We start from the raw sequence: 144,179 nt of genomic DNA, 5'->3' as shown, positions 1-144,179 counted from the left end.
AATATTACGATTTTTTTTCTTCTCCTACGCCAATATTTCTGGAAAGGTTTCAGCAAATGTTTTAGTTTCAAAGTGTCAGCAGTTTCTTACTATATCTCAGATGATGTCAGAGAGGAATAAGAGAAAAAAACATTCTCCCCATCTATCAAATACTTCTTATTTTCATGGAAAACGTAAAAAAAAAGTACAGTACTAGTGTTTTATTACTATTATGTGCTAATTTACGTTTTTGAGATGTGCAAAGAGAGATCACATAAACACTTGTCGGTATAACATTTAAGTAAGAAATGACAGATACAAAAATAGAGCGACAATTTTGAAAAAAAAATCAATATTTTTTACTTTTTGCTATAATAAATATCCCCAAAAAAGATATAAAAAAAAACATACTTTTTCCTCAGTTTAGGCCAATATGTATTCTTCTACATATTTTTGGTAAAGAAAATTGCAATAAGCGTTTTTTGATTGGTTTGCGCAAAACTTATAGCGTCTACAAAATAGGGGATCGTTTTATAGCATTTTTATTAATATTTTTTTTGCCAGTAATGGCGGCGATCAGCGATTTTTATTGTGACTGCGACATTATGGCGGACACATTGGACACTTCTGTGCACGTTTGCTGTGTTTTTGCCCATAAACACAGTCGATCTTACTGCACGTTTGCTGTGTTTTTGCCTATAAACACAGTCGATCTTACTGCACGTTTTTTGTGACCATTGGAATTTTTACAGCGATCAGTGCTATAAAAATGCACTGATTACTGAGAAAATGACACTGGCAGTGAAGGGGTTAACCACTAGGTGGCGCTGCAGGGGTTAAGTGTTGCCTAGGGAGTGATTCTTACAGTAGGGGGGCATGGCTTGCTGTGAAATGTCACTGATCGTTGTCCCCGATGACAGGGAACACGATCAGTGACAGTGTCACTAGACAGAATGGGGAGATGTTGTGTTTACACTAACATCTCCCCGTTCTATCTCTCCGTGAGATGATCACGGGTATGCCAGCGGTAAAAAAATGCGCGGGACCCGCGGAAGGGGTCACGGAGATCGCGGCGTCCGCAACAATCGCTTCTTAAAGGGGACGTATTTATACGTCCTTCTGCCTGCCCGTGCCATTCTGCAGACGTATATCTGTGTGCGCCGGGCGGCAAGCGGTTAAAAAGCTTAAGAGCAATTTGCTTTGAAGGAGAAGTACAGCCAAAGCTTGTTTGGCTGTACTTCTCCCGTGGATCACCGGAGTGTAGTTCATTCTGCACTCCTGTGACCCAAAGGCCACTGAAGTCCACTGTCGGCTGATGTCACAAAGCCGGTTCAAACTGGGGAAAGATTTTGGCGATATTGTCGGGAACCATCCACAACCCTGGACCGGCACCTGCCTTGCGAGCCGCTGAGAGCCTGAGCCAGATGCTTCCACCCCCTTCACAGCCCAGCACTCCAGTGAGCACGGGGGGCAGAGCAGACAGCAGTGACCGACAGTCACCAGCTATCTGCTCATGGAGCTCTGAGTGTTCTGTCTCTATGACAGAGAACTAAACCTTCTTGTTCCATAAACTTCAGATACCATATTTCTTTGATCTTAGATTTTCTATAACAAGCCAGGTGAAACTACAGATTACTGAAACAAACATCAATCAGTAAAATATTGCATATAATAAAGAAACAATGCTCTATACCACAGAATGGGATAACAAAAACATATCTTTTAAGCTCGCTGAGGGGTGATGACGAGAGATTGGAGAAACAGCCTTACAGTCTTGTTGTGACTTCTTAAAATGGTGGCTGACTCACTTCCTCTAGAGAATTCTCCCAGAATGCACTGGTTCCTAACAACTTTATTAACACATTCTAGGAGAATACAATATGTAACTATGCAAAACAGCAAAGCTATACCAGAAAGGAAACAGTAGGCGGCGCTTGTGCTCTGCATATAACTATCTAGGTATACAGTACATCAAAATATTTTATTTTAGTAGGAACTCCGCTTTAACCACTTCAGCTCCAGGAGGTTTCACCCCCTTCCTGACCAGGCCATATTTTGCAATACGGCACAGCATTTAACTGACAATTGTGCGGTCGTGCAACGCTGTACCCAAATAAAATTGTTGTCCTTTATTCCACAAATAGAGCTTTCTTTTGGTGGTATTTGATCACCTCATTCTTTTTTACTCTATAAATAAAAAAAGGCAGACAGTTTAAAAAAAAAACAATATTTTTCACTTTCTTCTATAAAACATTAACAATAAAAAATGAATACAGCTCTGTATTTATTAATCCATTGTTATATGAATGTGACTTAGAATCAGCCCTTTGTTGGCCTGTACAGCAGAGCTCAGATTGGAAAAAGCACAGCCACTTAACTGAGCTGTAGTACTCATATGTTTCATATATATTTTATTTGTTTTCAAAGAAATGGGCAGATACACGTTAAGGGCCATCACGATAGTCACATCTTGTTATACCATCAACCTATACATCAGTCACTTAAATTAACAAGCAAGCAAAAAAGAAAAGAAAAACCGAGGGGAGACCCCCCGATATAGGCTCCTGTTTGGGCTTACCCCTCTCGGTGGTCTCTACCCTTCTGGTTGTCTTCCGGGTTCCTTACATTAGCTACCCCTCAACATGTATCAACTACAAACTATCTTATCCCTCCTAATTCCCCCTTAATTACCCCCCCAAAAAAAGGGGACCCCCCAAAGTCCCCTCCCTGACCTCTCCTTCCCCCAGACCCACCCGTAGGCATGTGGACCCCATTTCCATATTCCTGTGCCCTAGTCATCTCTTGTGGATTAATTTACCACTTCGAGGAGGGATCTTCCCTCCTCTGAAGCCAAAAAAACTTCCAGGGAGCCCAGGTCTCTAAGTAATTCTCTTGTTGTTGGCGTGATGAGAGAACCATGTCTTCCAGCCTACTTATCTCTTTCGTACTCATATGTTAACAAGGAGCATGCTGGTAGAAGAAGAGAGCAGAGTGACAGTGAGGTAAGCTCATCTGTCTAGTCACAGAATGGGGTAGGAAAAGAGTCAGGATGAACATGGATTTGGTCCAAACCCAGAAGGCAGCTGTGTCACGCCAATGATATCGCCCTGACATGGCAGATGTATAGAAATAAAGAATTCTTTTTTTTTTTTTTTACTAACTTCCATTTGCTACATGCTTGTTCTAGGTCTATGACTTAGATATAACTTGGATGTAATGAAGCCAAACAAAACCAGGTAACTAGAGTGTTCAGGAAGAGGGCATATTTCTCTCACGATCAATGTACAGTAATACCTCGGATTGCGAGTATTGTGGTTTACAAAACAAGCTATTTTTTTTTCTAAATCCTGACTCGAATTGCAAGCGTTGTCTTGCAAGACCAGCAGGATTCAAGGCACCATTTCAAGGAGACATTCCCGAGTGTCTCCAAGTATCTCTGAGGGTCTCCGAGTGTCTCTGGCGCCCCCGCACCTCTGGCCACATCCGGTACTGCCTACACCAGCAGTGGCACTGGAATGCATTATCTGAGTTTCCATTGATTCCTATGGGGAAACTTGCTTTGATATACAAGTGCTTTGGATTACAAGCATTCTTCTGGAATTAATTATGCTCGTAATCCAAGGTACCACTGTACTGAAAAGTACCAGCAACTGGGGCCGAAAGTTTATGTATCCCCATTGCTGAATGGGAGCCCGAAATGTGCAAGGTTACAGTGTTCTGACAAGTTCCCTTAAAAAAAAAACCTTTCCTACCCTCCACCGTGCTCCAAAATTAGATATCCAATTTGAACATCAATTGATTTCTTCACGGAGATACTTTGACTTTTATTAAAAGTAATTAATTACACTTTATTAGCTTCACTTTTGCAGATGAGTCAAGTGACAATCCTGTAAGATGGAATGTCATGTCATGTGGAATATAGTGCTTTGTTTCGTTCTTGCTTCAGTAAGTCAATCAATTGCAAGCATGTTATTTGTCTGTCAATAACCGCCATGTAAAGGCAGAGCCGCCGCCATGGAAATGCCAACTCTGAAACATGTAAGAGCATTGCAATTAGACATTGCCTTTGTAACTAATAATAGTTTGACTTCATCCCCAAATTAACCTTTGATTATGTTTATAATTAGTTTTTCTTTGAATTAATTCTGGGCAACTCATTTATCCTGTGCACATGTATTGGGAAGGAATTTTAATTATTGCTCATCTATTCCTGCCATTTAAAAGTGGCTTCTATTGAGGATATGTTTGTGTAGCAAATTTACATATGTGAGCAGATGCAGTGGGACAGTCCCAATGTATGAATTTGCATATACGTTGTGACAGGAAGTCAGGTAAATCTGGGGGTGTTGTCACAGACGGGAGATACATTTCTGCCTTATTTAGAAAATTCACCAATTACTATCAGGTGTCGGCTGCAGAAGTAGCCAGAAAGGTTTAAGGACGTTAAATAGCTTCAGCTGTTCAGAATGAGGAAATTACGGCCTCTATAAATTGTCCAGAGGATTACTACTCAATGCTGCATCCTGAGGCTTGTTGAGTTAAGGAGAGCAGTGAGCTGAGGAAGACTTCTGAAGGTGAAGTGGTTGTTGATACTTTTGCTGTGTGATAAGAAAAATCAAAAAGACTATTGTTTTCTGCTGGAAGACCAGCAGTGTCTGAACAGCAGTAGGCTGTGCCAGACTCCATAGGTAGATCCCTGTGTTGTGAAGGTAGACAGCCCAAGTGGCCAGGGATTATTTTATGTTTTGTTTTGTTTATGCTGTTTGGATGCTTGCACTTGTTTCCAGCAATATGGAAGAATAAACCATAACCCTTGTTTTTTCAACCACCCACGGCTGCCTCTCTGTATAATTCAGTGTGTAGTGATCCCACTCAGGAGGCCACACACCCCCGCTACCGAGCTAACCCCTTAAAACGTATACTGTATACAGCAATAAACCCACCAATATTTTTGTTGTGGAATATTGGTGTAAGGTTTACTGTGGCATGCTCTGTGAAAATATCCAGGCTTTTGTGAAGTTTCATCTATAGCAGCTGTCTTTCCCTTAATCCCTTCGCACCTAAGAGTAAAACAAATCTAATGCCGCGTACACACGATAATTTTTCAGCATGAAAAAAACGTAGTTTTTAAAAAACGTCATTCATCACGCTGTAACAGACAGAAAAGCATGATTCGTCTTTTACTAACAGGAAATCAACTAAAGCAGCCCCAAGGGTGGCGTCATCTGAATGGAACTTCCCCTTTATAGTGCTGTCGTACGTGTTGTACGTCACCGCGCTTTGCTTGAGCATTTTTAAAAAACGATGGTGTGTGGGCAACATCGTTTAAATGATGAAGTTGGAAAAAGCGTTGTTTTTTCTACAAGCTGAAAACGTATTTTTTTTTCATGCTGAAAAATGATTGTGTGTACGCGGCATAAATGCCTAAGCCTAATTTTGCAATTTTGACATGTGTTAGTAAAACGATACATATCATCACAACCAGAGGGTGTATAACCCTATCATCACATCTACTTTGTGCATCCAGGTGTATTATACTTGTTTTTTTCAGGACAAATTGGGCTTTCACTTGATGGTAAATGGTAATTCCCCTGAGGAAGACATGTAACCCTGTGTCGACACACGTAGGGGAGGGGCTAGGATGGTGAAGGCATTCAGATCTACAGTGATTTCAGGAGCTGACACAGTATTTGGATGTGTGGCTCTGTTGTACACATTTTAAACAATGCTCTCTAAATGTTAATGGCTACCTCCTGATTTTCATTTATTTTTTATATCAAAGGAAAAAATGCCCAAAATAGTTAAAAAATAAATAATTTGTTTTAAATGTAACTGTATATTTCTTGCTACTACCATAATCTACCACTAAAAAACAACCCAAAATAATTTCTCCTGCTCCTGAAAATCGCAGCGATACCACATATGTATATGTCAGTTTTTGTCTGTACCCGTAGCACAGCCCAGAAACAAGTGCGTATTAGACTTGTGCAATTCGTTTCATAAAAAAACTAAATTCGCATGAATTTAGCAACTTTTGGACATTCGGAAGCATTCGAATTTCTGAACAAAGCAATTACGAATAAAACCGAATCCGAAATAAATTATATATAGCAAATGCCCGAATGCCTTCGGCATAATTTGTTGTTGCGTTAATGTGGCCTAATGCAACAGCAAGTCGACTTGTTGTGATCCTAACCACACATCCAACAATAACACTCTCTGCTGAACTTCCTCTCAAAATGGTGTACAGGGGCGGAGGCTATAGCCGCATGTCAAAAACCAAAGTAAAATACTAGATTGTATAGTGTAGCACTGTAGCTGACCTGATTGGGGGGTTGCCGAATGCAGATACGTGCTATTTACAGGGTGCAGATATGTGCTATTTACAGGGTGCAGAATGCAGATATGTGTGATTTACAGAATGCAGATATGTGCTATTTACAGGGTGCAGAATGCAGATATGTGCTATATACAGGTTGCAGAATGCAGATATGTGCTATATACAGGGCGCAGAATTCAGATAAGAGCTGTTTACAGGTTGCAGAATGCAGATACGTGCGATTTACAGGTGGGAACCCCTCATTATGGAGGGAACCCCTCATTTTTAACAGTGTCATTTTTCAGTTTGTTTGCGCCGATCTGTAAGGCTGTGCTATATACCATGATCTGTGATGCTGGGGCTTTATACTCTGTCCTGTGATGCTGGGGCTATATACTCTGTCCTGTGACGCTGAGCTGTATACTCCTGAAACTATGAGTGGAAGCAAGTGGAATACAGGGGACGGAGTAGGTGGATTATATAAGGGGTGTGGCTTACAGGAAATGGGAGGGGCCAAACATGGAGGGGTGGGGTTTTGCGTCCCCCCATCCTAAAACTTCACCAGCCGCCACTGCCTTTGACCCAAACACTAACCCTGACTTAGATCAAACCTTGAGCTAGGTATTTTTTTAAATAATTTATTTTATTTCATTTTTTTAATTATTATTTGTTTATTTATTTTTTCTTCACACACAATGTATCTCTGTTGTCCATTCACAGAGACCGAAAACATAAGGGCAGGCTTTACAGTGACTGATCACTGTGATAGCCAATCCAGAGGCTATCACAGTGATTAGGTGACCTGGAATCGGAAATTCCGGGTCCCTGTCATTAGAATGGGGCCTGGGGCTCTCTGTGAGACTCTGGTCTCTGTACTGTGCTGCACCCTCCCAGTACAAAGGGAGAAGCACAAATTTGCGACCCCACGGAAAAAAGCCCAGTCCAATGGGGCCACATATTTGCCTATGGTCATAAGCGTTTAACCACTTAAGCCCCGGACCAATATGCAGCCTAAAGACCCAAGGTGTTTTTACAGTTCGGGACTGCGTCGCTTTAACAGACAATTGCGCGGTCGTGCGACGTGGCTCCCAAACAAAATTGGCGTCCTTTTTTCCCCACAAATAGAGCTTTCTTTTGGTGGTATTTGATCACATCTGCGGTTTTTAGTTTTTGCGCTATAAACAAAAATAGAGCGACAATTTTGAAAAAAAAGCAATATTTTTTACTTTTTGCTGTAATAAATATCCCCCAAAAACATATATAAAAACATTTTTTTTCCTCAGTTTAGGCCGATACGTATTCTTCTACCTATTTTTAGTAAAAAAAATCGCAATAAGCGTTTATCGATTGGTTTGCGCAAAATTTATAGTGTTTACAAAATAGGGGATAGTTTTATTGCATTTTTATTTTTTATTTTTTTTTTACTACTAATGGCGGCGATCAGCAATTTTTTTCGTGACTGCGACATTATGGCGGACACTTCGGACAATTTTGACACATTTTTGGGACCATTGTCATTTTCACAGCAAAAAATGCATTTAAATTGCATTCTTTATTGTGAAAATGACAGTTGCAGTTTGGGAGTTAACCACAGGTGGCGCTGTAGGAGTTAGGGTGCACCTAGTATGTGTTTACAACTGTTTGGGGGTGTGGCTGTAGGAATGACGTCATCGATCGTGTCTTCCCTATAAAGGGAATGACGCGATCGATGCGCCGCCATAGTGAAGGACGGGGAAGCCGTGTTTACACACGGCTCTCCTCGTTCTTCAGCTCCGGGGAGCGATCGCGACGGAGCGGCTATAAACAAATAGCCGCGCCGTGGTCCCGGATCGCTCCCCGAGCGGACCCGACCACCGCATGTAGCGGGGGGGGTCCCGATCGGACCCCCCACCCGCTAATAGGCGAGGACGTACCTATACGCCCATGTGCCTGTACGTGCCATATTGTGGACGTATATGTACATGCGGTGGTCCTTAAGTGGTTAAAGTGTTATTCAACCCATTCTATGAAAAACTCTCATTACTAAACATATGCAATTAGTTTTGTTCCAAATTTATTTTTTAACAAATTTCAACAAATTTGTTAATTCAAAAATATCTGAATTAACGAAAACCCGTTTAACAAATTTTTCAGAATATTTGTACATTTTTAAATTCCAAAATTCCCAAATTTGAAGTCCTAAAACAAATAATAACTTAACTATTACTAACTATCAAATTATAGGTATTGGAATTTCCTTTCAAATTTGGTTGTTAGTGTAACAAATACGAATTTATCCGAAGTTGACAAATTATCTGAAATAACGAATGCCGTATATAAACGAATAGAACATAACAAATGAATAATAATAAATAACAATAATAAAAATGTTATTTATATTAATTATTCATTTGTTCTGTTCCATTTGTTTAGATATGGAATTCATTATTTTTGGATAATTCAAAATTTTGGAAAAATTCTTATTTGTTGCATTCACCAATACCCAAATTTGAAAGGCAATTTCCAGTACCTATAATTTAATAATTAGTTATTATTAGTAAGTTATTCTTTTAAATTTTTGAATTTACGAATTGCGATGATAACGAATGACCCGAACAACAAAACAAAAAAGCCAGAATTAAACAAATACGAGCACTTTTTCGGTAATGCACGTGTCTTCTCATTTCATGATACAGTGCTGTGAAAAAGTATTTATCCTCTCCCTGTTTATTTTTAATTTTTTTTGCACTTTTGTCACACTTAAATGATTCAGGTAATCAAACAAATTATATTATTACACAAAGATATCCAGAGAAAATACAACATGCAGTTTCAAATGATGATCTAATTTATTAAGGGAAAAAGTACTGTCCAAAACTGCCTGGCCCTATGTGAAAAAGTAATTGCCCCCTAAACCTAATAACTGGTTGTGTCACCTTTGGCAGAAACAACTGCAATCAAGTGTTTGCGATAACTGACAATGAGTCTTTCACATCGCTGTGGAGGAATTTTGGCCCACTCTATTTTGCATTAATGGCCTGTTTAAGGTCCTGCCACAGCATCTTAATCTCGGATATAAGTCTGGAGTTTGACTAGGCCACTTCAAAACCTTTTTTTTAGCCATTCAGAAGTGGACTTGCTGGTGCGTTTCAGATCATTGTCCTGCACCATAACCCAAATGCGCTTGAGCATAAGGTCACAAACTGATGGCCAGACATTCTCCTTTAGGAGTTTCTAGTAGAGCACAGAATTCCTGGTTCCATCAATTATAGCAAGTCGTCTAGGTCCTAAAACTGCCAATGCCAAAAAATAAAATATCAGAAAGGGGCAAATACCTTTTCACAGCACTCACATAATGTGCATAGGAACAAAACCACTAAAGCATTTGTTTTATGTAGAGTGAAATTAGCTGTCCCTCCCTTCTTCTCTGTGTCCCCACTGCAGCCTAGGATTGTGTAAATCAGCTGTTGTCACCTACTGAGGATGTTCCCTAAGGTGCCAGTGACAAAAATGATACCAAGGGAATTAACAGGGTCAATGTAAAGTCCGTATATAGTCTGATAAAAGGATAAATAGTCCGATAAAAGGATAAGTGAAAGGTCTGACGTAATGGCATGTCCCTCATGACTGGCTTGTTGCTCATTTCTAGCAACTCCCCATCAGGCTCAGTTGCAATATCAGTGGACCCTATCACCAAGCCACATACCTGCAGCTCGGTTCTTATAGGTATCTACCTTACATAGTCTTAACAGGATTATTATTGAAAAACAAGACGAATGCCCCCCCCCCCCTTTTTGGCAGTAGAATATGGTCTTAGACGAATGACCCCTCTTTCTTCCCTGCCTTCTAACAATTACAGGTGTTACCTCGACTGTGGATCACGCAATTTTGCATGCCATCTGCTGCGTCAATTTATTTACGCTTACAGAGATTGCACAATCCAGTTGAGGATTTAACTTCCTTTTGTTCAACAATTTTTGAACCAGGATGCCCTTTTATTGCCCGGCAATTAATTTCTTCTTTTTTGAGAACATCCACAAACACACAAAATGATCTTGCTGTCAACATAAACTGCCATACCCCTCCCCTGAAGAAGAGGCCATATAAAGTAAAGAAGCCTCCAAATGTTGGGATACCTGTCCTTATTCTACAGACAGTATTGTGTCTTGCACTATCTTTTGTTGTTTATGCTTTGCAATTATTTTCTATCGAAATTCTTGCTGCTGATTTTGTGTTTTACATGTTGCTCTCTCTAATTTCTTGGATGTGCTTCTTATGACAAGTTTGGCCGTTATATGAGTGATGTAAAAACTTTTTTCGCTAATGAATAAATGTATACCTTTTTGGCATATTTTATGACCGTTTTTGTCACAAAGTAACCTAGTCTTCCCAATTTAAAGTCCCATCGAGGAAACACACTCCCAGGGGTGTACATAGATAAAGGATAAGTGAATAAACGCTCCAGGCAGCCTGTTTATGAGCTAGAAGCCAACTCTAGGATAAAGTACAGACAGACAAACACCAAGAACAACCTCAATCTGTGTGTAATGTTAGGTTAAAACACACATTTATTGTGCTGAAGATTAATCACTTACAGCAAAAACAATGTGAAAGTGATCAGTCACCACTGCTGAAGCATCAGAAGTCCCATACTTCCCTCTCAATATAGGTTGAATAGACAGGAGAATCTCCATTTGGTGTCCTCAGCTGGTTACCCGAAAGTATCTGGGTACAGTGGAGGGGCAGGCGTGACGTCACACGTGATGCAGTGAGGAGGTGGCGACACATTTGTGAATCATGCGTGCGCCTTTTTCAGGCCGTGAGGCATCTATCGTAGACTGGGGTATTTAAGGGCGTCAGGTGACAAGTGGACAACAACTTCCAGCCCTGACGGCTGGCATGAAATACTGGGATGCCAATAAAAAAATGAACTTTGAAGAGCATATAACCATTTAAAAAACAATGATGACATTAAAATAAACTGGGTACTTACAATGGCCAATTTCTTAACTCTGTAGTGGCCAAAGATGTTTCCTCTGAGAGAAACAAAGGTATTGTGTACCACTACACCAATAAAATAGTACACCTTTCATGAGAGAACTATGGAGGCTAGTAACAGATTGACTGAAAATCTATATCACCTGTGTCTGACTTTAGTATCCTATAGACAAAAACATAGTTCAAGAATGCAACAAATGCAAGCTTGGAAAATTCCTTATCTACATACTTGGTGACTTAAAAAGTATTGAAGATATTGTACTAACGTGACAACAAGGCATCTAGCTTTTTCAGAAGGAAATATCAACAATGGCAACCTCGATCTTTCCTTCAATTGTCATTAAAAATAAAGAAAATTAATCCAATGAGAAAAGGATGAAGGGGAAAAAATCTAAAAAAAGTACCCTTTGGGAAGACTTTAGCCTTGGGGTAACATGACGCCAGCCGAAGGGTATCATTTCAGAGGAGCTTAAGAAAGAAATTGCCCCAGTGTGGACTTTATAGTAAGGTTAGGGGAGTGTGAAAAATGAATACAAAATTTTGTGTACCCTTTTCTTTTTCCCTGAAGAAGGAATATACAAAACATTTTCTGAAACGTGTTGGGTTCGGGTTCAGCCTGTTGGGCCATCATTCCATCCTAGCTGGCTCGGTGCTCCAGCCCACCTTAGAAATTAGGTGCTTGTTTTGTTATTTTGTCATCATGCTGTGCTCTTATGTATTTTATTGTCCCATCTTGGAAAATACTTTTTATATTATGTGACAAATAACACTCCACTAACCTGCCTATAAATTCCAAGCTGGGGCAATTTCTTTCTTAATTGTATTTGGGATGTTGGCAGGTATCTTTGGTTTTCTACAGTGGTGAATTCCCCTTCTCATTTCAGACAGAGGAGCTAACCAACAGAACCGTACTCTAATCCAATTGAACCTATACTCTGATCCGACCCATTGGTAAAGATCACATGACTAAAGTAGCAGTATTAATGGTACAACCTGCCACCAGGAAAAGATAAAAGTGCCAGTTTCTTTATCAATATTAATGTAGCGCTACCCCCAAAGGAGCCGCTGGTTGATTTGGGAATCGGCCTACTAAGTTACCCTGGCAGTGTCTAGGGGTGTAACAGTGAGAATAGCAACAGTGAGTGGAGGTCCAGACATTCAATAAAAGGTTTCAATGCTTTATTGCCCAGGCCAAACACGGCCAACATCAACACAATTTGGGGAGATCAAAGTTGATGAAGGAAGAAAAGAGAACCATGCCTGGATATAGAACCGAGCAGTACACTGCTCTGCATTGAACCAATTTGGTCACACGTCGCCACTCTGCTCTGAGTGGGTGAAGTGCCCCCGGACAGACCCCTATGATAGGCCTGGCAGCCGGAGCGTCACTTAGGGTAATACTGGGAGGAACAGGCCTCTCACACAGACCTGTCTCTAGGGCCCCTGCCACAGGCAAATTACAATAGAGGACTTGAGTGCATAAGGAAAGAGAATCCTCCCAGTAGTCTTTTCTATGAATGGTCCCCGGATGACAGTAAGCATACCTGTCAGTGGTCCGGACACCCGATCCCAGGCTGGGATTCTTTCAATAGACCTTGGAACTCAGTGGAACGCTGAGGTCCCTTCTCTCATCAGGATGAGGTTCGCTGCAGAGTTCAGCTCTAGCCAGGTGGGCCGCGCCGGCGGGGTCCATGGATGCGCGTACCCTGAAGGTGGGTACCGCACCTGGAACGGGGACCCCGCAGGAAGAAAAAAAAGGACCCTTAACACATGACCTCTGTTCCATATATACCCTCCCCCAGCATGCCCTGCGAGGGAAAACATCCTCTAATTGGCTGCTGAGAGAAGATCTGCTCCGCCAGAACCCCTCTGGCGCCAGCTGCCGGCCAGGGGTGGCATTGCACCCGTTTTGAAAGCAAGGGGGCGCTACATAAACTTTTCAAAATTCCAATTTATCCTTTTTCAGCAAAGATTGTAAAGCATTCAAATTGTAAGCGTAGGTCATAGTGTCTTTAAAAATAAAGATAATCAATCCAATAAGAAAAGGATAAAGGGAAAAGTTGGAAAAATGTACCTTGACTTCTGTGCTCCAGCCTGACGGTCATATGGTGTCAACCGAAGGGTGATATTCTGGAAGAGATAACCAACAGAGTCTGTACTCTGGTTCATTGGAACCTGTACTCTGATTCAACCCATTGGCAATGATCACATCACTAATGTAGCTGTTTGATGGCACATCCTGCCACCAGGAACAGATAAAAGTAACAGTTTCTTTACCAATAAGTTTTCCAATTACAATTTATCCTTTTTTCTGCAGGGATAGCCATTCTGATTGTGACCACGGACCCTTTAGGCTTTGAAGTAGGGGGCACGCCCCAGAAACGCGTCAGCCGTCAAAATGTCTGAGGTTCTACTGGCAGGTGCCGTGAGGTCCAGTCCAGCTGTCTGAAAAGCACCATTTCTTTTTATTCTGTTTTTAATAAAATTTTGAGTGGTAATGCACAAGGTTGGTGCGCCCTCCTTTCTTTTCTTTTTGTTTTAGCCATATGAACACCCTTTATTCTGTAGAGGGCTGCAAGATTTTGCCATTAGACTATACTGCTGTACCCGGTTTTGGCGAAACACCAGAGCGCAGGAGTTTTTTTTGTGTTATTGCCATTCTGATTGTGAATCAGTCAGATGGTAAGCATAGGTCATCTTTAAATATGCCCAAGAGTACTTTTATCTCCGAACCACTGCCAATAGGGCTACAAGCTTACTAAATCAAAACAATCATGCATTTTTCAGTAGAAAAAAAGGATGCATCGGCAACTGTTGCGCCATGGTAAATTTATTTTACTGCAGCCACTCTTTAAATGAATGTACTGAACAGTAGCCAGTTCTAGTCAGGCCAGAAATGCAATACTGTAAATATCAATCTCCCTGACCCCCTAATAATTGGGGATCTAAAACTCTATAGCCGTCGCTTGCAGGAGTGCCGGGAATATGCCATCTGGCTGTACGGACACATTTAACTGTTTTACAAAACAGGCTTATAGGCAGATAATGCTGTCTGAGGCTGTAAGCTATAATTGTAAGAGGATAAATAAGGAGGAGATGCATGGTCAAGGGATTCAGAGCTGACGGTAAACAATGGGATGGTTCAGCTTGCCAAAGAAGCAAACGGCCATGAATATGAATATGCATGAATGGCAATCCTTCAGTCAACCAGAAATGTATCTTCAACAGAGCTGTTTATGTAAGAGTGGCAGCACATTATAATCACAAGCTGTATTTTCTGTAGCTATTTTATCTCTGGCACACATCACTCCAGATTCAGGCTGAAATAAACCAGAAGTGTTAATTGGATCTTCACTGACCACAAACATTTTGTCAAAATTAGAAAGACTGGATACCCAGTCAGGCTACTCTCAAATTGGTGGGCTTGGAACCATTTACATTAAACCACCTCTGATTTATCATGTTTAGGGAAAAAGGGACCTTTTTCACATTTTTTTCCAGATTTTGGTGCACTCGGAGGTAAGCGGATGTAAACAGATGCACATCCATTTACATCCGCCTACCCATATACTACCATGAAGCCATGAAAAACTGATAGGTCCTGACTGGAAAACTTGAGTGAAAATGGCCTAACTATTTAAATAGAAATCCGCAATTCGCTGAAACACTTCACCTTTACTGATCCTAAAGCAAAATACATCACAGACGGTGTGGGGTACAGTGAAAGTTGACGTTTTTCGCACTATGACTAGCAATTACTCATAACCTCATGAGAGTATGAATAAGTGCTAGTCACAGCGCGACACGCACCACCTTTTACTGTACCCCACGCTGCCTGTGATGTTTTTTGCATGACGGATCAATAAAGGTGAAGTGCTGCTCTGGATTTCTTTTGATTGTGCATCTGCAGATGAGCTGCGCTAGTACATTTACCAAAACCCTGGTTATGCTGTGGATGGGTGGCTAATGTGCTCACCTAGAGCAGCTTTCTCTTCAGTAACTATTTTATAATTTTTCATTGTCACTACTGTTGTCAGATCCCTGGTTCTCAGCGACAGGGTACTGTACATCTCGTGATGGCTGCAATAGGAAAAACACATTACAGCGAGCGCGAGAAAGAATCGACGGGGATCCGACTTGGATTCCCGCTAATTCCAGGCACTGTGTTTGGTATGAATCATGAGGGGGAACTCCACGCCAAATTTTATATAACAAAACGGCATGGGTTCCCCTCCAGGAGCATACCAGGCACTTAAAATAAAAAAAAGTGAAAAACAAAAAAAATGAATAACACACCAAAAACAAGATTCCAAGGGGAGGGGGGTGACAGCTGCTAAACCACAGAGGTTGTTGCCAACAAACACAAAAATATAGTCCAAAAAAGTACTGTTGCGTGAAAGCACTAAGAACACACCGTGGTAGCCCACCACACTACAGTATACAGTAATATAGCAAAACACAGCACTGTTTATACAGTAGCACATTAGAGAATTGTAGAGCACGGTAAAGCATAACAATCTCTTCCTTCAGTGTCAGCTATCCCTATCTAACCCAACATCAACTGACAAAATCTCACATGTACTATACCAGATAACCAAGTAGTGTGTGTAATGGTCTTCTTGCTTTTTATTGCAATTTTATATGCAGCTCCTGTTAGTCTACTGTAGTTAACCCTGGCCCATTCTAGGGTGGGAGTGTATAGCTAGTTTTAGTTTACAGCTCAATAACCAGTATAAGCTAGAGCCAAGTTAGGCATCCGATGACCACTTCTTGTAGTTAGAGGTCTGGCTGCATGACAGATTAGACACTATTAGGGACTAAGCTCAGAGTAGATAGGCTTCCAGTGTTTCAGTGCCACATTTCTGCTGGTGAAAATCTGCGTTCCAGGCCAGTTGGACAAAGGCTAAATGTTCTCTTCATCACCGCAGATCTTGTCTTCAGGTCTCCAAAACCAAGACGAATATCGCATTGTGATCATCCTTGGGTGCCCCTGCAACAAAACTTTGCTGCAACATTTATCTGGAGGCATCGCTATTATTAACTATATATACCTGGGTATATGTGCACTATTCCACCTGTACACATTGGAACTTTTGGCGATAATACTTGTTTGTACATTGGATGTATGTACCAATATGAATCTATTATTTTTTCATTTCTCATTTAAAGCTTGTATTATTTCTATACTGATGTGTATCTATAGACTTATGCATAAGGTCATGTGCTGGTTGCAGAAGTTCCTCTGCTCCTAATTACTTTGATTAGTGGTTAATTTCCCAGGAAGGGAATCCCCTCTGTTCTAGGTGGAGGAATGGCCAACTTTAATACTAAACCCAGTCTCCTACACAGCAAAAGTTTTTGTTCTCTTGGTTACTGTCACGTACCTTTTATCAGAGCCTGATAGTGGAAGGAAACCTCTCTTACAGCCCTGGCTCGGGGACCACTGGGGTTGCAACAGTGGTCGCGAGAGTGCAGTAAGTTAGGTGCACCTGTAGGATCTGCTGTAAGTTGGCACAGATGAGTAGAGATGATCCACTGGAATGCCTGAACTGAAGTAAGAGAGCTACAGGACACCACAGCACTGGAATGGAGGTGAGTATAGTTTCACTTTAAGGAAAAGAGATCACAGAAGGAGAGCAAGAGTAAAAAAAAAAGGAGAGAGTGAGAGGAATTGGGGTAAAAAGAACAAGAGAGAGAGAAGAGAGATCAAAGTAAGAGAAGGAGTAAAGGAGAGTGAAAGAGAATACAGCATAAGTGAAACCCCAGGACTTCTACTGTACTTAGTTCCCCAGGGTTTCAGTTAAGATATGGAGATGACACATTCTAGGTCTTATACAGTTTTTCAACATTGTATAGTTTATCTACTTTTCAATTCATCTTTTATTTATTATGCCATCATAATGTAACATTACAGTTTTTAGACCAATTCATTTTTGCTCAGTTAAAAAGATATTAGTCTCATGGCGCGTAAACACGATCATTTTTCGGCATGTAAAAAAACGTCATCATTAAAACGACGTTGCCCACACACCATCGTTTTAAAAAAATGCTCTAGCAAAGCGCGGTGACATGTGTGGGTATTAGATCATGGTATCCTAACAACCCTTTGTCCAGAGATGCTCTTAGGGCCAGATTCTCAAAGGAGATACGACGGCGTATCTCCAGATACGCCGTCGTATTTATGCGCCTGATTCTTAGAATCAGTTACGCATAGATTTGTATTAGATCCGACCCGCGCAAGTCTCTTACGCCGTCGTATCTTAACTGCATATGTAAGCTGATTTACGCCTAGAAATATGTAAATCAGCTAGATACGCAAATTCACGAACGTACGCCCGGCCGGCGTAGTACAGATACACCGTTTACGTTAGGCTTTTCCCGGCGTAAAGTTACCCCTGCTATATGAGGCATAGATGCGGCGTACCAATGTTAAGTATGGACGTCGTTCCCGCGTCGAATTTTGCAAATTTTACGTCATTTGCGTAAGTCGTTCGCGAATAGGGCTGGGCGTCATTTACGTTCACGTCGAAAGCATTGGCTTCTTGCGGGTTAATTTGGAGCATGCGCACTGGGATACTTTTACGGACGGTGCATGCGCCGTTCGTAAAAAGCGTCATTTACGTGGGGTCACAGTAAATTTACATAACACACGCCCACATCTACCACATTTGAATTAGGCGGGCTTACGCCGGCCTATTTACGCTACGCCGCCGCAACTTTGGTTTGAGAATACGGCACTTGCCTGTCAAAGTTGCGGAGGCGTAACTTAAATAGGATACGTTACGCCCCTCACAAAGATACGCCTTTCTACGTGAATCCGGGCCTTAGTCTTTAAGACCTAGAAAGGCCCCTGTAGATAAGAAAGGGAGGGGAGATAGCAGACGACAAGGAAAGCGAGACAGAAGAGTAAGAGGCCTTTCCCCTGATCCTCTGCAGGCAATATATTGCAAAATAAAATAAAAAATCACTGAGCTGTTAGACAACAATCATTAAAACAAGATATTTTAAATTTCTTTAATTATCTTTATGGTTATTCAGTCAATGAATTGAACACATTAGCACCACTTGCATGATCTAAACTGTACAGCCTGTCCAGTGACTGATTGCTTTTTGGTACTAGAAACACTTGTAATAAATCTCTGCAGCATGGCAAGTTTCAATACTATAGTCAGCACCACGGACAGAGGCAATGCTCAATGATTGACTGCTCAGCCTCTCCTAACATTATACAAACACCCATTCTTTGCTCTTTTCTTTTACTGCATTTTCTAAAGCCGCTATAAGATGCTTTTATTAAAAATTGATATGACAAAATGCTTCTCCGGTGGTGTCAAAGACTTGAAGGGTCCACAAAACCCAGTTGGCTAATGGAACATAAAGGATTTATTTGCATTGTCTGCTATCCTTTTCTAACCAAGGTTTTCTGAAGCTAAGATGCTCAGACTAAGTTTAGGAACATCAGTTAACTTGACAAATTGAGAACTCTATGACTAATTTGTCTAAATGGCAGTCGGTGTGAAAACTAAAAAACACTCACAGATGTGTATTTCTAATTCTCTATTCCAAGATTATTTAAAGCCCAGATCTATCCAAAATCTCAAAATGCCCATCTCTTTAAATGTTTGGGTACAGCGCCGCACGACCACGCAATTATCAGTTAAAGGGGTTGTAAAGGTAATTTTTTCCCCCTAAATAACTTCCTTTACCTTAGTGCAGTCCTCCTTCACTTACTTCATCCTTCAATTTTGCTTTTAAATGTCCTTATTTCTTCTGAGAAATACACACTTCTTGTTTTTCTGTCTGTAACTACACACCGTAATGTGAGGCTTTCTCCCTGGTGTGGAGAAAGCCTCTTGAGGGGGCAAGCAGGAGTGTCAGGACACTCTCTACTTTGCAGTGTTAGTGGGTGTCCTGACACTCCTGCTCGCCCCTTCCCCCCCCAAGAGACCCCATAGCATGAAAAGGGTAAAACAGGAGCACAGATCCAGAGCAATCCAAGGGGAAAGGGGAACGAGGGTTACCGTATTTATCGGGGTATAGCGCGCTCCCGCGTATAGCGCGCACCCCTAAAGTTGCCCCAATTCCTGTGGAAAAAAAGATTTTTTGTACTTACAGTTTTGGTGTCTTGCGCGGCATCCATCGGCAGCCTCGTCGGGTCCGGCGTCCGTCTGCGGCTTCGGGTGTCCTCTTCGTCGGGTCCGGCGTCCTTCTGCGGCGTCCTCCCCGCTCGTTTCCCGCGCCGAGTTTGAATACTGCGCCGACATATACCGAGCGCAGTACACTCGTGTATCGTCGGGCAGGCTCGGCAACTCTCGCGTTGACGTCCTGTACGTCCAGGACATCAGCGCGAGAGGAGCCGAGACTGGCCGACGATACACGAGTGTACTGCGCTCGGTATATGCCGGCGCAGTATTCAAACTTGGCACGGGAAAGCGGGTATCGGCGTATACCGCTCACCCAAGATTTTGCCCTGATTTTCAGGGGAAAAAAAGTGCGCGGTATACGCCGATAAATACGGTATATGTTAAAAAGATTTTATAGGGGGAAATTGTGTGCATTGTTTTTGTCTGTCTCTGTTTATTGTTTCTATTTTACTTTGATTGGAAAATCAGATTTGTTATAATAAAGGAAAAAAAAAAGTGATTATAAAAAAAGAAAGCAAGGTGCTAGAATGAACTGGTGTTTTTTGAAAATGTAAAGCAAACTGGGCCAATTTGATAAACATTCTGACTGGTTCATCCATCTTTAATCATTTGTCTCTCCATCTTTCTCTTTCTCGGCAAGAACATTTTTGCTATTCAGTTTAGATAGACAGTGCATATTCTTTGCTAGGAAAACATACTTGCAGTATCATATTTTTACCAGACTATGTGAAATGTACAAGATATGGTGTCAGCACTACACAACGAGAACTCTACATTATTGTGTGACAGGCATCACTTCTCCTTTCAGTAACAGGATTTCATCTACAATGTCTTCCATTCCCCTGATTAAAACAGATAAGCCATGGTGATGCTTCAAATAGCGGAAGAATAATATTGCAAACGTAGATAATAATGTATGTTTTTTTTTTTTTTTGCTGAGACAGAAAAATAAAACAATGGGGTAGATTCAGAAAGAATTTACACCGGCGTATCTATTGATACGCCACGTAAATTCAAAGCTGCGCCGGCGTATCTTCTTTCTGTATTCAGAAAGCAAGATACGCCGAAATTAGGCTAAGATCCGACTGGCGTAAGTCTTATACGCCGTTGTATCTTAGGGTGCATATTTACGCTGGCCGCTAGGTGGCGCTGCCGTCGATTTTAGTGTAGAATATGCAAATGAGCTGGATACGGCAATTCAGAAACGTACGTGCGCCCGGCGGATTTTTTTACGTCGTTTGCGTAAGGCTTTTTCCCGCGTAACGTTACTAATGCTATATGAGGCATAGCCAATGTTAAGTATGGACATCGTTCCCGCGTCGAAATTTGAAATTTTTACGTTGTTCGCGTAAGTCGTTCGCGAATAGGGCTTTGCGTAAATTACGTTCACGTCGAAAGCATTGACTATTTGTGACGTGATTAGGAGCATGCGCACTGGCATACGTTCACGGCCGGCGCATTCGCCGTTCGTGAGAAACGTCATTTACGTGGGGTCATGTTTTACTTACATAAAACACGCCCACCTCTTGACAATTTGAATTTGGCGCGCTTACGCCGACAGATGTACGCTATGCCGCCGTAACTTAGGGCGCAGGTTCTTTGTGAATCCAGCCCCAGCCTCACTAAGTTACGGCGGCGTAGCATATCTGAGATACACTACGCCCGCACAAACTTACGGCGGGCTTTCTGAATCTAGCCCAATGTCTTATTTGGAACTGGCTACAAAAATGATTTTCTTGGATGTCAAATTTTACCTGGCATGTTCTTTACAACCTGTCGGTATTCCTTCATTTGTTCTAAATGAGCTGTGTTCTATAATCAATGTATGAATACCCTACAAATTCTGGTCATTTAAAATACTGTATAGTGGGGATAGGGTCTTTTTAACCACTTCAGCCCCGGAAGAATTTGGCTGCCAAATGACCGGGCCACTTTTTGAGATTCGGCACTGCATCGCTTTAGCTGACAATTGCGCGGTCGTGCGACGTGGCACCCAAACAAAATTGACGTCCTTTTTTCCCCACAAATAGAGCTTTCTTTTGGTGGTAGTTGATCACCTCTGCATTTTTTTTGCGCTATAAACAAAAAGGGAGCGACAATTTTGAAAAAAAAAAGCAATATTTTTATCTTTTTGCTATAATAAATATACCCCCAAAAATATTAAAAACACATTTTTTCCTCAGTTTAGGCTGATGTGTATTCTTTTACATACTTTTGGTAAAAAAAAAATCGCAATAAGTGTATATTGATTGGTTTACACAAAAGTTTTAGCGTCTGCAAAATAGGAGGTAGTTTCTATGGCATTTTTATTATAATTTATTTTTTTATTAGTAATGGCAGCGATCTGCAATTTTTATTGGGACTGCGACATTATGGTGGACACATCGGACCCTTTTGACACTATTTTGGGACTGTCATTTATACAGCAATCAGTGTTATAAATAGCCACGGATTACTGTATAACCACTTAAGACCCGGACATTTAGGCAGCTAAAGGACCCGGACAGTTTTTGCGATTCGGCACTGCGTCGCTTTAACTGACAATTGCACGGTCGTGCAACGTGGCTCGCAAACAAAATTGGCGTCCATTTTTCCCCACAAATAGAGCTTTCTTTTGGTGGTATTTGATCACCTCTGCGTTTTTTTTTTTTGTGCTATAAACAAAAATAGAGCGACAATTTTGAAAAAAAAAACTATATTTTTTACTTTTTGCTATTATAAATATCCCCCAAAAAATTATTTTTTTCTCAGTTTAGGCCGATACGTATTCTTCTAACTATTTTTGGTAAAAAAAATCGCAATAAGCGTTTATCGGTTGGTTTGCGCAAAATGTATAGCGTTTACAAAATAGGGGATAGTTTTATTGCATTTTTATATATTTTTTTTACTACTAATGGCGATCAGCGTTTTTTTGTGTGACTGCGACATTATGGCGGACACTTCGGACAATTTTGACACATTTTTGGGACCATTGTCATTTTCTCAGCAAAAAGTGCATTTAAAATGCATTGTTTACTGTGAAAATGACAATTGCAGTTTGGTAGTTAACCACAAGGGGGCGCTGAAGGAGTTATGTATGACCTCATCTGTGTTTCTAACTGTAGGGGTGTGTGGCTGTAGGTGTGACATCATTGATTGTGGTTCCCTATATAAGGGAACACACGATTGATGTCGGCGCCACAGTGAAGAACGGTGAAGCTGTGTTTACACACAGCTCTCCCCGTTCTTCAGCTCCGGGGACCGATCGCGGGACTCCAGCGACGATCGGGTCCGCGGGTCACGCGGTCAAGGAGCTTCGGACCAGGTCGCGGGCGGGTACCCGCGACCCACGGCTGGGCACTTAAAGGGGACGTACCTGTACGTGCTTGTGCCCAGCCGTGCCATTCTGCCGGCGTATATGTGCAGGAGGTGGTCCTTAAGCGGTTAAATGACACTGGCAGGAAAGGGGTTAAACTCTAGGGGGCGATCAAGGGGTTAAGTGTGTCACTTGCTACCTTAAACTGCTCATTTATAGAGCTGTCTACCTTTTACCATTCTTTAATTTTTTTGCACAAATCCTTCTACGCCAATACAAAGAACTGCAAACACAGTTAAAAAAAAAAGAAGAAAAAAATTGCTTCAAAACATGCCTTTTGTGTTTTGGCACAATCCAATCAATTTTACTCAAATCACTTGCTACATAAGGTAATTTGTTCTTGGGGGTAACATGCTGTGAAAAGATTTTGAGATCTTTCTTTCTCTAAAGCCTGCAAGGTGCCAGCCGAAATAATGGATGATCTTACATTAGGGGAGAATATCTCTTAGGATAGCTGACAGCAGGCTAAATGGGGCCTAAACATTCAAACAATTGCGAGGAAAATGCACAAATCAGCTCAGTGGTGAACTTGGAGCTCACACTATATAATTAAGAAGTGTATGAAAAAGGAAAAGAAAAATGTCCTTTGCTGAAGTATGAAAAGAAAAATAATGTTTCATATATTCTAACTGTAATGCTTCCAGGCTGCTGTAATGTTACGTTCTCGGAAGAAGCAGACTAAAGCTGCTATCATTCATCTGTACTGGTAATAGTTCTGGATTTCAGTGAGCATTGCTTAAAGCAGAACTTTTTCTTTAGAAAAAAAAAAACAAGCCCAGCACTTTATTTATTTTTTATTTTTTTACTGTAGTTCTCAGATTTTGGCCCTACAGAAGGTTCACTCCTCTAGCAATGGTTGTATGGCTCCTCCATATATAACAGTCAACATTATTCAACCTACATCCTCCAAGCTAGACATGTGCAGAATGAAATATTTTTTTTTAGTTTTGTTTTGTTTCAATTCTGTCAGGGAACTATCCGCAGAAGGACTGGCAGGTCTATCCATTGTGACAGGAAGTCAGGTAAATCTGTGGGTGTTGTCACTGATGGGATATATATTTCTGCCTTGTTTAGACGATACACAGATTGTTATCGGGCGTCGGCTATTCAGAATGAAGCAATCAAGGCCTTTATAAGTAGCCAGAGGGTTACCACTTGGTTGCTGCATCACTCCTAAGGCTGTGTGAGTAGGAGAGCAGTGACAGAAAGTCTACTGATGAGGTGAGGAGACCATCGACTTTTTCCTGTGTTATAAATATCAAAAGACTACTGTTTGTGCTGTATAACCAGCATTGTCTACCCAGCGCTAGGCTGAGCCAGACTCCTTAGATTCCTGCGTGGAAGGTAGATGCCCAGAGTGGCTAGGATTTATTTTATATTTAGTTTAATTATGTTTATGCTGTTTGGATGCTTGCAATTGTTTTCCAGCAAGATGGAAAATAAACCAAAAACTTTGTTTTCAACCGTCTTCGACTGCCAGTCTGTATAAATTCAGTGTGTGGTGAACCCATCCAAGGGGTCACACACCCCGCTACCGAGCTAACCCCTCACACCATGTTCAGCAGAATCACGGATTAACAAGCGCAAAACACATGCGTGCGCGCTCATGGGCAACAATAGTGAGGAATCTACGTTCTCCATTGCGCGTGCGCCATAGCGCACGCAATACATGAGTGACTCTTGGCGCCCGGTGCCCTATTTAAAGCCTGCTGCAGCAGTCACCAACTGCTGCATGATCTTCAACCTTCCTGTGTGTGTTCCTGAGTTCCTGCTTCTGCTACCTTGAATTACCGTTATCGACCCGGATTGCCTGACCAGTCATCTCTGTGTATGACCCTGGCTTGATCCTCGGCTTGTTCCTGTATCCTGTTCCTGTCTGCTGATCTAGTGTATGACCCCAGCTTGTCCCTTGACCTGTTCCAGTGACTTTACCTCTGCTTGCTAACCTGTGTATGACTTCCGGCTTGGCTTGTGACTCTGCCTCTGGTTCTCCCTGCTGCACAGCCTCATCTGGTACTTCTGGGGTACCCCTGCCTGACAGTCTACCCTGCTCACCAGATGATTTGCAGCATCACCTCAACTTTGTCGCAGCTGGCAACTTCTGCCTCTTTGGGTATAACACTCCCTGTGCCACCTTCAGGGGGCGCTCTGCACTTAGTCACAAGGGAAGCCCTCCCAGCACTTCGGCCACTGGTAAGGTACGTGACAAATTCGTTATTTACATAAATTTGTTTAGTTAAAACGGAGTTCCAACGACAATATATATATATATATATATATATATATATATAATTTTTTTTTTTTAAAACAATTCTTAAGTCTATAATATTTCAAATTCATCCCCTGATGTCTGGTTTCATCTAAAAAACAAACTTATAAAATTTCTTTCTGGGCGTTTTCATCTTGCTTGTGGGCATGTGAAGCCCACAAGCATACATTTCCGGGATATGGTGCTGCTGAACTACCAGCTTTCCCGTTCCTGCGCAGCGCCGTAAACCCCCGATGTTGCCATCACAACGGGCGTCGGAAGTGCCCGCCCTGTTGTGATGGTAACAAAGATAAACGAAAACACTCATCTCGCGAGAACAAGCGGCGGCCATCCACACTGACTCCTGGGAATAAGGACACATAGCTCCCAGGAGACAGTGCGCCGTCCAGATATGACGGGCCTTATCCGCGGGTGGCAGAAACCGAAAAGACCACTGAAAAGCCTCCTAACCAGAGAACCCTTAGGAGAATTTTTTTTTCCCCATTGTAGAACGACTGTATTGCGTAAATGCTGTTAATGTAAAGTAGAAAAATTGGGTGGAACTCCGCTTTAAATTCGTGTAATCTGTGTAATTCATTTTTGGAATTCGTTTTGTTTATTCGTATTCAAATTATCCTATTCTTCTCTAATCAAAGAAAGTAAAATAGATTAGAAAATAAATGAATAGAAAAGAGAAAAAAATGATAGAATAGAAAAAAATAACAGAAAATAAAAGAATATAATATAATAGAGTAAAACGGAACAAATAAAAATAGAGAATAAAAGAACAGAATTTAATAGAATAGGAACAAATGGAATAGAATAAAAAAATTGAATAAAATAGAAAGAATATAACCATCTTCTGAAATTTGAGAAAATAATAGAATAGAAAAGAGTAGAATTAAAAAAACAATAGAATAGAAATAATATAATAATTTTCAAAATTCTAATAGAATCAGTTGGGGGCAAATTCCAAAGCCGCGGAACCCCGTTAAAGTCTATGGGACACTAACATGAAAAACCAAAAGTGCTAATTTTAAAGTCTTATATGCAAGTTATTGTCATAAAAAAAAAGTAATTTTAAACTGATTGTGGCTGTAATGAATTGTCGGGTCTCGGCAATATACATAAAACTAATTGAAAAAAACTGCATGGGTTCCCCAGGCCCTTCGGGTCTGGTATGAACCCCCCGAATCAAAAATTAAAAAAAATTGCATGGGGGTCCCCCCAAAATACATACCAGACCTGAAGGGGAACCCTGTGCCAAATAAAAAATGCCCTAGGGGTCCCCCCAAAATTCCAGTGATTGTGGGGGTCTGCGGGCGGGGGGCTTATCGGAATCTGGAAAGCCCCCTTTAACAAGGGGACCCCCAGATCCTGGCCCCCCATGTGAATTGGTAAAGGGTACATTGTACCATTTCACAAAAAAAGTGTCAAAAATTGTAAAATTGTAAAAAAGACAGCTTGGGACAAATCCTTTATTAAAAAAAAAAAATGTCCAGCGATGTAAATTCACGTCGCTCGACGACCGAAAAAAAAAAAGCTGCAACAGTTCCGCCTCCATGGGAGGCTCCTACCGCGTGGCGCTTCTTCTCGCTTTGACAGCTGTTATCTAGCTTAGGGTGGAGCCACTCGCTGACGGAAATGGGTGACCACGCCCCCTCTTTTTTTATTCTTCTTTTTGAGTACATGTGGTTGATGACCGAAGGAGATAATCTGGACTACAACGGGTGCCAGATGATGCTGTGGAGGAGTGGGAAGAGACATAATTGATGCCATTGCCATTAACAGCTTCAGCCCCGGACCATATTGCTGGCCAATGACAGGGCCACTTTTTGCGATTCGGCACTGCGTCGCTTTAACTGACAATTGCACGGTCGTGCGACGTGGCTCCCAAACACAATTGGCGTCCTTTTTTCCCCACAAATAGAGCTTTCTTTTGGTGGTATTTGATCACCTCTGCGGGTTTTTTTTTTGCGCTATAAACAAAAATAGAGTGGCAATTTTGAAAAAAAAAAGAATATTTTGTACTTTTTGCTATAATAAATATCCCCAAAATATATATAAAAAAACATTTTTTCCTCAGTTTAGGATACGTATTCTTCTACATATTTTCCGTAACAAAAAATCGCAATAAGCGTTTATTGATTGGTTTGTGCAAAAGTTATAGCGTCTACAAAATAAGGGATAGTTTTATGACATTTTTATTAATATTTTTTTTTTTACTAGTAATGGCGGCGATCAGCGATTTTAATCGGTACTGCGACATTATGGCGGACACATCAGACACTTTTGACACATTTTTGGGACCATTGGCAATTTTATAGCGATCAGTGCTATAAAAATGCATTGATTACTATAAAATTGCCACTGGCAGGGAAGGGGTTAACACTAGGGGGCGAGGAAGGGGTTAATTATGTTCCCTGTGTGTGTTCTAACTGAAGGGGGGAGGGGACTGACTTGGGGAAATGACTGATCGCTGTTCATACATTGTATGAACAGACGTACAGGCATTTCTCCCCCTGACAGGACCGGGAGCTGTGTGTTTACACACACAGTTCCCGGTTCTCGCTCTGTAATGAGCGATCGTGGGTGCCCGGTGGTGATCGCGCCCGCCGGGCACGCGCGTCGGCAAGCGGGCGGCGCGCACGCGCCCCTATTGGCTGAATCGCGAGATGACGTATAGCTACGTGATCTAGCGCAGCCGAGCCGACCTGCCGCCGTATAACTTATACGGTGGCTGGTCGGCTAGTGGGTAAACATGTCTTTATGACTTCTCTTTAATTAGGGGGGCATATACTGTATGTTTGGTGAGCAGTGGTGGCCATGGAATTTTTTTTTGTTTTGGGGGGGCAGCAAACCGTATGAATCCCCACCCCAGTCGGTGGCACTTACCCCATCAACGGCGGCTTCCCCTGCTCAGCGGCGGCGGCGGCCTCCCGTCCTCCTGCTCTCCACGGGTCATCACAGTGAAGGTAGCGGCTGCTTCCGTTTCCTCCCTCCTCCTTGGCAGCCAATCGGGAGTCTTCTCTTTTCAGCCAATCCGAAAACGGGTCTCACACCTGCTTCTGATTGGCCAGATTGAGCTCGCCCGGGCGCCTCTAATGGTGAGCCTGAATTTTGTCTTCTTTTTTTAATTATTAATCTTTTACTGTTCAAAGTCCTGTTTTTACCAGGCGGACTTTTAATAATCATTGTGTGGACTTCCATTTTTTGACTCTCTCATTTTAGTTTATGGGGCACGACTCAATCTTCTAAATGTCCTGTTTTCATTTTGAGGACCAAGAATACCCACCGTATGGACTCCAGTGTTGCCAACCGCCCGTATTTTTACAGACAGTTCATAAAAACGGGCACTTTTTTCCCCCGTTCGTAAATGTCCGTGGTTGCGGGAATGTGCCAGTAAAAATAGCCGAGATCGGTTTGGCTTGGAACTGCGCATGTAGATTGGAGGCAGGGGGTGATTGGAGGCAGGGGGTGATGGTGGCTGCGGTGGCACCACAGAGGGGGATGGAGGCAGGGGGAGATTGGAGGCAGGGGGCAATGGAGGCGGGGGGTGTTGGTGGCAGGGGGTGATTGGAGGCAGGGGGTGTTGGTGGCACCGCAGAGGGGGGTGGTGGCACCGCAGAGGGTGGGGGATGGAGACAGGGGTTGTTGGTGCCACCGCAGAGGGGGATGGAGGCAGGGGGAGATTGGAGGCAGAGGGAGATTGGAGGCAGGGGGAGATCGTGGCACCGCAGAGGTGGGTGAAGGCAGGGGATGTTGGTAGGGTTGCCACCTCATCCCTTTAAAACAGAACACATATTAATTACACAGGTTCTGTGGCTAATTAAGGTGGTAATTAGACTCATCTGGTGCCTTACCTGCATTAAATTAGCCTCAGAACCTGTGTAATTCATATGTGTTCTGTTTTAAAGGGATGAGGTGGCAACCCTAGGTGTTGGTGGCAGAGGGGGATGGAGGCAGGGGGGTGATGTGACTAAATAATTTGCCCTTATTATATTGAAAATAACAAAAATATGTTTTTTTACCTTTAATATCTACCTTAAATCACATTGCTATTTGCCTAGTGTACTTGTTTGTAGCCTAAATACTGAAATTTGCACCAAAAATGTAATTTAGTAACTTTTGTGAAATGCCAGTCAAGTGCCAGTAAATTTCAATCTGGTAGGTTGGCAACACTGATGGACTCTAATGAGATTCATGTATTTTGGTATATTGTATGTATTGAACTGACTATATGATTAACTGTATGTATTTATTTAACCACTAATTAAAGTTTAGTGCACACTTCTTGCTTGTTTACACTGTCTTTTACAATAAAGGGGAGACAAAAAAATAAAAGGGAAACCTTGGAGTACTATAGGAAAATTTTGATATGTATATTTTATTTTTATGAAATGCATACAGATTTTATGCTGTCATTTAGACTTTGGAAAACAATTGTTTTTACTCCATCAATACTATGTGATTTGGCTAGCCCCATGTTTCATTATCAGAGAGGTGTGGTTACCTGCACATGGTAGTACAGGTGAAGAGAGGAAGATCATTAGCCTTTGCTGATCTTAGAGCTGCTGGCTGTTGCACCTGGTTTTGGAGTAAACTGGACAAGAGTGGTACCATGAAGAGCGCTGGAGACTTGGGAATCTTATATTGGATCTGCTCTCTTGACCCTGAATACTGGATTAAACAGAAGCACACCTAGAATGGCTACAACGACAGCTCTAAACAGCATCTGGTGAGTAGATCTGTGTCCATACCTTGGTGTATGAGCCATGATAATGCTTTACTTATATTTATGAATGAGTTATATGATCTACAAAGGTGGTGTGGGTGGGTTGCCGCTTAGGATCTTAAGAGAGACTTTTCTGAACTTTGCTTACATTTAATGGTCTAAGGCCCACAAGTTGACTGGAACTGCTCTGGGTAGCCTTGCCCAGTACAAGCCTTGTTCATATCACTATCATGACAGTTCACACCACCCAGTCTGCAGTGGCATGCATTAAAAAAAGTATGGCATGCAGTCATTTTTTCAGCACAGCATGGAGTGACACCACATCACGCCACTCTGCGGCCAATTGAACTCAAGCAGATGTGCTGAAGGGCTCTGGCTGGTCTTTGGAAGTAAGGGAATCCTACATTTTTTTAAGTTATTTTTTTATGCAAGGGGTAACTCAACGCATGTTAACCACTTCAGCCCCGGACCATTTCGCTGGTCAAAGACCAGGCCACTTTTTGCGATTTGGCACTGCGTCGCTTTAACTGACAATTGAGCGGTCTTCCCTGCCAGTGAAATGTTTACAGTAATCGTTGCATTTTTATAGCACTGATTACTGTATAAATGACAATGGTCCCAAAAATGTGTCAAAGGTGTCCGATGTGTCCGCCATAATGTCGCAGTCCAGATAAAAATCGCAGATCACCGCCATTAGTAGTAAAAAAAAAAAAATGAAAAAATTCCATATATCTATCACCTGTTTTGTAGACGCTATAACTTTTGTGCAAACCAATCAATATACACTTATTGCAACTAAAAAAAAATGTTTTACCAAAAATATGTAGAAGAACATGTTTTGGCCTAAACCAGTGTTTCTCAATTCCAGTCCTCAGGCCCCCCCAACAGGTCAGGTTTTCCCTCAGATGAAAAGGCTGTGGTGATTACTAAGGCAGTGAAACTGATCAAATCACCTGTGCAAAATAATGGAAATCCTGAAAACCTGACCTGTTGGGGGGGCCTGAGGACTGGAATTGAGAAACACTGGCCTAAACTGAGGACATTTTTATTTTTTTTTCCTTTTTAAATGTGGGTTATTTATTATAGCAAAAAGTAAAATACATTGTGTTTTTTTTTTTCAAAATTGTCACTGTTCTTTTGTTTATAGCGCTAAAAATAAAAACCGCAGAGATGATCAAATACCACCAAAAGAAAGCTCTATTTGTGGGGAAAAAAAGGACACAAATTTTGTCTGGAAACAGCGTTGCACAAATGTCAATTAAAAAGACGAAGTTGCAAATTGTAAAAAGTGCTCTGGTCAGGAAGGGGGGGGAAATCTTTTGGCACTGAAGTGGTTAAAAGATCAGGAATCTGAATGATGGGGATGGGGTGGACCCAAGTTTGACGTTCGCTGTAAACATCAAGGCTTTCCTGTCGACTGTCCGTATCTCCGGATGGGCTGTTGGTTTAGACATTTCAATTCACACGGAAGGTTTCCCCTGATTATACATTTTTAGTTGTATGCTCAGAGTGAGGTGCTTAGGTTTTTGAATAGTTCACTTTAAAGCTAGATTAAAGCTGATCTTCAGACGCACACAAAAAAAGCTCCTTAATCCAGCTGTATGTTGTAATAAATTGTGTGTATTCTTTTCTTAATATAGCTGGTATAAGCTTCATGTAATCTTTTTCTAAGCAGAACTCTGTTGCTATGTGTCGTACTGTTAATATAACACTGGGTGCATGCTTCCAGGAGGGTAAGGCCCAGGGATGACCTCATAGCTCGGTATTGTTCAGTTAGCATGTCAGGGCTAGGCAGTATGTTTATAAAAGTGGATCTTCTAGTAGGGTTGCCACCTTTTTTCTTCAAGCCGAACACTTTAGCAGCCTGGGACACCTTTTGGTGCCCCAAGGAGAGTAGTAATGTGGTGCGCATAGCGTGCTGCAACGAACTGTGGGTGTGTCCAAATTTCTCTTGGTGACATCATCGCCCTAATCCCCCCCCCCCCCCCTGTGATGCCAAACCTGCCCCCAGACAGCTGCCTGCACCTCCCGGTGCACGGCACGGAGTCTTTCCGAAGGACACCTGATTCAAAACCCGAACTGTCCAGGTGAATCCCAGGCAGATGGCAACCCTATCTTCTAGTAATATGTCTGTGTGTGTGTGTGTGTGTGTGTGTGTGTGTGTATATAATTAGGGATGCACCGATACATATCGGCCGAAAATAGCAATTTTGGGCCCCTCCCGAAACACATTACAATTGCCGATAATGAACGCCCTCCGTGGGCGGTACCATTTGGTCTAGGAGGGGGCGCAGTTCTTATACTCACGCAGACAGCAGCCGCTAGACCAGTACAGAGCGGGGGCAGTGGCACTGTACAAGTTGTGTGCCAACTGCCGATCGCGCTCCACCGGAGTCATCCTAGCTCCATTTCCTTATTTTTTGACTCCCCACTATGGGGGAGTCTCTTGGTGTAGTCCAGTGGCGTGAGCCGCGTGACGTCACGGCCAGAGGCGAGGGAGGACTCGGAGCGCTGGGCAGGGAGCTGTGTCGGAGCTGCCTGTGACACTGCCTGCATAGGAGGAACCAAGCAGTGTGCTGATAAAAAAGTAAGCACTCGCAGCACCTGTTAAAGAAGTTAGAAATAGAACTTAGATCATAGAACGAAATGGCTGGATTCGGGGGGTTAACTGACTGAGGTGACCAGCACTTCCTTAATGAAGAAATGGCAGATAACATTTTTTTTTATCTGCCATTTTTTCACAGTGGCACAGTGAGGCTGCAATTGATGTTTTTTTTTGGTAATCAGAGAAGGCAAGCATGGCTCAATAACACACAAACGTTTTTTTTTTTTAAACGTTTGTGTGTTATTGAGTCATGCTTGCCTTCTCTGATTACCAAAAAAAACATTAATTGCAGCCTCACTGTGCCAACACACGTCGCCACTGTGCCAACACACGTCGCCACTGTGCCCATCACATGCAGCCACTGTGCCCATCAAATGCAGCCACTGTGCCATTATTTAAAAAATTTAAATAGGAAAAAAAAAGTCATTTTCGGTTTAAATTTTTTATTTTTTTTTGGTTTAGTTTTGGTTCTGAAATTTCCATTTCGGTGCACTCCTAAAAATATATATATATATATATATATATATATATATATATATATATATATATATATATATATATATATATATATATATATATATATATATATATATATATATATATATATATATATATATATATATATATAAAAAATTTTGCTTTCGTTAAAAAGATGTCCTTGAGCTCTTCTGCAGGCAGGGAAAGCATTTCCTCAGTCTTCTTTCCTTCAGAGAATACAATGGGGTTTATTTACTTAAAACTGGAAAGAGCAAAATCTGGTGCAGCTCTGCATAGAAACCAATCAGCGTCCAGGTTTTATTGCCTAAGCTTAATTGAACAAACTATAGTGGAATCTGGGATTACAAGCATAATTCGTTCCAAGAGAATGTTCGTAATCCAAAGCACTCGCATATCAAAGCGAGTTTCCCCCATTAAAGTCAATGGAACCGAAAATTATTTTTTCCGCATTGACTTCAATGGTATGCAATACCGCATGCGTCCAGAGGCGGGGGGCGTCAGAGAGCCTTTGAAACGGCGTGAAAGGCCCGAGGACAGTTTGGCTGACCTCGGAAAGACTGCGTTCCTGAGCCTTTCTGAGGTTTGCCGAGGTCAGCCGAGCTGCCCTCGGGCCTTTCCGTGCATTTCCGAATGGTGCCGAAATGGCTGCGATCGGCGCTGTTCGGCTCCGGCACCCCCCACCTCAGGTCAAATGCGGATCTGCACACCGCTTTGGCCTGAATCCTGCTCGTTTTGCAAGACAACACCCGCAAACCAAGTTAGGATATTTTAAAATGCAGTGCTCGTATTGCGAAATGCTCATTTACTCGCAATCCGAGGTTCCGCTGTAACTTTAGAAGCTACCATGCACAGCTGCACCAGATTCTGAGTGCTCCGGGTTTAGTAAATATACCCCAATGTGACTTTGTAACAAGTTCCAATGTGAGGTAGGGGCAGCGGGGGCTGACTTGTGTAATCGCCGAGTAGATTCTGACCCTGAAGGAAAAAACAGAATAAGGCTGGGTTCACACTACGGTTTTCCCGTCCGTCAGCCGCATACGATTTATATGGAAAACCGTATGCGGCTGAAACGGACGGGAACGTATGGAACCGCACACATGTGCGTTTTCCATTAACATTAATGTTAAAGGAAAACGTATGCGTTTGCCATACTGTTTTAAAAACAACCGCAAAACCGTGGTTGAACACGGTTTTGCGGACGTTTAAAAAACGTTTTGCCAGCAAATCGTACGCACCCGGATGCATCTGAGTGCATACGATTTGCAATGCATTCTCTATCTATACGTTTTCCCGTCCGGGCCCGTACGTTTTCAATACTGAAATCGTATGCGGCTGACGGACGGGAAAACCGTAGTGTGAACCCAGCCTAACAATGCTACTGTCTCTCTGGAAGATTTTGTGATACTGAGATCTCTCTGAGAGGTAATCCATCCATAGAAATATCACACTACTCTATTTCTTTATATACGTACACTGAAAAAAATGTAAAAATATAACTAGAACTGTTAAAGACCCTGAATATAAAAAAAGTTTTTGGTTTTGTTGTGTAGCTTTTTGTAATTTTTGGGGGACAAATACAAGGGCTACGATTTTTCGTGAACAAAATTCTACTCCATGCTCCATTGAGTGCTGATCACACAGCAAAAAGCTTTTTCCTTCGGTCACATAATGCAGAGGACTGGGACATTGTTGGGATTGATTTACTAAAACCAGAGAGTGCAAAATCTGGTGCAGCTGTGCATAGAAACCAATCATCTTCCAAGTTTTGGCCATGGTTCACATTGGTACGATAATCGGTGCGATGCCGCATCTGCGCCGTTGCTCCGATTTCAAAAATTTGTTTCTGTACTACTTATTGCGATTTCGGGATGCGATTTACATTGACATCTGTGCAGAAACCTGCACAGATGTTTCTGAAATCGCAGCCGAAATCGGGACTGACAAGCGGGTTCGAAATTGTGCGAGTTCAGCTGAACTTTCGCGCGTGGCTTCATTCCCTCAGCTCAGTGTGAACCTGGGCTGAGGCTGGGTTCACACTTGTCCGACAAACGGTCCTACATTGGGAGCCTCATGTAGCATGACGTGTGAAAATCAATGTTTCCCTATGAGAGCTGTCTTAACTGGTCCTACACAAGTCGGTCCGACTTTGAAAATGCTTCCTGTACTACTTTTGGTCCTACATTGATCCTACTTCAACCCATTGAATATCATTGAAGTCGGACCAAAGTAGTATCCTGTTCATGAAAGTAGGATGGATGTAGGACCAATGTAGCAGAGCAAAGTAGGATGAAAGTAGTGTAGTAGTGTGAACCCAGCCTAAGGCTGGGTTCACACTACTACACTACTTTCATCCAACTTTGCTCTGTGTTCAATGTTTCCCTATGAGAGCGTCTTGTAGTGTCCTACACAAGTCGGTCCAACTTTGAAAATGCTCCCTGTACTACTTTTGGTCCTACATTGATCCTACTTCAGGCCCATTGAATATCATTGAAGTCGGACCAAAGTAGTATCCTGTTCATGAAAGTAGGATGGATGTAGGACCAATGTAGGATAAATGTAGGACCAATGTAGCAGAGCAAAGTAGGATGAAAGTAGTGTAGTAGTGTGAACCCAGCCTTAGGCCTGATTCTCATCTATGCGTTTTTAGTCCTTTTTGCATTTTGCAGATTTACACTACAGAACGTGTTAAATAGACTGCAGTGCAAATCTGCAAAATGCACTAAAAATGCATAGGTGTGAATCTGGCCTTAGTAAATCAACCCCTATGACTCCGGCTGACTTGAGTCATCCATACATATGAATGAATGAATGAATGAAAAACTTATAAAGCGCGGCGCATGCGAACTGAATCGCTTCTGAATGGATTCCTCTATGCACACTTAGACCCCTTATACACTGGGGTAAATTTCAGGCGCTTTAGCGCTGGAAGTGCCCTCTAACCGCTTGATAACTGCCTCCCATTTATTGCAGTGTGACTTTTCACACTGGGGCGGTGTGCTTGCGGGACGTTTCCGGAAAGTCCTGCAAGCAGCATCTTTGGCGCTGTATTTAGCGCTCCCAAAACGCCCTGCTCATTGGAATGAATGGACAGCGCTTCTGAAGCGCCTAAAAAGCGATTCCGAAGTGCCGCAACACAGGAGTTTTTTAACCCCTTCTTTTGGGTTAAAAGCACTCTGCTAGCATTCAAAAGCGCCGCTTAAACAGCACTAAAGCGTCGCTAAAAACGACCGTCGCTTTTGCGCTAACGAGGCCTCAGTGTGACGGATCTAAATAGCATAGATGGATGAATCGCCTCTGCCAGATATTGTATTCAGACGGCTGCAACGATCATACAGTAGCTGCCTGAAAACCCGAACAGTGATAGCATTTGATTGGATGCAGCTGCTTTTTTGCCGGCAGGGCCTGATGGGGCTAACAGAGTCATCCATGGTTAAAATTTCTGCCAATTCATTGTTAAAGGAAACTGAAGCAGCTTTTTTTTTTTTTTTTCAGGAAAGATAAGCATTTTTGCCTTTCTATTAGGCCTCGTACACACAGACGGACAGTCCGCTGAAAACGGTCCGCCGGACCGTTTCCAGCGGACATGTCCGCCCGGAGATTTCTGTCTGATGGTTGTACACACCATCAGACAGAAATCCGCGCGTAAACAATCGCGGGGACGTGGCCGCGACGATGACGCGGCGACGTGGGCGGCCTTGGAAGTTTAAAGCTTCCACGCATGCGTCGAATCAGTACGACGCATGCGAGGGATGGTGGTCGGTCGAACACGTCCGACGGATAGGTTTCCAGCGGACAGATTTCTTAGCATGCTAAGAAATTTTTGTCCTCTGGAAACTGTCCGATCCGCTGGACAATTGTCCGGTCGGGCCTACACACGACCGGATCTGTCCGCTGAAACTGGTCCGTCGGACCAGTTTCAGCAGAACGATCCAGTCGTGTACGGGGCCTAACTCTATATTGCAGCAAAACTATTAAAACATTAATCCTCTAACATTTCTTATCAGTGACATTTGTTCTAGTCTTCGTTTTGTTACAATCTGCACAGTCAAAGGTTTGCCATTTCCACTTTAGTACTTGTTATATGTGTTATATGGAATGCTAATATCCAACCACAATTACCTCTCACTTCTAGCTAAGTGTTCTAGGGAATCTTTGTGACATCGCACTTTCACTGTGACATTTATTGAAGAATGCATTCAATTAACTTTTTATTCTTATGCCATTTGTGAGCATGGAGAGAGCCTACACAGAGTTTTCTTTTGACAGGTAGGGTTTCTGTCATTGTGCACTTGAAGGATAAACAAGAACCACAAGTCTTATAGAATTTATTGGTTTTTGGTGTTTTTTTAACACCAAAACAATAACACGCACCCCCACTCAATTCCTTAATTTTTACTTTAAAGTATATGTCCAGAATATGCAGACAAAGGTATTAAAATATTCAGCGCAAGCACTTTAAAACACACCCTAATTTACCTCTGTAGCTATATGCGCTGTGAAGTAATTCAACTTCAATTTTTTTATAAATCTCATTTTTTTTTCCTCATTTGTTTTAATTGTATCAGAATCTTGGCAGCCAGCCAGCCTTGTAAGGTAAACCAACAGAAGGTGTTTCTACAGCTTCATGCATTTGGGTACATTGGAAATACTCCTGTGTATGTTGGATCTTTCTTCCAGGATCTGGCAAAAGAATCCAGTGTAAAAAAAAAAAAAATTGATGTGTAATTATGTGCATTTACAGGCAAATACCATTTAAAAGTGTAAGTGCGTAATTTTAGTTTTTTATGCACTTACAGTATTTGCCTGTAAATGCACATAATTACACATCAAAACAAACAATATTTTTATGAATGCAAATTTTGAGCAAAGTATTTAATATTTTGTATAATGTGAAAGGTAATAAAAGTGTAAGTGCATGAACTCATTCTATTGGCTAGAATATTTGTTTAGGAGCTCCAGACCCACCCCAAAATAATAACTACTTTTTACCCCCCTGACCAGGCAACTCTTTGCTATATGGTACAGCGTTATTTTAACTGACAATTGAGTGGCTATGCGGAAATGTACCCAAATAAAATGTTTGCCTTTTTTTCCCCCTTACAAATAGAGATTTCTTTTGGTGGTATTTGATCATAGACACACAGTTAGTTTTGTTCTGAAATAATATTCAAACAAATTTTTCGTCATTCTGAGAATTTGATATATATATGTGTTTACCGAATGCTCTGAATAACGAAAGGAAACTCGAATTTAAATTTGAATCGAATTTTACATCGAATTCCCTTTTGAACTGTAAACATATTTCTGAAATCAAGACTATGGGCCAGATCCACAAAGAAATTACGCCGGCGTATCTATTGATACGCCGCGTAATTTCTAAGTTCCCCAGTCGTGTCTTTGTTTTGTATTCACAAAACAAGATACGACCGAATGAGGGCTCGATCCGACTGGTGTACGTCTTAGTACGCCGTCGGATCTAAGGTGCATATTTACGCTAGCCGCTAGGTGGCGCTTCCGTAGATTTCCGCGTTGAGTATGCAAATTAGCTAGATACGCCAATCCACAAACGTACGTCCGCCCGGCGCTTTTTTTTACGTCATTTACATAAGGCTTTTTTCGGCGTAACGTTACCCCTGCTCTATGAGGCGTACGCAATGTTAAGTATGGACGTCGTAGAATTTTACGTTGTTTGCGTAAAAACGTTCGCGAATAGGGCTTTGCGTAAATTACGTTCACGTCGTCTAGGCATTGAGCGGGCGTAATTTAATTTGAAATTCCGACGTGATACTGAGCATGCGCTGTACGAAAAAAGCGCCCTTAACGTGGGATCAAGCTTGTTTTACATAAAACACGCCCCCCTGTTCATCATTTGAATTCCGCCCCCTTACGCCGGGAGATTTACGATACGCCGCCGTAACTTTAGAGGCAAGTGCTTTGTGAATACAGCACTTGCCTCTCAAAGTAGCGGCGGCGTAGCGTAACTACGATGAGCTACGCCTGCCTAAAAATACGACGCCCTACGTGGATCTGGCCCTTCGTGTGTTTATTGTGAGTATCATTTCGAAATAATGCTGTTTTTGTTAAGCCAAATGTGATTTAAAGAGTTATTGGGGGTTATTTACGAAAGGCAAATCCACTTTGCACAACAAGTGCAAACTACACTTGAAATTGCACTAAAAGTGAACTTAAAAGTGCAGTCGCTGTAGATCCGAGGGGGACATACAAGGCAAATAAAAAACAGCATTTTAGCTTGCACATGATTGGATGATAAAATCAGCAGAGCTTCCCCTCATTTCAGATCTACCCCTCAGATTTACAGCGACAAAACTTCCAAGTGCACTTGTAGTGCAAAGTAGATTTGCCTTTTGTAAATAACCCCCAATAACTCTTTAAATCACCTTTGTAATCATTTGATCAAGATCTTTCTTTACTTTGTTCACTTTGCCGCCATTCGAATCGAAACAAAAAAAAATAACATTTTCGATTTGACTGATTCAAAATTCATTGAAGAAAATTTGAAAAAAGACAAAACTAATTCAAAATACGAATTCCAAATACATATTGGACGAATCAACCAAATTTTAAGGAAACTAACTAGATTAACGAATCTAAACAAAACAATTGATTTTTTGTTGTGCACATGTCTATTTGATCACCTCTGTGTTTTTTATTTGTTGCACTATAAACAAAAACAATGGAAAAGAGTACTGCTCCAAGCCCTGTGACCTATGCTGTGCTCCCACCCTGTAGTACTGACAGGTGCAGACTCTGCGCTGATCCGTGGAAAAAAGAAATGTTCCTGGACTGCCGTACTCTGATAGGCGATTCATTGAAACAAAATGAACAAAGGATAAAATCCAAAGCTGTATAACATCCAAAAATTCATGCAACACTGCAATCAATGGTAGAAAGTGGACATAGGGGGACAAAAAAGCTAACATGTTTCACATCCTCCTCCAATCTTCTCCAATAGGAAGACTTCTTTCGGGAAACGGGTCTCACGACCTGCTTCCAGATTGGCTGGGAGGAGAATCAGTGTGACAATAGCAAGTATTAATTCGCTATTGTCACATAACTTGATGGGCTCAGAGACTAGAAACCATACCAATACAACTAAACACGCAGCAATTTAATTGCATGATTATTGGCAAGGTTAAATGGACTGATGGTGTAGAAAAAAAAAAACGAGGCACGCATGAAGGTCGCCAACCTGGCGGTTATAAACTTATGTAGCGCTACCCCCGAAGGAGCCGCTGGTAATTGATTGGGCCTGTACTCTGCTTTGACACCCCCCAATAATTTGGTCTCACTCCCCTTGACACAGCTGTGGTGCAGTGCTGGTGTAAAGCTCAATAATAGACAGGTACATAGAAACAGATTATATTCACTTTACCTGTGTTGTCACCCGGGCATACACTGTTACACCTGCTTGGAGAATTAACAAGCCTCACAACAGATTATGGCATGGGTCCTCAAACTACGGCCCTCCAGGTGTTCAGGAACTACAATTCCCATCATGCTCAGTCATGTCTGTGAATGTCAGAGTTTTACAATGCCTCATGGGATTTGTAGTTCCGCAACAGCTGGAGGGCCGTAGTTTGAGGATCCCTGGATTATGTTAAAGCAAAAGGTAACTTTACTAGAACAGGTTTTAACGTTAACATGGAATCACAATTGATATACAACAATGAGACAAGAGGCTATAAGTGGCAATCGCCCGAGAGCCTCCTGTATTGCTTCAGCAGGAGTGTCTCCAAGTGGGACTAATGCTCAGGCAACAACCTCAGCACTGGGTACCTTCCCACTTCCAGCACACCATGTAGACACTATGAAACCCACTATGCAGCACACAGTATTTGGCAAGAATGATATATCACAGTATAATTAACTCAACCCCCCCCCCCCCCTTACAGTCTCTAGTATGTGGTAACAGCACTGCAAGGCCTTGCAATAAGAATATAGTATATTCTCTGATCTTCTTTCTTCTGCTAGGTATAGTGAAACAAAGATTGTAATCCAAAGGGCTTTCTGATCAATAAGCAATGTGGAACAACTTGGAACAGTTGTTTAAATTATGAAAAGTATCTGCGCACTCCTTCCCAGATACGCACCTTCAGCAGTAGTCACCAAACAATCAATTCAGGCTTGAGGCCTATGCACATGTGACTCTATTGAACTGAACTGTTCAGTGGAACTACCGGTCACAGCAATACTATGCACTGAGTCTAAGTGTGTGAAAAGCAGTACAAAGTTCTGGGCATCAGCCCTCTCACCACACGATGTCCAGGCAGATGGATGCCTCCGCTCCACAGGATCTCAGTCTGTTTGCTGCGACCACACTGTCACGCTGTTCTGCTTCACAGATGACCAAGCGTTCTCGGTTACCTCCTTCAAGAGTCGCTGGTTTGATCACACTGCTGCGTTGTTCTCTTTCACAGACGACCAGGAGTTCTCAGTTACCTCCTCCAAGAGTCGCTGGTTTGATCAGCAAAATGTAGGCCAGAGCTCCGTGAAACACAGACACACACACACAGAGCTCTGCTGCAGGCCATGTGTCCCAGGAACAAGAGACCTAAGATGGCCACCACAGGGTTTTTTTTATCCCCTTCCCAGCATGCACTTCAGCCCCAAGTGTTCATGGGTAAGTGATTTGCATAATTCACTGTGCTCTTGAAAAACAAAAATGAATGAAGTCCATTTCACATTTTAACCACTAGATGGTGCCAAATACCAATTTATAGCATTAATCCTGAAACAATACTGCACAAGATTAACACAAGATTAAAAAGCAAAAATGCCCCCGCTACACTTATATACAAGGAGAGTGGACTAGCACCTCCCTAATTGGACTACGGGAGTGTCTAAATAGCCCGGTTATGCAACAAAAGAAGTAATATACTCAGTTTGTCCTAAAGCGGGCACGGTTGGAAACCATTTGCTAGCAGGCACAGTGACACCCAATCGTAAATATACAACATCACCTAACCCAGTAGGCTTAGCGGAAACTAGTGGACCCTGGTACACTCTTTAAAACTCGGAGGAGGATAGGACCTACCCCCCTTCCCGGTCTATATCCCCCTGTACCCTCTGTTTGCATACTACGTTGAACATTTTACCTACAGTCTAACAGGGTGGGAAGTACTAAGCGCCGGGAACGTGAGAGATTCCCCGAGCTCCCACTTTGAGAGACAGTTAAAGTAAGGTATATAGAGGGTGGAGTGGGGGGAGGGGACAGGCCAGTGCGTAAAAGAAAAACAGGGTTTCAAAAACTTCAAACTGGGGAAGCGAATCAGATCACTGAGAAGTAACATGTATAGAACGATGAGTAGAACCACAAAGGGTATCGCCCCAAAAACGCCCAAAAATAGTGCAGCAACCAGTTCCACAAAACAGTATGTAGCGCTACCCCCGAAGGAGCCGCTGATTGATTTGGGATCTACTCTCTTTGGCTCAACTCACCCCTGTTTAAATAGCTCGAACCCTCCCTTGACACATCAGAAGTTTGGTAATGAGGTATGGTGACCCCTGCTGGGCTGGAGTCACAATAGCTGAACCAAAATATGCAATAACAAATGACAGTAAATTTCTTACTGAAATGGTACGATTCATTTGAGCAAGAAAGAAAACATACTCCACACAGTGAATAAACTTGGAAATAGAAGGGGTAAGTTTACTGTAAGAAACTCTGAAATAACAGTCATGGAAATTTAACACAACACAACCAATCAGCAGTAACTCGACCTGATTCGCAAGGGCCCTTGCAAGAATCGGCAATAAAGTAGATTAGTAAGATATTCTGAACCTAAGAATGGTACCATTCGCCTAAATTCAAAGTCAGTTTATACTCGCGAGCGCCCCGCCCCGCGAGCGCCCCTAACGGCAGTCTCTCTAAGTAGTCAATGTTTTGTGGCGGCCGGTCGGTGCACGTTAAATTGTAATCCACAGGTAGTGGTTAAGAAAAGGAATCACACAACAGGGTGTCTATGATGACTAGGGATTTAGATGCCGAGCAAGTGCTCTCTCACCCAACAGGCCGAACCGCCCCATTTCTCCTCGGGGATCAGGATGCGCTGATGAGCTGCTGTTCCACGGCACACAGGATCCTGGATGAGAGCGTTCCACTGCTACAGTTGTCAGCTGGGCTGCCTCTTCAACTCCGGGAGCACTGGCGTGGTGCCGGGATCTTGCTTCCGTCCAGGTAATAGTTGGTCTCTCAGCAAATCTAGGCCCAGGCTTCTGGCCTAAACGCACAGCTGTCTTCGTCCGCAGCTCCACACAGGAGAGAAGGCCGGTCCCGAGAGAGCGAAAGAGCGCCACTCCCCTTCCTTAAGTAACCTCCCTCAATGGTCCGAGCTAAACGTCACATCCTCCTGGAGGGCAAAGCATTGCGGGAAATGTAGTGCATTTCTCCTCCGAGTCCATATCTCCTGCTACTTGTAGTCCCGCAATGCATAACTTGTGTAAAGGTATTTACAGGCGTAGGTAAAGTTCCAGCGGGGAAAGACCTGCCACTGGACTCTGGCAGAATGTATATAACACAAGAGGAAAGCTTAAAAAGCCCTGGACAGGTGAAACAACAACAAGAGAAAAAGGAGAAGAATGCAAATAATAAAAAGACCCTAGCCCCCAAAACCAGGGGAAACGCCGGATGTATTGAGGGAGGAAGTAACTACGGAAAGCGAATCAGAAATAAGCAGAATGGAAGAACAACGAGCAGATGCACAAATTCCAACAAAAGGGGGAATGTCTGAGATGTTACTACGACTTGAAAATGCGATCAAAGGTGAAATTCACATATTAAGAATGGACCTAGGACAACTACTGTCAAGAGTTGAGGCGATAGAAGAGAGGTCAGATAAACAGGACCAGGAGTCAAATAACTTTAAGGGTCACTAAAGGAAAAAAAAATGTTGCCTAAAATTAATGTCTGCAAGGTAGACAGACAGAATAGTGTAATGATTCTGTTAAAAAAACAAGTAAGGACCTATTAAATTCCTTCATCTATATCACCTCCAGCGTTCTAGTTTCTGTTCTCTCATTCACTTCCTGGTTTGCATCGCTCGTTCATGTAAGAACTACATTTCCCAGTATGAATTTGCGGCACGCCCAGTAATTCACACCTTCTTGAAGTCTCTAACACGTAGAGAGCATCCTGCCACACAGATGTAGTTCCCAGGAGGGGGTGAGCACGTCACTGACCACCGCAGTAAAGCCTCCCATCACGGTGGTCAGTAAAATTAGACAAGCATGAAGTGAACAGAGAAGAAAAAGACCAACTTCTGAGCAAAAACTAACAATGAGGAAGTGAAAAGAGGAATGTCTGCAGGTAAAGGATGCTTATTATGAAAAAAAAAATTCCTTTACAACCCCTTTAAGGGAACAAGTCACACAGATACAACTAAACCAGAGAAATATTCTATATAGGTTGGAAGACCAGGAGAACAGAAATAGAAGACAAAATTTGAGAATCTGATCAATCCCAGAGGTAAAAGGGAAAGATCTCAGAATTTTTTTTTATGTAATATTCAACCCTTTGTTGGAAAGAGCCCCAAAAGACCCAATAAAGATCGAGAGAGTCCATCGAGTAGGAAAACCCAAAAATACGGAAAACTGATAGGCCGCGAGATGTAATCGTGAGGTTTCAATACTACGAGGAGAAATCAGAGATCTGGAGGAAATTAAGAGGGCAGCCCCCCATGAAATATGAAGGGAATAATCTACAAATTTTCACAGATTTGGCCCCAGAAACACTCGCTAGACGTTGGCTTCTGAAACCACTCTTGGAGCTGCTGATAGCCCAGAACTTAAAGTATAACTTGGGTTTCCCGGCCTGCTTAATAGGGATGAAAGAGGGTAGATCAGCGAGGTTAAGGTTCCCTGAAGAACTTCCAGGTTTCTGTAACAAGCTAGATATACAGATACCAGAGCTTCCAGGGTGGGTCTAGTGGGAAAGGGCATAATAAAAAGAGGGGTCTGAGAGTGAGGGGTGGGTTTTTTACCCCCTCGTCCCCTCTTCTTTTTTTTTTTTTCTCTCTTGTTTGTTTTGTTCTATTCTGTGTTCTCATTTGCTTCCTGTGCGGGAGGGGGCGGAGGGGAGGAGCAACTAGGGCATTTGAATAGGTAAACCTGCTCTCCTGGTGGGCCTGGCCGCCCCCCCGACTTTTCGGGGGGAGGGATGGCACGATCAAAGTCCCACCTCAGGGAAAGTGGACCATGGATGATTCAGCGGTCATTAGAGGGCCACTAGGGGAATTTCGAAATTTTGTTTATTCAAGCCTGAATTGGTTAAAATCTTTCAAATTTCGTTTGCATGCAAATTAAATTTCATTTGAATTCGAATAAAGTTCCATTCGAATTTTATTTGAATCAAATTCTATTCAAAATCAAATTTTATTCTATTCGAAATTCACATTTTGGTAGACGGTTATATCATTTCTATTCCATTCTATTCTTTTGTTTTTTCTATTTTTTATTTTCAATTCTGTTCTTTTCTATTCAAATTTATTCTTTTTGAAATTCAAATTTATATTATTTGAAATTAGAATTTTTTATATTGTTTCTATTCTTTGCTATTGTCCTATTTTACTCTCTTCTATTTTCACATTTAGAATTTATTCAAAATTCGAATTTCAGGAGATAATTATATTCTTTCTATTTTATTCTACTTTTTATTCTATTCCTTTTATTTTCTATTCTGTTCTTTTTTTTTTTTTTATTCTAATTTTTTCAGTTATTTACGCTTTTCTTTTTTTATTTCTAATACATTCTATTATATTATTATTAATTTTCCTTTTTCTATTATCTTTTATTCTCTTTTGGAAATTCGAATTTGATTAGAAAACTATTCAATTTTCATTAGAAAACTTTTCGAATTTCAGCTGAAATTTTGATTCCTTGTTTCGGATTTGTTTAAATTCATACTATTGTCATTTGGAATTTCAGATACATCAAAATAACAAAAATATTGTCTTGAATTTTAATTTGGAACTAAACTAACTGCACGTCTATCTTTAATTACTTGTAAAGGGATTCCGACACTTCAACTTTTCACATTAGAACACACCAGAGTGCACCAGCTGATTATAATAAACCACAACTCCTCTACCACTACCATCTAAAATCATTCTGAAAAGGACAAACGGTTATTTCTTTAGAGCAACAGAAGTTAGGACTCTGCAACAAAGTTTGTAAAAATCCTTGCAATGTCCACCTGGAATTTTCTTCTCAACAAAAGTGGGGTTGCTCTATAAGATTTCCTTACGTTTACAAAGCAGGTGGAGAAGGTCGGTTATTTCTCCTCTTCAGTACTACTGCATGAAATCTGTGCTTCCTCAATACATTTTGGCTTCCCACGTCTCGCTTCTGTACACCATGAAGTTGAATGGAAATGTATGGCTGTACTTTCCAACAGTCTACAACACCATCCAGACTTATTTCATCCTCAACTTGTCACCACCAGTGTTTTAATTATGAATAGTTTGCTGTGACTGGAAGGATCTGGGGAAATAAATAATGTAAACGTAATGAAAGAATGGGGGGGAAGGAATAACAGAAACAATAAGGATTTTTTTTGTCTCTGTGCTCCGCAGGACTTTCTTTTTATCATGCCTGTCGGATCGTCCAGCTCTGACTGCCTTACTTAATGGGGGAGACCGCTGAATTGGCCAGTTGCCTAGGAAACAGTTGCCATGGAGATGTATCTCTTTAAACCCCAACACCCCACCTTTTTACTTTTTTTTTAATTATTGAAACTTTACAAGCAAAATCCATTACAAAGTAGTAATTGAGCTTTTTTTTTTAAAACTATTAAAATATTCTATACAAGGGAAAACAAGGAAGCGGGACTTTGAATAAAGTATGCAGAGGGTAAAATGTTGCGTGGAGTTATAGTAAGGCTTAATTTCCATGGACATTTTTACAGCCACTTTTTTTAGCTATTTTTACAGCTTAAAAACGCCTGTCCATGTGTGTTTTTTTTTTGAGCTGGAGCTCAAAAACGCAGCGTTTTTACGCGTTTTTGAGCGTTTTTTAACATCTGGCATTTTTACAGCTCTAACGCTGGAGCTTCAGAACGCACTGGTCCTGGTTTTTTTTTTTGCAGCTTAAAAACGGCTCAGCCATCTATAGCTCAAAAAAGTCATGGTGGGCATGAGGCCATAGACTAACATGGAGAGCCGTTTTTAAGCTGCAAAAAATGCTCAGAAAAGTGGCTGTAAAAACGTCCATGGAAATGAAGCCTTAAAATATCTATAATATGTGTAAAAGAGTAGGACATTGGTCTCATAATAATTCATATTCGATAGAAAATGTATATACTACACGCACAAATGTGAAAAAAGGAAAAAGACTGCGCTAAACCAAACATATATGTGAAAAAAGCAGCCAGCACTTAAACAAACAAAGTGAAAACAAATGGTAAAACAATAGTGCATCGCTAAATGATGTGCGCAATGGTTAGAAAGGCACAAAAAATAATACAAACAAAATATATATAAAGTCTGTGTAAAGACCATATATCACAATAAATGTGACACTGGGTTAAAAAATAATAAATCGCACAACTCAATGTGTAAATTTGGATTTCATAAGAAAAGTGATGAGTGAATACATTGACGTGAATGTTAATTATATAGTTGTCTGAAGAGATCACCAAGGCATCACATGGAATAGGTAAATATATTAAGGTACTCTTACAAGAGGGTGTGGACTTTTTAAACAGTAAGTCTCATGAGCGTAGTGGTCTTGGTGGACCCGAATCTCTGCACCGAAGAACTTCCCAGGCGGCGATGGCTGTACAAGTCAGATGAGATGTCATAACAGGGGGCGTGTAGCAGATGTCCAATAGGACTCACGCACAACCACTACCCCCTCGTGCACTCGCATATCCCTCCACTCACGATAGACGGCTGTGCGTGAAGCGCGATGACGTCACAGCGTCGACATCCAGTCAAATTCACACCTGTGTCGAACAAACGGCACTGGCGCCTGGACGTACTTAGATGCAAAAAGTTGTCTTATACGCCGGAAAATACGGTACTTAAAATACAGCTAGTTATCACTTACCAAATTTTCTACCAAAGGTAAACACGGTATTTGCTGTTCACTCTCTGATCGTTATTAAAATGTTTCTGTACCACCTAAATTACCTAATTTATATTGTTTTATTTCTTAACACACATCATGGAGGCTGTCTTAAAGGGCACATTCACATGACTATTCATGGACGTTCTCCTCTCAAAATTAGTTTAACGTATTTGCCGGCATATAAGATGACTGGGCGTATAAGATGACCCCCTATTTTTCCAGGAAAAATTTTGGTTTTGGGATATACTCGCCATATAAGACGATCCCCTTCCTACTAGACTGTCTGGAAGCTGAGGGGTAGCCGGAACAACCTCTGGCAGGAACAAACGCTGACGGAAAAAGTTTTTTTTTAGCTTTTTTCAAATCTCACTGTGCCATTACATTACGTGCCTCACTGTGCCATTACATTACGTGCCTCACTGTGCCATTACATTACGTGCCTCACTGTGCCATTGCCGGCCTTCCTATGCCATTGGAAAAGGGAATAGCCGCTCCAGGTGGGAACCCAGATGAATATCCTCCGTTGCAGACAACTCAGGTGCAGGCAATGCACTTAGCAAAGCAGGAACAAAGATTTTCTCTGGACAACCGCACTCTGAACAAATTGTAGCCTTTTATTAAAAGGACAGCACTACAAGTCACCGCAAAATAAAATAAACCCTGACCACTGACGCGTTTTGCACTGAAACTAGTGCTTAGTCATAGCTCTGACTAGCTTATGACTAAGCACTAGTTTCAGTGCGAAACGCGTCAACAGTCAGGTTTTAATTATTTTGCTGTGATTTGTAGTGCTGTCCTTCTTTTAATGAAAGGCTACAATTTGTTCAGAGTGTGGCTGTCCAGAGACAGTCTTTGTTCCTGCTCCCTGTGCTATTGCCGGCCTCCCTGTGCCACTGCCGGCCTTGACGATCTCCCTACCTTATCCTGTTTGCATAGTTTGTCAGGCTGCCGGCGTCCATTATTCAAAAGCCGCGCCTCCTCCTCAGGCTGTTCCGTAATAGGCGGAACACTCATTTTCCCAGCAGAGCCTCTGTTCAGTGTTTTGTCTATCACGGATGTCCTCTCGTCCGAGGCCGAGGATGAGAAGGCATCTGTGATAAGCGGAACACTGAACAGAGGCTCTGCTGGGAAAATGAGTGTTCCGCCTATCACGGAACAGCCTAAGGAGGAGGCGCGGCTTTTGAATAATGTATGCCCGCAGTCTGACAGATAATGGAGTATAAGACATCCCCCGAGTTTTGAGGCATTTTTTTACATACAAAAGATCGTCTTATACACCGGAAAATATGGTAGTTTATTTCTGTGTGAATACGGACAGGTTTTTTATGTTTATCTGCTGCTGCTCCGCCTGTACAAATCAATGAGATGTCATATATTTATATCCAACATTTTTATAATGTAATATGTAAAAAAATATAATACTTGAGTTTTCTTTGGGGGCTGCCTGTATTATTGTGGGGAGATTTCCCTTCACTTGCTGTCTTGGAGAAGCAACAGGAAACAAATTGATATCTCCCCAAAGAGATTGAGAAAATGGCCATCCTTCACAGTGGGGGTGCCCAATCTTCTGAAGAGCGAGGGCCACTTAAGCGACTTGGTAACCAGTCACGGGCCACAATTGGTGGAGCGGGCAGATGACAGGTCCATGTCCTTTCTGCATATGCATAGCGGACACAGCTCATGCTACTATGGCTTCTATAGGCCCTCCGATCCAATCCATCCAGATGGAATGGGACGAATCCTCTTCTGGTTTTTATAGTACAATTGGGTTGGACCGATTGTGCTAAAGGGGCCTGGGGCTGCTTTCCCACTGATGCACTGCTGTTTACCCACACCGCAGGTGCAGCACAGTTCATCTGTGGCGTACTTTCTGAAAGCGCACCAATCCCGCAGGTAATGCCAGAAGTCTATGGCTCAGTGCAGTCTATGGATCAGTTTGAAAAAATCCCAGTAACCACTGCAGAACAGATATGCCCATATATACACCGTGATTTTAGTAATAAACATACCTTTAATAACAACAGTCTTACATTCTGGTATCACCAGCTGGTATCACTCCACCTGTGACAGGAGGCGGCGCTATACAGGAAACACCAGTGTGGGAGGCATGAATACATTGCAGAAATGAATTTGTTTTATAGAAAGAGCTACACCTTTCTAATGTGAAAGTTGTGCTATTTAGCTATTTTCAGTGGTTGCTGGTGCTCCAAAATGTTTTTTGGGGGGGCGCAAACAAACTGAAAAAAACAAAACAATTGCAGATACTGTGCCCATCAAACGCAGCCACTGTACCCATAAATTGACGCCACTGTGCCATCAAATGCAGCTACTATAACCATCAATTGCTGCCAGTGTGCCCATAGGCGTGCGCACATAGGGTGTAAGGTGTGCCTGGGCACACCCTAATCACCCTGTACTGTGCAGATTCCTCCTGCTGCCTTTAAAGAAAAATAAAAATAAAAAAAAAATTGTAAAATAATAATACAAATAAACACACTGACACCAATCTCTGTCCTGCTGACAAAGCCCTACTGACTTGCCCACTGCCATATATATTAAACTGCCGGTATATTAAACACGCATGTGTGTTTGAGCTTTGATGTGCACACCCTAATGCCATAGGCTGCGCACACCTATGAGTGTGCCCCATCAATTTCTGCCAGTGTGCCCCCCCCCCGCGTGGCAGACGGGCGGGGCACACTGACCTGGTGTACCTGATTGGCTGAGAGGTGGGTCAGTTTTAGGGAAGCAATTTATTCGTTTCTCTAACACAACACTGTGCAAACGGCGAACGCACAGTATTGCACCCGTTGTTTACCAATTTGAACGCCTATTAATCGTTTCCAATAACACCCCTGCCGCTCTAATTCAGATACCCGACAAGGGGCCGGACACCTAAATAGGGGGCGGCAGCAGCGACAATAAACAGTTTCATGCAATGCATGAATCTATCTATTGGTGAAAGAGCGGTGCAGGAGAGAGGGGGCGACACTCCTGCGCCCTCTATGGACGCACCGCCACTGGCCATTTTAGATCAAACAATGCTTAACAGAGTTGCTCTTTAAATGCATTTTTCCATTTATTTATTTTAACTTTAAAGCTCTGTACAAGAAGAATGGCACATAAGTAATGATTTACTCTGTTTAAGAGTGTTTTAGGAGTTTTTAAACTGTATAATTATCATTTACTGTAAAAGGTCATGAAAACATCCTCTCCTACTCATTACTGAATTGGCCAAATAAAAATCCAGACTTGGCTTGCCTTCAAATATTACATCATAGTTTATTTTAACTGCAAATTTAATCTAGGCTTAGTGTTTAAAAGGGACTCAACAAATTCAACATGTTTAAAGTCGGTTTCACCCAATACTGAAAATGCATCTTTAACCACTTCAGCCCCGGAAGATTTGGCTGCACAATGACCGGGCCATTTTTTACGAAACGGCACTGCGTCACTTTAACTGTCATGCAACGTTTTACCCAAACGAAATTGAAGTCCTTTTTTCCCCCACAAATAGAGCTTTCTTTTGGTGGTATTTGATCACCTCTGCGTTTTTTTTTTTTTGCGCTATAAACAAAAAAAGAGCGACAATTATGAAAAAATACAATATTTTGTACTTTTTGCTGTATTAAATATCCCCATTTTTTTTTATTTTTAAGTAAATGTTTTCCTCAGTTTAGGCCAATATGTATTCTTTTATTTTTGGTAATAAAAATCACAATGAGCGTATATTGATTGGTTTGCGCAAAAGTTATAGCTTCTACAAAATAGGGGATAGATTTATGGCATTTTTATTATTATATTTTTTTTACTAGTAATGGTGGCAATCTGCTATTTTTATTGGGACTGCGACACTATGGAGGACAGATCGTAAATTTTTGACACATTTTTGGGACTATTGACTATTTAAACAGTGATCAGTGCTATAAAAATGCTCTGTTTATTGTGTAAATGTCACTGGCAGAGAAGGGGTTGACACTAGGGGGCGATCAAGGGGTTAGCTGTCTTCCCTAGTGTGTGTTCTAACTGCAGGGGGGTGGGAGTGACTGGAGGAAATGAGAGAACATGGTTCCTAGCTAGTGGGAACTTGAGATCTGTTTCCCTTCACAGAACTGGCATGTGTGTGTTTACACACACACATACGTACGTGTTCTGGCTCCCGTGCCCACGATCGCGTGTGGCCGGCGGGCAAATTTACCACCGGTCACACGCATCGGCACCCCTGCAGTGCAGCGGAAGGTGCGCGCACTCCTGCTATCCCGCTTAAAGGGGCCGAAGTACAGCTACGACGGCTTGTGGGATTGTGCTGACCTGCCACAGTATAATGACGATGGCAGGTCAGCAAGTGATTAAGTAATTATAGTTGTAGTGTTCACCTCCGGAAGGAGCCATTGAGAATATGCCAAGGTAGAGGCTGTTTTCCACAAACACAGTTCCAAGCACACCAACAATGCAGGCTCATCCAGGGAGAGGATGCGGGGTACTCTAAAACAGGGGCGGACTGACAAATTATGGGGCCCCCGGGCAATAGAAGATTATGGGGCCCCTGGGCTTACAGATGGCCACCACGCCAGGAGGCAGTGCAGAGGCGGGGCAGCTAAAATCTCGGGATTTTCACATCAAAAGCATGTCGGTTTTGGACATATCAGGGACAGATCTAAAAAAAAACATAGATTTTTACATACTGTCCCTGGTTTACTGAGCCTGGCAACCCTCATGGGGGGGCCCCCTCTTTTTGAATAAAAGTAAAAAAAATAAAAACGATCGATTTGTAATCACCAGAGTCAGTTGTAAATGGTTTGTCTCAACTCTCTGGACAGCTCACGTGTTAAAGGTAAAAATCAAGGGAAAAAAAGCTTCATAAAATTGAATACAGTCACCAAAATGAATGATTGGTAAGCTGCAATATATTACATTTTTTATTTTTGAGTTTAATGCTGCTTTAACTCTTGGCATAAAGGTGATGTCTTCTGGCAAAGCTGCATGAACTAAAAGAATAATGATTCAGGAGTGCTGGAAGTGAATAAAACCGCTCGATTTCAACAGGTATCAAACTAGTTATAATGCAAAACATTACTTTTTACTTTATCCGCTACTGTCAGACTTTCATTTAAGAGGAAAATATTTTTGTCTTTACAACCCCTTTAAGTCGGGGTCCCTACACCATAACAAGCATCCTAATTTACCATTAAGAGTTTTATTTTGACCGTAATTCTCTTTTAAGAACCTACAAATATGTTTGCGTGCTCTGTAACAAGTTTCCAAATGTACTGAAAGCATGCAGGTTAGCTGTGCAGCGGTGGAGATGGCAGCATGTGCTCTGTAAACCGTACATAAGCACATTAGGTTTTCATAACTCTCCTCAGCTGGGGTCCACGCTCTAAGCCAAAGTCTCTTCATATCAGAGCTAGAGCAAATGTAGATCCATTATACAAAAGACACCCCCAGATTTTTCAGCGAAAGTGATTAGCTGTACAGTGTACTCTTTTCAGCCTGGGGACTACTTGAAGATGACCCATCCACTCACTGATGTGAACCTGCCCATCTGCAAATATGTAATTCTGTACAACCATTCTCACTGACATCCTGGTTTGCGGTGCGCATTCATTCTTGCTACTTCACGACCTAATGGGAACTGCAGTTCCCATTAGGCTTAGCCTCCATACCTGTGAGGGATAAGAGAGCATCTTCACACAGGGCTGTAGACATAGGGAGGGGGTGAGCACATTCTGCTTTCCACCATGCAAAACGGCTCAGATGCTGGTGGAAAGCAAGAAGAGGAGAGACGGGAAATGGCATTTTCAAATCTTGATTACTGTATTTTGGAGGTCAAAAGGAAAAACGAGGTAAGTGATATTTAAATGCTCTAGCTTACAGCAATCAATTGATCTAATAAAAAACGAACCTTTAGTGTTCCTTTAAGCTAGAGGGTCCAGGCTAAATTTAATGTTCGCAGCTAGGGTTTTGCCAGCCTGAGCTTTGTTTTGTAATGTGAATTTGTGTTTGTTTGGGTTCCCCTAAGCCCAGAACATTGATTGCTTCATGCATGCTGTTGAGTGTTCTCCATTAGTTAGAAAGTACAATGTATTGGGTTATGAAAATGTATTCTGTATTGACCAATTACTCTTTTGTTTTTCTACTGTGGCTTTATGTCAGTGATTTGGGCTGAGGAAGAGTATATATTTGGGGTAACTTTCTCGAATAGATTTTGCCTGGTGAGAATGTCTCCATGGAAAGGTTGTCTTTGTCTCCCAAATCTGTACCTGGGAAGGACACCAATGTGAAGTAGCATTTTGTAGGGTTTTGACACTCATCTGGGCTTAAGAAATCCAAGCTGACCTTTGGCAGAAGACTAAACAACCCAAAATGGCACAGGTCTAAAAAAAAATAAAAATAATAATAGGTAGCTGCCCAGCAACTTACATTTTCCTTAAATTTCCCTTCTAAATGTTTTGTTTCTTTGTCTGAATTTCTCACTTCCTGTTTCTCCTCAGTAAGCTTGCCCCCATCATCTGAGCCATTCTGGCTGGGGGTTAGTGAGCATGCTCACCCCCTTCCCTTGGGACTACATCCCTGCGGGAAGATGCTGTGTTGTTGTAAAGGATATATATATATATATATATATAATTTTTTATAAAATAACAAACATGTTATACTTGCCTCTAGACATATGCACAACAAACATTTTCAGATTTTTTTGTTCCGTTTCGTCTCGTAGATTCGTAATTTCGTAAGACTCAAGTTTTCCTATTCGGACCCGTTCGTATTTCGTAACAGTTTTATTTTCGTTGATTCGAAATTCGTAATTTTATTAGATAATAATTTTCGTTTAATGGATTCGTAATTTTGTACTTTCGTAAATACATAGCAACACGTGGCTAATCCATATTAAGATATACTTTCTCTTAAGCCCCGTACACACGGTCTGACTTTTTGCCAACAAACGTCAAAATGAGCATTTTCCAAAAAATCCGACCGTGTGTACACTCTATCGGACAAACTTTTTCGGTTTCAAAACTCCGGCCAACTCCCTTCAGACAAAAATCCACGGAAAAGTTTGTTTGAAGTCCGATCGTGTGTACGAGGCTTTCCACTGTCCAATGTGACTCAGCACAAAAGAGATAAGCTGATTGGCTAAAATATTAAGTAATCACTCACTAACTACACTGCCCAGTGCCCATTCGAAAGAATGATACAAGTACACAAATTTACGAACAGACAAATGGATTTACAAAACACACAAATGAAAATATGAACATACGAATGAAAATACAAACAGACAAAGGATTTAAAATACGGAATGCAAATCGTTCGTTATAGATGTCATTGTCGTTCTTGTGCTTTTTCGGTGTTTCGTATTTTAGTAAGATTATTTTATTTTGCTTATTCGTAATTCCGTAATTTTTGTATTTTGGTTCTTTCAGCTTTTCGGATATTCGAATTGATACGAATGTACGAAAACTAACAAATTCGTACAAACATCCATTCGTTACGAACGGGAAGGCACATGTCTACTTACCTCCACTGTGCAGCTCGTTTTGCACAGAACCTGGTCTTCTGGGTTCCCTCGGCAGCTGTCTTGGCTCCTCCCCGCAAGAACTAACCCCCTTCATGGGAGTTAGTTCTTGCGGGCATGCTCCCGTGATACAGCCGGTGGCTATAGCCGCTCACTGTATCACTTGACCCCGCCAACCAGTTCGCCGCGTCATTGGATGTGATTGACAGCAGCGTGAGCCAATGGCTGTGCTGCTATCAATCTATTCACTCTAGCCAACGGCCAGACTGAGCGGAGAAGAGGACGTCGGGGGCAAGCGCAGCAGGTGAACAGGCTCAGGTAAGTAAAACAGGGGGGGCTGGGGGGGCCGTAACTGTCAGATGTTTCACCTTAATGCTTTACAAACCCTTTAAAGCTAAACTAAAGTATGTATATTTTTTGCTGCAATGACATTGCAAATGGAAAAGTGTGCATGCCTACATACTTGCAAATCTGTGCTTCTCTGTTCATTATCTGTATGCCGTTTTGCCTAGTGTTTCCCTCTTCTGTGATAAAGGAGTTGAAAAAAGGGTGCTACTATGTGATAGAAGTAATCTAGCAATAATTTATCTGTAGGAACTATACATATTTTTTTCCAGGAACCACACTTTACCACTTGTTTATTCTTTTCATAAATGCAGCCATCTATCAAATGAGAAGAGAGAACATAAGGCCTAACATTGTTCGGTGTAGTGATTGTCTCTGCACCTTATGCAAATATAGAAGCATTATTACATACTAGGAGGAAGGTGTGGAAAACCTATGACCTCCGAGATGTCAGCCAGCAGAGCTCAAACTATGAGGTCATAGAGAATCCCATGTCCTGCTGCTATGCCTGAACAGCAGCTGGAAGACCTTCTGGAAATGTCACAAGACACTTTTTTCATTTGCAAATTCAGAGTGTTTGCATATTTTATATATATGTATATATAAAGTGTTGCCTACAATCCCAATACCGGGCTATTTGGTACATTTTCCCATGCAGTGAGGTCCCCTTGGGCTAGAGAGGAGGGAATAAGTAGACAAGCCTTATTCCTCACTACTTTAGCAGCCAGTATTCTCCACTGTTCTCCCGGCACGTGCATGTTCCCTTGCCATCTTCTTATAAAATGGAGGACTGTTGAGCCTGCATTGAAAATGGTAACACCAGAGCGCTGTGATTGGCCAGTTAGAGAACCGAAGCAGCTTTGGAAAATAGCGCTACACATTTTCTCCAGATTTTCTAGAAACTTTAAGGTGTGGAATACTTGGCGAGTGCTAGCTGTGTATCCACGGGGGGGGGGGGATTTTGCACATTCAGTTGGATATGGTTTATTGGTTCTATAAGACTAGTCACATGATGGAGAAGAGGATGGAGTAAGGAAAGTATATGTACTTTCCCCCCTATCCGAATGAGCATTTAACCATGCATATTGCTGGCGGCACCCCATGGGTACATTTAACAGGAGCCTGATGTGGAGTGTACCGGACATTGGGAATGTGTCCTTGAATGCAGGTATATTGTACCAATATTTGAGTTGTGGTCCCTTTAACCACTTAAGGACCGCCTCCTGCACATATACGTCGGCAGAATGGCACGGCTGGGCACAGGCACGTACAGGAACGTCCCCTTTAAGTGCCCAGCCGTGGGTCGCGTGCGCGACCCGGTCCGGAGCTCCGTGACCGCGGCCCAGTTTGCTGCCGGTGTCCCGCGATCGCTCTCAGGAGCTGAAAAACGGGGAGAGGTGTGTGTGTGTAAACACACCTTCCCCGTTCTTCACAGTGGCAGTGTCACTGATCGTCTGTTCCCTGATATAGTGAAAGACGATCAATGATGTCACAATTCCAGCCCCGCCCCCCTACAGTTAGAAACACATATGAGGTCACACATAACCCCTACATATTCTGGAATTTTTTATTATAGTAATATGCTGGAATTTTGTATATTCCATTTTTTGGGGGGATTTTTTCAATAATAAATATATTCTGGAATTTTTTCTTTATAATAAAAATATCCAGGATTTTTTTCTTATGTAATGAAAAAATGATTATTTTTATTCTTTTTTTTTTTAAGAATAAAATTTATTTTGCAATGTTTGTTTTTATTTAAAGTTTTTTTTGTCATACTGTTAAACGAGGCATCCAAAAGAACGTCCCCCTTCCCCTTCTGTTAACCGCTTAACAACCGCCCTATAGACGATATACGTCTACAAGGCGGTTGCTTAACTCTGGGAGGACGTCCTCCCAGAATCGCGCTCCCGCGCGCCCCATGGGGCGCGCACACGGGAATGTCCGTGACCGCTGGGTTCTCCGGACCCAGCGCGCGCATCACGGATCGCGGTAAATCGCCGCTGATGGCGGCGGTTTACCATGTGATTGCTCCGTCCAATGACGGAGCGATAACTTGTAAACAAACCAGCGTCATGTGATGACGCCGGTTCCTCCCTCCCCTCTGTGTACCGAACGGTACAGTGTGAGAGGAGAGGGGGGCGAGAGAGCGGATGCAGCACGAGTGCGGTGGGCTGGATCTGTGACAAATGCAGTCACAGATCCAGCCATCCATCCATCCCTGCTCCGCCATCCCTTCCCTAATACAAACAATACTTCATACCCATACTCTGCAATACCCCTGCAATACCCCACACTACTCTGCAATACCCCACAATACTCTGCAATACCCCACAATACCCTGCAACGTCTCCTATGGGAATTTTTAAGTAGCAAAGTTTGGCGCCATTCCACGAGCGTGTGCAATTTTGAAGGGTGACATGTTGGGTATCTATTTACTCGGCGTAACTTCATCATTATGCAAAAGAATGAAGAAAAAATACAAAATTTGCTAAATTTTATAACAGAAACAAAGAAAAATTCATTTTTTTTACAGAATTTTCAGTCTTTTTTCTCTTATAGCGCAAAAAATAAAAAACCCAACGGTTATTAAATACCACCAAAAGAAAGCTCTATTTGTGTGAAAAAAAGGACGAAAATTTCATTTGGGTACAGTGTTGTATGACTAAGTAATTGTCATTCAAATTGTGGGAGCACCGAAAGCTGAAAATTGGTCTGGTTATTAAGTGGGTTTACGTGCCTGGTGGTCAAGTGGTTAATATTGACATAGTGACCCTTTAGATTTTGTTGCCCTCTCTCCCTTTACTGTGAAAATCTGAATCGGCGGCAGCTGTGTGCTTATTCTCACAAGAATACTTCTCATTTGGTAGAGAAAAATGCAGCATATGCAAGACACGAGACTGTGCCTTGGAACTGCTGCTTTTCCGTCACAGACACCAATGTCTGTGTTACTGTAGTAACAGCGCCCAGCAGCTGCACCAGGAACAGTTACAGAGTTAATGTAACTTTTGAAGACTGTGGTGCGAAGTGAACACAACCAATTACTTCCATGAATTGCCTCATTTCCTCTGTGCAGTGTATTCCGAGCCTGCCATCCCTGATGAGTTGTTTTCTCAGTTGTCTTCCCCTGTAGCGCCTCTGCCCTCCATCCATATAGCCTCAAGTCTCGCTGGCGGTCATGAATTTATTTTCCTTGATACTCTGAATAATAACAAGGCAACAAAGCTCTGTAGTTGTATGATTAAAAAATGAACATATTTTTATTTGATAGATTTTTTTATTTATTGATAGATTTTTTTTTGCAGCAAAAACATTCACCTGTCTTGTGCTGAATTGCCAAATACACTGAGCAGCCATAGCATTCTGAACACCCACCATAACCTGTCTGGGCATGGATTCTATTATACCTCTGAGGTAGGCTGCGTTATCTAGTCCCAAGCACTCAGTAGCAGATCCTTTGAGGCCCCTTTCATGCAGGGGGCGGCGTCATCGGTAAAGCCAGGGGCGGCCCTACCATGGGACCCGATGGTACCATTGTACCAGGCAGCACTTTAAGGGGGGCAGCAAATTGCCGCCCACCCGCCATCCCATTCCACCAGCTCCGCTCTCCACTCTACTCCACTGTGGGGCTAATTGCCACCCGGCCGCTTCTCCCATTCTGCTCTCCGCTCCACTGTGGGGCTAATTGCATGAATAGAGCCATAACCGGTCCTTTTTATACTCCTATATATGTATAGAGCCATGATAGGTCCACTTTATACTCCTATATACATGTATAGAGCCATGCTAGGTCCACTTTAGTTATCATGATATAAAATAATGGATGTGTGGGCATTTTGGTGGGTGTATTTTTTTTTGGGGGGGGGGCAGCATTTCATTCTTGGTACCAGGCAGCACAATGTCTTTGGCCGGCACTGGGTAAAGCGCCGCTATTTTTAGCGCCGCTTTACCGTCAATTTTGCGGCGCTATTCGGCCGCTAGCAGGGCGGTTTTACCCTATGCTAGTGGCCGAGAAAGGGTTAAAAAACTCTGCAAAGTGTCTCTGGCGCTTTGCCAGCGGTATAGCCGTAGTGCCCCATTAATGTCAATTGACAGGAGCGCTATACACACTGCTCCAAAGATGCTGCTAGCAGGACTTTTTATACCATCCTGCTAGCACACCGCTCCAGTGTAAAAGCCCTTTGGGTTTTCACACTGGAGAGACAGCAGCGGCTGTTTCAGGTCGCTTTGCAGGCGCTATTTTTAGCGTTCTAGCGCCTGCAAAGTGACCCAGTGTGAAAGGGGTCTAAGTTGCGAGGTGTGACTTGTTTTTTCAGCACATCCTACAGATGCTCAGTTGGTTTGAGATCAACACCTCACTCATTATTTTCCTCAAACCATTCTTGAACTCCTCATACTAGGCCGCCTACTCCGTGTTTCAGTTATGATGCTCATGTGCCTATTCTAGGCACTTTTGGCTGTACACATGGGTCAACAAGGGCTCCCAGAGCAGTCTGCAGCTACGCAGACCTATTCACAACAAGCTGCAATGCATTGTGTGTTCTGACACCTTTTTGTTTTTCAGAACCAGCGTTAATTTTTCCGCAAGTTGACCTACAGTAGCTCTTTTGGAGTTAACTACATGGGCCAGCTGTCTCTCCTCATGCTTAATCCTTGGCCTCCCATACTCTGCCCGCTGGTTCACTGGTTTTCCTTTCTTGGCCTGCTTTTGGTTGGTCCTGACTACTGTAGGCCAGGAACATCCCACAGGAGCTACTGTTTTTGAGTTACGGTACTTTGACCCAGTCATCTATCCATTGCAATTCAGCCCTTGTCAAAGTTGCTCAAATCCTTAAAGCGGGGGTTCACCCTAAAAAAAAATTCTAACATTACATCCAGGATACTAACAACATTTACGGTATGCAGGTCTTTTTTTTTTTTAATCGACGTGCATACCGTTATATTGTGATTTTCTCCCCGGCTTCCGGGTTCTGATTGCTGCGGGGCTGGCCGTTCCTATCCCTGGGTTAGATGATTGACGTCTGGTGAAACAGTTCCCATGTTGCACAAGGCGCGTCACCAGATTTCCGTAAATAGCCGAGCTGCGAGTTGGCGCTATACGGCGCCTGCGCCCGCCTCGTAGAGCTGACTGCACAGGCGCTCGCAGCTCGGCTATTTACGGAAATCTGGTGACGCGCCATTGTGCGACATGGGAACTGTTTCACCAGACGTCAATCATCTAACCCAGGGATAGGAAGGGCCAGTCCTGCAGCAATCAGAACCCGGAAGCCGGGGAGAAAATCACAATATAACGGTATGTACGTTGATTAAAAAAAAAAGACCTGCATACCGTAAATGTTGTTAGTATCCTGGATGTAATGTTAGAATTTTTTTTTAGGGTGAACCCCCGCTTTAAGGATTTGAGCAACTTTGACAAATAATTATATTTATTTTTTGTAGAATTGAACTAAGGACTAGTGAGTTGGGCTTTGAAGGCACACGATACAAAAATTGTAGAAAACTAGAAAAATTTATTATAGATATAGAAATATCATAGAAACCGTTATAAATAAAAAATCACAAAGTGAAGTTCAATTGACAACTGGTTTACCACACACGGTTCACATACATTGTATAGTTCTAACATAAAAAGCTTAAGATAAAAAGCATAATTATAAAAAACGTTATATCACAAGTGACCAGATGGTTGTCCAGAGGACTAGGAGGATTTGCTCGACATGTTGCGCGCTTATGGAATTAGTGCTTCCTCAGGAGCATAGATATTTCATTAAGGGGTATCCCGCGTTGGTGGTAATCAACGAACGGTCTTTTATTGGCCTATCACTGATTGTAATTCACAAGGAAATTTGTTTCAACCAGATAGGAGAGTATAATCATAAAGAAAAAGCAGAACTAAATTGCATGCGGTGGTATGGCAGTTGATTGCTGGTAAGCAACGAACAGTGAATCTGATCCAGGTATATGTTCACACACCCAGCTAGTGCATACAGTGTATTAAATCGGACATAGAAAAACAGATGGGTAAATCTGTCTAAATAATCGCCTACCTAACTGACCTTAGTCCATGGGTATGGAAAGGATAATATGTAAGGGCGTTAAAGTCCTTAGTGTTGCAGTACAGTGTATAGCTGAGTGTGTCCCTGGTAACAGAGTAGCGCCAGTACTGTGACTGTGCTCATACGCAGGAGTGACGTCATTGCGACTCCGGCCAATCACAGCGCCGGAGCCGCAATAACCCGAATTAACTCTGAGACGACATGTCGCCGGCTGGTGCTGTGTCGGGCACCGCAGTGGGGGCTTCGATCCCAGGTGAGTATTACATAATGAGCTAGTATGCTATGTGTACTAGCTTATTATGCCTTTGTCTTGCAGGTGTTAGTTTTTTTCTAAGTGGGTTTACAACCACTTTAATGCTTGATGGAACTCCCGCTAATTCATATAAAACTCGGAAATGGAAACAAAAGCAAAAAGTGCTCCCAAATCCAAATTTAATGGTAGTAAAGATTGCACTTATAAGATAAAAGCATCAAAGCAGCATGTAATGGAATAGCATCATCCCTACGAGCTTTGCTTCACTTACTGGTTTGCTCGTGTGTCACGATCTTTGGAGGTATAGCGTGATGATGTCATCGTTGTAGGCCCAACCTACGCTTTTTATTACGGAGTTGATCATTTTGTTTTTGTAGATATTCATAGAATGTGTAGTAGGTAGTGATGGACGAACATCTAATGGGACGGTTCGCGAACGCTAACTGCAAACTTTTTCAAATGTTCGCGAACCGCAAGTTCGCGGCGGGCCCCACTGACTTTGATGGCATGCGAACATTAATAACCTGCAGGTCAAATTTTCAGCCACTAAATACTTACTAGCTGTGCACAAATAGTCCCACAAAAATTAGCCATTGGATCGGGGTCGTCGATCCTTGGTCTGTCGTCCCACCACCTTGTGGCCCTCCTGGCGAGTGAGCTTATCAGTCACGACCCCCCCTGTTGCGCTGAACGTCCTTTCGGACAGGACACTGGACCAGGGGCAAGCCAACAGTTCCATTGAAAATGGTGCAAGCTTTGGCCAGAGATAGCCCTCTGTGATGGTGGTAACATTTCCGCCATGTTTTGTTTGTACCGGGGGTCTAAGTATGTTGCCACCCAGTACTGGTCCTTGCCCTTTATGTTTTTTATACGGGGGTCCCTCTTAAAACACTGGAGCATGAAGGCCCCCATTTGCACTAAACTGGAAGCGGTGTAGTGGCCTGGCTCCTGCTCATCATCCAGGATAATGTCGTCCTCATTCTCTCCCCCCATCCACGGACAACACCAGGGATCCCAGAAAGGTTTAAAGCATGCTCTTCTTGCTCCTTCTTATCCACCCTGGGACCATCCTCCTCTTCAGACTTCCGTAGTTGACTTGTCTCAGGTGGAGTAGCCCCCCCCCTGGGAATCCATCAAGCATTGCGACTTCCTCATCTTCCTGCTCCTGCTCCTCGACGGCTTAATTAATGACACAACGCAATGCACGCTCCAGAAAGAAGGCATAAGGTACGATGTCACTGATGGTGCCCTGGCTGCGACTGACCAGTTTGTTGATCTCAATATTATGTTTATGTATCTTATTTAAAGTATCCCTGACAGGAACAGTTTGACTTGGAGTCTGTAAGAGTAATCTCCAGCACTGATTGGTTTGTGGACGAGGTGTGGCTAAATAAATGTGTGGTCTTGGGCAATGTAATCCTGCTCCTGAAGCCTGACTGGCTGGTGAAACACATTGGGAAGGACTTTCCAGTGATGTCATTTCTGGCCATGGAACGCACGCAACGACCACATTTCTCTGTATGGTGTCTGAGGTATGCAGGTCTGAATAGTACAGAGCAATAGAATACTGGGAGAGCAAACCAGTAGAGGAGAAAAAAGAAAAGGTTAACATTCCTGCCAAAATCCGGAAGGGTAATATCATGTTGAGCTTTGTATCTATAAAGTCTCATACACACGATCGGACTTCCATTGGACAAATCCGTGGATTTTTGTCCGAAGGGCATTGTCCGTGAAATTGGTATGCATACAGACGGAAGAACTTTTTCAGCCAACATTCATGAAACTATGTGTTTTTTCTGTTTTTTAGCACCACCCTTTGGGCAGCTTCTGTTAACGTTGTCTTATGGTTGGCATTAGTTCTGAGCAAGGCGTGTTTTTTTTACTTTGGATTTTAGTCTGATTTGTGTAAACATGATCAGATAATCCGACAGGACAAATTTGTTGTCGGACAATCTGAGAGCATGGCCAGCCAACATTTGTTGTTGGAAATTCCGACAACAATTGTCCAATGGAGCATACAGATGGTCGGATTATCCGACAAAACCCGTCCATTGGACGATTGTTATCGGAATATCCAATCGTGTGTACGGGTCTTTAAGCACAAGTTCAATAACATCTGGTGAGTGAGCAAAAACACAAAGAAGCACTAAAAGAGCAAAGAAGTTACAATATATGCACTGAACCACTGTTGTTTTTGTAAGAAGCCCTTTTTATGGAGCGTTTTAACATAGACTTTTTATAAAAATGGGACTAATAAAACTTGCACTTTAATTAAACAATATATTTATATTGTTTGATCACTTATATACACATTTGTTGTACTGATGGGGATATTGGAGTGATATTGTTTTGGGACAGGGTCTTAGGTGTTTAGGGTCTAATTGGTCCAATGTATTTTAAAGCCCAAGAACCAAAGAATAAAAATGGATTGTGTGCATAGAGAAATGATTCAACAATGGAATCAGATGGGTAATTGGGAGCACCTGTCAGATCAATGAACCGATATGGGAGTCCTTTGGATTAGCTTGATGAGGAAGCTTGTGTTCTAGTGGAGAAATCTGTACTGTATATGAATGGGCCAGGAGGCAACAAAGTATTATAGCGATGTAAAATAGTGTTTTAGGGGCACTCGTATTCATCCTGATGGAAGATGCCCTCATTTGGACAAGTTCAAGTAAGGGCATTAACATCTCTGATGTGGTATCTTCCTAAATTCACCATAGGGTCACTTACAAAAAAAAAGACCAGCCCCATAAAAGAAGCACTATGTGTAGCACTACTCCCATAGAAGCCACTGGATAGGATGGGTCCTCTGTTCTTTGCCTCAACCTTCCCAAAAACCTCAGCCCCTCTGACACAACAGGTTGAGTGTACAAATCTACAATATCATAGGAGTTCACAGAAAGTCATACTTTGTACCCAACAAGAGTGCTATATCAAAGCAAACGGTTGTTCCGTCAGATTTGGTGGCCCATCAAATTTTGTAATGGATGTGACCTTCCTGCGACAGCCATCTTGATACACCACATAGTCGGCTACAGTAATGATACAGTGAGAAGGCGGCAAGCAGACATCTTTTTACCCCTACCAAAGTCTTGCTTTTTACCAGTTACTGAGCTTATGTAGTGTAATACAGTCTTTTGAAACCTGTCTGACTGTTGCATGTTGATTTTTGAAAGCAGCAGCAAGCGCGCTGATCTCACAGGTTTGCTAATCTGACAGAACATCGCTGCTTTTATGGTTGGATTGGTTTGGTATGGTTTGGTGGTGAGGGAACGTCACCTACGTTACAAAATTTGATGGGTCGCATATTCTGACGAAACACAGGCACCAAACCAGGTAGTAAAGACAAACTTAATATATTGTTGTTATATTGTGAAAATGGGAAAAAAGTGTTGCCTATCGTTCTACTTTAACTACAAACGGCCAGATTCACAGAAGAAATACGCCAGAGTATCTACTGATGCTCCGGCGTATTTTCAAATTTGCCACGTCGTCTCTTTAGTTTGAATCCTCAAACCAAGATACGACGGCTTCTGGCTTCGATCCGACAGGCGTACGGCTCCGTACGCCTTCGGATCGTAGGTGCAATACTTCAGTGCCCGCTGGGTGGAGTTTGCATAGTTTTCCGGCGATTCACGAAGATACGCGCGGCCGTCGCATTCTCTTACGTCGTCGCTAGTCTGCTTTTCCCGGGGTATAGTTAGTGCTGCTATTTTGTGGCCTATATTTAGATCTGCCATGTTAAAGTATTGCCGTCGTTCCCGCGTCGAATTTTGAATTTTTTTTTTTTGCGTAAGTCGTCCGTGAATAGGAAAGGACGTAACTCACGTCGACGTTCAAAAAATTACGTCGGTGCGACGTCATTTCGCGCAAAGTGCGGCGGGAAATTTCAAAACGGAGCATGTGCAGTATGTTCGGCGCGGGAACGCGCCTAATTTAAATGATCCACACCCCATTTGAATTAGGCGGGCTTGCGCCGGAGGGATTTACGCTACGCCGCCGCAACTTTACAGGCAAGTGCTTTGTGAATCAAGCACTTGCCCGTAAAACTTGCGGCGCTGTAACGTAAATGCGAAACGTTACGCCGCCGCAAATGTCTGTGAATCTGGCCCAAAGTGTTAAATGATTTGGGTATGCTGTCTGCCTAGATCACAGAATTACAAATCTTGATTAGCATATTGTAGCTGTGTATTTAGATTTTCAGTACAGCTTTAAATGGACACATAAGCAATGTATTAGTGAACTCTATTAACTCTACTGCATACATAGTTACACAGGTTAGACAAAGATATATGTAGCAGCCCTGTATAACCAGAGCAATATGTTTCCATGGAAGCTAATACTTCAGTAGAGATAATTTCATAAATGGAAAATAAGTAATCTATACAATCCTTTGGCTCACAAAATGGCATTGTGTAGAAGCAGTAGGAAAATTCTGAAATGGCGACCAAATAAGAACACGGATGTACAATGCAGCTTCCTGATGGCCTCGTGGCTACTTAAAGTAAACCCCATCTCTTAAAATTTCATAAACGTTTTAACCTAATAGTGTAAGTTTAAAAGTGTTTTTCAATTATTATAACTGATGCAACTTTTTAAATAGTTTAATATATTTTTTAAATCTTTTCATAAACTACCGGTACTTCCCTACTGTGCCAATTCCTACACTTCTCACATACATGTAAAAATCTGCATTTTTATTTTTTTGCTAGAAAAATACTTAGAACCACCACGCGTTATATATTTTTTTTAAGCATAGGTTGTAGAGAATAAAATGTTGTGTATTGCAATTTCTTGCCACGCGGTATTTGTGCAGAGGATTTTCCAAACGCAAATGTTTTGAAAAAGAATATATGGTACTTTAATGAATTTTATTGCACACAAACACAATATATTATACAGTTTTATAAAATGTAAAAGACTGTTACATTGAGTAACATACTGTAGATACCTAACGGTTTGAAATTGTGTACACTTGGAACGGCGCCAAACTGTGGTACCCATAAAATATTTATAGGCGGCACTTAAAAGGCTTTACAGGTTACCGGTTTAGAGTTAAACAGGGGGTCTAGGGCTAGAGTTGTCAGTTCCTCTCTCTTTGTTCACTCCAAAAGATGCTGCTGGTTGGAGCGGTCCCGGGCTTCCAGATCGGTCAGGAGAGCCTGGGAAATGCAGCCTCTTCTACCGCCTGTAGAAGTGCCAATCTAATCACTTCTACAAGAAATGGCTTTGGCTGAAATTTTTGATACCGCGATGATGCCTGTAGCTGTGGGTATCATCCCGGTACCACCACTTAAACCCCAGGATGTCGTATAATGTCCACCCAGGGGGAAGTGGTTAAAGTATAAAAGCCTTACCATTCTTATCTAAAAATGCTCCTTTCCCCATCTTCCTACCCTGCATAAGCCCTGTCTTACCTAGTTTTAATCCACTCGAGTTATGAGATCCTGCAGCTCCGGCTCCCCTGTGTTTAAAAAAAAAAACTGAGCAGATGTGACGTCACCCATAGACTCTAATGGCCCATCTGTTGACATTCCCTCCTCTTCCCTGCAGCAGCTGCTCATTGACACGGGGGGGGGGGGGCAGAGTTGTAGGATCATGTGACTGCACCGCAATGGATTAAAAATGGGTAAGTACGCACATACTTTTTTTTTTTTTATATATACAGGATAGGGGAGAGATTTTTTTAAGAATCGTTAAAGGCTTTTCTTCCACTTTGAAAGAATGACCCAGCCATTAAAGTCCTTGCTTTGGTACTTCGTGTTAGACTGATGATTTTCTGTCCCTGCCTCCTATTTGTGTTCAGACATCATCACACAGACCTGCGATTGGTGACTACAAGTGACATTTCAAACCACAGTTTGCAGTAGGGTTGTCCCGATACCAATACTAGTATCAATATCGGGACAGATACCAAGCATTTGTGCGAGTACTTGTACTCGCACAAATGTTCCCGATGCCAGATCCGATACCTGGAACCAGAAGTCAGTGATTGGAGAGAGCGGAGATTAGTCTGGCAGCAGTGTATCACGGGGGTAAGCTGACCGGGGCAGGAGTGCAGGGCGCCGCCGCATATTCCTTCCAAAACGGTGACCGGAACAGTCACATTTGATACAGGAAGTGACGTTCCGTGTCTCGAAAGGTACACCCTGCACTCGGATGCAGTAAGCAAGCTGCGGACATCTTGTTACCCCCAGCTTATATAGTTTGGGCTGTGTGTAACAAGATGTCTGCTGCTGGCTTACTGCAGCCAAGTGCAAGGTGTACCAATATGGGCGTTGCAGTATACTTACTGGAAATTAAATGACATGAATGATGAGGAAAGGAAGGATTTTGAAGTGCTATATATAGCATTGCAAAATCCTTCCTCTCCTCCCATCATTAATTTATTATGAAATTGCCAATCAGTGCTGCATTTCAGTGCCTGCCCATAAGTGACATCAGTTCCATCTATCAGTGTCACCTTTCAGTGACCATAAGTGCTGCCTATCAGTGCCCATAAGTGCCATCCATCTGTCGGTGCCAATCAGTGCCATCTGTTAGTGCCAATTGGTCAAATTGTCACATGACATTAAAAAAAGTATCGGTATTGGCGAGTACTTGGGGAATAAAGTATCGGTACTTGTACTCAGGCCTAAAGTGGTATAGGAACAACCCTAGTTTGCAGGTATGGTCTGCTATTGTCAGTCGGAAATCCCACCCTGGAAAACATTAGGAAGCAATCGCTGGAGTGTATGCATGCAGACAGATGGTGGCTATAAGAGAGTTAAAAAGTATTTTATTTAATAGATCTTGTGAAATGTTTTTATATATAGTGCTTTAGCAAGGTAAATGACTTTTCAATTAGGGTTTACCAAAGTCCTTTGAATACTATATAGAGGTGAAATTGTACTAAATGATACCCTTTGTTAACCCAAGCCAACTTTGAAAGCAGCAGCAGGCATGGTATTTTACAGCAGCCATGAGGTGAGATTTTGTTGCAAAAAATATTAAAAAATTGGAACTAAAGGTGGTGACTAAAAAATAATTATTTGCTATTGCATGTTTAGGACTAAAACATTTTTATGTTTTTATTAACCAGGCATGTGAGTGAGTCAGTGAGTAACTTATATAGCGCTACAAATGCGAACTAAATTGCCTCAAGGCGCTTGGGATCTATTTTCCTTCTGTTTAACCCTCAGAATAGGTGGGTCTTGAGTTTTTTTCTGAAGGCCAGGTGATCAATTTCCGTTCGGATATTAGTTGGTAATGCGTTCCACAGTCGAGGTCCTTGGACTGCAAAACAACGTTCTCCTTTGGTCTTATACCGGGCTTTGGGGATTTGTAGTAATTTTTGGTTAGTTGATTGAAGAACTCGATTGGGGTTTTGGTGTTTTATTTTCTCACTTAAATATAGGGGCGCACTTCCGTGTACACATTTGTGCGTCAGGCATAAGGCCTTGAAAGTAACTCGGTCCTTTATGGGCAGCCAATGGAGGGATCTCAGGGACGGGGTGATTGGTTAGGGTGCATTCACACCACGATTTTGTCATCCGTTTTTTACTCACGATTTTAGCTTTAAAATCGTACAAATCTGTATGGCAAAACGGATCCATTCACTGCCATTCATTAATTTAGGTCCCCAAGTGCATCCGATTTGATCCGCATACGATTTAATACGATTTAAAATCGTATCAAAAAACGTGTCTGCCCACGATTTTTGGTCCTGATTTGAAATCGTATTACAATCGTGTCCGTTTTTTTTTTATATTGTGGTCAATGTAAATCGTACTGAATCGGATGACTGTGCGATAAATGTACCCGATTTTTTATTACTAGGGTTGAGGGAACCCGAACGGAGGTCCCCGCAAATTCAATAACCAGACCCTTTAGGTCTGGTATGGATATTCAGGGGAACCCCGCCGTCAATTTAAAACAAAAATGACGTGCGGTTCCCGGTAAATATCCATAACCAGACCCTTCAGGTCTGGTATGGATATTCAGGGGAACCCCGCCGTCAATTTAAAACAAAAATGACGTGCGGTTCCCGGTAAATATCCATAACCAGACCCATTATCCGAGCACGTTGACCTGGCCGGCCGCAGAAAAGAGGGGGGGACAGAGTGCGGCCCCCCCTCTCTCCTGAACCGCACCAGGCCACATGCCCTCAACATGGGGAGGATGTCCCCATGTTGATGGGGACAAGGGTCTCATCCCCACAACCCTTGCCCGGTGGTTGTGGAGGTATGCGGGCGGGAGGTTTATCAGAATCTGGAAGACCCCTTTAACAAAGGGGACCCCCAGATCCTGACCCCCCCCTGTGTGAAATGGTAATGGGGTACACTGTACCTCTACCATTTCACGAAGGAAGTAAAAAGTATTGTAAAAAAACACACTGACACAAAAGAATAAAGTCCTTTATTAAAAAAATAAAAAAAAAACTCCAGCGCTGAAAAATCCACTCGTTCCCGGCTTCCAGCGTTGTCCTGATCCTGCGACGGGTGCGGGTGATCTCCCGCGATGAGAAGATCCAGCGTCGGGTGATCTCCGCTCCGGCGATGTGAAGATCTATTCATCCGGCGCAGCAGCATCCCGGACCTCCTCTCACCGCTGGGCACAGCCCAGCGAATGAGCGGCTGAAGCGGTGACATTTCTTATATAGAGGAGGCAGAGCCACCCGTCACGTGACCCTGCCCCCTCTGACGTACCTCTGCTACGTCACTGGGGAAGACCATGAAGAGGAAAGGTCTTTCCTCTTCATGGTCTTCCCCAGTGACGTAGCAGAGGTACGTCAGAGGGGGCAGGGTCACGTGACGGGTGGCTCTGCCTCCTCTATATAAGAAATGTCACCGCTTCAGCCGCTCATTCGCTGGGCTGTGCCCAGCGGTGAGAGGAGGTCCGGGATGCTGCTGCGCCGGATGAATAGATCTTCACATCGCCGGAGCGGAGATCACCCGACGCTGGATCTTCTCATCGCGGGAGATCACCCGCACCCGTCGCAGGATCAGGACAACGCTGGAAGCCGGGAACGAGTGGATTTTTCAGCGCTGGATTTTTTTTTTTTTTTTTTTTAATAAAGGACTTTATTCTTTTGTGTCAGTGTGTTTTTTTACAATACTTTTTACTTCCTTCGTGAAATGGTAGAGGTACAGTGTACCCCATTACCATTTCACACAGGGGGGGGGTCAGGATCTGGGGGTCCCCTTTGTTAAAGGGGTCTTCCAGATTCTGATAAACCTCCCGCCCGCATACCTCCACAACCACCGGGCAAGGGTTGTGGGGATGAGACCCTTGTCCCCATCAACATGGGGACATCCTCCCCATGTTGAGGGCATGTGGCCTGGTGCGGTTCAGGAGAGAGGGGGGGCCGCACTCTGTCCCCCCCTCTTTTCTGCGGCCGGCCAGGTCAACGTGCTCGGATAATGGGTCTGGTTATGGATATTTACCGGGAACCGCACGTCATTTTTGTTTTAAATTGACGGCGGGGTTCCCCTGAATATCCATACCAGACCTGAAGGGTCTGGTTATGGATATTTACCGGGAACCGCACGTCATTTTTGTTTTAAATTGCCGGCGGGGTTCCCCTGAATATCCATAACTTCAAAAATCTTCTTTTTCCCAGACATTATTTAAAATCAGGATCCGATTTTTTAGTGACAATTTTGACATACGATTACATACGATTTTGTCACATACGATTCCATCCGATTTAACGGTCCGTTTATCGGATGGTAAAATCGTGGTGTGAACCTAGCCTTACCAGGGTTTTTTCCCTGTTACCAGTCGTGCTGCCATTTTTGGACGACTTGGAGACGGGCAAGCTGGTATTTTGGGAGTCCGAGGTAGAGGGCATTTGCATAATCGAACCTGGAGTTGATGGTTGACCCTACCATTACTGCTGTGTCTTCTTTCGGGATGAAGGGAACAACTCTTTGAAGGAGACGTAGAAGATGGTGGGAACCGCTAATTACTGATCCTATTTGTGCATCCATTGTCATGTCTGAGTCAAAAATGACTCAGACTTTTGACTTTGGTGCTTGGGGTGATGGTTTGTCCCAGGATGGGTGGTGGTGTGCAGGTAGTCCTGGCCAGTTTCCTTCAGTTTGCATGGAGTTGAATTGGTTCTGTTTTTTCTCCATTGAGTTTGAGGTGACTCTCCATCATCCAGTTGTCTATCTGAGTGAGGCATTGTTCTAATACGGGGTATTTGTCGCTGATACGAAAATAAAGTTGCGTGTTGTCCGCGTAGGAGTGATGGAGAAGGTCTTGATTACTAATAATTTTTAGGAGTCCGCGTAGGTAAATGTTGAATAGCACGGGCGATAGGGGAGATCCCTGGGGGTCTTCGCAAGACACGCTACGTGATTCAAATGTGAAAGGTCCTAGTTTCACTATCTGGGATCGATTTTTCCAGGAATGATGAAAACCATGGTAGATCCGAGTCTGCCACTTCAGCTACCTCTGTGAGGCGAGTTAGCAACAGTTTGTCGTCTACTGTATCAAAGGCAGCACTAAGGTCCAGCAGTATCAGAAGACAAGATTCTCCGTCGTCTGCTGCTTCAAGGGCGTCATCCCATATTTTGAGAAGCACTGTTTCCGTCCCGTGACCTGGACGAAAACCCGATTGTAGTGGGTCCAGGAGATTGTGGGTGTCTAAAAGGTGTTGTAGTTGTTGTACTACTGCTTTTTCAATAACCTCCCTCAACATCTTTTCCAAGGTTATTGGTCACCGATTGTTCGGGTCTTTAGGGTCTAAGTTTTTTTTTTTTTTTTTTAAGGGGTTTAATTATGCCTTGCTTTAAGGGGGTCGGAACTATGCCTTTTTTAAATGATTGGTTTATAAGGTGAGTGATTGCAGGTGCCAAAATATCGGCACATTCTTTCACCACTTTTGTGGGAATGATGTCATTGGGAGATGTACTGTCTCGGAGACTTCCGATGATATTTTTAGTGGTATCGATGGAGATTGGTACTAATGTAAATTTTGTTGATTGAAGAGCGTTTCTGTTTTCTTTTTGATTAGTGGGGGTAAGGTTGGTGGTTTGTTTTTGCTGAATTATTTCACAATTTTTTTCAATTTTATTAATGAAAAAATCAGATAATTCATTGCAAAACTCTTGTGTTTCATTTTTTGGAGCCTCTAGGCAGGCTGGGTTCATAGTTTGGGAGACTATGTTGAAGAGCTCCCGGGGGCGATTCCCGGCTTTTGCGAGAACCTTAGAAAAATGCTCTTTTTTTGCTTTGAAGATTTCCTTGTGATATCTCTTAGTGATTAATTTAGATTTTTCATGGTTTTCCTTTGTAGAGTTTCTTCTCCAGGCGCCTTCCACTCTCCTGCGTTCTTGTTTCAATGACGTGAGAGTGTCATCGAACCAGCTGGAGTTTTTTTTACGGATAAGCGCTCTGCGTCTCGGGGGCGATTATGTCTGCAGTAAAGCTTTGTTAATGGAATTAAGATTTTTTGCTGATTGAGTTTGTTTTAATGCTGTCATGTTATTTAATAGTGCATTTTTTAAGTGTTCCGAGTGGAGTTTCTTCAGGGATCTTGTCCAGTATGTCCTTGCCTGGATTGCAGGTTTTTTTAAGACGGTGTTGGTGGTCATTTTGAATTTAATCGCATTATGATCTGTCCAGGGTAGGGGTCTGTTTTCTGAAATGTTGACGTCCATGTACTGTAGATATGGTAGAAAAAAATTGTGCTTTGAGTAATTTTTTTTGGTATTTATATCTAGTGTGCCTTTTAAGAAAAGCAAAGTAAATACAAATTAATTCAAACACATTTATGATGCTCACAAGCATTTGTCCAGGGACTTTAATCAATCTGGAATTATGACGAGGTAGCCATCTGGATCCCAGTTCTGCTAAAATAACCTGACCATTTAGAGAGTTATATTCCTCTTGAAAGCTACAATTCGGTCCAAGGGGAATTAAAATTGGCTGAGCTGGTTCCTCATTATAACTTTGGACCAGGTGGTTGCCCTAAACACCTGACCGGACACATGCTAGATGTATGATAATGTCGAAATACTATTTATTTCACTGTATTCAAGTCTTTTTTTTTTTTTGGCCATAAACGGGAAGCTGAAATCTATTTGTCAAATCTTTAGCTGTACATCTGGTGCTCAGATAAGAAAAAAACAAAATTACAAGTTGGAACAGGCAAGGTGTGCCGATGAAATGTGACAGAACAAGCGGGACTGCACATGTTAACATCGTCTGAATTATTTTTATCATTCTTTTTGACACCTCTGAGAATTAGACAATTGTTTTCGAAATGTAACCGGTGAGAGATACTGTAGCTATTCAGCAACAGTTGTATAGCTAAGATGACATGGGACACGGCTAAGCATTGCGCAGTTCCTAGTAACAAGAAACAACAAATTCAGGAAGACATTGTTTTTGTGATATAGTATTTTGCCCCCAAAAAAATACCAATACACATTGCTTACTGCATAGGGATTGCTGTGCAGTTTTAAGGCCACATACAACTAAATCTAACAATCGTAAATCATTTGGTAGCTGTAAACTGAAGGTGCTAGCATTGTATCCATTAAGAGTCTTCTAGAGTTCATGTTGAAAAGCAAGACATGTCTGTAGCACTCTCCTAGATAGGCTGCTAGAATAATAGGTAAATATAGTTATTTTTAGCTACTCTGTAATCATTGGAGTAGCTATTTATCTCTTTGGGCTCTTCTAAATCTCAGAGGCTGCAGCTTTGTTTGCTCCCCCTTGCATTCTGGAGGCTTCCAGAACATAGAGGGTTAGAAGAGTCAAAGGGGCAGCTTGTATATTTATTATGCTGTAGCCATTCCCGCAAGTGGTGTGATCAGTAAGTGTCTGGGGAGAACAGAAATAGTCTGGGCTCTGGAACAGGTATGTTCTTGTCCTGCTAGGGAAGTTCTCAGCCTCAGGGGTTAATGCCTCTTTTGGGCAGTGCTGCTGGAGTCTGCTGATGTCCATTGGGGTCCCAGCTGTAAAAGAGCTGGGGGCCTAGTTCTAATTACTCCTTGGAGCTAAGGATTTGGTTTGGAGGACACACTGAAAAGTCTCTGGTGGGAGGTGAGAGGTGTGCAACTACCATTGGAAATTGTAAGAACTGATCCAAGCTCACAAATCCAGTGAAACTGTACTTTGGAGGCCAGCAGTGACTGTTTTTCCGAGACTGCTCCTACAGGGTCTTCTGGCTTTCCCCTGGGTTCATGCTCAAAGACTGCTCAATTAAGTTTTATCTAGTGAAGTGTGTCCTCCTGTTACAAGTCAGCATTTCTGGAGTGTTCTAGACCAACTAAACCCTGCTCCTTTTACAAGTCCTACAAGCAATACATTTTAAACAGACACCCCCTTAACTGTTTAATAGAACCATAATGATTTGACTGTTGCCTGTGTGATTGGTAGCACTGCACTGTTTTGGTAAATAATTAGTTAATCCAGTAGCACCTTCAGGTGTAGCGCTACATTTCAAATGGACAAAAGTTAATTGTGTATAAGTACAGTATACTAATGATTTTTGTGTTGATGGGAGTTCTCCTTTAAGAAATAAATGATCCCCTCAGTTGGCTAAAAAAAATCGACAAGTGCTTTCTCATATTTTGCTTGCTGCAAACACTGGAAAAGGGAGCTGAAAGAAACAATTTAAAGCATATCTCAACCCAAAAGTAGAAGTTCTGCTTTAAGCACTCATTCCCCCCCTGCCACTTTTGGTATGTACATTTGGGGGGGGGGGGGGTGGGAGTACCTAGTTTTGACAACCAAATTGGGATTAAGTTTTGGGAATAAAGAACATGGAAGATAAATTGGTATGCTTTAAGAGCATATAAAATAAGGGTATTAGCCAGTGCATCCCAATGGTAAATACATTTAAAAGAGCGAATAAAAGTCCTGGGTGGCGTAACTCCAATGTAAAAATGCATATAAAAGCAATGGAGAAGGCCTTCAAAAAATACAAGGCTGAGGGATCATCATCAGCATTTCAACTCTACAAAGATGGCAACAAGGAATGCAAGGGTGCAATCAGGGCGGCTATGATGGAACACAAAAGGCACGTTGCAGGGGAGAGTAAGAAAAATCCCAAGAAATTATTTAAGTACATAAATCGTAAGAAAGGGAGGTCAGATCATATTGGTCCCATAAAGAATGATGGTTATTTGGTTTCTAAGACTGGAGAGATGGCGAAGGTATTGAATGTATTCTTCTCCTCAGTTTTCACAAGGAAATCGGGGAGGGGGGCTTCAATGACCAAAACTGCAATGTTTATCCTCATGACACACCACAGGAAGCACCCTCATGGCTAACAGAGGACAGAATTAGAATTGGACTTGAAAAACTTGACATTCATCAGTCACCGGGACCAGATGGCTTGTACCCGAGGGTCTTTAAGGAACTCGGTCAAGTAATTGCCAGACCATTGTTCCTAATTTTTGCTAACAGTGGAATGGTACCAGTTGATTGGAGAAAAGCATATGTAGCACCAATATTTAAAAGAGGGCAGAGACACATCTCTGGGAATTACAGACCAGTTACAGTAGCCTAACATCAATAGTATGCAAGCTCTTGGAGGGGATAATAAGCAACAATATACAACATTTTAGTAATGAGATTGGTATCATTAGCAGTGATCAGCATGGATTCACAAAGAATCGTTCTTGCAAGAACTAATCTATTAACCTTCTATGAGGAGGTGAGCTGCCATCTAGATAAAGGAAGGCCCGTAGTCATGGTGTATCTGGATTTTGCAAAAGCATTTCATACAGTTCCCCATAAACCTTTACTGTACACAGTAAGGTCCATTGGTGTGGACCATAGGGTCAGTGCATGGATTGATAACTGGCTACAGGGGCGAGTTCAGAGGGTAGTGATAAATGGAGAGTACTCAGAATGGGCAGGGGTCAGCCAGGGTTCTGTCCTGGGACCAATCCTATTTAATTTATTCATAAATGACCTGGAGGATGGGATAAATGGTTCAATCTCTGCATTTGCGGATAATACTAAGCCAAGCAGGGCAATCATTTTTCCGCAGGATGTGGAAACCTTGCAAGAAGATCTGAACAAATTAATGGGGTGGGCAACTACATGGCAAATGAGGTTTAATGTGGAAAAATGGAAACACATTTGGGTGGCAAAATTATGAATGCAATCTCCTCACTGGGAGGAGAACCTCTGGGAGAATCTAGGATGGAGAAGAACCTTGGGGTCCTAGTAGATGACAGGCTCAGCAATGGCATGCCAAGCTGCTGCAAGCAAAGCAAAGAGAATATTGGCATGCATTAAAAAGGGGATTATCTCCAGAGATAAACTAAGAATTCTACCATTTTACAAGACTCTGGTCTGGCCGCACCTGGAGTATGCTGTCCAGTTCTGGGCACCAGTCCTCGGGAAGAATGTGCTGGAACTGGAAAGAGTCCAGAGAAGGGCAACAAAAGTAATAAAGGGACTGGAGGATGTTATGAGCACTGACCTTATTCTCTCTGGAGAAGAGACGCTTGTATAAATACCATACTGGTGACCCCAGAATAGGGATAAAACATTTCTGCGTAAGGGAATTTAATATGACACGCGGCCATTCACTAAAATTGGAAGAAAACCGGTTTAACCTTAAACTGCGTAGAGGGTTCTTTACTCTAAGAGTGGTTAGGATGTGGAATTCCCTTCAACAGGCAGTGATTTCAGCGGGGAGCATCAATAATTTCAAAAAAATAATTTAGAAAACCCCACTCTCACTTCCGTTTGAATGTCCAATGAAAAATGTCCAGCATGCAGGCAATGCAAACACAATCTGAAGAAAAGGAAGGAGTTTACTGCATTTGCCACAAAAAGAAAGTATAAGATTAAGAATCTTATTACTTGTGATACCATTGGGGTGGTGTACATGTTGGAATGCGACTGCGTACTCCAGTGCGTGGGGAGAACGTCTAGACCCATGGGGGTCTGCATAGCAGAACATGTAAACCACATTAAGAGAGGTGTGAAAACCCATAATGTGTCTAAACATTTTAGAATTTTCCATGACAGAGATCTGAAATGCCTCAAGTTTTGGGGCCTAGGAAAGGTGACCAAACACTGGAGGGAAGGGAACTACATTAGACAATTAAGTCAATGGGAATCTCTGTGGATCCATGAGACCAAAGTTGCTGTTCCTAGGGGGTTAAATGTTGAGTTTGACCCCAACTGTTTTTTATCGGATAAGTAGACTTTTTATTAAAGTGGGGGTTCACCCCCAAAACATTTTTTAACATTATATTCAGGCGAGTTGTTAGAAGCACAATCGGGTGGTTTTTTTTAAATCGTTGCCGTACATACCGTTTTATAGATATATGTTCTCCGCGGCTTCCGGGTATAATCTGCGGGGCTGGGCGTTCCTAATTGATTGACAGGCTTCCGACCGTCACATACAGCGCGTCACGGGTTTGCCGAAAGAAGCCAGACTGCGAGTCGGCTCTATAAGGCGCCTGCGCACCGACGTTCGGCTTCTTTCAGGCAACTCGTGACGCGCTGTATGCGACGGTCGGAAGCCTGTCAATCAATTAGGATCGCCCAGTCCCACAGATTATACCCGGAAGCCGCGGAGAACATATATCTATAAAACGGTATGTACGGCAAAGATTTAAAAAAAAAAAACCTGATTGTGCTTCTAACAACTCGCCTGAATCTAATGTTAAATTTTTTTTTTTGGGGTGAACCCCTGCTTTTAAGATTCATGTAAAAATGTCTGTTTTGTATTTATTGTATTGTTTAGGGACTGTATGTGCAATATATACTTTCCATTGGCATTTTACCCTTAAGGTTTTTTATTTTTTCCTTTTTTTTTGTGAGCTGGTGACTCCATGGGGAAAGGCAGCCGATTAGGTTTCTCTCTTCCTGTTCTGCTTTTTGTTCCTATGGTTACCAGCTTGTTACTTAACAGGCTGGGAGACACTAAGGCTCCACCCCCCCCACTGACTAAGTCCAACCAGGAAGTAATGCCACGTACGGGAGGAGGAGCTTATGCACGGGCGTCACTCGCTGCCATCTCTCCGCTGGATTGTTACATTCAGCTTCCCTTTAGCTCTGCTGTAGATAGCCTGTCAAAGACTATGGCAGTCTTTGGCTGCCATTATCTCATGCCAAATATCTCCATTTTCATTTTTTAAGAGCTAATTTTTTTATAAAATCATCTAAAAACAAGTGCCATACAAAGACTAACACTAGTGTTGCCCTTTAATGAGTGAGATGCTTGGATGCCTTCATAACAAAAATGGGGGCTCAGATGAATTTTGATCAATAAAGGGATGATTAAGGTTTGGTGGGCTGGAGATTTTGGTCTCCCTGAATCCCACATATAAATAAATAAATAAATAAACTCTCTTTTATCCTTCGAGTATTTTCCTGAAACTAATCATTGATGAGACTTTCATTGTTTTTCTGATCTGTAGAGCCATATTTTGACTATTATACTTAATGTTTAAATGTATCTAAACATGCGTTTTTGCTAGTTGAGTTAAGCGCTTGAGAATTAAGTTCAGCCTGAGCTTGTTTGGCTGGCCTTCTCCTAAAGGTCACAGAATTGCAATTTGTTTTGCACTCCTATGACCGGTTTTCAGCAGGGAGCGATCTGAAGGAATCATTTCAGGCACTGCTTCATCACGACAATGAAGTCTGGATCTGACAGGTGCCTGGATTTGCCACAAGATCACTTTTATCGGTGGCAGGAGAGGGGCCCCCCTCCCGCCGCTCTCTCCCATGCCCTCCTCCGCTTACGAAAGCCGTCGGCAGTGGCGTAGGCGATCGTGTCCTTCTGCTGGCTGGGTATGGAGACGAGTGAGGGGAAGATGGCCCCCAACCGTCTACATACCATCGCAGGGCAGAAGTGGCATCAAAACATCACTTCTACCCATAGCTCTTAAAAGGCCAGATCTCATATTTAAGAGGTCCTGTCATACATTCCTTGTAATAGGAATAAAAGTGACACCATTTTTTTTTTAAAAGAACAGTGTAAAAAATTATAATAAAAAGGTAAAATAAGGAAAAAAAATGTGTTCAAACCACACATGTGAGGTATCGCCGCGATTGGAAGAGTGAGAGCAATAATTCTAGCCCTAGACCTCCTCTGTAACTCAAAACATGCAACCTGTAGATTTTTTTTTTTTTTAAATGTCGCCTATGGAGATTTTTAAGGGAAATGTTTGTCGCCATTCCATGAGTGGGCGCAATTTTGAAGCGTGGCATGTTGCGTATCAAATTTACTCGTAATATTATCTTTCACAATATAAAAAAAAAGATTAGGCTAATGCCTCATACACACGATCGGAACTTCCAATGGAAAAGGTCAGACAGAATTTTTTCATCGGATATTTTGACCGTGTGTATGCCCCATCGGACTTTTTCCCTCGGAAATTCCGACGGAGTTAGAAATAGAACATGTTCTCTTTTTTTTTGACGGAGATTTTTTTTATCGGAAATTCTGTTCATCTGTATGGAATTCTGACGGATTAAAAAGAACACGCATACTCAGAGACAATTTGACGCATGCTCAGAAGCATTGAACTTAATTTTTCTAGGCTCGTCGTAGTTTTGTACGTCACAGCGTTTTTGACGGTCGGAATTTGGTGTGTCCGTGTGTATGCAAAACAGCTTGAGCGGAATTCCGTCGGAAAAAAACGATCGTGTGTACAGGGCATTACTTTACTGTTGTCTTATTTTTGAATTTAAAAAAGTGTATTTTGCATTGCAACACATGACATCACTTCCGAATTTTTATTCTGTCGTACGAGAATTTTTATGACTTTATTAAACTCATCAGATTCGACATGAGATTAGCATGCAAAAAAAAAATGTGTCTGATAATCGGATCGTGTGTACCGGGCATAAGAGTAATTAAGTGGAAAATGCTTATTGTGCACAATGTGTTAAAGGGGTTGTAAAGGGTAATTTTTTTATTTTCTAAATAGGTTCCTTTAAGCTAGTGCATTGTTGGTTCACTTACCTTTTCCTTTGAATTCCCTTCTAAATGTTTTTTTTTTTCTTTGTTTTCTTTGCCTGAATTTCTCACTTCCTGTTCCTCCTCAGTACGCTGTTCTGGCTGACTAACCCCCAGCCAGAACGGCTCCAATGATGGAGGCAAGCTTACTGAGGATAAACAGGAAGTGAGAAATTCAGACAAATTCTACAGTGTAAATGTTTTTTTTTTCTTTGTCTGAATTTCTCACTTCCTGTTTCTCCTCAGTAAGCTTGCCCCCATCATCCAAGCCGTTCTGGCTGGGGGTTAGTCAGCCAGAACAGCTTACTGAGGAGGAACAGGAAGTGAGAAATTCAGACAAAGCAAAGAAAGAAAAAAAAAACATTTAGAAGGGAAATCGAAGGAAAGGGTAAGCGAACCAACAATGCACTAGCTTAACCACTTGAGAGCCGCGCTATAGACGAAAGACGTCCACAGCGCGGCTCTCAAGTGCCGGGTGGACGTCCCTGGACGTCCTTTTATGTGCATTACCCGCGCGCACCGCTGGGGGCGCACAGCGGGTCAACACTGTGCCCGGTGCATCGCTGAGAAGCAATGCGTGTGCCTGGCGGCCGAGATGTCCGCCAGGTACCCACGATCGGCGGTGACAGCAGGGACGTGGAGCTCTGTGTGTAAACACAGAGCTCCATGTCCTGTCAGGGAGAGAGGAGACCGATCTGTGTCCCTTGTACATAGGGACACAGCATCGGTCACCTCCCCCATTTAACCCCTTCCTCACCCCCTAGTGTTAACTTCTTCACTACCAGTCACATTTATACAGTAATTAGTGCATTTTTATAGCACTGATGCTGTATAAATGTGAATGGTCCCAAAATTGTGTCAAAAGTGTCCGATATGTCCGTCGCAATATCGCAGGCCTGACGAAAAAAAATCGCAGATCGCCGCCATTACTAGTAAAAAATAAATCATACATCTATCCCCTATTTTGTAGGCGCTATAACCTTTGCGCAAACCAATCAATATACGCTTATTGCGATTTTTTTTAACAAAAATGTGTAGAAAAATACGTATCGGCCTATACCGAGGAAAAAAATATTTAAAAAAAAAATGGGATATTATTATAACAACAAGTAAAAAAAATGTGTTTTTTTTCAAAATGTTCTGTGTTTTCTTGTTTATAGCGCATTAAAATCGCAGAGATGATCAAATACCACCAAAAGAAAGCTTTATTTGTGGGAAAAAAAATTATAAAAATATAATTTGGGTACTGTGTCGTATGACCGCGCCATTGTCATTCAAAATACGTTGGCGCTGAAAATTGGTCTGGGCACGAAGGGGGTTTAAGTGCCCAGTAATGAAGTGGTTAAAGGAACCCATTTAGAAATAAAAAAACAAACCTTTACAATCCCTTAAAGCTAAAAAACACTGAGGGTTAAAATTTTACTTGTCGAGAACTTTAAAGCAAATTTAATTCCTCTTTACCTCGCCGCCTTCTCTCTTACACTATTTCTAACAACCAATTAGAGAAAAAAAACATATCTACTTTTGTTCATCTAATATATGCTGTAATTTCTCCTTATCACTTACAGTACGCTGCACCTAGTGGATACTTCTACATTATTTCATTTGAATCTATTACATGTATTTTTCTACAGATGGAGATTTGGTAATCGGACACTGAGCTCTCGATTACTGGAAAGCGTAAATGACAGTGAATTATACAGAAGCATGTATGGCTTTGCCCTGTCTTGGCTGCTATCGGCTGGGCACACTTTGATCCCAGGCTTGACAATGCTGACTAAATGAATGTCATCTTGCTACAGCCCTGTGTTCCAGATAAGACTTTGCAATTGTCCTGTTCCATTTAGGTAAGCAGGGTGCATACAGATAGCAGTGACCTAGGAAGAGAATGGTAACCAATCAATGTCAGAGTTAACCTAAGCCCTAATCAATCTTGGCCAAATCACGGGAGAGTTATTTATCGAAGTCTAACCTACCTGAATGCAAAGTGTACAAGAATACCAAACTGCAATGCTGGGTTGAACAGACCTTACTTACAGAAAATGGTGAATTCGGTGATTTTCCGTTATACTTTGCAGATTTCTTCTATAAAGTGCAGACCTATTTATCAGACCTATTTATCAGAGGATTGAGATGTTGGTGTTTACCCACTTCAACCCTGGACCATTTTGCTGCCAAATGACCGGGCCACTTTTTGTGATTCGGCACTGCGTCATTTTAACTGACAATTGCGAGGTCATGCGACGTGGCTCCCAAACACAATTTACCTTTTTTCCTCACAAATAGAGCTTTCTTTTGGTGGTTGGTGAGGGTAGGGGGCGCTGGTGAACTACAAAATAAATTCAATTAGAGATAAATATACCATACATAAATAATAATAGTACATATATTAAACAATATTGTGCTCCAATAGTGTTAATCCAGATGAAAAATAAGTCCATGCATAATTCAATATGAGTAAATTAATACAGAAAAATGTGCCATAGAAAAAGTACAAGTTCAATAATAAGGAAAATCTTGATGATTTGATTGCGTGATGAAATAAATGTTCAAAGTGAAACCTTCACCAGAAAATACAAATGATTCACCCGACGTGATAAGTAATAAGATGGCTCCTTACCAACACTATATGACCCTTTAACTAAAAAGAGGTCGTATACGCTTTGTTTACACAGGGTAAACCAACTTGCAGACTCAGAGGAATCCAATCGATCGATTTTTACCAGATCCAAACGGATACCAGGTGCCACAACATATATAAGGAAAAAAAGCCGCAATAGTGTAACACTGGTTTATTGAGCAAAAGTAAAACCAAGACAGCCAAGTGGCTCCTTGCTTTGTCCGGTGCCCAAGAACCCGGCACTGAGGCTACTGCGCGTATGTCAAATGGAGAACCAGTCTCCTTCGCTGTGTATGTCAGCGTGTGTTCCACCGCCGACAACCAGCTGGACCGGAAGGTACGCAAAAAAAATTTGCTCGGGACTACATGTCATAGGATCCTTTTCTGCTCCTGCAGTCCTGTCAAGATTGGCTCCTCACCTCCTGCCATTTAGGCAGCAGGAAAGGGAGCAAGGCAGACACACACACTGTACAATGCAAGGAGAGGTAAGGGGGAATTGCCCTGCAGTTTTTTGACAGGCTCAATGTGTCCCTCAGAGCTGAGCAGCATGAGAGTTCTGGCAGCAGGAGGTGCGGGGCCGCAGGTGGTTGAGCAGCACCCGCTGGTCTTATATATAGCACCCTCCTAGATAATTTTCTAGGAAACCTAGATGGCTTTTTAATTGTTTTGGGCTCCACTGTAATCAGTCTAGTAGCTTGTGATTGCTTTGGGCTGTTCTGGGCTACACTGGTTGCAGATTTGATTGCTTCCCCCCTGACTTCTGGAGGATTCAAGAATGTTGTGGGCTAGAAAGGCAAATGATCAACCTGAATATTATCTCTGCCAGCAACCTTCTGGGCATCCTTCCCCACGAATTGGCTGAGTGCATAAATAGTATAGGGTCTAGAGCTGCCTGGTTCTTTTCCAGGAGAAGTTCCCAGCCTTAAGGACTATTGCCCAGCTGAAATTCTACCTGTGCTCATCGAGGTCCCAGCTATGCTAAAGCTGTGGGGGGGGGGGGGGGGTTCTGTTCGCTGAGAGTCTCTGCAACTAAGCAAGGGTATTAACTGAGGATTCACTCTGGGGAGTTCACTAGGGAAATGTCTGTCTGGTATTTGAAGGAGGCATAAAAGTAAGGGTAGGGTGACCACGTGTCCCGCATTTTGCAGGTCTGACCCGGGCACCTTCATTCCAGGACAATACAGTGTCCCGGAATGAAACGGACACAGCCCCCCCCCCCCCAGGCCAATCTGATGCCCCCAAAAAAGGCCACCACATCACCGCTTTATTCACTGACAGTACTTGTCCTGGCTGGGAATGCCTGGAGGAGCACAATCCCTGCCCCTGATTTTGATTGGAGAAATCATAAATCCCGCCTCTTGTGTCCAATCACTGTGCTGTGATTCGTTAAAGCACAAGCTGATTTTTGGGAAGGGAGGGTGTCCCTGAATGGTAGTTTGGAAATGTGGTCACCCTTATCCAGGGGTAGGGATGAACCTTCGAACGGACCAAATGTTCACGCGAACATTTAGAACCCCATTGAAGTTTATGGGACTCGAACGTTCAAATTTAAAAGTGCTCATTTTAAAGCCTAATATGCAAATTATTGACGTAAAACGGATTTGAGAACCCGGGTCTTGCCCCAGGGAACATGTATCAATGGAAAAAAAAGTTTTAAAAACGGTTGTTTTTTTTCTGGAACAGTGATTTTAATGATGCTTAAAGTGAAAAACAAAATTGAAAAATTCCTTTAAATATCGTACCTGCTGGGTGTCTATAGTATGCCTGTGAGGTGGCACATGTTTAGAACTGTCCCTGCACAAAATGAGATTACTATAAGAAAAAAGTAATTTAAAATTGCTTGATATGATATTGCTTTAATGTAATGTTTGGTCCCTGCAATATGGATGAAAATCATTGCAAAAAATAGCATGGGTTTCCCCGCCCCCCTCCCCCCAGGTCATTACCAGTCCCTTTGGCCCTATATACTTTGAACAGCAGTATACAGGCGGTGAAAACAAGACAGGAACTGTAGGTTTGTTGTTAAGTAGAATCTGTTTGTAATTTTGAACTGGTACTTTTTTAAAGTGTAGCTCCAGCCATAAAATCAATTTTTAAGCTTTTCTGAAAACATAGAGAAGGGTTATCACCCCTGTAATATTTGTTTTGCTGTTTGTGTGCATCCGTCCCAACAGAAACGGACAGTACACACACCACAAAGCTTTAGGTGCACACTGCCGAGGACACAGACAGTACACCACATGAAAGTACTTGCAGCAATATACCCTGCTTGTAGTATTAATATGAGCAGATCCCTGCTTCTAGGAGTAAATATCAGAAACACCAGCTTTACGTTGGGTGCACAATGTGCAGAGGACAGACAGTACACCACGTGAGAATACTGCAGCTAGCACAATCACCTGCCTGTCAGTAAATTAGGAAGAGCGGATCTAGCTAAACTATACAGTGTATAAATATATATACAACACCAGGGATGCATATATATATATATATATATCCTCTACACACTGTAATTCTAACTGACTTGCCTGCCTGCCTGCTCTGTCTACCTGCAAAAAATTACACTCTCTCTCTCTGTCTCTCTCTGTTCTCTCTTAACCACCGCAACACACTACACAAGGCCGACCTGCAGGCGGCCTTTTATAGTGTGGGGCGTGTACTAAACCCCCTGAGCCATAATTGGCCAAAGCCACCCTGGCTTTGGCCAATTATGGCTCTCCTTTTTTTGCATGGTGCGATTGGCCAAGCATGCGGGTCATAGTGCATGCTTGGCCAATCATCAGCCAGCAATGCATTGCGATGCCGCAGTGAATTATGGGCCGTGACACGCCACTCGAATTTGGCGCGAATGGCCCGTAACGTTCGTATTTCGACGAACTGTCGAACATACGATGTTTGAGTTGAACGTGAGTTTGACTCGAAACACAAAGCTCATCCCTATCCAGGGGCATTGTGAGTATAGACCTCAGTGCAGGAACCTGGTGAATGTTGCTGCTGCCATCCCTTGTGTTTCAGTACTAGTGCTTGCCTGCCCTTGAATGTCTCTGCCAGTGTCTAAGTCAAATTTCTTGGCCATACCATTACTAAAGAGGACCAAAACGAAAAGTGTCCTCTCATTGCTGTTCAGAGTTAAAGGAAGTATCCCAAAGCCCCCTTCGCCCTTATCCATGTTTATTTAGCAATGAATGTCAGAAAAAGTAGACTGAGCCAGGAAGAGTAACTGTTGCTGTGCAGCCGGCCGCCGCTGCACTAATTTGAGAGAGAAACCTGTGGCAAATCAGCAGCCCTTATGAGAGTGAGCACTGCATATATTTAAAATGGTATTACACTCTGTTTATTAGTCTTCCACAGAGAAGCATTCAAATATTCCCTTAGAAAGATCTCTGTGGTTAAATTCACAAATCTCTCCAACTGAATCTGCAATTATGAGATTAATTATGCATTTATGGCCCAATTGTCTTAATGAAATTTTAACTTAATTTACAAAGAATACAACAAGAGACATTTAATATTGGTTAAATCAGAGTTCGGAGATACGGTAGAAGTAATCTTGATGCTCAAGCCCCAAAAGAATATACTGTAATAAACCAGCACATAATCCAGATAAGGAGATGACTCTACAATTTCCTATCAGATTTGTGGGACGCGACCTTTCAGTTGAGATGCTTCAAAGTATACAGAAGTTCATCGGAGAATCTCCAGCATACATTGGGACTGCTAAGACTTTTGGGCTACATAACTTTGGCTTAGGAGCATGTACAGATGGGTACAATTTTAAGGTCTACTTTTTTTTTGCTAGCTCATTAACCAGTTAACAACCGGCTCATGCACTTATACGTCGCCAGAATGGCGCGGCTGGGCAGGTGACGTTTATATACGTCACATTAAATTTCCCGCCATGCGTGCGCCCCTGCCATGAGCTCCGTGACCATGCCCGCGAGACCTGCAGCCTCGATGTCCGCCGGTGTCCCATGATCGGGTCACAGAGCTGCAGAAGGGGGAGAGGCAAGTGTAAACAAGCATCTCCCCGTTCTGCCTAGTGACACTGTCACTGATCGTATGCTCCTTCTCATCTGGGGCAGCAATCAGTGACGTGTCACTCCTAGCCAGGCCCCCTAACAATTAGAATCACTCCATAGGACGCGCTTAACCCCTTCCTATCCCCCTAGTGGTTAATTCCTTCACTGCCAGTCACATGTATACAGTAATCGGTGCATATTTATAGCACTGATCACTGTATAAATGTAAAGGGTCACAAAATAGCGTCAAAAGTGTGCGATATGTCCGCCATAATGTCGCAGTCACAATAAAAATTTGCTGATCGCTGCCATTACTAGTAAAAAAAATATTAATAAAAATGCATTAATCCTCTATTCTATTTACTAGAAAGCAAGCAATTGGCCAAACATGTAGTCATTCCAGGGCAAACATGGACAGTTGGTGCAAAGAGGCTGAGAATGGGCATAGCGTGGCACACTTACTCTATTGCATGTATTAGCAGCACTGTAGGGGGGCAGTTTGGCATTCTTGCCCTGGGCATTGAACAAACCTGTCTCTGTACTGGTTAAAACGTACACATTGTGCTGACAAAGTTAATTATCTTTCTCTAATTCCAAGACCGATGGTAATGTGTTGGACCCTTTTTTTGTGTGCGGCATCTGTGACAGCTTTTTGGAAACTTGTGGTGCCCTACAAATTGCCAACTCTAACTATATGGTGCTTTTTGTGTTCTTGCCGTCAGCCTATATGTCTGCGACAGTACTGTGTATTCGTGATGCCTCTGTATGATCTGTACTTCTGACTTGGATTATCTCCTGTAAATGCACAATATATAAAGAAAGAATTAAATTTTTTTTTTAAAAAGAACCAAGGATTGTCATCTCGCCAACTGTTAGGTATAGAGCGTACCTGGTAGTAAAGCCTCACTTGCAGGAGGAGACCTCTCTTACAGCCCTGGCTCAGGAGTCACTGGAGTGGGGACAGTGAGCTCGAGAGCGCAGCGAGGTAGGAGTGCCTGGGGTAGTTGTAGTAGCCTGGCACAGAGGCAAAATGATGATCCTCCAGGGATGGCTAGGACTATAGGCAGCAGTAGAGATGGTTGTAGGTCAGCGACCCAGGAGCTTCCGGGTACAGGAACAGCAGGAAGCTGGAGCAGGGTGAGACAAGCTGGGTTAGGTGTAACACAGAGCAGCAGAGACAGTAGCAGGGTCAGACAGGCTGGGTCAGAGCAGTTAATCAGATGGTTGGATACAGGAGACTAAGCGTGGTCAGAGGTACAGGCAAGGTCTGGCAGCAGGTAGGCAAATAGAATACTGAGCAGGGTCAAAGCAAGCCAAGGTCGGGATTGGAGAAATCGGATGGTCAAGCAGAGCCGGGTCGGTACAGGTAACGGATAAACAGGTATGCAGATTACTGGTACAGAGCTGCAGATCAAACAGCAATGCATCATTGCAGTTGCTGTTTTTTTAAAGGCATAGTGGCACCAAGTAGCGCTAACGTGCACGCGCGCACACTCAATACGCACACTTGTGCGCAATTGGCGCACAAGATCGCATTCGACGCGTGCCGTCACACAGGCACAGATGGATGCTGCTGCCTATTCTGCACAGCATCGTGTGTGCGCATGCACGCACGCAAGTGCCTTCTTCCCATAACAGCAGGTCCCTGACACCAACCCTGCATTTGGGATCTTGAGTTGCTGATTGAATGTATTTCATAGAGATCCAGTATAGTGCTGGACTTTGAGTGTGGAATTCTGTGCTTTTACAAGCCCCCAGTCCCTGTTCTCTGATCATTCTTTAATGCATTGATAGGAAACATTGTAACAAGACCTTGAAAAAGTGAATTATTGATTTATTTTTGCTTGCCACATGGGTGCTAAAGGTGAGGAAAGGCCCAGTGATCATAACGCTAAGGTGGTCCCATCCCCAATGGAGTAGCACATTGGACATGCTTGATTGAACATTTTGGCCCGGATTCAGAAAGATGAGCGCATCTTTCTGCGGGCGTAACATATCTCCGATACGTTACGCCGCTGTAACTTTGGGCGCAAGTTCTGTATTCAGAAAGAACTTGCGCCCTTAGTTACGGTGGCGTAATGTATGTGTGGTGGCGTAAGCCCGCCTAATTCAAATGGGGATGTTGGGGGCGTGTTTTATTTAAATTTTACTTGACCCTGCGTTTTTGAATTTTTTCTTTGAACGGCGCATGCGCCGTCCGTAAAATATCCCAGTGTGCATTGCTCTAAAGTACGCCGCAAGGACGTATTGGATTCGACGTGAAAGTAAATGACGTGCAGCCGTATTCGCGAACGACTTACGCAAACGACATAAAATTTCAAAACTCGGCGCGGGAACGACGGCCATTCTTAACATTAGCTACGCCTCATATAGCAGGGGTAACTATACGCCGAAAAAGCCTAATGTAAACGACGTAAAAATTGCGCCGGCCGAACATACGTTTCTGAATCGCCGTATCTACCTAATTAGCATATTCCTTGTGTAAACATACGGAAGCGCCACCTAGCGGCCAGCCTGAAAATGCAGCCTAAGATACGACGGTGTAAGACACTTACACCTGTCGGATCTTAGGATAATCTATGCGTAACTGATTCTCTGAATCAGGCGCATAGATACGACTGCCCACACTCAGAGATACGACGGCGTATCAGGAGATACGCCGTCGTATCTCCTATCTAAATCCGGGTCTGTATATTTAATGATAATTATTAGTTTCAGGTGTAATTAGTGGAAAGGCAACGAGATAATCATGGCACCAGTCAACAACAAAATCAATGTTCTAATAATGCGTATATTGCAAAGCATTTATCTTAAGATATTTCAAGTCCCAACTAAATCTCTCAAATGATAAGAGCACTCTAGAGTATTATATATTACCCATCTTGAGTGGTTGCAAAGTGTTAGTAGGCTAATAAGTATAAGATATGTGCTCATTGCAAGTCATGAACAATAATGGTTGGCAATTAACAGAGACTAATTATTACGATAGTCTTTCTTTAAAGAGAATGTAGCTCATCTATGAATGTCTTTTTTTTTTTTTTTCCCCCCAGCCACTAGTTTTATTTTTACTTGAAGATTTCATTTGTGTAATTATATTTTGGCAACTAATACATTGTTTCCAGAAATAGCCTGTTTAGTTAATGAAACACTTGGGTATTTTTACTCTCTCCACATCGACTGTGAAGAATTACCATACTCCCTTCACTGGCAGATGCTCAATTCGGAAGGGATGGAATATAAAATGTAGCAATGGCAACCCCAGCAAAATACGACTGTGCTGGCATATCAATCAGATTTTTCCTTAAAAGCATCATAGAAGTCAAAAATCGTTATGGATCATTGGTTCGCAAGCTTCTATGCACAGCATTGAAAAAAAACCTGTGAGCAGTCTTTCCCCAATGCTGATGAATATTCCATCCATACTTCTGACCTTTGGCCTAAAGCAGATGAAATACATTTATAGGAACTCTTTTAGCTGCCAAAGGATTTGTATTTCTGTCCATCCAGCACAATCCTGCCTGCCAGGGAATGAAACCTGATGTTTCTCCATCTCATCTCCGGATGAGGTCTCCTGCCCACCTTCACTTTTTGAAGGTGAAGAGGAATGAGAAGCAGCAGACTGATGCGCTCATTGGCCTTTGGTTTCTCCATCTATCAGCATGATCCTTGCCAAATAATGAAAAAAATGCAAAATGATATTGTTGATTCAAAAATCCATAAAATACAGTACGACCATGGGTAATATTAAACCCACACATATATAATATGCAGTATGGAGCTTGCCTACATGTTTCACGGCATACACCACTTCCTCAGGGCTTCAACCTCCATGCCTGACTGTTCAAATAGTGAACATTAACAATTAACAAAATACAATAATTATATACACAGCGCTACATACATATATTAATGGGGCTGTAAAGTTTTTTTTTTATTTACATTTTTTCTAAATAGATTCCTTTTAAGCTAGTGCACCGTTGGTTCACTTTTCCTTCGATTTCCCTTCTAATAGCTGGATTCAGAGACGTTTACGCCACCGTCGTAACTCTGAATCTACCAGATGCGCTTAAATTAGGCTAAGATACGAGCGGCGTAAGTCTCCTACGCCGTCGTATCTTGGGGTGCATATTTACGCTGGCGGATAGGTGGCGCTTCCGTTGTTTTCCGCGTTGAATATGCAAATGAGCAAGATACGCCGATTCACGAACGTACGTGCACCCGTCACAATTAGTTATTCCGTTTACGTAAGAGATACGCCGGCGTAAAGATAAAGCTGCTCCCTAGGTGGCGCAGCCCATGCAAGGTATGGACGTTGGAACAGGCCGATCTTTTTACGTCGTTTGCGTAAGTCGTACGCAAATAGGGCTGTGCGTAAGTTACGTCACGTCGTAGGCAGTGTTCGACGTATCTTAGGCATTCTATCCGACGCATGCGCACTGGGATTCTTTCACGAACGACGCATGCGTTCGTAAAAAACGTCAATCAAGTCGGGTCACCAGTCATTTACATAAAACACGCCCCCTGTTCCACACTTGAATTAGGCGCGCTTAGGCCGGCCCATTTACGCTACGCCGCCGTAACTTAGGAGGCAAGTGCTTTGTGAATACAGCACTTGCCTCTCTGACTTACGGCGGCGTAGCGTATATGAGATACGCTACGCCGCCTCAAAGTTATGCCAGTCTTTCTGAATCTGGCTATATATGTTTTTTTTCTTTGTCTGAAATTCTCACTTCTTGTTTCTCCTCAGTAAGCTTTCCCCCATCATCTGAGCCACTCTGGCTGGGGGTTAGTCAGCGTGCTCGCCCCCTCCCTTGGGACTATATCCCTGCGGGGAGGCGATGTGAAGTTTTTTGAAGTTTGTAATTTTTTCCCCACAATTCCTGGGAAAATTAAGAAATTATTATTTATTTATTTTTTACACAAAATTGTTTAAACTTTCAATTACATCCTAAAATACATTCTGCTGCTACTCATGAGTATGGCAATACAACGTGTGGGACTTTTCCATAACCTGGCCACATACAGAGGTCCATAATGCAGGGAGCACCGACAGGCATTCTAGGAGCATAAATTACCCATATAATTTCCTAATGACCTATCCCAGGTTTAAGGCCCTGGAGCATCAGGACAGTGGAATTACCCACAAAATGACCCCATTAAGGAAAGCCAACACCCCAATGTATGATCTATGAGGCATTATGAGTTTTTTGAACATGTCTTTTTTTCCCACAAGTTTTTGGAAAATGTAAAAAGAAAATGTAACTCCTTTTTTTTTTTTTTTTTACACATGTACGCATGTACATAGCAAAAATTACACCCCAAAATACATTCTGCTACTCGTCCTGAGTATGGTGATACCACGTTGGACTTTTACACAGCCTGGCCTCATACAGAGGCCCAACATGCAGGGAGCACCATCAGGCATTCTAGGACCATAAATTACATATCTAATTAAATTTCTACCTATAACACTTTTGAAGGTCCCAGAGCACCAGGACAGTGGAATTACCCACAAAATGACCCCATTTTGGAAAGAGAACACCCCAATGTATATCAAGTGAGGCATGTGCTACAGACACATACTCGGGTACTCTGGTGGTCTGCAGATAGGTACTTGGGTACTCTGATGGGCTGGTGATGGGTCCTCTTTATTACTGGGGGCAATCAGTGTGCATTGGTGTCTACTATGATCCATAGCTAGCAGTTACCGCCATCTCCTCCTCGCACATGATCGGTGTGGGAGGAGGAGAACCCAGTAACAGCTAGTTACCATGGCTCGTTTACATTTCGTGTCCGGCTGTGATTGCAGTTTAATTGGCTCTTTACCCCGTTCGGGGATGGGCTGTGTCAGAGTGACACTCCTCATCCCTAATCAACCGCTCTGCGTGCCCCTGGACAGTGCATGTTACCGGCTGGGTTTGGACAAAGCCGGTCACGTCTTAAAGAGACATTTTTATTGTCTCTTTACACTGATCAGGGATGGGCTGTGTCTCGAGGGTCACGTCTCATCCCAGATTGCCACGCTGCGCACCGAGAACGGGCTGACATCATATGATGTTACCCGGAGGGAGAGAGTGTTTCTGCCGGAGTCATATTTCTATGGCCCAGTAAGGAAGTAGTTAAAGTGATATTAAAGCTAAAACTAAGAGACCTTGATGATCTCCTCTGCCATAAATGCTTCCTGCTGCTTGTTAATGGTAATGTCCACTGAGCCGCACATGCGCAGTACATCATGGCAATCATTGTACCGTCCTGATGTAACTCCCGTGTGACATTATCGGGGCTGAGCCATTCAAGAAGACAAATGGAGTGAACCCGGAAGGAAGATGGAAGTTCCGGAGCACTGGCATAAAAGCTAAAGGGTTCCCAGACAAAAAATAAAAATAAAAAAATTAACGAGTTTAACACAGCTTTAAAGTTGTATTAATAATAAAAGTTGCATTAATTTGTGTCTTTTATATCTGCTTGGAGTTAATCTTTAAAGATATTTTTGTAGAGTACCCATCACAGATCTGTCTTGCCAGCAATAGCAAACAAAGTTCCTTCTTACGCTACTAACTCTTAGGCCACGTAAACACGGTCGGACAAAACCGATGAGAATGGACCGAGGTTCAGTTTCATCGGTCCAAACCGACGTGTGTATAGCCCATCGGTCTGTTTTCCTTCGGTCCAAAATTTTAAAACATGCTTTAAAATCGAACCGATGGACCGCTGCCCGATCGGTCCAAACCGATGGTTAGTACAGAAAGCATCGGTTCAAAACCCGCGCATGCTCAGAATCAAGTCGACGCATGCTTGGAAGCATTGAACTTTGTTTTATTTAGCACGTTGTGTGTTTGACGTCACCGCGTTCTGACCCGATCGGTTTTTGGAACGATGGTGGGTACGCACATCAGACCATCAGGCCACTTCAGCGGTGAACCGATGGAAATGGCCCGTCGGACCATTCTCATCGGTTTGGAACGACCGTGTGTACGCGGCCTTAGGGCCTTTTCCCATGGGCTCGATGTGGGTCTATGGGCAGGCTGATGTAAACAGACTTGTGTGTTTACACTCGCCTACCTCAGAGTTCTGCATCCTTTTCTGCAACATGATGCACACAAGGCCATTTACACCTAGCTGCTCCTGTCCACTGTGTAAATGAGGACCCAAACTGAACAGGCATGGATGCAAAAAAAAAACTGACCTCCATCCCGTTCAGCTCTGATTCAACAGGGGATTCGCTCATGGATATCCTGCTGAACGAAGTGGAGTGGCTCCATGAAAAACAGCCCTTGGTATGAATGGAATAATTGGTCTGCAGTACCATTTTTTTAGAGATGATGTTTGGGTTTGCCGCGACCATAAATTTGAAGTTAATCAAGTGAGTTCAAAATTCATGGTGTGGAGAGGCGACCCCAGGTCACGGTGGGTATTGGCACCTTCAGCCTGTTTTTTGCGAAGACAGGCATGATAATTGCTCACCTGTGGGCTGGGTTCATATTTCTCTCAGAAATAGAGCTCAGGGCTTACCCTTGGGAACAGGTCCACCCTACAGGCAGGTGGCCTGGTGTAGGAGTTGGGAGGACTTTCAGGTGGAGAAGGCTCCACCAGAGAGGGACAGGCGGTCTTTAGGAGTCTAAGGCTGCAGGTGGCAATCTGAAAGTGTATGTCTGCAGGAGGCAGATGTGGCCCGCGACCAAGCTGAAGAAGTAATCTCCAGGAGGGCGTTTTGACTAAGTATTGGTCCGTACACACACTCGGATTTTCCGAACGGCAATTGTGTGATGGCAGGCCATTTGTATGCTCCATCGGACAGTTGTTTTCAGATTGTCCGCCAACAAATGTTGGATAGCATGCTTTAAAATCTTCCGACAACAAATGTGTCTTGTTGGATTTTCCAATCGTGTGTACACAAGTCAATCGGACAAATCTCCAAAGTACAAACACGCATGCTCAGAAGCAATGCTTACCATAACACAACATTAGCAGAAGCTGCCCAAGGGGTGGCGCTAAAGAGCTGAACAACCATGTAGTTTTGTGTTTGTTGGCCGACAATTCTATGCCATTTGTATGCAATACAAGTTCACGGCCAACGCCCTTTGGATAAAAGTCCTACGCTTCGTCTGCAGAAAACCCGATCGTGTGTACGAGGCTTAAGAGTGAGTGAGCCAGGAGGCTGAAATTTCTGTTATACAATGATGTTTCATCTAAATAAAATTGGGCTGCTACGTCCTAAAATATACAGTCTGGACTGATCAGCGTTCCTTAAAACGCATACACCACTAGAGCATAATCACCCTGGATCGTTGTTGGTTACATACATGCACTTCTCAAACAAAATGCTTCCAGGAGTGCATAATTCAACAGACCAAAAGGAAGTAAATAAGAGAAGTTCAACGTTGGGGTTTGTAAAAAAAAAAAAGCATGCATACACTAAAAAATATATATATCTTTGTGCAAAAAAGGATATAAAAAGTCAATAGAGCACAAAAGGATGAGTATATTCATGAATAACCATCAAAGTAAAATGCCCATCCAAGTGAAATACATATTAACCATATACGAATTAATCAATAAATCTGTAAAAGATTTATTGATTTGTAACGTTGTTAATGTATATTTCACGTTTCACTTGGATGGACATTTTACTTTGATGGTTATTCATGAATATACTCATCCTTTTGTGCTCTATTGCGTTTTTATAGTCTTTTTTTTTTTTTTTTGCACACATACACTAAAATATATATATATATATGCTTTTTTCTTTTTTTATTGACTCATTTTGAGCTTTGAATATTTGGACTATTGAGAGCTGATGCACACTGTCACTTTAAATCGCTTAGGTTAGCGCAAATGTTAACTTTTTATATCCCATCTTAAGGGTTTACATACATTTTAAGTCATACCTCAAGCCTGGAATTTAGGGGATTTTTTTTTTCACACTTAAAAATAAACAAACTCTCCCTGCTGTAGGTTTTTTTTTTTGACAATAAATGGCCTATTTCTTCCAAAAAATTGCAAGAATATACTAGCAGGACTCAACCCTTCCCCACAATATTCAATGGGATTCACTCCGAGTTTGGCTTTGCCAAATTTCCAACAGGATTCACTGTGAACTGAACCTGGTAGAATATAAAGGGAATTGGGGAAGGGGGCATGCGCAAGGTAACCATTAGTTTATGGGTATAAGTATTTTTAACCCATAACGGATTATGTACTCTAGTTGGTTCTACTGCTGTAACCAAATATGTAGCTTGAAAGAAGGGAAGTGGCCGACAGAAGGCCAACAAAGGGGTTACTTTTGGCAGTAATAATGGATCAAAGGGTGTTCAAGTAGCAATATATAAAAATGTAATTTGTTAATTAATTCTTAATTTTCAAGAACATATGTAAAAAAGTACAGTAATCTATGAACTGTGTGAAAATTGATAATCGTGTACAAAATCATTAATTGTCTCTAAGATACTTTGGGGTAGATTCAGATAGCTACACTATAAGTTACGGCGGCGCAGCGTAGTGTATTTACGCTACGCCTCCGCAACTTGCAGGAGCAAGTGCAGTATTCACATAGCACTTGCTCCGTAAGTCGCGGCGGCGTAGCGTAAATGGGGCCGGCGTAAGCGTGCGTAATTCAAATGGGGAAGGGGGGTGTTTTATGGTAATATGTGATGACCTGACGTGATTTACGAACGGCGCCGTCCGTGTACATATCCCAGTGTGCATTGCTTCCAAGTACGGCGTAACGACGTATTGGTTTCGACGTAAACGTAAATTACGTCCAGCCCTATTCGAACGACTTACGCAAACAACGTAAATAATTCAAATTTCGAAGCTGGAACGACGTCCATACTTAACATTGGCTGCGCCTCCTAATAGAAGGAGCAGCCTTACGCCTAAAAAGCCTTAACGCAAACAATGTAAAAAACGAACGCCGGGCGCACGTACGTTTGTGAATCGGCGTTTCTAGGAAATTGGCATATTCTACGCCGACAACAACGGAAGCGCCCCTAGCGGCCAAAGTTATATTGCACACAATTCTACACCGCCGCAATCAAGTTACGTCTGTGGAGGAAGCCTATTTTTTCAGCGTAACTGCCTTTGTCAATCGGCGTAATGCTACGCGGGCGCGGAATTCAAATTACAAAAGGTATGTGAATCTACCCTAATGTAACAAGGTAACAAACAGGACCGACAAATAGACAACACAAAAACTCAAGACACAAGTCCGGACAATATGTATTCAGCCCGAGAAAATACCTGCACAAGATAATAAATTAATGGCTAAATTTAAATATAGAGGGGTATGTGTATATTAGGATTCCTAATAACACCTAAGTATTAAAGCCAAATATGTGCTGGTTGGAAAAAAAGGGGCTGAATACAAGGCGTGAGGGGAGAGGAAAAGGGAATAGGGTTATACAGTAGATAGAAATACAAAACTACATTAATTTAGGGTGGCAGATTTACATATAATTGAAATAAATAGAACTGAAATGAAACGTGGTGAACCCTGCACTCCCAAATGCCCCTCGACAGCTCTCAGGGACAATAAAAGGTTCCTGTGGAGAAATTTCTAGTTTTGCAGCCTCAGATGGCATTCCTGTATACGTTGCAAATTTTTTTTTCGTTCAGCAGTTGTCAGCCATTTTGTTGGAGCTAATCGGTTAGAAAGTCAGTTTAAATATTTGTACGTTTGAAAATGAGGTCTCGTGTACGGGGGAGAGTGACAGACAGAACTTGAACCAAAAGAATAACAATCTGCAAGCCCTAGAGCCAGTTAGAATTAATAAAACATGAGTTTTTTTGTTTTTTTTTTCATTGGAAACCATGTTCATTCTACCTAGTCTGCTCTAGCAGGAGTGTTGGGGAAGGTCCAATACCCAAGATACCCAAATGATAAATTAGAAGGGGAAGTCAAGATTTTATGCTTCAGCTTGGGCCCAAGAAAGAACGATTTTATGACTGGTTGAAATTTGGTTCATTATCTAAATCCTTCTTAAAGCAGAGGTTTACCCTAAAAAACATCTATATACCATTACATCCAGCATACTTCCGCCTTCTACAGTATGCTGGTGTTTTTTTTTTGCCGTACATACCGATTTATCGTTATTTTCCCCCCGGCTTTCGGGTTCTGACTCCCGCGGGAGTGGGCGTTCCTATTGAGAGGTTAATGATTGACGTCTGGTGAAAAACTTCCCTTGGTGTATAAGGCGCGTCACCAGTTTTCCGTAAATAGCCGATCTGCGAGTCGGCTCTATATGGCGCCTGCGCAGTCAGCTCTACACGGCGGGCGCAGGCGCCATATAGAGCTGACTCGCAGGACGGCTATTTACGGAAAACTGGTGACCCGCTTTATGCGCCAAGGGAAGTTTTTCACCAGACGTCAATCATTAACCTCGCAATAGGAACGCCCACTCCCGCGGGAGTCAGAACCCGGAAGCCGGGGGGAAAATATCGGTATGTACGGCAAAAAAAAAAAAAAAACATCAGCATACTGTAGATGGCGAAGGAAGTGCTGGATGTAATGGTATATAATTGTTTTAGGGTGAACCTCCGCTTTAAGTTATTAAATAATAACTGCACTTTGGTGAAAAAATATATCGCATACAATTGCTACACAAAAAAAAAAACTTTTTATTAAAAAAAAAATCCTATAATATTTGTATTCACTTTTAAAGAAAAACTCCCTAAACCCCATTTAGCACTTTAATAAAATGTAAAACCAGAATATATATATATATATATATATATATATATATATATATATTTTTTTTTTAAATGTCCAAACGTATTTATTTCAATACAAAACTTTCTAAACCTAATTTTTGGTTAAATAAAATGTGTTAAGGGGTAACTTTCATTGGATTAAAACTACGACAGAAAAATACAAAATACTGTATAGATTATTCAATTTCCATGTTGTAATTTTAATATTTTTCTTTAATTACCTTTCCTTTTTTTAATCTGCAGCTGTTGAAATTTTCTATAAATGTAATATTTCAACCTAAAGGTGCATGGTTGTTGTACAGAACACCCCCAAAAATGGATTTTCCTGCTTGTTTGATTTTCTCAAAAGTCTGCGCTTTAGTGACACTTTAAGGTTAAAACATATTTAGCCTTTGGAACGACTTTAACCGGTTGCCGACCAGCTGCCGTCGTTATACAGCGGCAGGTTGTCTCCCCTGCGTGCATCACTGCAGCTATACGGCAGGGGCTTTAAGGGGTATAGGGGGTGAACATGCTGCATGACACGTACCCGCCGGCCGCTATTGCTCCTGAGAGAGACTGAACAGAGGTGTGTCAATGTAAACAGACAGATCTCCGTTCTGTCAGGGGAGAGGAGACAGATCTGGTGTTCATACTGGTTATGAACAGCGATCGGTCTCCTCCTCCAGGCAGTCCCCTCCCCCTACAGTTAGAAACACTCCCTAGGACACACCCCTCGATTGCCCCCTAGTGTTAACCCTTTCCCTGCCAATGACATTTATACATTAATCAGTGGCTATTTTTAGTTCTGATCGCTGTATAAGTGTCAATGGGCCCAAAAAGTGTCAAATGTTGTAGTCCTGCTAAAAATTGCAGATTTATGGCATAAAAATGCCATAAATCTTTTCCCTATTTGGTTTGCGCAAAAGTTCTAGCGTCTACAAATCAATATATATGTTGTTGCATTTTTTTTTTTTTTTACCAAAAATATGTAGAAGAATACATATCAGCCTAAACTGATGAAGACATTTGTTTTTTGGGGGATATTTATTATAGCAGAAACTAAAAAAAAAGTTTTTTTTGCTCTTTTCTTTTTTTGTTTATCCACTTCACCCCTGGAAGATTTGGCTGCTCAATGACTGCGATACTTTTGACATATTTTTAGAACCATTGACAATTATACAGCGATCAGTGCTATAAAAATGCACTGATTACTGTATAGATGTCACTGGCAGGGAAAGGGCTAACACTAGGGGCAATGAAGGGGTTAATTGTGTTCCCTCACTGTGTTCTAACTGTAGGGGGAGGGGACTAACTTGGAGGAAGAGAGATCGGTGTTCATACTTTGTTTACACACACAGATCCCGGTTCTCGCTCTGTCTCGATCGATCGCGGGTGCCCGAAATCATCGTGCCTGTCGGGCACTCGTATCGGCTCCGAGGGAGAGCCGTGAGCATGTGAGTGCCCCTAGTGGCCAAAAGGCGAAGCGACGTAAGGTAACGACACTTCGCCCAGCCGTGCCATTCTGACGCAACTGCGGCGGCTGTTTGGCAACCAGTTATAGTGCTAAAAATTTAAAACAAATAGGTGATCAAATACCACCAAAATAAAGCTCTATTTGTGGGGGAAAAAAGGACGTTCATTTTGTTTGGGTACAACATTGGGGACATTTAATGGCCTGGTCATTAAGGAGGCAAATCTCTCTGGGGCTGAAGTGGTTAAATATGATAGTTGCATTTGTTTTTGTTTGTTTTTTTCCTCTTTTTCTTCATGCTTCTTTCCTTAATTTTCACCTTTTGATCCTGCCAGTAACCCACTCCCTGTCCTAGAGTGATCACGTTCACCCACTTTACTGTATCTGGAGGAGCAGAAATATCACCCTAGAGCAGGAAGTGTTAGGACTATAGAACCACCACCCCCCCCCCCCCCGTCTATTGCGATAACATAGGAGGAGGTGTTCTGTTGTCCACAGCAAGAACTAAGAGCAATGATACTAATAACAGTCAGTAAAAGAGCACAAAAGATCAGCTCTCAACAGCACAAAACTCATTCATTGGGATAATTAACCACTTGCTTACTGGGCACGTAAACCCCCTTCCTGCCCAGACCAATTTTCAGCTTTCAGCACTGTCACTCTTTGAATGACAATTGCACGGTCATGCTACAGTGTACTCAATTGATAATTTTTTTTTCACACAAATATAGCTTTCCTTTGGTGGTATTTAATTGCAGCTGGGTTTTTTATTTTTTGCTAAATAAAACAAAAAAAGGACTGAAAATTAACAAATGTTTCATAGTTTGTTATACAATTTTGAAAACAGGTAATTTTTCTCCTTCACTGATGTGCGCAGATGAGACTGCGCTGATGGGCACTGGTGGGCAGGACAGGGGGCGGCACTGGTGGGTGGCACTGATGAGTGGCCCTGGTGGGTGGCACTGATGAGCGGCACTGGTGGGTGGCATTGATGAGCGGCACTGGTGGGTGGCACTGATGAGCGGCCCTGGTGGGTGGCACTGATGAGCGGCCCTGGTGGGTGGCACTGATGAGCAGCCCTGGTGGGTGGCACTAATGAGCGGCCCTGGTGGGTGGCACTGATGAGCGGCACTGATGAGCGGCCCTGGTGGGTGGCACTGATGAGCGGCCCTGGTGGGTGGCACTGATGAGCAGCCCTGGTGGGTGGCACTAATGAGCGGCCCTGGTGGGTGGCACTGATGGGCGGCACTGGTGGGCGGCACTGATGAGCGGCCCTGGTGGGTGGCACTGATGAGCGGCCCTGGTGGGTGGCACTGTTGAGCGGCCCTGGTGGGTGGCACTGTTGAGCGGCCCTGGTGGGTGGCACTGATGAGCGGCCCTGGTGGGTGGCACTGATGAGCGGCCCTGGTGGGTGGCACTGATGAGCAGCACTGATAAGCAGCGCTGGTGGGTGGCACTGGTGGGTGGCACTGGTGGGTGGCACTGATGAGCGGCCCTGGTGGGTGGCACTGATGAGCAGCACTGATAAGCAGCACTGGTGGGTGGCACTGATCAGCGCTGGTGGGCGGCACTGGTGGGCGGCACTGGTGGGTGGCACTGATGAGCGGCACTGGTGGGTGGCATTGATGAGCGGCACTGGTGGGTGGCACTGATGAGCGGCACTGGTGGGTGGCACTGATGAGCGGCACTGGTGGGTGGCACTGATGAGCGGCACTGGTGGGTGGCACTGATGAGCGGCACTGGTGGGTGGCACTGATGAGCGGCACTGGTGGGTGGCACTGATGAGCGGCACTGGTGGGTGGAACTGATGAGCGGCACTGTTGGGTGGCACTGGTGGGCGGCACTGATGAGCGGCACTGGTGAGTGGCACTGATGATTACTGGTAGGTGACACTGGTTGGTACTGGTAGGTGACACTGGTGGGCACATAAAATGCAGCTGTGGCTTTCTGTGTGAGGGACCAATGTTAAGTAGTTAATAAAATGAATGGTAAGAAGTAAGATAAATGTATTATTTTGCTTTTACATACCCTTTAAGGCTTTGTACATTGGGGTATCTCTTGATGAATGCTCTTATGTGTTTATGGTAATAACAATCTTTAATGACAGGTTCAATTTAAATAATCGAAAACCCGCTGTGAAATAATTTATGCATGCGGTCTTACAAATGGTCTGCCTCTGACGCGTTGAGATATATATTGGCATAACACCACTTGCATTATTAAAGGCTTCTTAGAATCTTGCTGTTGATAAGAAAAATGATTTCATCTCCATAAATTAATCATCAACGGGTCTCAAAGAACAAATTAATCTCGGCTCGTATTGTATAGGCGCAGATTGCAGCCTATACGTGTAAAACGCGGTGGGACCCCATCCAGTTCCAAAGTCATTAACTTCCATAAATATTGATTATGGTCATTTTATGCTCCAGAATTATGTCACCGTTAAATGACTTCTATCTGTGAGTATAAATTAGTCGCTTTTAGCTTTGAGGCACTGGAATTTTGATTACAATTCAACGTGCTGCTGCCAGCGAGGTCCCAGAAGGCACTTTAACAGCTAATGAAATAGTCCATAGTGATGGATCATGCACTGATCATAATAGAAAATGTTTTCTGAGAAGTAAAAATGTGCTGCTGGGGAGCATTGCCGGACTTACAGACGCACAACAAGTCTGTGGCCTAGTGAAAGTGGATGAAGGGTGGCTTGGTGCTTAGCATGCTTGACTTACAGCACTTCGAGTCTGGGTTTAACCACCTCCATACCAGGCACTTACGCACCTTCCTGCCCAAGCCAATTTTCAGCTTTCAGCGCTGTCGCACTTTGAATGACAATTACGCGGTCATGCTACACTGTACCCAAACCATTTTTTATCATTTTGTTCCCACAAATAGAGCTTTCTTTTGGTGGTATTTGATCACCTCTGCGATTTAAATTTTTTGCGCAGCAACTAAAAAAAGACTGAAAATTTTGAAAAAAAATTAAGTTTTTATTTTTTTCTGTTATTTATTTTGTGAATAAGTAAGTTTTCTACATCGATTTCGGACACCGGTGAGGCGGCACTGATGGACACTGATAGGCGGCTCTGATGGGCACTCATAGGCGGCACTGGGCACTCATGGGTGGCATAGGTTTTTTATAGTTCTTTGATCTGCTAACTATTTTAAATTTGATCTGTTCCGCTGCCTGTGTGTTTTTTTTTTGGTTGTTGCTGTATTGTTGTTTTCGGCGCATCGAGGCCTACGGGTAACTGACTGCGTTTTGTACTTTTTTGCACTTTTAAGAATTTTAATAAATAAATAAATAAATACTGATAGGTACTTATGGGTGGCACAGATGGGCACTGATGGACACTGAGGGGTGGCACTGATGGACACTGAGGGGTGGCACTGATGGACACTGAGGGGTGGCACTGATGGACACTGAGGGGTGGCACTGATGGACACTGAGGGGTGGCACTGATGGCATTGCTGGGCATCACTTGTGCCCATGTTGCCAGTCAGTGCCCATTTGTGGACACGGCTGATCATGTGGTAGAGAGCCTCCGCCGGAGGCTCTCTACCGAGATCGGAGTTGCAGGGTGTCAGACTGACACCCCGCATCACCGATCGCCGTGCTGCGCGCCCCCACGAAATCCTGCAGGACGTCAATAGACGTCATGTCAGGATTTGACAACCACTTCCCGGACGTCAATTGTATATTGACAGGGAAGAAGGGGTTAATTGGCACCGATGGCACTAGCATGATCTTTTGTTTGTCAGCAATATGAGTATTAACATTTACTTTTGTCCCGCGATCCGCGGTAAATCCACGTTCCCGCGATTGGGGATAAACCCCCCCGCTCAACAACTCCGATCCACGAAATTGCCCCCCCCCCTGCTCAACAACTTCGATCCGCGGAACCCCCAACCGCTCAACAACTCCGATCCACATAATTCCCCCCCCCCCCCTGCTCAACAACTTCGTTGGAAGGTATGCTCATTTGTCCCTCATTCTGAAAAGTTGAAAAGTTGGGAGGTATGCCTTCATGTATTTTATCCACATGGCTCCCAACTGTTCCTGATTTACAGGGACTGTCCCTGATTCTGAACAAAGTCCCTCTGTTCCTCTTTCCTCCTCCATTTGTCCCTCATTTTGGTCTGATCTCTATAGTCGTGTATATAAAATGCACTATTTTTCAAAAAGTGTTTCCCAGTGCTAAACCTTCTAAATGTCTGCATTTGTAAATCTCATAAGCCAGTAAAAATCAATAGTAGTGGTAAAAAAAGCACTTGTGGGTTTTAACATTTTTTTTTGTATAATTCTCCTTTAGGGGGGCGTGACAGGGGGTCCCTTAGTCCTAATACTTTGGCTAATGTGTCCCTGTTCCCATCTCAAAAAGTTGAGAGATATGTGTAGCACTACCCCCGTAGGAGCTGCTGGTTTATATTACACGTTACCTCAACATTTGTTGTCTAGGGGAAGAAAGTCTGAAAGAACTCCAATGTCCACATGAGATGTAAAACCTCTAGCTGTCAGGTTTTATTCTTTTAGCTCAAAACTTGTGAAGAAGGTAGTAGGATGAAGGGGGGGGGGGGGGGGTCAGGTACTCGGTACAGGTCACTGGGGAAAACCCCTATACTCCGAAGTCATTCACCACTCTCCCTCGCGTGGCTATTGCTCACCCGGATAGACCCCTCTCACCTGGCCTAGCAGCCGGTATGATGAACGAACCAATTCGATAACAGTCTCTGCCACAGACTGCAAATTGAACAGTCCGGAATCTTCTGCCACAGGATGTAATACCCGAACTTCCAGTCATACAGTTAAAGGGCCTTTAAGCCGACACAGCCAACTGTAGGACAACTTGAGTCGTGGATCCGTCCTTAATAAGGTCACCAGGCCTTCCGCTTGGTCTCCTCCAGGGCAGGTCCTCCCCCAGGGCCGGCCCTCCCCTGGTTTCCTTCATTAAGTGTATCTTCCTTCGCTTAGATGGACAGCTTGGCATCCCTCTTGATTCATAGGCCCCAGTCAGCATAACTGGGCCTACTGATAGAGACGCAGCTTTGGGCCAATGTGGTCCCGGGGCTAGAAATCATGCAACACACACCTCGTGCCAGGAGGGCCATGGGGCGAAGAACCCCAAAATACAGTGTCTGGCCCTTAAGTAACCCTTCCCGGCATGCACAGCGAGGCACCACTCCCACTGGGCAGTTCCAGAGGAAAGACACTCAATAATCTATAGGTAAAAATAAGCTGCATATATAGTACTATTCAAATGAAACAATAATACTTTGCTAAATACAACTCGTGCACACAAAATCCCCTGTGCAAACACAAATTAGTGATATTGATAAATTAATATTGGATCAGTGTAATATGACAATAGTCCATAAGAATCCAATTCCCGTGTTATCCAAGGTTATCTAAAGAAAAAGTGCCAAACAAGTCCAAGGAAACCGTGTCTGATAGCAGGATAGATGAGACCCTCCACTCACTAATCTATGGCTTGCCCGTGTTCCAACACTGGCCTGTAGTGGTATCGCCAACTACAGGCAACAGTGGGAAAATGCTATCAGGCACAGCCATTCCTAGAACAGAGGCCAATTTAGAATAAATCATCACAGTCTGAGCCATATTATCCGCTCAGAGACCCACTAAATTTAACATAGCGCCCAGCCATTTGGGAGCAGGGCGCTACATATATATATACATAAAGGTAAAAAACCTACAGTATGCAGCTCCCCCTGCGCCTGATCACAATCCAGCAATGTGCATGAGGGTCTTTGCCCCCTCATTGGCTGAGACAGGGTTCCCACTGCTGTCAATCTGTCAGTGAGGAGAGATCGGGGGCGGGGCTAAGTCCCGTTCTGTGTATCTTATGGGCACACAGAGCTCAGGAGCGAGCACGTACGAGTGCCCAAATAGAAAGCCTATTGCTATTGGAGGCACTGGTCAAGGGTACGGATCCAGGAGTTCCGGGGGGGGGGGAACCATGAAGAGGAAGATGGGTTGCACAGAGTAGCTAAGTGTAAGTTATTTGAAGAAAAAAAATTACCTTTTTGAAATTAATTTAAAAATGCAGCAGCTACGAAGCAAATCATCATGGCAGTGGCAAACTTGCAGCTCTGTCAGGCAGTAATGTTGAAATTTGGGTGGAAAGATAGGGGGTGGTAAAACATCACCCCTCCATCATGTGACTGTGTTTAGGCCTAGGGATTGGCCAGTACTAGGCCCAGGCACTGTTGTATTGCATGCTTCCCCATACCCAGAAGTACTGATATTTTGCCAGCTAAGATAAAGGCAAGAGCATCATGGGTGCACCGGAGAGATGATTTTAAAGGGGTTAGGAAGAAAAGAGGGGGCTTTGCGCCTAATTGGGTAAAGCAACAATCTCTTTAATTAGGAAAACGTCAAGAGGGAATTGTAACACTTTATCAGTAAAGTGAAAGTCTCTTTAGGCCTCATGCACACTGGACGTTATAATAATGTGAATTTTCCAATGTTTTACAGCATTTTTGCAATAGCCTTTTTTAGCATTGTTTTAGCGGTTTTCAGCATTTCTTTGCGATATAATTTTTCAGCGTTTTTTTTTCAATGGGATCAATAACATTTAAAAAAATGCTGGTGAGCTGCGTTTTTAAGCATTTATCTGCATTTTTTGGCGTTTTTACACCTGACAAACTCCTCTCAGAACCCACTAGTTTTTTTTTTTTTTACAGCCAAAACCAGTTAACAGGCTATGTGTGCATGGACACAAGGGCTACCATGCTAAAGAGTTTATTGACTGTAGAAAAAAACATATGAGGCCAAAAACAGCAGCTGTAAAAATGTCCAGTGTGAAGCTTGCCTTCAACCACTTTGTATCTTATTTTATATATATATATACTGTCATTCTGTACTTGCCAAATATGCTGCAGAAATCTCCCTCCGCTGAGTGTGGATGCAGCCATTTTAACTGTGGGCAGCTGAAGCTGCTGCCTGTTCACTTCCTGGATTTACACAGACACACAGAGGCACATAGCTCCCAGCTGTCCCTCATTTCTAAGGGACTGTCCCTGATTTGCAGCAATGTCCCTCTTTCTTCCTCATTTGTCCCTCATTTTGGTCTGATCTATATAGTTTTATATAAAATGCACTTTTTATCTTTCAAAATGTGTTTCCCAGTGCCAAACCTTTCATCTAAATTCTAAATTGCTGCATTTGTGTATTTTAAAAGCCAATATAAAGGAATAGTAGTGGTAAAAAAAGTCCTTGTGGATTCAATTAACTTTTTTTTGTCAATTCTCTTAAGGGGGTGTGGCCGGGGGTGTCCCCTATGCCTACATACATTTGTTAGTAGATGCCCTTCATTCCCATCTCAAAATGTTGGGAGGTATGGAGGCACACCTCCAGCTCTGCTGCTTCCATTTGTCCTCTTATGACTCACCCCCTCCCTTCCTGGCAAACCTTCACGAGAGTGAGAAAGCTGTGCATGATGTCATAAGCCTAGGCTACTTACCAGACAAGAAACAGGAAGTGGCCTGTATAAGGTATTTAGGGGCAGAAAAGTTGTTTTAACTTTGGATAGCAAAAAAAAACAAGGGCAGAAGATTCAATAGATGGAAAGATTAAAGAATGAGTTCTGCTTTAACCACTTAAGCCCCGGACCAATATGCAGCCTAAAGACCCAAGGTGTTTTTACAGTTCGGGACTGCGTCGCTTTAACAGACAATTGCGCGGTCGTGCGACGTGGCTCCCAAACAAAATTGGCGTCCTTTTTTCCCCACAAATAGAGCTTTCTTTTGGTGGTATTTGATCACATCTGCGGTTTTTAGTTTTTGCGCTATAAACAAAAATAGAGCGACAATTTTGAAAAAAAAGCAATATTTTTTACTTTTTGCTGTAATAAATATCCCCCAAAAACATATATAAAAACATTTTTTTTCCTCAGTTTAGGCCGATACGTATTCTTCTACCTATTTTTAGTAAAAAAAATCGCAATAAGCGTTTATCGATTGGTTTGCGCAAAATTTATAGTGTTTACAAAATAGGGGATAGTTTTATTGCATTTTTATTTTTTAATTTTTTTTTACTACTAATGGCGGCGATCAGCAATTTTTTTCGTGACTGCGACATTATGGCGGACACTTCGGACAATTTTGACACATTTTTGGGACCATTGTCATTTTCACAGCAAAAAATGCATTTAAATTGCATTCTTTATTGTGAAAATGACAGTTGCAGTTTGGGAGTTAACCACAGGTGGCGCTGTAGGAGTTAGGGTGCACCTAGTATGTGTTTACAACTGTTTGGGGGTGTGGCTGTAGGAATGACGTCATCGATCGTGTCTTCCCTATAAAGCCGCCATAGTGAAGGACGGGGAAGCGGTGTTTACACACGGATCTCCTCGTTCTTCAGCTCCGGGGAGCGATCGCGACGGAGCGGCTATAAACAAATAGCCGCGCCGTGGTCCCGGATCGCTCCCCGAGCGGACCCGACCTCCGCATGTAGCGGGGGGGGTCCCGATCGGACCCCCCACCCGCTAATAGGCGAGGACGTACCTATACGCCCATGTGCCTGTACGTGCCATATTGTGGACGTATATGTACATGGGGTGGTCCTTAAGTGGTTAAGCATACTCCAAATTACCAGTCTCCCATGCTGCATCTACAAAGTCATGGCAGTATGTTGTTAAACAACACAAAGCCTAATAAAATCCAGACAAATGCGCTAAATGTAAAGTGAACACAATTAGCTATTCTGAAAGAGGACATCTGCTTTAAATTATACAGCCTGACGTGTAGATATAAACATGACTAAACAATACCGATAAATTACCACTTTCAAATTACTGCTTATGTTAAGCAACGCACACCACTGAGTGACGTTGCGCTCTGTACTTTATATACTCTGCTTCTGTTTCTTCAGACGAAGCATTTATTGGTGTAAAAATGTGCTCAGCTACTGTATTAGAAATTATTCAATGCAAAGAACATTTACGGTAACCCCTTTACGCCTCGGTGGCCCATATGTGCAGCCGCAAAAATCTGGGCATGCAACTCACATGCGTCACTGGGCAGCCAATGTTTATGTACTGGAGTGCGCTTCCGGCACAAAGACAAAGCCGCTGAAACCACTCTGTCAGAGAAAACATTGGTTTCCAATCATGACGTCAAGTCACAATGGTCACGTGATTGCCGATCCTTCCCGCCCCCCCGGGCTACAAGGCAGATGGTAAGTGGGTAGACTCAATTTCTACTACGAGTAAGAGCATTCAGTGAGCTAAAGCAGTGCAGCTCATCTTTTTGTTTTGCTTAAGTATGGCTTAAAGCAGTAGACAACCACAGTTGACCAAAAAAAAAAAAGATACCCTGCAGGGCAATGTCCTAATGTGTGAGTATGCATTGCAATACTTGCACATTATTGGAGACATACCTCTACACGAAGTTCTGTGCCATGCTGTCATGGCTGAGAGGGCTTCACCCGGTCTTCCTTCCAGGTTCGCGGCCTCCGGCTACAAGAGTGGCCGTGGTCATGGTGACAGCAGTCCCGCGCATGCACTTGGCAGCCACCGTTTATTGCATGGGCTCTTAAGGTCCGGCACTGTATGCCGAACCTTCAGAGCACATTCCCCGGTAATGTCATAGGCTACATGCACTCTGAATATCTCCTAAACAGTGCAAGTTTAGGAGATATTGACTGTACCCACAGGTAAGAATTATTATAGGCTTATCTGTAGTTACAAGTGGTATAACAGAGTTTACTACCACTTTAACCGGTTAAGACCCAGACCATTATGCAGGTTAAGGACCTTGCCCCTTTTTGCGATTCGGGACTGCATCGCTTTAATTGACAGTCGTGCGACGTGGCTCCCAAACAAAATTTGCATCCTTTTTTTCCCACAAATAGAGCTTTCTTTTGGCTGTATTTGATCACCTCTGCGGTTTTTATTTTTTGCGCTACAAATAAAAATAAAGCGACAATTTTTAACAAAAATCAATATTTTTTACTTTTTGCTAGACTAAATAGCCCCAAAAAATATATAATTTTTTTTCCCTCAGTTTAGGCCAATACGTATTCTTCTACCTATTTTTGCGACCCACGGCTGGGCTCTTAAAGAGGACGTATATATACGTTCATGTGCCCAGCCGTGCCATTCTGTCGACGTCGTGCGTCGGTCCTTAAGTGGTTAAAGACCAATTCTGGCCTTGGTATACCTCCTGTTTTGGCTCCAATGGGGCAGTTCTGGGCTCTGGATGATCTGGGATCACAGGAAGTGGCTTAAGTAACGCTTGGCATCATTTAACATTGAATAAGATCAGTTCTAGATCCCAAAGTGGCAAGTCTGTGGGGGGACAGGGGTGATTTTTACTATTAACAAATGTTGGGGACTGAACTTTTTTTTATTTTTGTTCAAGCTAGACTTTAGGATCATTATTATTTAAGCTGTTTTATGTATATACAATCTTGTTTACAAATTGTTTTATTTAAAATGTATTTTTATTAAGTTTTTACAAGTAAAAAAATCTTACATACTTTGCAAAACAGTTTGCAAGTCATTCAAGAAAATACAAACATTCTCAAAATGCATAAAAAGAAATACATATAGGTACACAAATGGATCTATCCTCTAACATGCACTTAAATACAGAAATGGATCTATACCGCAGCATATACTCTTCTTTAATTCTCCTGGACCATCTCAATACTAAACAATGAAAAAAAAGAGAAGCATGGGGATGGACCCGCTCCCCCTACTCCCACCTGTTTACGAATTGTTTTGTAGACAAACATTTAAAACATGACAAAGGATTACCAGAGCCCTGTGATAACAGTAGCATTGAGGCACTGCTTGTTTGACTATAACTGAGGCCTTTAGTAAGAGATGGGTCACTGCTGCTGTTGTGCAATTGAGTATTAATTTCAGTTTGAGATATTGAGGTCTGTAAACTGTCTTTTCAAAAACGTAAAGGAAAAATATGAAGAGTTTCAGAAAACCTCCCCTGCTGGCTAAAAAAATACAATATTTCATATTTACCTGACTATAAATAATTTAAAAAATGAGTCTTTATAAAGAAAAAAATTTTTGTCTATGTATTCCTATTAATCTGAGTTCTCTGTATTCCACTGCATCAAGATTCCACAAAACACCTTGCAGGGTAATCCAAGTTTTAAGACCTGTTTAAATCTGATTGGTGGCTATGCGACGATCATTTATGCCAGCAGTGTTTGTTTTTTCAGGTTTTAATGTGAAAGGCAGCAAGAAGCCTTACTGGATGTTCCAGCATCACAGACAGGCGCAATCCAGGATCATCAGGTTACTGATGAGAGAGTAGACCGATGGCATTGGTTCAAAACTGAAGCACTTATCTGGTAAGCTGTGCTCACTGTATGAAACTCAAAGTTTAAATATGAATGTATTTCTTCTGCCCTGGATTATATGTAAGTGAATATTGATCAGCAGTAGGGATGAGCTTCGAGTTCGAGTCAAACTCATGTTCGACTCGAACATTGCCTGTTCGGCAAACAGCAAACAATTTGGGGTGTTTGCGGCAAATTCGAAAAGCCGCGGAACGCTCTGTAAGTCTATAGGGAGAAATCTAAAGTGCTAATTTTAAAGTTAAACTTCTTGTCCTAAAAGTCATTTAAAATCACTTGCGGCTATTCATGAATTGTCGGCTCTCGGCAATACAGAGAAAAGTCATTCATAAAAATAAAAAAAAAGCGTGGGGGTATTCCCTAATTCAATTACCATGTGGCCTGGTACGGTTCAGGAGGAGGGGGGCGCTCTTGTCCCCCCCTCTTTTCCTGCGGCCTGCCAGGTTGCGTGCTCGGATAAAGGGTCTGGTGTGGATTTTTGGGGGAAAATCCACGCCATTCTTTTTAAATTTGGGGGGGGGGGGAGTTCCCCTTTAATATCCATGCCAGACCTGAAGAGCCTGGTAATTGAATTTGGGGGGACCCCCACGCTTTTTTTTTTATGAATGACTTTCCTCTGTATTGCCAGGAACCGACAATTCATTATAGCCGTAAGTGAATTTAAATGACTTTTTTTCCTTCAGAAATTACACTTTGTGCAGGGATAGTTCTAAGCACGGGAAACAAGCACCGCTTTACAGGCATACTATACACCCCCCCCCCTAGGTACGAAATTTTAAGGAATATTTCACTTTTATTGTTTCACTTTAAGCATTATTAAAATCACTGCTCCTAAAAAAAGCCGTTTTTTTTTGCAATGAAACATGTCCCCTGGGGCAGGACCCAGGTCCCCAAACACTTTTTAGGACAATAACTTGCATATTAGCCTTTAAAATTAGCACTTTAGATTTCAAACTTTTCGAGTCCCATAGACTTTAACAGGGTTCTAAAGTTCACACAAACTTTTGGTCTGTTAACAGGTTCTGGTGCGAACTGAACAGGGGGGTGGGGTGTTCGGCTCATCCCTAATCAGCAGAAAAGGTAATATGTGTATTGTCACCTCAATAAATGGGTAACAAGAAGCCCTTGAATTTTCACCAGCCTATATATAAGCTTTATTTGCACTCTGAAACTGCGGCCATAGCTGCAATTGCAGATTATTTTTGCCTAGGTATTGCATTTGCATTTCTACATATCCATTGTGAGGTCACACAAAATGCTATCACCAAGAGTCCAAAATGCCAAATTGCCAATCTTCAGAGTGCCAGCAAAAAACAGTTAAATGCAGTTCCACAAGGGGGATTCTTGGGTTGCGCTAGGAGCAAAGTTTAGATGTTTTGTTATATTGTTATGCACGATTTATATAATGCCAACAGTTTGCCCAGAGCTTTACAAAATGGACGGAGACAGTACAGGTACAATACAATCCAATCCAATCTAAGAGGGAAACAAGGCCCCTGCTCGTTAGAATTTACAGTCTAAACGGGAGGGATAATAATTGTGAGGAATAAACTAATGGAGAAATTAGAAGTACAGGCAGGCAGGATAGTACTTCTTGAAGAAATGGGTTACCAAAAAGTGAACAGAATGGAAGATCGTCTGACAGATTGGGGTAAGGAGTTCCAGAGGATGGGCGAGGCTCTGAGGATATCCTGGAGGTAAGCCTCCAAAAAAATGCATCCAAAGTCGGGGGTCATCTGATACGCCGGGTACGGTCTCTGCCATCACTCACTTTTTTCCTAAATAGGACAGTCTCCGTGCTGCGAGCGTCAATGATTTAAAGGATGCTCCTTCTTCTCAGCGTATTCTGTGATAGGTGGAACACAAATCTTCCCAGCAGCGCCTCTGTTCTGTGTTGCTCCTATCACAGATGCCTTCTCATCCTCGGACGAGATGAGAAGACGTCCCTGATAGGCGGAACACAGAACAGAGGCGCTGCTGGGAAGATTTGTGTTCCGCCTAACACAGGACAGTCTGAGGAGAAGGCGCGTCTTTTAAATCATTGACGCTCGCAGCACGGAGACTGTCACCGGACCGCACCGCCTGAAAAAAAAGTGAGTGATGGCACAGTGGGGGCAAGCTCAGGCACAGTAAGGGGAAGCTCAGGCACAGTGGGGGCAAGCTCAGGCACAGTGGGGGCAAGCTCAGGCACAGTGGGGGCAAGCTCAGGCACAGAGAGGGGGCAAGTGATGTAATGGCACAGTGAGGGGAAAGTGATGTAATGACACAGTGAGGGGGCAAGTGATGTAATGGTACAGTGAGGGGGCAAGTGATGTAATGGCACAGTGAGGGGGCAAGTGATGTAATGGCACAGTGAGGAATGTAATGTAATGGCACAGTGAGATTTAAAAAAGCCTGTTTCTGTCAGCGGTTCTGGCTACCCCTCAGCTTCCAGAAAGACTAGTAAGAAGGGGGTAGTGTTATACAGTGAGTATATCCCAAAACCAACATTTTTCCTGGAAAATTAGGGGGTCGTCTTAGACGCCCAGTCGTCTTATACACCGGAAAATACGGTAAATACTTGAGTTCAGTTTTCCTTGTTCTTTCGGGGGGGGGGGGGGGGGCCTTATCCGCCCGGGGGAACATTTTCTGATAGACATCAATCATCTGGGCAAACTCCCAGATTACATTGCGGCTCAGCTTGGAAACGTCTACTCCCGGAAGTACCCGGAAGCTGGATTGCAAATGTAGATTATAAGGTATGTGCAGCCTAAAAAAAAAAAAAATATGCCAATTGTACATGTTAGAAGTATAAAGAATTTAGTCTGATATAGATGTTATTTGGGTGAAACTCTGCTTTAATGTTTCATTGACCATTCATCATGGATCTATTCACAAGGTACAGTACATAATAATTTGATCTTCTGCCAATATGTTTCTCAATAGAACTTAATTAAATCTTTTCTCAGATCTGTTTATTTTAATCAGGAAGGTATTCTTTTATTGCTGTGAGTGTATAGCCCAACGCTCCTAGTGTTTTCAAACTTAATAAATACTAACCATGTATATAAAGTTTCCAAACCATGATGCAGCAATTTAAATGATAATCATAATCTACAATAACCAAATATAAGTAAAAAAAAAAAAACTAGATATGGTAGAAAATAGTTAATTCTGAAAGAGATCCTTATCTTTCAAGTCCACCATGTCTTAGATAATAATGTGCTTGGAGCAAAATATATTAAAACAGTTTCCAATATTTTTTTCTCTCCCACCAATTTCATGAATTGCTCAACACTGTGCACACCCTAAAGGATAAGCACTCACCAGATGGTGTTGATCACTTATCTCTAAGTTGGGCAAAATTTGCCTTTTAGCTGGATTCACTCTCTTGTTACTCCTTTTTTTTCCCTCCTACAATGTACAGTACAGGCTTTCATTAAGAAACGTTATTAACCATTTAAGGACCGAGCCTGTTTTTCAGACTCTATGTTTACAAGTTTAAAACCCTGTTTTTTTTTTTTTTTGCTAGAAATTTACTTAGAACCCCAAACATCTGTATTCATCCGATTCCCCATAAGGGAGAGCGGAGGAGAGACAGGGCGGTCTCTGCACTGTGTGCGGGGACCACCCTGTCCGCCGACAGCTCAGCGGGGATTAACGGAGGAATCCCCGCTGAGCCAAACGGGCTAACGGAGCGGATCAATACGGATCCGCTCCGTGTGAAAGAGCCCTAAAAATCACTAAAATAGCCATAGAAACACAATTGTCAACTCAGAGCTGACCTATATGAGCTACAGGTTATGTGGTTTATTATATTCAATTGAGGCATTGACTCAGCCAATACACTATAGGACATGTATAATGCAAATATGTCAGTAATTAATGGAATTTGTTTCCAACCATAACAACCCTGTGGGTAGCTTACCTTAGGACTTGTCTCTTTTCAGCTAACATTTATGCGTAGAGCTGGTGTCATGGGAAAGCACATTGTTTCTTCTAGCTCATGGACACCCATCCATTAAAGATACAATTCTCTACTTGTAGTCACTGTGCAAACTAACTCTGTTAGGCAGCTTTTTTCTTGAGCTGGTATAGCTTTTAGGGAACCAAAAAATAAAACCCTACAGAGCTTGGTATCTGCAGGTGGTGTTGCATCATATTGCTCTTTAACTGTGCCAGGAAGGCCATTAAATGTGTATGTTCAAAGATTTATGTTTTCATAAACGGCAAGAGCCAGTCTCATGGCACCAAGAAGGCAAAACAACAATATGCTAAAAAAAAGCAAAAAAAAACACTTTAGCGACAGCAAAGATACACGGGCCCTGTGGCAAGCCATCCAGACCATCACTGACTACAAGCCCCTGCCACAGGCCAGTGACCATAATACTTCTCTACCGAATGCACTCAACCACTTTAATGCATGGTTTGAGATGTAGAACCAAACACCTTGACAAAAACTACCCATATCCCGAAACGCCCGGCGCTCTGCTTTTTTCCAGGCGACATAAGGAAGACCCTGTTCAGGTTCAACCAAAGGAAGACTACTGGCCCTGATGACATACCTGGACTTGTACTGAGAGACTGCTGTACAGCAGACAGATGTCCTTACAGATATCTTTAACATGTTGCTGAGCCAGACAATTGTCCCTACGTGTCTTTAAATTCACCACCATAATTCCAGTGCCAAAGAAGACACCTGTGTTCTGTTACAATGACTATCGTCCCATAGCATTAACTCTCATAATAATGATGAAGTGCTTTGAGAGGTTGGTCATGCATCACATTAAGTCCAGTCTTCCAAACACGCTGGACCCATATCAGTTTGCATACTGTCCAAACCGTTCCAGGCAGTATCCTCTATCCTCCACTTGGCCCTTACCCACTTCGAACAGAAAGACTCTTATGTTGGAATGCTGTTTAATGACTTTAGCTCAGCATTTAATACAATAATTCCTCAGCAACTTCTCACTAAATTGAACTCACTGGGCCTCAACCTTCCCCTCTGTAATTGGATCCTGGACTTTTTAACTGGAAGACCTCAGTCAGTCTTTGTTGGCTGCAGCACCTCGAGCACTGCCACACTGAGTACGGGTGCCCTACAAGGATGTGTGCTCAATCGCCTGCTCTTCACACTGCTGACCCACGACTGTACTGCCAAGTTCAGATCCAACCATATCATCAAGTTTGCGGATGATGCAACTTTGGTAGGTCTCATCAGCAACAATGATGAAACACTCTACAGAGAGGAAGTGGCACAACTGGTTAAATGGTGTAGTACAAACAACCTGCCCCTTAACGTGAGCAAAACAAAGGAGGTTGTGGTGGATTTCAGGAGAAATTCTGTTGATCACCCCCCACTGACCATCGACAGCTTTACGATCAAGAGAGTATGCAGTATTAAATTCTTGGGAGTGCACATCTCAGAGGATCTTACCTGGACAACCAAGATCACGTCACTAACCAAGAAGGCACAGCAGCACCTATATTTTGTTCGCTGCCTTAAAAAAGCCAGTCTCCCTCCACCCATCCTTCCTTACTACATTTTATAGGGGAACCATTGAAAATGTGCTGACCAGCTGCATCATTGTCTGGTATGGGATCTGCAGTTCTGCTGACCGCAAGACCCCGCAGCGGCTAGCGAAGATGGCTGAAAAGATTATTGGTGTCTCTCTCCCCTCCATCCTGGAAATTTTCAATACACAATGCTCCAGCAAAGCTATTAGTATTGTGGAGGATCCTACCCATCCCTCACACAGTCTCTTCCAGCTCTTGCCATCAGGTAGAAGGTACCAGAGTATCAAAACCCAGACTGTCAGCCTGCCCAACTGTTTTTTTCCCCCCAGGCTGTGAGAGCCCTTAACTCCAATCCTCCTCCTTAAAACCTCATCTACAACCAGGAATGTCTCACTTCCCCTCCTTTTTACTCTTTAACAACTTAAGCCCCGGACCATTTTGCTGGTCAAAGACCAGAGCACTTTTTGCGATTCGGCACTGCGTCGCTTTAACTGACAATTGCGCGGTCGTGGCTCCCAAACAAAATTGACATCCTTTATTCCCACAAATAGAGCTTTCTTTTGGTGGTATTTGATCACCTCTGCCATTTTTAGTTTTTGCCCTATAAACAAAACTAGAGCGACAATTTTGAAAAAAAATATTTTTTACTTTTATTTTATTCCTCATTTTAGGCCGATACGTATTCTTCTACTTATTTTTTTGTAAAAAAAATCGCAATAAGCGTTTGATTGGTTTGCGCAAAAGTTATTTTTTTTTTACTAGTAATGGCGGCGATCAGCGTTTTTTTTTTTCGGTACTGCCACATTATGGCGGACACTTCGGACATTTTTGACACATTTTTGGGACCATTGTCATTTTTATAGCGATCAGTGCTATAAAAATGCATTGATTACTTTAAAAATGCCACTGGCAGGGAAGGGGTTAACACTAGGGGGCGGGAAGGGGGTTAAGTATGTTTCATGGGTGTGTTTAAACTGCAGGGGGGGTGGCCTCACTAGGGGAAATGACTGATCGCTGTTCATACATTGAATGTTTACACACACAGCTCCCGGTTCTCGCTCTGTAGCGAGCAATCGGGGGTCCTCGGCGGCGATTGCGCCCGCTAGGCACGCGCAGGGGGTCAGGGACGTGCGGGGGGGGCTCGCCCCCCTATTGGCTGCTGGGCGAGGTGACGTATAGCTACGTGCTCTCGCCCAGCAGAGCCGACCTGCCGCCGTAAAACTGCGGCGGCTGGTTGGCAAGCAGTTAATATGCACTAAATACAGTTAAAAAAAAATGCTGCTACAAAGACTTTTTAAAATATACAATATATGTAGATGCGTAGTTCCCAGATGTGTATAGGTTTATTTTTTTATTTCATTTTTTATATTTTAAGTTCTTCGCTGTGTTTTATTCTTTGTATATTTATAATTATGTTTAGTTCATGTAGCACCGCGGCCCTGTGAGACATAACATTTCGTTCCATCGTATGTCCTCACATGTAGTAGAATGACAATAAAGCTTGATTGGAATTCATAAAGCCTTGGCAACCACAGGGAACTATTAGTTTTATAGTTAATTGTTCTGTTAAAGTGTAATTAATATTATGCTAGTGGTGTTTAATAAAGTGTCCTTAGAACATCGTTATGCAGTGGATGTCTTCATTTAGATATTAAATATTGACTTCTCCTCGTTATGGAACTTCTAATTTAAGAAGACCCTTAGTGTGAGAAATATGGGGACTTGCCACTGATTACATCCTTTTTAAAAACCGAATTGCCTGGCTGTAATGTGGACTTTATAACTTTGAACCAAGGACTCAAACTAAGAATGCATCGGGTAAAATGGGGATACGCTCAGAACTCCTGATGTGCCTACTCCTTCACCCAAACATATTGATGTCCTATCAGCCAGACAACTGCCATTTTCAGAAGGAGGTCAGACGTGCCAGCTTGTGCTGACCGTCTTTTGTTCACTTCAAAAATGGTTTACCTTCCTTCCTTCCTGCTCAGAAGGGAGTCAACTGCAGGGTAAATGTATCTGTTAAATTCTAAATTATTTTAGAAGCATCTAAAACTGATGGCAAACTAATGCCAATAGACAAAGTTTCAAATCCAGTTATCACAGGCAGGGGCATATCTACCGTGAGGCAAACAAGGTGTATTTTTCAGGGGGTGCCACTTCAGGCAGGAGGGCAGAGGTAGCTTTTTAACCACTTCCCGTCTTTTCAGTGGTCGTACTGGAATGCAAATGCAGGCATCACCCCGGTATCGTTTTTTTAGCACTAGCCGTCAGCTCACTTGTAATAGCCATCGGAGTGGTTTACTAGCTGCTCTATGGCTATTGCAATCAGCGGAAGGGAATGTCCCCCCCGCCACTTTATGCCACCTTCCATGGTTCTTTCAGGCTCTCCAGTTCCCCAGGAGACCCGAGTGACCAGCCAGCATGTCCGCCAGCTGGCTGGACAGCCTAGCAAAGCTGTGATCGGCATTGATCTGTTGTTTATCACCGTAAACCGGAAGCAATGACATCACATCTGGCTTACTCTGAAAACCATCAGCGCCAGTTTTTAAACATTTTAAAGAATTCATAAACGCCAATCTTGTGTTTTTTTTTTAAAATGCTTTTAAGTACAGAAGGATAGAGGGATATGATTTGTTTATATTTCATATATGAGACTTCCCACCACTTCCAGCCCGGCCCTTAGAATAATGGCTGGGAAGTGGTTCAGTTATCCAGACTGGGCGTCATACGACGTCCAGCAGGATAAGCCGTAATCGCGTGCCCGGTGGTGTGTGTCAGTGTGATGGAGGCTGATAGAGGGTCTTTACCATGTGATTAGCTGTTACCAATCACAACTGATCACAGTGTAAGCAGGAAAAGCCATGTATCAACTTTTCCTCTACTCAAGCTGACAGATGCGAGCAGAGCACCCGATCGATTATCAGTGCAGCCCCCTGAGGATGCCCACCCATGGCCACCAAGGATGACCACCAGGTAAGCCCGCTAGTCCCCACCAGGAATGTCAATCACTGCCCATTAGGGATGGCACTCTGTGCCCATCATTGCTGCCTATATGTGTCACCTATCAGGGCCACCTGTGAGTGCCCATCAGTGCCTAACAGTACTTCCTCACCGGTGCCCATCAGTGAAGGCGAAAACGTACTTGTTTACAACATTTTCATTTTTTTTTGTAGCGCAAAAAATTAAAACCCCTGCGGTGATCAAATACCACCAAAAGAAAGCTCTATTTGTGGGGGAAAAATATAAAAATTTGGTTTGGGTACAGCGTCGCATGACTGCACAATTATCATTCAAAATGTGAGAGCACTGAAAGCTGAAAATTGGTCTGGGCAGGAAGCTGTATAAGTGCCTTGTATTAAAGTGGTTAATATAGAGATGTTGGGTGTTCTATACAGACACTGTCAATCATGTTCACTCAGACAGGAATTAATAATAGGATAAATGAAAATAGCTTTATCCCCTAATAAAACCAGACCACAGGGTTGTAAGTGCAGTGAAATATACATCATTGAATTACTGCCATTAAATTATTAGTGATCTCTGATTTTTAGCCATTTTAGTTGTCTGAAGTATGTGGTAATTTGCTACCAAATACAAAGGGTTGCTTTCAAGAAGATGTATATTATTCTGCAGTCCAGAGGAGGTAAATGTTCTGTTTGCAACAAAAGGAAAATTGTAGTCATAGAAAAGTAACGTACAGGAAATACCACCAGCCATGCCAATTATTCAGTAGTATATATATCATAGTGCTTCTATTTTTATGTGTTATACAGCATTTGCTGTCATTAGAACTCATTAATCTCATCAGCCCTTTGCCTACACCATACTCCTTAATGCCTGTCCCTCTATTACCAGTGGTTAGGATGCTCACTATTTTCTAGGACCTGCATTTGCCTTACCCTTTCCTTCAAGAGTTTTCTCTAGTTTTGCCTTGGGTGCCATTACTTCTAGATGTAGCTTTGGGTTAGGGGGACCACAGGTTTCAATTGCTGACAAAAACCGCATTAACTTTTGTTGTGCAGAGTATTGAAACCATGCTCTGGTAGCTTCTTGTTTGCAGCAATAGCTGTGCTTTTATGGAGGACTACAATGCATGTCTTACAGCATGAGAAACACGAAACGGGAACTAACCACAAACAAGTGCACTGAACTTAGACTATACATCCTGTCATATCATAGAATACACATTATAATACTACACCACCTGCTGCATACAGTATTGTCGGTTTATTAGCAACCCTGCTGCTGTTCTTTCCAACACCCCTTCTCAACAGCACATGCTTTGTCAAATTACATTCAGCTTCTTCTGGAAATAATTATGACGTTCCTTCAATAACACCTTGGTCTTGGTCCCTCAGTAGGTAATGCTTGACATGGATTTGTTTGGTTCTATGATTGACCCTTTCTGAATGCGTAAGCTTTATACATCCCTGGTTGTCTTAAAAAAATGGGAATTGGTTTTGACATGTCTATCCCAATGTCCACAAAAAGTTGACAAATCCATATTGCTTCTTTACATGCATGTACTGCTGCAATGTGCTCTGCTTCAGTTGAAGATCGAGGAACAGTTTTCTTTTGACTAGACCAACTTATGGTTTCTTAACTCATACTGGAAGATGAATCCACTTGTCAATTTGTGGTCTGTGCAGCCCCCGGCCCAATCAACATCCACATATCTGACCAGTTTTGGATTTGATGTTACAGGTAACCGTAACTTCATTTGAATTGTTCCTTTGAGGTGTTGCATAACTTTTTTTACTGTGTTCCAATCATGCTGACAGGAAGCTGAGACTTTCCTGCATATTATGCCTACTGCTGCAACTATGTCTGGTCCTGCCACAGTGGTAACATATAGCATCTTAACGATTGCTCTGCGATGCATGTCATTGTTGGGTAGCAAGTCTACTGCTTCATTGCTCTTTAGATAGCCTGGATCCATAGGAGTTTTTACTTCCTTTGCATCCTGCATACGGAATTGTTCCAAGATTTCTGAGATTTTCTGAGATTGGTTGAGAAGATAACTTCCATCTTCTTCTCTCTCTATTTGGATTTCCAGATAGTAACTAATGTTCCCTAGCTCTTTGAGATGGGTCTGTTTTGCTTCTTGAGAATCCCTGTTTAGTAAGTACTTAATTTATTTTCTCATTCCACATCCTTGCAGACTGCTTAAGACTGTCAATGCTCTTCTGAAGTTTACACTCAAGGTTGTTTTCTTGCTCAAACCCTGGTGGTTGCTCCATGCAGAGATCTTCCTTAAAGTGGAGGTTCCCCCTAAATTTGTTTTCTAACAATACATTCAGAAAACTGATTACACTGCGGGTATGCTGGGTTTTTTTTTTTTTTTTCGTACATACCTCGTTATCGCCGTTTCATCCCTCGGCTTCCGGGTATGATTCTTGCTGGACTGGGCGTTCCTAGTTGATTGACGTTCCTCCGACCGGCGCATACTGCGCGTCACGACTTTCAGAAGCCGAACGTCATTGCGCAGGCGCCGTATAGAGTTGGCTCTATACGGCGCCTGCGCAGCGACGTTCGGCTTCTTTCGGAAAGTCGTGACGTCAAGTATGCGTCGGTCGGAGGAACGTCAATCAACTAGGAACGCCCAGACCCGAAAGAATCATACCCGGAAGCCGATGGATGAAACGGCGATAACAAGGTATGTACGAAAAAAAAAAAACCCCAGCATACCCGCAGTGTAATCAGTCTTCTGAATGTATTGTTAGAATTTTTTTTTAGGGGGAACCTCCACTTTAATGTCTCCATATAGGAAAACAGTTTTAACGTCTAGGTGTTGCACTTGCATGACCTTCCCAGCTGCAATGCTAAGAAGCGCTTTCATAGTGGAGTGTTTTAGGACGGGAGCGAATGTAATCTTCACCGAATTTCTGGGCATAACCTTTGGCAACTAGTCTAGCTTTATATTTGTGGATATTCTCTTCTGCATCGGACTTTACTTTCTATAGTTTTGCGGTTAGGAGGGGGTTCTGTGAATGTCCAGGCTTTATTTTATTGAAGTGACTTTTTCTTCTGCTGCCATTTATTGGCTTCACGTTTTTGGCAGTTTTTCTATGTTTTCCCAGGATGTTGGTTCAAGTATGCTGTGTGTTTTGACAGTGTATGACAGCTTGCGGGGTGGTATCCCCTTTGTAGTCCGACTCTTCTGACTTCAGGCAGTTCAGCAGGATCTAGTGGGGAACTTAGTTTAGGCAATGTGAGTTCCACCTCTTGTTCTGACTCCTGCACAGGTTCGCTTTGGTCGACCTTTTCTTCTGGTTTGTTGGGCATATTCACTTCACAGCTTTCAGGGATCGATTATGGGCTGTAATCAAAATATACACTATTGGTTATTGTCAGTCTGTGGGTGTAGAGTACTGTAACCCTTAGTTTGCTCGCTGTAGCCTAATAGAATGCCCTCTATGGCTCAGTTCTTTAGCTTGGATCACTTTTTTCACTTGGAATATAGGCATATGCTTTACTTCCAAACACCCTGATGTACCCTATGCTTTGATCCCTGGCACATTTCGAATGGAGTACTTTTTATTGCTTTTGATGGTAGTCTGTTCTTCAGGTAGGTTGCAGTCATGACTGTTTCTCCCCAGTACCTGTGGAAGGGGAGCTGTGTGGCTTTTGTTTCTTATAATGCACATGCATTTCATGAGCATTTTGCAAAGCGCTATTGTTAAATATTCTGGTAAGCCTCTCTTTATAATGGCCTGTTTAGCTTGGGGACTTCTGTGCCCCAGCTTCCTGTGCCATAAGTGAATACATTTGCTGTGTAGGTCATTAGAGACTATATTGCTTGCTGGCAGAGCTGATCCTAGGCAGGGTGCATGGGGTGCTCCGCACCCAGGCGCCTCAGAGGTGGGGGCGCCGAAGCTCCAAAGTGCTCCCCTTCCTCCTCCTTGTCTGTGTCCAGAGACGGAGCGCATGTAGCAGGTGCTGTGTTTCCCCCATCCCGCTTGCTCTCTCCGCTGGCAACTGACAAGAGCCCATACCTCCCGCTGTCCCCGGAATCCAGTCTGGGTACCACAGCGGAGCCTAGTACCGAAACACGTTCCGGCACTAGGCTCCACTAATTAATTCTGTCCGGTGTGCATGGAGCAGTCTCCTGTCTGCCCCGCCCCCTCTGTGTGTGTCGGCTCTTCTCCCATAGGCGGTGTGATGAGAGGCTTCTGGGTTGGCCGGAGCTGCTGCCAACCATCCCATGCACTCCCAGAAATGCTCACGGAGTACCACCCTCCAAGTAACCAAAGATGCCACGTATGCCCCGCCCCTGTAATGTGCTTCTGCTCCCAGCGCGCCCGAGCTACAGGGATCTATTGGACAAGTACTGCTCTGATGAGGGGCACCTGTTGTGGGGGGGCTCTTATGGGAGACACCTGCTGTGGGGGGGCTCTGATGGGGGACACCTGCTCTGGGGGGGCTCTGATGGGGGACACCTGCTCTGAGGGGGCTCTGATGGGGGACACCTGCTGTGGGGGGGCTCTGATGGGGGACACCTGCTGTGGGGGGGCTCTGATGGGGGACACCTGCTGTGGGGGGGCTCTGATGGGGGACACCTGCTGTGGGGGGGCTCTGATGGGGGACACCTGCTGGGGGGGCTCTGATGGGGGACACCTGCTGGGGGGGGCTCTGATGGGGGACACCTGCTATGGGGGGCTCTAATGGGGGACACCTGCTATGAGGGACTCTGATGGGGGACATTAATGAAGACTTCTTAGGGGAGCATCTCTGTGTTTGAGTTGTAGTCATAGAAATACATGTAAAGGGGAGGAGTTAGTAAGATAACCACGCCCATGTGGGGGCGCCAGAAATATTTCTGCACCCAGGCGTCTGTGACCCTAGGATCGGCACCTGCTTGCTGGTCTGTGGTGAGTCTGTACAGGTGATCCTCCAGTTTTCCTTTTGCGAAGAATTGCTTATTATTGTGAATTGTGCATTCATCACCCTGGAACTTAACTGTGAGACCCTTGTTTGCAAAATGTTTTACTGATAGAATGCTGCCTTCTAGTTCTGGAACCTACAGCACCATCTTTACAAGGATACTGTGGTCGCCTTGTGGTGTAATCCAGTTCAGGAAGCCCTGACCTTTACCTTCTGAGATGATGCTTTTCCAGTTTAATAGATAAACTTTCTTTTACACTGTAATCAATGTTTGTGAAGAAGGTCTCGTTGCACCTGAGTCTATGCACCAGCCACGTGGCTTGCCGCTCTGTGTCACTTTAATGGTGCCACTCCACGAATTGTCTGCAGTTGCCTTTGTCACTGATTTGACTCTCTCTTTTGTGGATAGCTTCAGCTTTCGCTGCTAAGCTTTCCAGATATAACAGTCCTTTTTTATTTTTAAGTGAACAGTCCTTTTACAGTGAAAACGGGCTCTGATTTATTTGTCGTGCTTTGTACCATTTGTACATCTTCAGAGCTTTGTCATCATAGTGCATATTTTCTTTCCATCTGTCATATTCATCGATTAATTTGCCTTTGACATATTATAACGTCAGCTCCTGCTCAGGTCTTGTTCATAAGAGCAGTATATGTCTCTGTGTCAGGGTTGCGTTCACCTGCTGGTGGCACTAGGGTTCACTTTGCAGGATGGCTGCAGTTTGTGTCCACCAGCAGATATCTCCCAGAAGCCAGCAGGTTCTGATCAAGCACACCTGGCTCCAGCAGCTAGGTGGATATTTAAGGCTGCTCCTCCCTTCCCCCAGGGTGTCACTATCCTGTCTGCTTGCCTCCTTGCTACCAGATTGTGCCTGATAACTTTCCTGAACCTTCCAGTGTCCTGATCCGTCCTGCACCCCTCTGCCTTGTTCCATGCCCTTGTACCCAGTCGTGTTCCCTTCCTTGCATCCCTGTTGCCTTTGTCCCTTATGTTGTAGATATTGTATATAGATAGCAGTTAGGTTCATTAGTTATTCTTGTTCTTGTTTGCTGGAGTGGTTTATGCTTTCACTGGTTGCTGAGTAGGTTTATTGGTGTGTGTTCACTGTAAATATCACTTTAATGATAAATACTTTGCTTGGTCTCAGTTCCCTTGTGTAGCTATGTGTCTGGTGGTCTTAGCTGCTGATCCTGACTCTGGAAGGCTGCAGAGAGGAGCAGGGCAACAATATGGCTATCTTTGATGTCCTATCTGACGGCACGCAGCTGCCCTATGATCTCTAGCATAGCTTTCAGGTGTTCACACATATGCTGGCCGCCTTCTAGTCTCATCTTCTATAGCAGGAATGAAGTATTTCTGTGTCTTTCTGAGCATTACCGAATGGCGCAGATGGGCGCCGTTCAGCTTCGCTCTGCACCTGCGCCCCCCACCTCAGGCCAAACACGGTACTGCACACTACTTTGGCCTGAATCCTGCTCATTTTGCGAGACAACACCAGTAATGCCGCGTACACATGATCATTCAAACCGATGAGAACGGTCTGATGGACCGTTTTCATCAGACCAAACCGATGGTGTCTAGGCCCCATCGGTTATTTATCCATAGGTTAAAAAAATTAAATCTTGTTTTAAATTTAACCGATATAAAAAAAACGATCGTTTGTAGGCAGGTCCATCGGTTAAAAATTCACGCATGCTCAGATTAAAGTCGACGCATGCTTGGAAGCATTGAACTTCGTTTTTTTCAGCGCGTCGTTGTGTTTTACGTCACCGCGTTCTGACACGATCGTTTTTTTAGCTGATGGTGTGTAGGCACGACTGACCATCAGTCAGCTTCATCGGTTAACCGATGGAAAAATCCATCAGACAGTATTAGGATTTTTTAAAATCCAGTGCTTGCGTTACTTGCAATCCGAGGTTCCACTGTCTATACAAAAACTCTATGCCAACCTTTTAACCGATAGGTGATGTTTGGTGCTAGTGGTTACTGCACACCATTGCACTGCTTTGATAAGTAAGCCCATACAGGCTGCTTGCTTATGAATTAATATAGCATCTAGAAACCCCTTTAATATTATTTACCATAGAAGCCTGCATCTTAGCCTTGAGAATCTGTCAAAATATAGTTACACAGTAATGCTGAGAAAAGAGCAAGATATATCAAGTTAACCTAATCTAATACTTTATACGAGCAGCTCCCATGCCATTGTTTAGACTAAATTGTCCTCCTCTGTATAACCTCTACTGACATGCCACAAACATGCAAATTGTAAACTTCTTTGGCTCGGTCAGCACACTTTATTAGGTAATTGCCGAAATCAGATTCTCAGGAGCATCTCTTAACTGCTTCATTCAAGCTGCTACCCGTAGAGCTAGGTAATAACTGGTTGTGAAACTTCTCCACAGGGTAACATAGTGTACGCTCTTCCAGAGCACAATTTCATTGTCTTTTTAATAAAGAGGTAATCGCATTTTGCATGTATTAACGTTTAAATCTTATATGTTTATCTTGTTTTAATTTTTCTTTTTAATAAAATGATGCAAAGACATAGACCCAGGAAAATCTAATTTACTTTTTGAATCTGTGATAAGCGTACAAGCCATCTCAGTGGTAATGTTGCTGAAATAACAAGACAGGCATCTCCTATATTTGCAATGTGACTTCTGAAGTCGGAATATAAGTGAGTTTTTTTATGAACGCTGTATTGCATATTGATGCTGTCTACATAGATTTTTTTTTTTTTAAACAAAATATATTTTCTTATTTCTTTTGCAAGCCATTTGGGGTGTAGGGACCATGATCAAAGCTGACTTTTTATTGTCATGGAAGGTCCACTTTCAGTTATAAAGGTGTTTTGCAGTATTCTTTCTTTCTCAATTTAGACCATTGTACTCCTATTTTATTTACTATTTAAATTTTGGATTTCCTTTTTATATATGTCTATATTTCTATAGAACAGTGGTTACACAAGATGTCACGTACCTATATGCAGAGCCCACGATGACGAGGGTAGCCTCTTGCACACCACTGGAAGTTGAGACTGGGTCTGCAAGGGCGATGTGTGGGATAGTGCAATTTGGTTCGGCGGCAGTGAGGACAGAGTCTGGTTGCAATAAACAGAACTTTTATTAAGAAGAAAGTTCAACGATACAAACGCCGCAGTGGGAAGGCACCGAACTGGGAACACTCAAGTAGAATTGAGCAGTTCTTGAGCGTGCCGACAGCATCTGTCCCAGACGGGGGAATGTGGCCTCGCCGGTCTGCGCCCAATCGGGAGGATTACAAGAATAAAGAAATATCACTAGCATGTCCCTACTCATTAGGAACCTCTACCTACCGCTAGTCTCTTTCCCTGACAAGACGGGAGCTCTGTCCCTAAACCGTTGAAGTAAATATTGCAATAAACAAAGTATTATCAAACTATCTAACTATTCTTCTGAAAGATGGTTACGATTCCCTCTATCTATTGCATATATGTATTGTCTATCCCTATAATTAGCTAGTCTATTAAGACTCTGATAAGCAAAATGATGTAGGGTTATCTATGAAAGTATACACACTGCTTAGTAAAACAATATCTTTCATTTATTTCCCAAGAAAAAAGGAATATGCCAACATGGAAACATTAACGTAAAATATACAGAGCATAGAACGACCGAACAACACATATACTTATCACAATTCGCTAGACATAGTGTCATCGGCTGGGCTCAAGATGGCAAAAGAGGGCCATAGCCATGAGGCTAAGGCCAAAAGGTAAAGGGACTATTTCTCTTGTTTGTGCCCTGTTTACCCATACATTCACACCCACTCATAACCCCCCACCCACTTGCCTCCTGTCCAATAAGATATTGCTAAGAGGTAGTCCTTCTCAATAGATTATATTACTTCTGTCTTGCCGTATTGGCCTCTAGGGACAGCATTGTCCATGCATCATCTCCCACTGCTTGTTGATATTTTGATTTTTGTCATCAATCATCCTGGCAGCCATTGCTCTCTTTGAAGCTTGCTTGTAGAGTGGCAATCACTGATTTTTATCTTATCGTCCTAGCTGGACAGGAGCCAGGCCCCTTTGTTCTACACAGTTAGAGGCGTAATTGGTTACATTCCAACTTTGGGGCCATCTGGCTGTACCAACCAGCAAGTGAAATTCCAGACACCTGAATGAAACAACCAGAAAGAATACTCAAGAGTTCCTATTTCAAACATATCTTGTATTATGAAATAAAACATGTTGCCTTCCAAGACCTGTCCACTCGCAAGAATGTGTGTCACTTCCAAGGGCCAGGGTCTAAAATAGACTCTGCCTGACCTAATATCACTGAAAGCGTCACATGGGCTGCCACCTTCCAACCGGATCACTGTCCCAGTGACCCAGGAAACCATGGAGGAACCATGTCCCTCTCAACTTCCTCTTCCTCTGCAATGCTTCTGGGGTTGAGCGTCAGATGCAGTGGAGAAAATAGACTACACCTGCCTACAAGTGGAAAGGCATAACTGCCAGGGTGTCAACACTGTGGGCTGAAACGTGAAGTCCTGGAGTACAGCTGGTAGTTAACTTTGAATATATGCCAAGTTCATTTAAAAGCAGAATCGGGTCCCAAGCCTGGTCTAGTAACAACCTAGCAGAAGGCACCAAGTCGTAGGCTGGATCAGAGACCAACATAGGTCAGCAATGAGCAGACAGAAAGGTATGAATTTACTGAGAAGGGGCATGGTCAGTAATCCTGGCCAAGGTTAGTAATGGAGATAGGCAGTAAATATAAGCAGGCAAGGGTAATCCAAAAGCAGATCTGGGGGAAGCCAAGTCAATAACAATATCAGAATGAAGATCAGGATTCAAGACTAAGGACCATTTAGCAAGCGGCTTGTGCAAAGTTCAGACTTGGACGTGCATGCATGTCCACGCATGCTTGTATGTGCGTACAACGATGCACATGCAGTTAGACTCTCATGCCTGCAAATATGAGCATTTTTATGCACACTTGCATCGGTCTAATGGCTCGTACATTGTTCTTCACAATTTTCCTGATGCAAGATGTGCCTTTTGCTGCAAAATTTGGCATTAAATGGTGTCTTTAAATTTACACTTTTTTTTTCTGGGGAGGCTTCCAATTATCTCTGCTCATATTTGTTAAAAAGGCAAGCTGTAGGAGACCCAGAAAAATGCAATTTAGTACAGATACCCTAGAAAAATGAATTCAATTTTTACTTGAAAAAGTTAGTTTTACTGGGCCATATTCTGAGTATAGTTACGATAGAGTATCTCAGGATACTCCATCGTATTTCTCTTTTTTGGGCCACGTATCTATGCGAGTGATTCTTAGAATCATTTTTGCATAGATACGCTTAAGATCCGACATGTGTAAGTCACTTACACTGTCGGATCTTAAATGTAAATACTCCGCCGGCCGCTAGGTGGCGTTTACGTTCAGGTCTCATTTGTTTATGCAAATGAGCCTGATACGCCGATTCACAAACTAAATTGCGTCGCGTAACCGTCGCTAACGTTGTTTGCGTAGGCGTAAGGTTACCCCTGCTATATGAGGGGTAACCTTACGCCAGTCCCACGTAGGCCATGTTAAGTATGGCGTCGGGTCCGCGTCGTGTTTTCCCGTCGGGTACGTCGTTTTTACTAAGTCGTCCGCGAATACGACTTTGCGTCAATGACGCACACGTCGGCGTCATTGACGTTTTACACCGAGAACTGGAGCATGCGCACTGGGCTATTTTAAGCCCGGCGCATGTGCAGTTCGTTCGAATCGGGGGCGCGCTTAATTTAAATACAAGCCGCCCCCTTGGATAAACGCGGGGATACGCCGGGCCAATTACACTACGCCACCCCAAACTACGGAGCAAGTGTTTGGGGAATACAGCACTTGCTCCTGTAGGTTGGGGCGGCGGAGTGTAAATGGCTTACGCGCCGCCCGCCTACTTTCTACCAGAATATGGCCCACTATCACTATAGTTGCATTATCACTATATTTTGCATAATGATGATGCCATCTATGCAGGGCTTATATTTAGTGTAAAGCAGTCAGCAGAAGGGTAAGTGCAGCAGTGGCACCAAAGTATAGTAATACTTAGAGGCATAGCTTGAAGTTTGTGGGCCCAGATGCAAAAGTTGACCTGGCCCCCCCCCCCCCATTACCAGTCCGCGGGTCCCGCGTGTAGGTCACTGAGCTTGTGACAGGGTCGCGAGCGCGCCATCACACGGCGGCAAATTAAAGGGGATGTACCTGTATTCCCATTTGCCTGTCCGTGCCATTCTGTCGACGTATATGTGTGTGTGCTGGTCCTTAAGCCGTTAAAGTGGACCTCCTTTGAAAACTGAAGGTCTGCTTTAATTGCCTTTTCCTATTCATAAATGTTGAAAAAAGCAATTGGAAAATAAGATTTGTCCAAAATAAACTTACTTTGGCCTGGCATCTGACCCGAGGTGACTGCAACGTCACTCAGGAGAGCTGAGCGCTTGGAATCCCATGAGAATGTACTCCTTTGATGGGCTGGAGTGGATTTGGCAAGATTTTAAGTGCCCAGCTGTCCCAGAAGGCATTAATGAATCATGATGACATCGCCTTTCTGGAAGCTTTTAAAGCTGGACTGAAGTAGGTTTTTGGACAAATAATTTTTTTTTAATGGCTTTTTTAGTCATTCATATTTAGGTAGTGTAACAGGAGAGGGGTAAATATGACAGAAGGGGGCAGTGTGATGAGGGGGCCGAATGATGGAGGGGCAGTGTTACAGGAGGGGGGCAGTATGAGAGGGAAGGTATTGTGACAAGGGGGCAGTGTGACATGGGACAGTGTGGGGGTAGTTGAAAATTAATAGCGGCAGGAAATTGCAATTGTGGCAATGCTCAAATGAAGAAATGTACATAAAGTATATAGTAAAATTTAAATTTTTATTATTACATAAAAACATCAACGTAGAAATGGGGTCCAATAAAATGACTGACAGAGCATATTAAAAAATATATTTTTAATTGTCGCTGGTGTTCATAAAACAAAGGTGGTCAGTAGTATATGTTATATCCCAACATGTTTTGCCAGCATTGGCTTCTTCAGGGGATTATTTAGGACCACCAATATTCACACAGCACCAAATGAGGGAACCAAGCCAGTCTGCAAGAGATGGCTGGAGGGGGGGGGGGGGCGTGCGTGACCACAGGGGGCATAAAAGGACCAGGTATGCTCAAGTATACATAGAAATTAATGCAGGGGTGCCCATAAACTTGTAGTAATGGAATCAATATCTTGCTTTATTGCCATAAATAGCCACTGCAGTATCATAGATGCACAGACCATGGTCACCCCTGCTCTCCCAATTTCCTGCCGTTATAATTTTTCAAGTACCAGGGATTAGGTGTTGGAAATTTCATTCAATCTACTCTCCCAGGGTTGGTGTAGTATGACGGGGGGACAGTATGACGTGGGCAGTGTGACGTGGGGGGATAGTGTCAAAAGATGGGGGCAGTTTAACAGGTGGGGGCAGTCTGACAGATGGGGGATAGTGTGATAGGTGGGGGGACAGTGCGACAGGTTGGGGGGCAGTGTGACTGGTGGGTATTGTTATAGTTAAACACACAGCATGCTCAGGTGCTGGACTTAACTTACAGGAGTTAACATTTTTTGTGGGGTGGGCAGACCACCACTTTTACTATGCTTTTCTCCTGCCAAGAAAAAGGTGTTCACCTAGATGCAAGAAGCAGCAGCCCTTGTACATACTGCTTTACTGTGATGTCCGTGGGATTCCCATTCGGCTAGCAGTTCACTTCCCAAGTGTCAGTGATTACAGTAGAGAGGAAAGGGGCCTCTACCCGAGCAGGCACAAGATTCAGTGCATGAGAGAGATTGATTTTTTTTTTTTTTTAATTATGCCTGCTACTCACAATCGTGGCCCCAGGCTGGTCTTCCTTAGGCAGCCAGGATCTACAACTGCGGTGTCCTCTACAATTAAATCTGCCACCTTCATTAAAAGCCCTTTCATTGCAAAGTGTGCAGGTGTTCTGCCAATATCTCCAACCCATCAGAAACTCACACCACGTCACTTCCGGTTTATTTAAAACCATAGTAATTGGAGATTTTGATGAATCAGTTGTTGGACACAACACTAACAACCGAATAGAGTCCAGTACAGGAAGACTGAGCTCTTTTGACAGCACAGCGGCTAACAAGGACAAAGTTGTTGCCGCCTCGGAGGTGGCCATTTTGTAGTAAGAATCTGCACTCATAATATCCTGCACCGGACTCTATTCGGTTGCCAGAGTTGTGTCCAACCACCAATTCGTCAAAAACTCCAATTACTGCTGGTTTCAAATAAACCGGAAGTTAAGTGGTTGGAGTTTCTGACTGGTTGGAAAACTTGACAGAACACAGGTCAGAGGGTGGTGTGTGTGGGGCAGACTCAGCAGGGATAGAATGAGAGGTGGAGCAGATTCAGCCTCATCTGTCCTGTTTATACACACACTGTACTGGGCACTGCTGCTGATCGGCTCGGCACTGCACAGTGCACCCTCCCAGCCCGACGATGCAGCGGATCCAGTGCTGCAGATATGGATTACTCAAGGAGCGTTGCTCGTGAAAAGGCACAGTGGGTCCCCCTTCCCTCGGGTCGCATGTGCACTGCACACTTCTGTGCATTGCATGGCACGAGCATACACAGTAATTGGGGTGTGCCCAGGTACCCCCCTTGCACACGCTTATGGAGAGAATAAGGAAAACAGACAAACTGCAGAGGGCTAGGATCAGTTAGGAATTGTTTTCCTAGTTTGTTGGGCAATCACTTCATTGTTGCTTTGCTTGTGGTGTTCCTACTATTTGGAGCTCTTCTACTTGTAAATTGTCAATATCACATCTATGTCTATCATGCACTCTCATAATCTGATCAATTGAAATACAATTGAATTCATGAACAAAGCATTGATCATTTTCCTCCCTGGCTGAACAACTCAGTTTGATTTGTATCTGATTAAATTGAGTCTAAATTGATTGGAAAGAAAGTCATACCTATTTAATTATTGCTGATCTGACTACTTTGATTGAAATGCAATTGTTTGAAGTGTGTATGGCCACAAAAAGGTATGACACTTTTTTCCTAAACCCAACAAACAGTTAATCCTTGCGTTGTGAGGGTCCCAATGCAAGGGCATTTTTTTTCTTGTGCCTAGAGTTTGTCTTTAAAGCCTAGCATTGATTCTACCCCCTGGTGCCCAATCTGCAGCACAGGGCCCAAATGTGGCCCTTTGGCACTTTTGTGCTGCCCCTGCAGACACCGATCTGTGTTTTTCCATTGACTTGTTATAGTAATGATTTCTAGCAGTCTCATGTAATGTCTCCAGTCTTTGGCTGTCTCCTAAAGCATGTCCTCAGTCTCCAACAACTTCTATAGCATGTTCAGTCTCTGACCATATCTTGTATTATGTTTGCAGTCTCTTGAAAATCTCCTGTATTATGTTTTTGTAGTCTCTGACTATCTCTGGTATCATGTCTGCAGTCTGACCATCTCTTATATTATGTCTGAAGTCTCTGACCATTTCTTGTATTAAGACTGCAGTCTCTGACCATCTCTTGCAGGGCTTGAGTCCTGCAGGAATGCATGGGAATGGCATTCCTGTACTTTTCTCACAGCAGGAACGCCATTCCCATTAGCAGCCATGCCCTGCAAGACTGGCCTCAAGTATGTGAACTGTGGCAGGCAGAGTGGGTGTGTTGGAAGGGCAAGGGCATTCATGCCAATGGGGGGAGGTCCATCCCTGGGTGCCACACATTGGAAGTTGGGTGTCTTCCCGGCGTACCCATCCTCCCCACCCTCTGTCGTCCTCCTCCAGTGGCCGCTGTTACAAAGTCCCGCCTACAGTGATGGGCGTAACATGGATCCAATGCCGGCAAAATGAATCGGTGTGATGTGTATTATAGAAGCCGGTTTAGTGTGCTGCACCTTGTTAGAGTGGCTGCTGGAGTAGAAGGACCGATGGAGGGGAGTATGGGCGTGCCAGGATTTTCTAATCCATGGTCCAGAGACTGGTGAGGCTGCATTTGCTGGGCACTGGTGAGGCTGCATTTGCTGGGCACTGGTGAGGCTGCATTTGCTGGGCACTGGTGAGGCTGCATTTGCTGGGCACTGATCAGGCTGCATTGAGGGGCACTGATCAGGCTGCATTTTAATGGGCCCTGAGGAGTGAGCAGCCCAGGGCCTGGGCCCCACTTTGCACAAGCAATACAGGCAGTCTGAGGGCAGGGGCCCCCGGGCTGGCACACTCAGTACTCCTGGCCTTACACCTCTGCACAGACCAGTACATGTGTGCAGACACCTTGGGGTGGGAAGGGCCCCACATATCAGAGCCTGCATAGAAACATAGTGCAGGAGGGGCCTCTAGACCTCAGAAAGACCCTGCATAGTCATTGCAACTAGTTTTAGAAATTCTCTGACCATCTTATATTATATCCACAATCCCTGACCATCTCCTGCATCATGTATGCAGTCTCTGGCCATCTCTTATACTATGTCTGCAGTCTCTGATCATCTCTTGTATCATGTGTGCAGTCTCTGATCATCTCTTGTATCCTATCCACAATCACTGACCATCTCTTGTATCATGCCAATTGTCTTACCACATCCTGTTGTATGTCTGCTGTCTTTGATGAATATTCATAGAATTTTATGTGCAAGCCCATTGGTGGCGTTGGGTGCCACACTTGAGGCTCACTATATAGAGATAGTTGACCACCATTGTTTCAACCCTGCATTACTCTGACCAACAAAATGTGTTTGGGAATAGCAATACTTTAAAAACACTTTAGTTTTATGTTGATATAGCACACAAATTCCATTGTGATTCCAGAGTAACAGACTAAAAACATATAGCTGGTCATTGTGCACCAGTTCATGCTTTCTTACTAGTGTTAAAAATGGCAGCAATACTTTACAGAATGAATGCCCAAAGTAGCAAATGAAAAGCAATATAAGTCCTGGTTAGTTATTACCCAAGACCCTGTTCTGACTAATGCTATATGGATAAGTTGCTGGTCTGCCCATTTCTTTCTAGCCTGAGAAGTGTGAGAAAAAGTGGTATAGCAAAAATCAAGGGGGTGGTGTACGGTCAGGTCTCAGCAGCCCACCTCTGATGACAGGTTAAGTCGCAGAGACGTGTCATACCTAAACCTGCTTAATCCACCACAAGGGGGTGCCAAATAAACCAGATCAAGTGGAACAAATTCATTTTTAAAATTAAACTGTACATTTGTATATACTGACCTAGAAGAAGAATTATTATTATACAGGATATATACTGTAAAGCACCAACAGTTTGAGCAGCACAAAATAAAAAGAGGCCATATAGTTGCAATACAATGCAAGGCAAAATGCTTAGGGGGTCTCTGCTCGTTAGACCTTTTACTCTAAATGCATGAAAGATTGGGCTCTAAAGAGGGTCAGGTAAGTGTTTTCTACTTGAACAATATACAACCATGAGTGCAGCTTGATAATATTATTGCTGTCATAGGTGTGCGCAGCCTATTGCATTATGATGTGCACCCTTAAGCTCAAAAACACATGCGTGTGTGTGTGTCTACATATATATGACCCCGGCGCATTGATCTCCCTGCCGGCATAGTGAAAGAGAAGAGCATAAACATGTCTCTTATAGCAGAGCCAGTAAGAGGGAGATCTGTCCCATGTTCCTGGTGCTACATAGAGTGATAACACTAATGTGCATGGGGTGATTAGGGTGTGCCTGGGCACACCCGGAACACGCTGTGCACACGCCTATGATTGCTGTATTTCTACAACCCAGATTGTATTCAGATATTCTGCCCTAAATCCACCAGGGCGTCATGTGATGAAAAAAACACTGCTGAAATGTTCTACTGGAGGCTGCATGATGGGGTTTTTTTTTGTTCACGGATGCTTTTTAATTGCCCAGACCAGCAATTAAGAGAAATGAGAGATGGCTTCATTTTTACATAGTAGGTAAAGTTGAATAAAGACATTAGTCCATCCAGTTCAACCTATGTAGTCAGTGTCGATAATCATTTCCGATATCCCTGTATGTTGTGTTCACTAAGATGCATTTTCAAGAGTCTTATAGAAATATCAATACTCCCCGCTGACACCACCAATTGTGGAAGAGAGTTCCACATTCTTATCACCCTGACAGTGAAAAACCCATACACAGCTTAAATGGGTTGTAAAGGTACAATTTTTTTTTCCTTAATAGCTTCATTTACCTTAGTGCAGGCCTCCTTCACTTACCTTATCCTTCGATTTTGCTTCTAAATGTCCTTATTTCTTCTGAGAAATCCTCACTTCCTGTTCTTCTGTCTGTAAGTCCACACAGAAATGCAAGGCTTTCTCCCTGGTGTGGAGTGTTGTGCTCGCCCCCTCCCTTGGACTACAGGAGAGTCAGGATGCCCACTAACACACAGCTCCTTTCTCTATCTGCAACATAGAGAGCATCCCGACTCTCCCGTAGTCCAAGGGAGGGGGCAAACACGACACTCCACACCAGGGAGGAAGCCTTGCATTACTGTGTGGAGTTACAGACAGAAGAACAGGAAGTGAGGATTTCTCAGAAGAAATAAGCACATTTAAAAGTAAAATCGAAGCCTGAGGTAAGTGTCGGACTGCACTAGGGTAAAGGAAGCTATTTAGGAAAAATAAATTGTACCTTTACAACCTTTTTAAGGTTAAACCGTTTCTTCTCCAATCTCATTGTGTGGCCATGTGTCCTCTTACACCCCCAAGACTGAATAGTTTGTTTTCTACGCTGGGATCACCATTGAGGTATTTGTATATTGACATCATGTCTCCTCTCAAGTGTCTCTTCTCCTGGGATAAAAAATGTTGCACTTGTAGTCGTTCCTCGTAATTGAGGTCCTCCAGTCCCCTTATTAATTTTGTTGCCCTTCTCTGGACTCTCTGCAGTTTCAGGACATTCCTTCTAAGGACTGGTTGTTGTAATATTAATATATATATATATATATATATATATATATATATATATGTGTGTGTGTGTATGTATGGCACAATATATTGTATTACATTACCATATTGACCAGGAATTCAGTTGAACTGTCCAAGCCAGCTGAATTTTAACATATCAAAGGTACAGAAGACCCTTTGATGTGTTAATCTTATCTAAGACTACCTAGGTGTGTGAGATGGTCTGGTAACCTCAAAGGGTAAATTGTTTACATACATAAGGAAGTATTTATTGATGGTAATTAGACTTGAGGGGGTATTCATTCAGGGAAACATTTAGTTGACCTGGAAGAACCCCTCCCTCCAGTGTGAGACTAGTATTTGAAACATTCAAGCTGGCATTCAGTCAGTCTTGTCACTTGTCAATATTCTCTGTATGAATATGGCACAGGTCTAGGAAAAGATGAGACTTTGAATTACTCTGTTGGATTTGTATCACCTGTGGAATTTGGACTTTGTTCGGTATTGGAAGTCAAATAAATGCACTCTGGAGAGCCTGGTGTGTTGCTGCAGAACATAATTTATAGTCATTATACTAATACCTAAATATCAATTATCTAACCTGACTCCAATATATATATGACTTCACTACACTGGTGAACAGATCTGGATGGAATACTCCAGATGTGGCCTAACCAGAGTTTTGTAAAGTGTCAGGATTAAAGGAGTATATCCCCTTTTGTATACACGCTAATATTCTGCTAGCTTTGCTAGCTGCAGCTTTACATTGCATGCTATTGCTCAAACTGTCTTCTACGAAGACCCCCAGATTTATTTCCATCCTTGATTTCCCCCAGATTAGGCATTTATGTGGAATTGTATCAAATGCTTTTGCAAAATCCAGATATGCCACATCCACTGGCCTACCCCTATCTACAGTGCCTTGCGAAAGTATTCGGACTCCTTGAACTTTGTGACCTTTTGCCACCTTTCAGGCTTCAAACATAAAGATATAAAACTGTAATTGTTTTTGAAGAATCATCAACAAGTGGGACACAATCATGGAGTGGAACAAAATGTATTGGATATTTCAAACTTGTTTAACAAATAAAAAACTGAAAAATTGGGCGTGCGAATTTATTCAGCCCCTTTACTTTCAGTGCAGCAAACTCTCTCCAGAAGTTCAGTGAGGATCTCTGAATGATCGAATGTTGACCTAAATGACTAATGATGATAAAAAGAATCCACCTGTGTGTAATCAAGTCTCTGCATAAATGCACCTGCACTGTGATAGTCTCAGAGGTCCGTTTAAAGCACAGAGAGCATCATGAAGAACAAGGAACACACCAGGCAGGTCCGAGATACTGTTGTGGAGAAGTTTAAAGCCGGATTTGGATACAAAAAGATTTCCCAAGCTTTAAACATCCCAAGGAGCACTGTGCAAGCGATAATATTGAAATGGAAGGAGAATTAGACCACTGCAAATCTACAAAGACCTGGCCGTCCCTCTAAACTTTCAGCTCATACAAGGAGAAGACTGATCAGAGATGCAGCCAAGAGGCCCATGATCACTCTGCATGAACTGCAGAGATCTACAGCTGAGGTGGGAGACTCTCTCCATAGGACAACAATCAGTCGTATACGGCACAAATCTGGCCTTTATGGAAGAGTGGCAAGAAGAAAGCCATTTCTTAAAGATATCCATAAAAAGTGTTGTGTAAAGTTTGCCACAAGCCACTTGGGAGACACACCAAACATGTGGAAGAAGGTGCTCTGGTCAGATGAAACCAAAATCCAACTGTTTAGCAACAATACAAAACGTTATGTTTGGCGTTAAAGCAACACGGCTCATCACCCTGAACACACCATCCCCACTGTCAAACATGGTGGTGGCAGCATCATGGTTTGGGCCTGCTTTTCTTCAGCAGGGATGGGGAAGATGGTTAAAATTGATGGGAAGATGGATGGAGCCAAATACAGGACCATTCTGGAAGAAACCCTGATGGAGTCTTCAAAAGACCTGAGACTGGGACGGAGATTTGTCTTCCAACAAGACAATGATCCAAAACATAAAGCAAAATCTACAATGGAATGGTTCACAAATTAACATATCCAGGTGTTAGAATGGCCAAGTCAAAGTCCAGACCTGAATCCAATCGAGAATCTGTGGAAAAAACTGAAAACTGCTGTTCACAAACGCTCTCCATCCAACCTCACTGAGCTTGAGTGGTTTTGCAAGGAGGAATGGGTAAAAATTTCAGTCTCTCGATGTGCAAAACTGATAGAGACCTACCCCAAGCGACTTACAGCTGTAATCGCAGAAAAAGGTGGCGCTACAAAGTATTAACTTAAGGGGGCTGAATAATTTTGCACGCCCAATTTTTCAGTTTTTTACTTGTTAAAAAAGTTTAAAATATCCAATAAATTTTGTTCCACTTCATGATTGTGTCCCACTTGTTGTTGATTCTTCAAAAAAAATTACAGTTTTATATCTTTATGTTTGAAGCCTGAAATGTGGCAAAAGGTCGCAAAGTTCAAAGGGGCCGAATACTTTCGCAAGGCACTGTAGATAGCAGCTCATTTCCTCATAGAATATTCCTCTTGAACTACAGTCTTCTGACTCCTGTCAACATCTCTTGCTCTGCCACCTCAGGCTCCCCAGCTGCGGGAAAAGGACATGATTTTTTATGCTGGGCATATTTTATGCATAGAAGCTGCACACCAAACATCTCTTCCTTCTAAGTGTTTTTTAATAAACCATCCATAATATAGCTGGTTCCATGTTGTCCTTGGGCAGGGACATGGCTATATTGGAAGTAGCTGTATTGTGGATGGTTCAATAAATAACACATAGAAGGACGAGATCTTTGGTGAGCAGCAGTTTCCTATTCATCTATATCTTTAACCACTTGCCTACAGGGCACTTTCACCCCCTTCCTGCCCAAGCCATTTTTCAGCTTTCAGCATTGTCACACTTTGAATGACAATTACGCGGTCATGCAACACCGTACTCAAATGACATTTATATAATTTATTCCCCACAAATAGAGCTTTCTTTTGGTGGTATTTGATCAAATCTGCGTTTTTTATTTTATTGTGTTATAAACAAAAGAATAAAGACAAGTTTAAAAAAAAAACACTATTTTTTACTTTTTGCTATAATAGATATCCAAGTTTTTTTTTTAAAACATTTTTTTTCCTCAGTTTAGGCCGATATCTATTATTCTACATATTTTTGGTAAATAAAAATCCCAATAAGCGTATATTGATTGGTTTGCGCAAAAGTTATAGATGCTACAAAATAGGGGATACATTTATAGCATTTTTTTTTTTTTACTAGTAATGGCGGCGATCTGCAATTTTTATTGTGACTGCGATAGTGCGGCGGACACATCGGACACTTTTGACACATTTTTGTGACCATTCACATTTATACAGCGATTACTGGTTTAAAAATGCACTGTTTACTGTATAAATATGACTGTCAGGGAAGGGGTTAACACTAGGGGGCGATCAGGGGGTTAAAAGTGTTCCTTAAAAGGTGATTCTAACTGTGGGGGAGAGGTGACCGATCGGTATCCCTATGTACGCACCATCGGTCTCCTCTCCCTGACAGGACTTGGATCTGTGTGTTTACACACACAGATCCACGGTCCTGCTCTGTTACTGGGCAATCGCGGGTGCCCGGCGGACATTGCGGCCGCCGGGCATGAGCATTGGGCCCCCAGTGACGCGGCGGGCATGTGTGCCCCCTAGTGGCTCGGGAAGGCGAAGACGTCATATGATGTCCGTCCAGAACGAGAGCTTCATCGTCCCGCCGTCATTTGACGGCGGGCGGTATGCTAGTGGTTAAACAGCTAGTGGAGAAAATCAAATCGGAGAGCATGTGTTCTGTCGAGAAATACCCCTCCCCCATCGAATAGTGCCCGGGATGAACTGCGAATGCGCCCTACGACATAGCACAACAGCTGATTTGCGAATCGGCTGGGCTGACATAATCATGGCGCATGCGCACATCATAGGAGGTATCTCTCGATGGGAGATACCATTTCAAAGGCACAATTTAAACCTAAACAAACAGCTGGAGGAGACCATTGTTTTCAGATTGTGCATCACTGCTGCTGGAGGGAGGCTAGCGGCGAGGTACAATGGGAGAACTACAGTTCCCCCCGCTTTTTGTATAGGTTTCAATTGTGCTTGTAAAATGGCATCTCCCATCGAGAGATACCTCCTACGATGTGCGCTTACGTCACTCCAGCTGATTGGGAACCCAGCTGGAGTGCGGCTCCATCCTGCGCATGCATGGGCACTATTTAATGGGGGGCACTTCTCAACAGAAAACCGTCACTGCTGGACTTTACATCTGTGATCTTTATTTTAGCATAAACAAAGTTAAAAAGACAGTTTTTAAGGCGTTTCGCCACAAGCCTTGTCCACAGCACACAGTGCTTGTTCACAGTGTTATGATCAAGGCTTGTGCCGAAACCCGTTAGCGTGTCTTTTTAACTTTGGTTATGCTACAATAAAGATCACAGATGTAATGTCCAGCAGTGCTGGCTCTCCTATTTGATTTTCTCAGTTTTGTTCCTTGGATGTGGGAAGGGCATCCTGAGCCCTGGACATGGGTGTGCCGCTACATACCGGTTACTTGGATATCATTGCTTAGAGTGGTGTTCACTTTGAGTCAACAGCTAGTAAAGTCAAGCTTTTGGAGCCAGTACCCTAGACACCCAGAAATTGCATGAGACTCGGGTCTGGAGCATCTCATTTCATGCCTCTTAAGCCCTGTACTCATGGCCGTCCCGTCAGGAAAAAAAACGTTGGTTTTCCTGACGGGAATCCTGGCAAGCTTGCCGTGCATAAAGACGGCCATTCAAAAGAACCGCCGTTCTTATAATTGGCAAGAACGCGGTGACATCATCGACTAAGACGAGCCGACGCTCGTCACATTCAATGCCGTCGCTGCCATCTTGCTACACCCTACACTACCCTTGTATGCTACCGCGCATGCGTTGAAGTCTCATCGAGCATGCGCAGGTTTACCCGGGGACAGGTAAGCATACTGACGTATGGTTTTCTCGGCAGGAAACACTCTGCCGAGAATCCAGATGAGAAAATAGAGAGCAGGTTCTCAATTTTTCTTGTCGGGATTCCCGGTAGTTTTCTCGATGAGAAAGCATACACACGCACGGTTTTCACGGCAAAAAGCTCTCCCAGCAGCTTTCTTGCTGAGAAAGCTGGTCGTGTGTACAAGGCTTCATGCAATAAAAGCCTGCCTGCTCAAAGTTTTTTAAAGCAGAACTTAAAGGGGAGGTTCACCCTAAAAATTACTTTCTAGTATTACATTGGCCCCCCACATTACAATACAATTATGCCTATTATGTTTTTTTGTATGCTGTACATAACTTAGGAACAGCTATTTCACCCATGGCTTCCGGGTTGCGAGTCCCGCGGGAGTGGGCGTTCCTAACATGCTGGTGATTGACGTGATGACAAAAAACGAGCTCCCCCCGTCGCGTAAGCTGCGTCACGATTGGCGAAAGGAGCCGAACGGCGAGTCGGCGCTATACTGCGCCTGCGCACCGCCGTTCGGCTCCTTTCGGCAATCATGATGCAGCTTACGCGACGGGGGGAGCTCGTTTTTGGTCATCACGTCAATCACCAGCATGTTAGGAACGCCCACTCCCGCG

This window comes from Rana temporaria, chromosome 10, assembly GCF_905171775.1.
Source record: "Rana temporaria chromosome 10, aRanTem1.1, whole genome shotgun sequence".
In the NCBI taxonomy this organism is placed as follows: Eukaryota; Metazoa; Chordata; class Amphibia; order Anura; family Ranidae; genus Rana; species Rana temporaria.
The sequence above is the reverse complement of the archived record's forward strand: the minus strand, read 5'-3'. Positions refer to the sequence as shown.